The 144,179-nt window shown below is 37.9% G+C and overlaps 6 protein-coding genes and 3 non-coding genes across 14 annotated transcripts; 6 read left to right on the forward strand and 3 right to left on the reverse strand.

Moving 5' to 3' along the window:
- The first annotated feature begins 4,175 nt into the window (after positions 1-4,175).
- Positions 4,176-20,878, forward strand: LOC145783950 (membrane-bound transcription factor site-1 protease-like). The gene is made up of 14 exons (XM_082595712.1): positions 4,176-4,685; positions 7,270-7,488; positions 7,840-8,103; positions 8,617-8,800; positions 9,580-9,977; positions 10,171-10,389; positions 11,444-11,717; positions 13,079-13,200; positions 14,169-14,307; positions 14,815-15,044; positions 15,410-15,514; positions 16,266-16,385; positions 18,081-18,233; positions 18,460-20,878. Exons 1-14 carry the CDS (start codon positions 4,176-4,178, stop codon positions 19,030-19,032), a joined length of 3,510 nt encoding a protein of 1,169 aa, XP_082451838.1. The 3' UTR covers positions 19,033-20,878.
- Positions 20,879-21,093: 215 nt separating this feature from the next.
- LOC145784140 (crooked neck-like protein 1) lies at positions 21,094-39,496 on the reverse strand. The gene is made up of 15 exons (XM_082595897.1): positions 39,388-39,496; positions 37,760-37,849; positions 37,399-37,461; positions 36,911-37,002; positions 36,109-36,267; positions 35,011-35,183; positions 34,144-34,319; positions 32,440-32,610; positions 31,634-31,825; positions 30,887-31,027; positions 28,886-29,125; positions 28,072-28,238; positions 27,756-27,846; positions 21,985-22,077; positions 21,094-21,532 (listed from the first exon to the last, which is right to left on the reverse strand). Exons 1-15 carry the CDS (start codon positions 39,415-39,417, stop codon positions 21,344-21,346), a joined length of 2,067 nt encoding a protein of 688 aa, XP_082452023.1. The 5' UTR covers positions 39,418-39,496; the 3' UTR covers positions 21,094-21,343.
- On the reverse strand, positions 25,856-25,945 carry Trnay-gua (transfer RNA tyrosine (anticodon GUA)). The gene is given in 2 exon segments: positions 25,856-25,891; positions 25,909-25,945. It is a non-coding gene; the product is annotated as a tRNA-Tyr (tRNA).
- Positions 26,055-26,126, forward strand: Trnae-uuc (transfer RNA glutamic acid (anticodon UUC)). The gene has a single exon. It is a non-coding gene; the product is annotated as a tRNA-Glu (tRNA).
- Trnastop-uca (transfer RNA opal suppressor (anticodon UCA)) lies at positions 33,402-33,488 on the forward strand. The gene has a single exon. It is a non-coding gene; the product is annotated as a tRNA-Sec (tRNA).
- A 4,295-nt stretch (positions 39,497-43,791) lies between the features above and the next one.
- On the forward strand, positions 43,792-62,400 carry LOC145784294 (nuclear pore complex protein Nup155-like). Its single transcript, XM_082596084.1, has 32 exons — positions 43,792-44,033; positions 44,606-44,728; positions 44,903-45,070; positions 45,510-45,596; positions 45,749-45,894; positions 46,618-46,723; positions 46,850-46,923; positions 47,307-47,496; positions 48,160-48,342; positions 49,332-49,429; positions 52,069-52,245; positions 52,446-52,556; positions 52,962-53,217; positions 53,489-53,590; positions 53,755-53,897; positions 54,050-54,153; positions 54,380-54,489; positions 54,651-54,784; positions 55,244-55,303; positions 55,754-55,885; positions 56,030-56,165; positions 56,434-56,581; positions 57,002-57,158; positions 57,481-57,585; positions 58,094-58,263; positions 58,635-58,767; positions 59,102-59,200; positions 59,574-59,694; positions 60,639-60,749; positions 60,967-61,103; positions 61,434-61,546; positions 61,915-62,400. Exons 1-32 carry the CDS (start codon positions 43,886-43,888, stop codon positions 62,063-62,065), a joined length of 4,233 nt encoding a protein of 1,410 aa, XP_082452210.1. The 5' UTR covers positions 43,792-43,885; the 3' UTR covers positions 62,066-62,400.
- Positions 62,401-70,631: 8,231 nt separating this feature from the next.
- Positions 70,632-83,191, forward strand: LOC145784156 (uncharacterized). Of its 6 annotated transcripts, none has more exons than XR_014290985.1 (4): positions 70,632-72,751; positions 80,424-80,668; positions 80,868-82,448; positions 82,664-83,191. XR_014290985.1 is itself a non-coding variant. In XM_082595918.1 (4 exons), exon 4 carries the CDS (start codon positions 80,904-80,906, stop codon positions 81,540-81,542), a length of 639 nt encoding a protein of 212 aa, XP_082452044.1. In that variant the 5' UTR covers positions 70,632-71,176; positions 71,392-72,751; positions 80,424-80,668; positions 80,868-80,903; the 3' UTR covers positions 81,543-83,172. The 6 variants fall into 6 exon arrangements, 4 of the variants coding, with proteins under 4 accessions (XP_082452044.1, XP_082452042.1, XP_082452045.1 ...); XM_082595918.1 differs by having other exon boundaries at positions 70,632-71,176; positions 71,392-72,751; positions 80,868-83,172; XR_014290986.1 differs by having other exon boundaries at positions 80,868-83,178.
- Positions 83,192-85,127: 1,936 nt separating this feature from the next.
- On the forward strand, positions 85,128-98,323 carry LOC145784574 (sodium-dependent glucose transporter 1A-like). The gene is made up of 12 exons (XM_082596422.1): positions 85,128-85,344; positions 90,538-90,659; positions 91,426-91,594; positions 91,981-92,097; positions 92,620-92,727; positions 93,428-93,545; positions 94,442-94,584; positions 94,868-95,028; positions 95,285-95,422; positions 95,799-95,928; positions 96,315-96,428; positions 96,838-98,323. Exons 1-12 carry the CDS (start codon positions 85,317-85,319, stop codon positions 96,987-96,989), a joined length of 1,500 nt encoding a protein of 499 aa, XP_082452548.1. The 5' UTR covers positions 85,128-85,316; the 3' UTR covers positions 96,990-98,323.
- A 272-nt stretch (positions 98,324-98,595) lies between these two features.
- On the reverse strand, positions 98,596-127,004 carry LOC145784418 (ATP-dependent translocase ABCB1-like). The gene is made up of 25 exons (XM_082596230.1): positions 126,766-127,004; positions 115,912-115,984; positions 113,556-113,758; positions 113,253-113,379; positions 112,774-112,907; positions 112,423-112,594; positions 111,901-112,025; positions 111,307-111,523; positions 110,863-111,045; positions 110,361-110,477; positions 109,623-109,835; positions 108,565-108,745; positions 107,403-107,576; positions 106,752-106,790; positions 105,826-105,996; positions 105,188-105,366; positions 104,512-104,722; positions 104,038-104,153; positions 103,418-103,557; positions 102,770-102,910; positions 102,328-102,484; positions 101,902-102,099; positions 101,475-101,681; positions 101,105-101,251; positions 98,596-100,311 (listed from the first exon to the last, which is right to left on the reverse strand). Exons 1-25 carry the CDS (start codon positions 126,891-126,893, stop codon positions 100,108-100,110), a joined length of 3,957 nt encoding a protein of 1,318 aa, XP_082452356.1. The 5' UTR covers positions 126,894-127,004; the 3' UTR covers positions 98,596-100,107.
- Between the last annotated feature and the right edge of the window lie 17,175 nt (positions 127,005-144,179).

Genomic DNA, 144,179 nt, shown 5'->3' on the forward strand with positions numbered 1-144,179 from the left:
AAAAAACATGATAATGTGGTTACAATTTCATTGTTGTAATGTTGTCATTAACGTATTTTCGCGGTGCTCATGCTGTGCGATCATCATCACCAGTTTACGCTACCTCAAAAGTCTTCCATCGCCGGAGTCGTTGAAACAAATGCATGTGACCAACTTTGGTTTCGCTGCAACGACTTTTCTAAATCACAGGTCTTGGAAGTGTTGCCAAGTAAAAAATTTTGGCTACTATATGGTAAAATTTTAAGGTCGTTGGAGACAAAAATTTAAAATTAAAGAAATTTTTTGGGTCAAAAAAAAAACCAGAGTTGGTTGCTAGATTTATTATCAAAATAGGCAAGCCCTTTTCCAGCGATCATGTTCAAACGACAAAGAAATGCTTCGAAAACATCTGGCTTCTCCATCTTGGTCAGGTGAAGACCTTGTTTTGTTTTTGCTTTGATTGTGAGAATTTTTATTTTAGCTCAAACTGAGAAAGTTTTTGCTATTTATGCCAAAATTGTTATTAAAGATAAAATAAGACACAAATTTAAATTTAGTGAAAGATTCAATGTAGCTTGATGCAGTTTTGGTTGTCCGCAGACATTATATCTAAATTTTTATGGAAGCAAGCTGGCTTCAGAAGCGCAAAGCAGTCTATGCTTGCTTCCACTGCTGCGCCTGAAAGGGAATTTAGTACTGCAAACAATTCTGTTTATAAAAATGGCACACAATTGGCATCACTGCAGCAGCAGCTACAGATGCAACTCTTGTGTCATTCAGACAATGGCAAACTTTTTTCACAGGTCATACCAACATAGGCTACACTTACAGCTTAAAATTTGACTGAACACCAACCTTTTAGAGGCTAAGATTACTAGTACAAATTGATAATTTGAGTATTAGTTAATAAATATAGTTTTTGTGTATATTTTGTGTAATTTTGAGCTATTTTTGTGCTATCTTTATAACTCTTGTTATAACTTAATATAACTCTTGTTATAAAGATAAATAATGACAAATAATAACAAAGACAAATAATGGATTAGATTTTGCACTTGCGCTGAAAATTTTAACAGCATCTGGCAACATTAGTAATAGGAAAGCACTGATTTGAGATTCAGTCATTTCGTGATCACCCTTTAGCAGTTTGAATTCTCAAAACTATCACTTCAAAGGGACAGAAAGTCAATTCAGCGAAGAGTTCAAAATCGAAATTACATCAGGCTCCAGTTTGCACGTTAGCAAGGCCTGTGTGCTGTGTATATAGTTCGTTGTGATTCAGGCTTCTATACATGTGAAATGAAATTAAACTAGAAAAGTTAAAGCTTGTCCAATGTAATACCAGTATTATAGTTATATATGTCTATTTATGTCAGGCGTATTCAATTGATCCTCATGATTGATCAAACTTTTAAAACTGATCCTTACCTTACCCTAACTCAACGGATGCAACCTAGTTCGTACCCTGAACAGTTCGTACCCTGAAAAGATCGAGAGAAAAAATTAAAAAAAGCCAAAGTCGCTGATCACAGTTTCCGCATACATTTTAAAATTTTTCCTTTGAAAAGATCAAGAGAAGAAATAGCCGAAGTCGCTGATCGCAGTTTCTGCAAACAAACAAAAACTCTCAGGATCATTACCGGAAATTTTAAAAGGTTTGCGAAAATTCCGATCTCAACCCTAACCCTTTTAAAATGCTTGCTTGCGGAAACTCCAATCGGCGACTTTGGCAAACTCTTGGAATCATTACCAGAAATTTTTAAATGTTTGTGGAAACTGCGGAAAAACGGAAACTGCGATCAGCGACTTGGGCTTTGTTCTATTTTTTTCTATCGATCTGTTCAGTTTGTTTGTTTGCGGAAACTTCCATCAGCGACTTTGGCTTTTTTAATTTTTTCTCTCAATCTTTTCCTAACCCTAACCCTTTTAAAATGTTTGCAAAAACTGCGATCAGCGACTTCGGCAAACTCTTAAGATCAATACCGGAAATTTTAAAATGTTTGCGAAAACTGAAGAAAAACGGAAACTGCGATCAGCGACTTCAGCTTTGTTCTATTTTTTCTATTGATCTTTTCAGTTTGTTTGTTTGCGGAAACTCCAAACAACAACTTCGGCTTTTTTGAATTTTTTCTCTTGATCTTTTCAGGGTACGAACTGAGGGTACGAACTGTTCAGGGTACAAACTAGGTTGCACCCAACTCAACTTCAAACACCAATACCGATCGGGTGCAACCTACCGTAATTCGTACCATGAACAATTTGTACCGTCAGTTCGTACCTTGAAAAGATCAAGAAAAAAAATTAAAAAAAGCCGAAGTCGCTGATTGCAGTTTCCGCAAACATTTAAAAAAAAATTAGGGTATCGGAATATCAGTTAGGTAAGATCGAGAGAAAAAAATAAAACATTACTGCTTGCAGTTTCCATTTTTCCGCAGTTTCCGCAAACATTTTAAAATTTATGCAATGATCCTAAAAGTTTGCCGAAGTCGCTGATCGCAGTTTCCACAAACATTTTAAAAGGGTTAGGGTTTAGGGTTGATCGGAGTTTATGCAAACATTTAAAAAAGGTTAGGGTTGATCGGAGTTTCAGCAAACAATTTAAAAGGGTTAGGGTGTTTCCGCAAACAAACAAACTGAAATAATCAAGAGAAAAAAATAGAACAAAGCCGAAGTCGCTGACCGCAGTTTCCGCAAACATTTTAAAATTTCCGGTAATGATCCTAAGAGTTTGCTGAAGTCGCTGATCAATCGCAGTTTCCGCAAACATTTTAAAAGGGTTAGGGTTGATCGGAGTTTCCGCAAACATTTTTAATTTTCTAGTAATGATCCTAAGAGTTTTTGTTTGTTTGCGGAAAGTTTTAAATTGTTTGCGGAAACGGCGATTAGCGACTTAGGCTTTTTTAAATTTTTCTCTCGATCTTTTCAAGGTACGAACGGAGGGTATGAATTGTTCATGGTACGAATTAGGTTGCATCCTACCGATCATTGCCTTTAGTCTCTAACTCGACGGCCGAGGGACTTTGCTGACATCACTGATCAACAAATGTGCAGATTAATCAAACGTGTTTTTCATATACTTGCACACATAAACATCCATACATCTTTGCTGGTCTTGGAAATAACAAGCTCAACATACGTTTTTCAGATTAAACTGGGCTCAATTAGCATAACTTTCTTTTTTCTTCTTTGTTTGGAGCCTCCAAGGTCAAAGGTTCAGCCTATTCATTCACAACCTTAGGTTGTTTGCTCGTTTTACACCGAGAGATGTAACGTAGTCCTAGCCAAATTTCGGTCCAGTCTTCAAAAACATGCAGATTGCAGACTCTAACGTCAAAAGTAATCATCACTGCAACAGGGTACGGTACCGTAGGGCGTAGGCATAAAGGTTGTCTTAGTCACCATCTCCAATCTTTCTTGAACAGAGTAACAAAAAGGCTGAAGTTAAGTACCATATGTTTAATAAAATATTTGGTTTATCTGCTTTGATGTTGGTTGACTGATCTACATGCAAGTTTTGTTTTGGATTCTTGATTGCAGCAGACTTTTGATTGTAGTTACAGAAACATTTATAATTTTTATTTCAACATACTGTTGACTGTATATTGTATAATGTATATGTAGGCTACCGGTTGGCCAAAATAGACATTCTGCCAGTAAGTGCAATGTTTGTTGATGGCAGTTTACTATAGGCCACCATATGTCATGGTCAGTGATGCGCATGCTGATCAAAGAAGTTGGTCAACAATGTGATGGATCGGTCATGCAGAGTTTGCTTAACCTAGTTTCATTTTGAGCTGTTTGCTGATTAAGAAATTTCCTATTTCGGGCATGACTGTATATTTACAAAGTTACCTCAAACATAACTAATAATGGCAACTTCCTAAAATAGTTTATGTACAAGATAGAACATCCACCTGTATTGAAAGTTTTTTTAACTTGATATCTTTGAAAAATTCTATATACGGTATTTATTATATATTCTTGGCTTCCATACCTATAATCATGCTCCAAGCTTGAACTTTTAATTAATAGAGCTACACATTAGATGTAGATTGGTTCGTAATATACTACTGTATATTGAGTTAACTAGGCATGGCCTTATCTATATATGTACTTGTTACTTACCCTCTTTGTTTTATAGAAGAAGCTTAAGACTTGTGAACATGGATAGTATATTGTAGTTACTATCTGCCATCATGGGGCCTTTGAAAGAAAGTTCCAAGACTCAACAAAAAGGCGTAACTTCATGTAGAACATCTCATCATACTCATCTTTCAAAGTTTTTTATATTTGTTTCTGTTGTCCTTATTGCAAACTTGTTTTATCAATTCATCCCTCAATATAAAAGAACAGAAAGCTATTTTTATCAACTTGATAAAAGAAAACTTGCAGATGATGATTTCAAAAGTTTGACTTTTTCTAATATTTCAACTCAGAACTACCATAATGGATCGAAAAACAATGTTCAACATACTTTTCCACAAGACTTACATGAAAGTTTTTCAGTTGATGTTGTACATGACAATTATATTGTCCAATTTGATGGATACTATGCAAAGGACACTCGGCGGCAGTACATATTTGAAGCTTTACTCCCCTTGGGTATTAATACTTTACATTATGGAGTCCTACCTCATACAGGACTAGCCGATCACTATCCAAGTGATTTTGATGTTTTGCAAGTTCACCCTCAAGCTACGTTGCAGGTATTTAAACCTATCAGAAAACATTGTTAAAGTGCAGTGTCAACTTGCATATAGATAGTGATTTACATTACTAAGGCAATTACATAACAAAAATGCGTGGTATTTATTAGATGCAACCTAATTCGTACCTTCATTTTGTACCCTGAAAAAATTAAAAAAGCCAAAATAGCACACGGATTAGAGTTTCCGCTTAACTCTAACTTTTAAATGTTTGCGGAAACTCTGATTAGCGACTTCGGCTTTGTTGCAATCAGCGACTTCGGCTTTGTGCTGTTTTTCTTTCGATCTTTTCAGGGTACGAAATGAGGGTACGGATTGTTCAGGGTACAAATCAGGTTGCACCCGTAATATTTATTTGTTAATGCTCCAAAAGTTGTGTTAGACCAGGGGTTGGGAACACATGACTCGCTATCCATATATGGCTCTTTTGATGACAGCATCTGGTTCACAGATAAATCTAACCTTTTTAAAGTTCAAAATGCGAAAGTTTAATCTTAACTCTTCTTCACAATTGGGTCTGCTACTATTCGGCGGAATGGCCCGTTTCGGCGAGTCCGATTCGGCTAAACCGATTCGGTGAGTTCCCTATTCAGCGAGAGCCTTTTTCGACAAGTGCCCTATTCGGCAAGTTTTTGAAATTTTATTTTTGAAAGGGAATTATCGGGTACCGTAGCCTAACTGTTTTCACATCGTTTTAACGTCGCTGAACGTGCAGAAAGGAATAAAAATAAAATGTTTGAACTATTAAATTAAAATTCGTCATGTCAGTTCAGTATCATATCAAAAACAATACACATCAACATAGCAAAGGTAGAAGCGACAAAACGCGAACGCTAAAACGTGCTTGAATTTGTCATGTCCGTTCAGTTGTTTTTAAGGTAGAAGCGACAAAACGCGAACGTTAAAACGTGCTTGAATTCGTCATGTCCGTTCAGTTGTTTTTAAGGTAGAAGCGACAAAACACAAACGGTAAAACGTGTTTGTGTGTGACCGAAGTAAGTTATTGAGTTGAAAGAAATTTGGCACGGTTGCAACACCTTCAGAAAAATTTAGGATGTAAAGGGAAAATAAAAAAAAGAAAATGTTACAAAAAAAAAATCATGTTTATATCTATAAGTTAGTACTTTTGAATAGTTAAAATGATTAGTTTGGATCAACAAATGTGTGGCCTACAGCTTGGATTGAAAGGAAATTATCGGTTACCGTAGCCTAGTTATCCCTACCAGCAAAAATTTGTTCCAAGAATCCAGTTAGCCTAACAGTTCATTTTTACGTTGTAGTAACAGAATGAAAAGGCTAACCAAATGTGTGGCTTATCGTTTTAACGTCGCTAAACGTTGAAATCAGGTAGAAAAGAGAACTTAGATGACTGGGATACGTTACGGTTGAAACTGAGAAACATTCACAGAAACCCTTCGATACGTTGCATTTTTAAGATTATGCATTTTTAAGATAATGTATTCAGACGTTGAATCAATGTACAAATGAACTGTTAGGCTAAATGGGTTCTTGGAACAAATCGAAGGGCTTCTGTGAATGTTTCCCAGTTTCAACGTATCCTAGTCAGCAAAGTTCTCTTTTTTTTACACGATTTCAACTTTAAGCGACGTTAAAACAATGTAAAAACGGCAATTTCTGCTGGTTGGGATAACTAGGCTACGGTACCCGATAATTTCCTTTCAATTCAAGCTGTAGGCCACACATTTGTTGATCCAAACTAATCATTTTAACTATTCAAAAGTACTAACTTATAGACATTAAACATGATTTTTTTTTGTAACATTTTCTTTTTTTTATTTTCCGTTTATTTCTTAAATTTTTCTGAAGGTGTTGCGACCGTGCCAAATTTCTTTCAACTCAATAACTTACTTCGATCACAAGCACGTTTTAACGTTCGTGTTTTGTCACTTCTACCTTTTTCTACACCTTTGCTATGTTGACGTGAATTGTTTTGATATCATGATCAAAAATAAAAACAACTGAATTGACATGACGAACTCAAGCACGTTTTAACGTTCGCGTTTTGTCGCTTCTACCTTTGCTATGTTGACGTGTATTGTTTTTGATATGATAGTCAGAAATAAAAACAACTCAACTGAACTGACATAACGAATTTTAATTTAATAGTTCAAACATTTTATTTTTATTCCTTTCTGGCTCTGCACGATTTCAACGTTTAACGATGTAAAAACGGCAATTATAATTAGGCTAGTACCCGATAATTCCTTTTTAAAAATAAAATTCCAAAAACTTGCTGAATAGGGCACTCGCCAAAAAAGGCTCTCGCCGAATAGAAGCAGACCCACTATTCGGTGAGTCCAATTCGGTGAGTTCCTAACCCCTAACCCTAAAACGGCAATGATAATTAGGCTACGGTACCCAATAATTTAAAAAAAAAATTGAAAAAATCACCAAATAGGGATCGGACTCACCGAATCGGACTCATCGAAACGGGCAATTCCGTTCACAATTTACAGCTGAAAAAGTGAAAATACGCTCTGAATGCACCAAATTAAATATAATTTTCCTTTATGAAAATCATTGCTTAGCATTTAATATTCCTTTATGAAATCATTGCTCACAGGTTACTGAGATTCAACATGTTCGAATCAAACACATCACAATGCAACGCAAAGTTACAAGGACGTTAAGTGGTTTTGTACCTGCTGAAGACCATGAAGACATAGATCGGTTCATCCATCGTTCTCCTTCAGCTACTGGAGACCTTTTCTGGTACACATCCTCTAAACACAACTCCAGGCTACCATTAAGATCTTTTCATAAGCAAGGTCAAATTTCTCAGGTGTGTACTGTGTGTTCGTTAACACAGAACTTGTATGGAATGAGAGTGTTTATGCCACATACAGTAGTGTATGCCGTGTTGCTAGTAAACATGTAGGTTTTAGTTGTTTTAGTTTCTTGTTAAGCTTAGTAAAGCCAAACTGGCGAACAAAACACTTTGGAGATAGGCTAATCATTTCAACGTCTTGGGGTAGTCTAGCCCACAGTCACCAGAAGAATCGAGTACCTTCGCTTTATGTTTCCATGGCTCTGTTATAGTTTTATCATCATTCAAGGAATGTAATGACAGCCAACCTTCGTATCGGAGAGGGCACATGATGATGGAATATTTTAACAAATGCTATTCTTTTAGCTTCTGCAAGCCGATCAGTTGTGGGAATTTGGGTACACAGGGAAAGGAGTAAAAGTGGCCGTGTTTGACACAGGGCTGCCTGAGAAGCATTCCCACTTTCGCAATATCATGGAAAGAACAGATTGGACCGACGAAAAGACGGCAGAGGATGGGCTCGGACACGGTACCTTTGTTGCCGGGGTGATTGGCGGCTCCAACAAAGACTGCCCCGGTCTTGCTCCCGATGCAGACCTGTATATATTTCGAGTCTTCACCAATAACCAGGTTACTTTGATAAGTAATATATTTTCTGGCCAAGTCATCTGACTAACCCATCAGGTTCTTTTTTCTGGCACAAGAGCCAATATGTATAATTGTATATACTCGTTGACTTCCTGGTGTTTAAAACTTCATCATGTTTCGGCATTATCACGAAATGTGACGTCATGGCCTTTTTCACTTCACACACGCTAGTACGGTCGTCATAGATTGATCCAGTTTGCCTGTGTAGTTTGTACGCTTGTCCATGCTGTCAAACTTTGTTACTGTACCCCTGATCAAAAAAACAATTTGTTACATTTCGAATTGGAATGTAAAACTTTCTTATTGAAAGCTCCGTCAGTTGTAAGAACTTATTAAGTCATATAATCTAAAGTTTATTATTATTAGCTTCATTTTCTTTTATGGTTGAATTTTACCGTTTCAGGTTAGTACCCTAGAATCAAACAGCTTGTGAAAATACTACAAGGGACCCAAGTTATGCTTGTCGCCGTTGACATGTTTTTTCATATCGCTCAGGTTTCATATACCTCTTGGTTTCTTGATGCCTTCAATTACGCGATTTTACGAAAAGTAAACATATTGAACTTAAGCATTGGAGGACCTGATTTCATGGATAAGCCATTCGTTGAAAAAGTGTGGGAGTTGACAGCCAATAACATTGTCATGATATCTGCAATTGGAAATGATGGACCACTGTATGGTAATACAACGTTGTTTTAATTAAGTCTATTCCAACTGCTTGCATGGTTTGTCGCGTTTTGTTGCTGCGTCATTGTTTCCAGTTACTTGTTGAATTTCAAACGATGTGGATTTGTCCAAGTTTATTTTAATGATCTTTTTTATGACAGTGCAAAGTGCATCTTTAGCCATGGTTTAAACATGATCCAATTTCCGATAAAAACAAACTTATTTTCACACGAGTCAGTTCAATCATAAACTGTTAAAAGTTGATTTTGATCTGCTTGCAGCATTCAAATAGATTCAGGTGATTCTATTTGGATAAGCTTAACTGAAGATGATCTAGCTAGCAGATGGAAATCGATTTTTAGCTGTTAAACTGACCTTTGTGAACATAAATTCATTGTATTACAAGACATGTAACCGGTCGTTCATATCAAGCACTATTGTGAGTTTGACACCTGTCAGAAGATATCTCACTTTCTTGATCCAATTTTGGATGATTCTTTGATTTAACCATAAACAAATACAACTTGATTTAACTCATCAAATTCATCATTCATTCGTTTGGGCGCACTCGGAAATAATTTTCACGGCTTTTCCGAACGACTTTGTCGTTGATCCGACTTGTCAGTTCACATTTGTGCACTGCAGTGTCCTGTTCTACTTGTTAGAAAACTATAATTTTTTTATTTAAACTACTTTTTCTAATGTCATAGTTTGGTTCCCAAAGAAGAACCTGTTCATTTATAAGTTTCTAACCAAATAGTCTTGAAAATTGACTCTCCTCCTTGTTCTTAGGGACGCTGAATAATCCTGCTGACCAGATGGATGTCATTGGTGTTGGTGGAATCGACTACAGTGACAACATCGCTCGCTTCTCATCTCGAGGAATGACTACGTGGGAACTCCCCGCCGGGTACGGAAGGGTGAAACCGGACATTGTGACGTACGGGTCGAATGTGCGGGGTTCTGGATTGCGCGGTGGCTGTCGTACTTTGTCAGGCACCAGTGTCGCGTCGCCAGTGGCAGCAGGTGCAGTCGCATTGCTGTTGAGTTCCATGAAAGACGAGCGCCACCGTAGCATGGTGAACCCTGCCAGTGTGAAGCAGGCATTGATGGATTCGGCTGAGAGGCTCCCCTCTGCCAATATGTTTGAGCAAGGTCAAGGGAAATTGAATCTCATCCAAGCATATCAGGTAATTGTGTTGCATCCTGAATGTGCAGTCAGATCGAAAGTATCCGTCATAGTACCGCCGGCAAATCGCTGACCAATCAGTAAGCTGTCGAGTTCTATGGTACGGTGAAATGCATCTTCACATAGTTTACAATCTTTAAGGTGTGAGTCGCTTTTTGCACATTAACTTTGTAACGGTTACGTTTCTATTTTAGGTTCTCAATGCGTATCATCCGCAAGCTTGTCTGATACCGAGTTATCTCGATTTAACAGAATGCCCGTACATGTGGCCCTATTGCACCCAGCCCATATACCACACAGGCATCCCGATCATAGTAAACGTTACCATACTGAATGGAATGGAGGTGACTGGGAGAATTCATGGCAAGCCTGTTTGGCATCCATATACCCAACACAATGGAAACATGATCGAGGTAACTGCAACTATTGATGTGTTTAGACTTTAGAAGGAGTTGAGAGACACCCAGACAGCAAATCAGATTAAAAACGACTAATTTGCTCTCTGTGTGGTTCACAGTCATCGCAGCAATGTTCACTTTTCTTTACATTGTTTCAACGTCCATATTTTTATGATATAAATTAGTAAAATAGCCTACCTTTTGTGTTTGCAGTGTAAAAACGTTAGAATTTGTTGTATTTTTGATATGCATTCTTTCATTAATTAGAACGCATTAACATAAATTGGCTTCCTTGTCTACCCGCCCATTTAATCTAAATCTTCAATCACCGGACGGACCTAACTCCTAAGTCTGGATTCGACAAACAAACAAAAATAATTAGACTAGGCCTACATCGATTTTTGTACCGTTTTTTTTTTTTTTTTTTTAATCAACGTTTTTGCGTTTTTCTTGCACTGTAGCGACTACAGTTCATTGTAATCCATTTGCTAGTTGACTGCTATTCCATATTTTAGTAGACAGTACGACTAAGTTTTATTTGAATTTATCGATGTTACTTCATATATAACAAAAAATACCAGTTACTTTGCTGAAGCAATCATGATTGACATTGCATTGTTGTTAGAGAGAAAGTTATAAGTTCGTGTTTTCCATTAGGAGTCGATGTCCTGATAAAAGCTGTGGTTTTGTGTTTGAAGATTGGCATGGCATGTATTTCTTTCGTTTATAAAAAAAAAAAGAGGTCTTGCGCCCCAGAAAGCAAAATTTATGATTTGTGCATTGCTTCAACGTATGCAGACGTCTAGGGCGTCATGGATTCTGAAATCAGATATTGTTTGTTCTCTGGTAGTCTCTTGACATAGTCTTAAAATACCTCAGGTAGTAAAACGAGGGAGTCGACAGCTCCTCGGTCCCAGAAGCGAAGACGAATTGCACAGCAGTTTATTTATTTTTTATGTTTTTACTTACACTGTAACACAGTTTATTCCCTGTGGTTAAAAATGCTATTTCGAGGAAGGAACCGCAAAAATTAAGAAATCTACTCTATTTAAAAAAACACGCTTTTTAGGTGTCGTTCACATATTCGGACGTACTGTGGCCCTGGTCCGGTTACTTAGCTCTTTCTATATCCGCATCTGGGAAGGCCGCGAATTGGGAGGGCACTGTTGAGGGTCATGTGGAACTCACCGTGTCCTCACCCTCCTACGAGAAGCGTGGTCCAAGAGCCTCTGAGCAGCTCTTGTCAAATTTGAAGCTTTATTTGAAAGTTAAAGTCATTCCGACTCCTCCTCGCGAGAAGAGGATCTTATGGGATCAATTCCATAACCTCCGCTATCCTCCAGGTACTTTGTGCTGTTACTATCTTGGTTTCGGGTGTTGCAGTCTTTGCAAACGTGCCGGTACCTCATACGCACCGTGTATAATAATGTTTATGCCACAGCTAGCAAAATTGGCTCTTTTTTTACATTGATTCAACGTCTGCAGACGTTGAATCAATGTAAACAGGCCTACTTTGCTAGTTGTGGTAGCACATGCTTATCTTCCTAGTTTAATAATTTATTGTTTTAATGAACCCGCAACACATTTCCATTAGACGACTTTATATTGTATGGCCCACAAAGTTTAAAGCAACTTGCATTGTTCGGACGCCATCAGATCGCGTTTTGTTTGGTTCTTTTTGCGTTGAAAGGGGAACTATACACCTTACAACTCAAACAGAAAAGCAAAATCAGGTTGACATAAAACTTTAGTAAGTTTGCATATGCATAACCATTACGGACTTTTCTCTTCACTTTTATAAAGGTTACTAAACACACCACATTAAATTTTCACTACAAATGTTACACCGCTGGCAACTTCAACTATGCTTCGCTTCCACGCCAGTTCAAACTTTCCCAGACAGCAAATCAACCGTTTTTTTACTTTGATTCAACGTCTGGACGTTGAATCAATGTAAAAAACGGTTGATTTGTTGTCTAGGTTGTGATTTTAAAACAGAACTGTTCAGTAGGTTGTTGATTTGAGGCACGACAGCATGCTTTTAACGTGTATGAGTAACGTTATCACAATTTAATGATAGCAGGCTCTTTTATGTATTTCAAAATTTAATTAAACTCAACTGTTTCCTTCAAGAAACTTGGTTAGTTGATAACTATATGTCCGGCGAATAAATAGTCCAGCAAACAAAGTTTGTCTCTGTACAAAAAGTAAATCAGTGGAATTTACAAGATGAAAGTTTGTTTCTAGTTTTTGTTACTTTTCAACTCGCTTAACATTTAGTTTCCGACAACAACATGTTTCTGTGCTATGGCGATTTTTCATTTGAATAGACAGTCTGGACTTTGGAGCCATCTGCTTTAGCTCTTTCAAGAATTCCAAATTAACGACATCCGAATTTATTAGAGATCATGACTCTTAAAACAACGCAATAGAATTCTTTTTTCCTGTCTCAACACCGAGTTTTTGTACCAATCCAATTTGCATGCTGTGGATATAACTCAACCAACAAAACCCATCTCTTCTACGCTTACTTAACGTCTGCGGATTTCGAAGTACATAAATGCAAAAATAATGGATATTGCCAGCTGGGATTGATTCTGAAAGACGTTGAATCGTCTGCAGACGTTGAATCAATGGAAAAAAAGATGATTTACTGTCTGGGGAGTGACATCTTCACCGTTTCATTGATGTTCACTTCATCCAGGTTATTTTCCTCGGGATAACCTCCGAATGAAGAATGACCCTTTGGACTGGAACGGCGATCACATCCACACCAACTATCGGGACCTCTACCAGCACCTTCGTAATGCTGGCTACTACGTCGAGGTATTGCTTGCCGTTCAACTTGAAGTGCCTATGAACTTAGGTTCTACTTCTATCCCATGGCGATCTGTATACACACTACACAGGCCTTGACAACGTACGAACTGGAGGGCTGACTGAAGGCCGATGTATTTTCAATTTTGAAGTTTAAGCTAAATTCACTTTATATTTCTTTTAAATGATAATTTAAACAATTTAAATTGCCAAAGTGTGATCACTGAATCCCAAATCACTGCAAAACTCCTAAAATTATGTTGACAAAATGACAATATTTTCCGAAATACTGGTGTTGCCAGACGCTTTTTGGATTTCCAGTACAAGTGCCAAAATCTATTCCGTTATTTGAATGGTAAAAACAGCACAAAAGTAACTCAAACTCTCACAAAATATAGACAAAGACTCTATTTATCAACTAATACTCAAACTATCAACTTATACTCGCGATTATGGCTACTAACAGATCGGCCTTCACCCTTCAGTCAAATTTTAAGCTGCACGTTGCCATGGCCTGTGTATAAAGGTCGCCATGTTCTATCCATTGTCACCTTTATTGTGTTGCGTGTATGATGCGCAAGATACATTGTCACAATAGACGTAACATAAGAACACGATTTAAATCTTGGAAGCAATGGTGAAAGGCACACAACATGGTGGTGAAAGGCACACAACATGGCGATGAAAGGCACACAACATGGTGGTGAAAGGCACACAACATGGCGATGAAAGGCACACAACGTGGTGATGAAAGGCACACAACATGGCGATGAAAGGCACACAACATGGTGGTGAAAGGCACACAACATGGCGATGAAAGGCACACAACATGGCGATTAAAGGCACACAACATGGTGGTGAAAGGCACACAACATGATGATGAAAGGCACACGACAAGACACACGATATTTCATCCAAAGTATCTTTCGCAGTCCAAGTGGTTGCAGTTGAGGATAAACGTAGTTTTCACACTCCAGGTCCTCGGGACGTCGTTCACCTGCTTTGATGCGAGGAACTACGGAACGTTGCTCATTGTGGACCCGGAAGAGGAGTTCTTCAATGAAGAGATCCACAAATTGAAGAACGATATTTACGAGAAGAGTCTGAACGTGTTAAGTGAGTTCATAGCTAAATATGTCTTCGCCGTTCTGGGTTGTTGCCCAGCCACTCATGGTAAATAGTGTTCAAAAACCTGGAGTCGCATTAACGTCAAAGAAAAAAACAAGCACTCGCACCAGAGCCCATAGTAGTTACAGCAGTGGTGATGAAAGATTCATTTCGCCAAGTTTTGTACATATGTTATAGGACAAAATTTATGCTACTTATCTGCATGCTGGTGATTTTGATTCATTTTTATGCAACCACGGCGGTAGAATTAAGGAAAAATGTAAAATTTTCTAAATTTAAATTACCCACCACAAAAAATGGAACTAACTTTATTGGGAGATTCTTACTGCGTTTAAATGGAAATTGCTGAAACTGTCATTGAATATTTTAATTTTCATGCCATCACAACGCATCAATGAAAATAGCCCAACTTGCAAAAACTGTCTTTCTAGCAACAGCGTTTCCAACTGGAAAATTTGAAAACCCTCAATGTTATCCTTCTTATTCACTTGCCAGTATTCGCCGATTGGTACAACACATCTGTGATGACCAAAGTCAAGTTCTATGACGAAAACACGCGGCGATGGTGGATGCCAGACACTGGAGGATGCAATGCTCCTGCTCTTAACTCCCTCCTGGAGCCGTATGGTATCGCCATCTCAAATCAGGTCTTCTACGGAGACTTCAACATGGCTGGACATGATATGCACTATGCTTCAGGGACATCGTTGTCTAGGTTTCCAAAGGTGCTTAACTACTTATACTGCGTAATATTTTGTTAGAAAAATGTAACAAAACCTTTGTGGCAATTCGCAGCTCAGGTAATCACTCGCTTCTTGATCTATTTGAAAGTGTTGGTGTGTCTTTTTCTCCAAAATCAATAAAACTCTTGAGATTTCCTGTTGAAGTTTTCACAAAGTTTGAACTTTTTTCAGTATTTTAAAATAGAAAATTAACTGTGGCAGAGTTTTTCCGCTTTTTCTACTCCACTGGGGTGCTGATAGATCGCAAAGACTATCTTAAACTTTTTCTTCCCACTTGCGGCAGTCACAAAAAACAAAACGCAATGGCGTCGTCACTATTATAAGAGATGTTTTCAATCTCTTTTCAGGATTCGCTCATAGTCGGGCAGCCACTGCGCGACCAAGGAAATGAAGTGATGTCCGGTGTTGAGTCCCGGGTTACGAAAAGCGTTCCCATTCTCGGAGTGCACCAGGTAATGCGACAATAAAGATTCCTAGTTTTGAAGGCTTTATTGTCATATTGTATGTTGTCCCCATGAAACGATCTTCCTGAGTGCAAGCGACGAAACTTGGCCCTCGTATCTTTGGGTGTACTGCGCAGGCCTGAATGTTTTTATAGGCAATGCCTACGATGCCGCATCGTGTACTAATGTAAGTTGCAAGATCAGTGAAGCAATGACCCCCACAACATGTAGTACAGAAGTTCTTCAAGGGATTGCGTGAATCTTAACTCCCAAAGTAGGGAATTTTTTTTTCAAGTGGAGTACAGACACTCCGCCCTCTCTAGAGCAAGTGTTTCTCTGCTCAAGGATTATGCTGAAAAATAAAAGCGCTCAAAGTTGTATGTGGTATAAATTTCCTCGAATTACTTGTCATACACGGAATGGCCCGTTTCGGTGAGTCCGATTCGTTGAGTCCAATTCGGTGAGTCCGATTCCCTATTCGGTGATTTTTTGAATTTTTTTTTAAATTATCGGGTACCGTAGCCTAATTATCATTGCCGTTTTAGGGTTAGGGGTTAAGAACTCACCGAATAGGACTCACCGAATCGGGCTCACCGAATAGTAGCAGACCCTGTCATACAGCCCCTCGTGTGCTGAAAAGGCTTTCAGTGATTTCAACTAAGAACTTTATGACTTGAACAAAGGTTTGTCATCTGAGCGTATCTTTCTATGGACTAGTTAGTCTTTTCCACGTTTATCACTTCGTGCGTTGTCTATGCAGGCACCAGGCCCACAAGCTGGACGGATAGCAGTCTATGGGGACTCGAACTGCATCGACAGTGCCCACATGACCAAGAACTGCTTCTGGTTGGTGGATGACCTGCTTGTCTTCACAACTCAGGTGAGGCCGCCCTGTTTATGTGTTTTTTTCGGTGTAACGGTCCAGAAGTTACCGTAACTTTCAGACCGCGTATACGCAGTCTAGAAGTTATTGCCAGACCAGAAGTGACCAAACGAAGGTTGCCAGATTTAATGGTTGCAGCAGCTTCAACAAAAATAAGATAAAAGTTTAAACGAAATCTTGTGATAAAAATCATTGTTGTGTTTGAATAAAAAAATGTTTGGAACAAAGCATCGCTTAGAATGTTTCAATCATGGCAGTTTTCAATACAGACCTCAGTAATACATCGTACAAGCTTTGATTTGATTCAAGGCAGGCTTCTTTGCGCTTGATGGCAGGCTAAATTGCAAAAGTAAGCTGCTTGTCTGAGTTGTAGTTGATAAACACAGACTGACTATATTTTACGTAGTCTTGTACTACCTTTTTGCCACTGGCAACATCCAAAATGTCAACTAGATTTTGGTGGTTGTGCTGAAACTCATGAGACAACCTGGCAACACTGGTGCAAGTGAATATTTTATAACAGATTAAACTAAAGTTCTAGGCCAAATTCGATCAAATTTGCATATCATCGTGTGCAAAGACAAGGTGCTTATCGACAAAGTATGAAAGCATAAATCATTTAAACTTTTAAGAAGTCCCTTGAAAAAGTTATGTCTGCATCTCTTTAAACTTCTCCGCATGGCCAATGACTTTACCAGCCATACTTTGCAGTTTACTCTTCTTCTTCTTGCTTATGAGACAGCAATTCAGGTAACATCTCCCAATTGTTGCAACCAGAGCAGTGTCTTCATATCAGGGTCTATGAGATTCACATGTTCTTCAGGTCGAAACTCGAAAGTTTACTCTGAAGCCTAGTTATAAATATGCAAACACAGTTTCCACTGCATAACATTCACTCATTTGCAAGTACTCTCAAGTCAATATTTAAACAGCATGCCCCTTGCAATAGCAGTAACTTCTGGGCTGCTACAGCGGAGTGGCAGTCCAGAAGTGACTGCCAGACCAAAAGTAATTAAGGCTGCCAGGCGCGTCGGCAAAGGATGCAAAAGCGAAAAGTTTGGAACTAAGTTAAAATAACTTGTTGTTCTCAAACTAATGCACCATCTTATTCAGTTAAAATTAATCAATGCTTAAAATTGTCGCTGTGACTTTTTGAGGGTTTATAAATTTTATTGTTTTCCAAAAAAAATAGGAATATTTGGCAACCCTGGGCATCTCTGGACCGCTACAACCGGGTCTGTCAAAAACGTGACTAAAATAATGATTGTTGCTGCTCTGAAACAGTATCACGGCCACTTGTGTCCAAATGTGATTTTGTTTGCATTGACGCTAACGGTATGACTTTCAAATTACCAACAGGTCCATTTTAGCTTTTATTGCTCGTTTTCATTTTGAACACTTGTGAATGTTGTTGGCCTTCTCTTCTAGCTCTCGAGATCTGTTCCTTTCGAAAACAGAAAAGGACTCCTTTCTCGAGGTCCTTCTCAGACTTCCTGTATTTGGGCTACCATATAACTTCCAGTTAAGTAGTTTTATGTCTTGCTGTTCCTCTCTTCGGCACATATTTACTGTGCAGTATGCGGCTAATTCACTTATCCCCCTTCTTTTATATACTTCCTTCCTTACAAACAACAGACTCACTTGTGAATGTTTCCAGGATGAACAACTTTTTCCAACTTGCTTTTATGTCAGGGTATCGTGTCTCCAGCCTTCCGATCGGGCAACTTCCGAGGAGGAAATTTAAGGAGCAAGGAGCGCAGCAGCCGACCCAGTTTCATCCCATTCCAGGATGGAAGAGAACTACCGAAGAGAATGGAAGGAAACCACTTGTTCAAGTATTCCAAGGTGTGCCCGCAAAAGAGATTTTTTGTTACTTAATCAAAATTGTTAAAAGTGATTCAACATTGACGTAACGATGTGGTAACAATACAACAGCATGGGTGGTTCCTGTGCTGTTTTAAAATGTCCATCATTAATAGGTAGGCTATTTTACTCTATAGCGAAACATCTTGCAACTTTACATTGGTTAGTTTGTTGCTTTTATCATCACGTAACGTTGCATTTACATTAGGTGCTGAAATCCCATTTTGGAGAATCGAGACTTGGTCCAATTCCGTCTTGTCCCCGCATCACGTCAGCTCCCAGTGTCCCGCTCAACGAGACTGATCCGGAGTATTTGTGGAAACACAAAAATCTCCTCTCCATCCAGGTCGTTGATTCTCCTCAATTCCGGCGGATAAACTCAGCCGGCAACTCAATGGAAGATGGAAGAGGATGGAAGATTGTGCGCGAAGATCGTGATGTAGAAGAAAACCTGTTTTCTTTCAATTTAAGCGGTTTCGTCCACGGTATCCTGCTTGTAGTGGCCTTGGTTGCTTTGTACGCTATGTTACGTCGGATTTACAGCGGACAAAGGAGAGGACGGTCTTTACGCTTTTTCATTCGCTGCTGTTTCGGTTGGTGGAAAATCTTTCAAGTAAAAACTGGCTTGTCGTCCGAGACGTGGAGTTCTGACGTCACTATCCACAGACCAACTGATTCCAAAGTCCCACGAAAAAAGCAAACCGCAGAGGCAGAGACCTCCAGCATGGAATCGCGGAGCAAAGTAAGACAGTACCAATTCGGAAAGATCCAAGCTGTTTAATTTTTTATTTTGTTATTTCCGCCTAAAAAGAGATACAGGCTGTGCTTGAGAGCTTGTTACTGCAAAACGAAAGCAGCCTTGACGCCGCTCAAAAGGTAGAGTTGCTTTTTACCAGTGCAGTTTTCTTCGCCTGGTATGCGCACATGTTTGCATCATGAAGGCATTCACACGCAACTTGCTGAGATAATGTTACGATTTTCTTTTGCTCGTTGACCAGATGTGGCTATGATCAGCATGTGCTTCACCGATGTCATTATGTTGTTGATAAATTTGTATTGAACAGAACTTTTTTTTTATATTTATGCTTTTGTGCATTGTAGTTCTATAGGGATCTACTATTCTACATGTGTGCGTCGCCATATACCAAGTTTCTGACGGTTTATCAAACTACTAATATGACCGATGTGATGTTATTGGACCATACAGATTACGTCGATTGGTGGAGTATGTCTGTTACTTGTTAGGGTGGGTGTAGGTTAAAGTTTTTAAAGTGCTTGTAGACATTAAGCCGTTTTGTTTTGCGCCGCTCGAAAATATTGAGCATTGTAGACTTTATAATAGTAAAGTAATCATATTAGTAAAATCAGCCAGGTTCGAACTTTTTTCTTGATTTGTTCATAAATCTTATATAAGTATAAAAAAGTATCTTATTCGAAATTTTATTTGAATAATGTACTGAAGTCATCTTCTATATTGGCGAAAGCTTTATAGACAGATACAAGTTTCCATGCCGGGTTGATTTCATTCACCTGATACGTTCAATCGTGGTTGGTAGGTCCTTGTACAACTCATAATTCTTTGAAACGTCGAGAAACCGGAACAGATGTTGAAAAACATCAGTGTTTATCGTATTCCTCATTACCTGAAACTTACATTTTTGTTTTGTTTGCGATTTTTACCGCTCCTTGGTAAAAATCTTTTCTTCACTTTGTTTCATCACCGCAATCCCCGTCAGCTTTCGAGATGAGGAGCGCTCTCACTCAACATCCTAATCCAATAGTTTTGAAAGAATTGCGAAAACCGTAGATCGCGTACCAGTATTCACTGATAGCCAATGCAAACTATTGATCGAAATATGTAGGGAATTTTTATTTAAATACAGTCTAAACTTTTGATTTTGACTGAAATTCAACCTCTCCCTATCTCGCAGCAACTCGTGGTCTATTGATGAAGTGCTTTTATACACAGTAAAACAGACACAATGTTTGCTGAATGCTGAGTTCCTACTGCAAAATTAGCCAAATCACGCTCTTCTAATTATGTATCATTCACTCAAAGACTTTTGCTGCTTCGCATTTAATATTTTCAAATCTGTTTTGTAAATATTTTTACATTGACTGGAGACATGTTGCTGTTAGTGTAATCTTCATTTTCGTCACAGATAGCAACGTTGCCGTTTTTACGTAGTTTCAGCATCTTGAGACGTAGGAAACTAAAAACCGAAACTTTTGCTGTCTACGTGTTAGCATACGAACTCTTTGAATTTGATGAGCAAACGAACATCGCTCGCAAGCAATTATTGTGTCGATTAATTTTTCGTCATATCTAAATCGTATCTAAGATGCAGTACTCTCTCGGTGAGCAAATCAGTCTTTTTTACATTGAGTCCATAATGCCCCACAGCAAATCAACCGTTTTTTGCATTGATTCAACGTCTACAATGTTAAAAATGGTTGATTTGCCGTCTGGGGCTGAATCGATGTAAAAACAAGTGTTTTACTGGCTGGGACTTTTTAAGTGGTTTGCCTTGTGGGGCAATTCTTGAAGTTATCACTGTGCTGCCAATGTTTCGACTTATTTGTACGCACTGTTGTGTAATGTGGGCAATATGCAACAAAGAATCTTGAATCCATTTTTATGTTCGTTGAAGTTATCATGAGGCAGGCATCGTAGGCTAATTAACGTGGAATCAATGCTAAAAAGGAGATTTTCTGGCCTGGCAGGAAGTTTTGTATCAAAGTTTGTATCCTCGCTATCCGCCTAAAACCAACCCTAAACTTGCCTGCTTTGGAGGGAAATCGAACACAAAAGTCTCGGCGAATTTAACAAACAGAAAAAAAACGCAAGTGCAGCTCAAAATTAGCTTTTCTTAACGGAGCAACGATCATTGCAAGTAAGCTGCGCAATAGATGCATTTCAGAAAAGTTTATTGGCACTGATAAGGTTGCATACAGGAATGCCAAACTCAGTTTTCAATGACATCAACCATCCACTTTTAGAACGACCTAGTCTTCATGGCGCTGAATACTGGAAGTCCTCGCTGAATTTCTACCGCAGTAACATCCTCCTTATATCAGGTGATGTGTTCGGATCACGAGTCTTCCGTTAAAGGTCCAGGTTCCTCATCATCTTCACTAGAGGAGGAGGAAGAGTCAGAATCCACGTTAGTGTCTTTGTTAGCTTTCCACATTTTCGCCATGGCGAGGAGTTTGAGATTCGGTTGAGTTTCTTCTTCTTCTGGGAAGATGTAGTCGAAGTATTCTTCCCACCCGGCATCCACCTGCACCACCAAAAAAGAGTAAACGAATGACGAGAACAAAATATAGACAACTGCGCGCATAACGGAAAAGTTGGGCTCGTTTTTTGGTGGACCCGTCAATATTTGCGCTTCGACGAGAATGGCAAACTCCCCAGCAGAAAGCATGATGTGGCAGGCAAACTGCGTGGAAATCAGTTCAGTTTGTTTTTATTTCTGACCATCAAAACAATATACGCCAAACATGGTACAGCTCGAGAAAAAGGTAGAAGCGACAAAATGCGGACGTAATAACGTGCATGATCCCAAAGCAGGACAGTCAGTTCAAAATGTGGCACGGTCGCAACACCGTGATAAACTCGCTCCCAAAAGCAGGTAAGCAAAGTAATCTTACAGACAGTACTAAAAACCAAAACCTGTATGCTACATTAAAGACATACGCGAGATAAGCGGCCACTGCCAAGCAAGTTACTCACCCCAGCTTCAGTGGTCACCTTCCTTCTCTTCTTCACGCGCTTCGGCATCTGTCTGTTCACTACACTGATCGTGGAATCTGAGCCGTGTTCTTTCTGAAGGAATATGATTAACGGGTGAATCTTGGGCGAAGAAACCGTTCATTTTAGAATAGAATTGTATGACTAGCCGCAAATAAATAACATTTTTTTTTCATCTGCAATTGCTATTCTTTTTCTTCACCGGTTGAAGATACTCTGCTTTTTTACCACCCTTTGACGGCTTGGACGTTGAATGGATTCAAAAAGAAACTGATTGCTGGGTGGGTTCACAAAAATTTGAATAACTTAATGGAAAAAAAAGTCACTGCAAACGCGTAATTCTAGCGTTTTTGCGCGGCCATCCTGTAGAAACAACTTAAGCAAACCAACAAAGATAGGCTCTAGCTAAGGCCTGTTGTTAATATTAAATACAAATTAGGTAAAACTGCGAGGTAAAACTTCTACCAAAAATCCTGCTCAAATACAACAAAAGCGTAGCAAGCAGCCACATGAGGTGGTAGATTTAGTCATGTAGAGGCCGCTAGTCTTCTGCAAACAAGCTGAAACAGTCAACATTCTTACACGTAGATTTTCGTACAGAAGCATGCTTTGCGCAGCTAACAATCTGAAATTGCGAAAAAAATAACTGTTTGATCTACAAAAAATGAATACAAACAAACATTTGTTTTATAAGAATACCTGTAATTGAAATAAAAGTGTGCGACTGCAATTGAAGTAGTTTATTCTGGCTGGTGCTTTGCAATGCATGATGACAGTTGCAAAGACAAGGTGTCAGAGTGCGTAGCCTGATGCTTTTCGCATCAGTGTAAGTTGAAAACTTAAAGATGCCAGGCAGCATCGGGAGCGTGGAAGAAAATAACAGGAGTCATGTGCGACAAAAGGGTGCTAGAAAATCAGAAAGGGAAACTTTATAAAACGATGGCAAGACCAGCAATGTTATATGGGGTTGCAGGCGGTAGCCTTGACGAAAACACAAGAAGGAAAAATACAAGTGGCAGAAATGGAAATGTTGCGATGGTCTCTGGGGTTGACAAAGTAAGAAATGAAATCATCAGAAAACGAATGCAAGTCGGAGAGCTGGGAGAGACATGCCTTAGGCTTAAATGCTGATTACGTCGGAAGAAGAATAAGACTGGAAGTTGGTAAAGCAAAGCGAGGAAGGCCGAAATAAAGATGGAGAGATTGTGTGACATAAAATATGGAAATAATGGGAGTGAAAGAGGAAGATGCTGCTGATAGTGTGATGTGTAGGACTGCAATCTGCACCGGCCACCCTACTTGAAGTGGGAATAAAGCTAGAAGAAGTTGAAAACTTGAAACGAGGTAATAACAAAAACAAAACAAATTGTAAAAAAAGTTCCTGACAAAAAATCAAGTAATTGAGGTGTAAGCTATAAATTTTATCTCTATTTCATTACAAAGGACAAAAAAGGAGCTGGCGTACACAGGACCGCGTTAACCGCCCCCCGGCCGGGGGGAGGCACGGCTAATTAGGAGCCCACTCTTTTTAGTCTGTCTAATGTTTTTTGACTGTTTACCTCTAACTAGGGGCCCACTCATATTCAGTTTGTGTAGCGTTTTTCGCTTGTAATTTTACAATTTTTTTCATCTTTGTAAAAAATTTTCGCTCGCTCAACCACATTTCGTTCATCTCGGCGATACTGGGCAAGTACAGTTGGGGATTAAAAGAGTGAAAAGTTTTTTGTGTCTAAAAAAACTAACAAAATGATGCAGTAGCCAATATCTCAAAGCAAACACTGCTCACTCAAATAGCATAGTTAATTAATAATTATTAAATTGATAAATTTCAATGTGAATCGAGATAGGATATGAACTTAAATGAAGTGAAAATGTTATATGTGAAGATGGGTGTACCTCAGGTAAAATTTTCGAAGTTGTAGCCTGCTGAAAGGCCACAACACACTAAGCTATACAAACATTCAAGAAATAAATTATTGAAATCCTTCTGTGGTTGTGAATAAAAAGTTTCGAAATGGTAGGCTGAATTAAATTTTAAACAAAACATCTACCTTAATCCAATTTTTATTTGATGAATTTGGTTACATACAAATGTGCATCTTGATAAAAAATAAATATTGCTCCTAAGAATGCCTAAAAAGTAAACAAAACAAGATTATATTTGTTAAATTTTCTGGGGGGCAAGCCTCCCACACCCACTTTCCGTTTTATTTGTTTGGACAGAGAGAGAGAAACCTTTTATTTTGTCTGTTGCGACAATAGTACGGTACAATTATACACAATACGAATAAAATAGTACCATAGCTATCTAAATACCACAACAGACAGGAAGCAGCGAAAGACTATATCAGTCATCGAATCAGCTGCTTCCCAGTTCTTAATGTGACAAATGTCAAGCATCGGCAAATTACGTTGAAACAAGATAGGCTGATGTTCAGTAATACAGTATTAATAAAAGAAAAGAAATCATGTGCTGCTGCGATCCTCAAGTGAAGTTCTGTGGTTTTATTCAAATACAAACTTTATTCCAGGTGATTAAAAATAGGAAAAACTTTTGAAATCAATAAACTCTTGTAGCAAGGGCGTTTAAACTTCAGTGCAACCAAGAAAAGTTCAAGCCAATAAATAGTACAAGGCTACGAGTAAAAACATTACAATACAAAAATAATCACAGTTTAAAAAAAGGTAGGCCGTATAATTTGACAAACAAATTGAATAGAATGTAAATGTAAGTAACCGCGAATGACACAATAGGTCAATAATGTTTTCTTCAGATGAAATTTAACAAATCAAATCCAGGCGACGTATTATTACAAAGTTTGAGCCCAAAATAACAATTTATGACACTTTTCCACTGACATAAAGCAACAAAATTTAAACTCAAATAAAAAAAATCAAACACTTCGCATTGAAATAAAAGTAAGAAAAAAAAAACAATTTTTGTCGATTTAGGCTAAGTGCGATTGATCCAAACTTGTCTGGCAGCCCTTCTTAAAAACTGACTAGGCTTGAGTGCTGGCCAACGTTCGATTTTTATGTCAAAAACTAAGTAATTTATCATTAAAAAATCTTGCGCTGGTTTAATTAAATTGATTTATACCGATACAACACACGCTAATGCAGAAAAGTTAAAAAAAACAATTGAATTTAAAACAAAAAATTTTAGGACAAACTTTGAACCGATTTGACAATGGGCAGCAAACAAGATGTTACACAATAGAATGTAAAACAATTAATCCACATGGCTTACTAATCGTTGTTTGATAAATTTTCTACCGTACTGTACTTCAATTGCTTCACTGGATAATCATTTACTTTCCTCATCTCTATTCTTCCAAAGCTGAGGCTGGCGAGTCAATTGCTTGTTTGCTACATGCGGCAACCGCAGACTTGGATGCTTTTTATGGGTTTCTTTGAGTTGTTCTGTCTTTGCGAATTCTTTACCAATTTCAAAAATTTTTGGACCGAAATGACCACAATTAAATTTCTTTCTTAATTTGTCTAAAATTAGCTATTCTCCAGACCTAAGTTTTTCTTTAATCCAATTTATATATTTAGACATGGAGAGCAAAATATTTGCTGCTTATTTTGTAAAAAGCGCGGGAAAAAAGCTTGCATTATTCGCTGAGTTATAAATTTACTTTGCTTTACTCTGGTCCTTTCCCAACTTTTTTCTAGATCCCCTTCTGCATTGTCGGCAGAGCTAATGCTGTGTGAATGTATGTCAAAAATTGAAATCAGCCAAAACATATGGGGTGAAGCATGTGAAAAGTAAAACAAAGGTAAAGTTGTTTTATCCTATATGTTTGGTCGAAGATTGTTCAAAGTGAAAAAAAAAACATTAGAAAAAAAATCCTTCGAACCGGATTCGAACCAGTGACCTATGGATTTCTGAGGATTAACCCGCTACAGTCCACCGCTCTACCAACTGAGCTATCGAAGGACGCAAATGTGGCAGAGATAAATATCTCTCTTATGCGAGGAAGGCAATCGAGAGAACGCGTCATCACATTGTGTTTATAAAAGCGCACTTGGCGTGCAGAGCTGTTGCCTCCCAGTTGGTCTAGTGGTTAGGATTTCTGGCTTTCACCCAGACGGCCCGGGTTCGATTCCCGGACTGGGAAGACCTTATTTACTTTTTTGTTTTTGCTTGGGCCAGCGTTGATATAATTAATATTATTAATTAGTTAAACTACCATTCAACGTTTTATAGGCAGAGAAAACTTTTTCTCGAACCATAGAAAATTTCATTGTCAGATCACCGCTTCAATGCGTGATGGAAATCTACAGATAAATCTGCATCAGGCATTGCAGAGTGCAAAAAACAGTGTTGCAGAACGCGTTTTCGAATATTAAATTCTCATCAGTGCAACTACGTTTATGAACGCAATAACAACGGTTAAATTTAAACTCAATACAATACATTACAAACATTATAAGGACATATTCTCAGTGTTCAATTGAATATTAATAAATCCAGAGACATCAGAAAATCACTTCCTGCATGCAATTCCAGACCGACATTACTCGCTTAAGGTTTTTTTTTTTTTGTTAAAACAAACTTAATGTTCAAAGCAAAAAAGCCATCACAATGAACACCTACCGAAGTATACTAATTTACAGTACTTAGATAAGCACTGAAAATTAATAGACGGTATTGTTATTAATATCAATTCAATATGATTTCAGTGATTATAATACAATGTAACATAGTAGCGTATCCAATTAATTAGCGACGACCTTCTAAAGTACACGTTAATTCGAACAGAAATAAGAATTTATCAAAAGTCTCAGTCATTTTAGAAAGATTTCACCACCGGTTACAGGACCATCTTTGCTTGTTTCCTTGACAGAGTCAAGACAGAGACAGACAGAGTCAAAGATGGTCCTTGACAAGGAAACAAGCAAAGATGGTCCTGTAACCGGTGGTGAAATCTTTCTAAAATGACTGAGACTTTTGATAAATTCTTATTTCTGTTCGAATTAACGTGTACTTTAGAAGGTCGTCGCTAATTAATTGGATACGCTACTGTATTACATTGTATTATAATCACTGAAATCATATTGAATTGATATTAATAACAATACCGTCTATTAATTTTCAGTGCTTATCTAAGTACTGTAAATTAGTATACTTCGGTAGGTGTTCATTGTGATGGCTTTTTTGCTTTGAACATTAAGTTTGTTTTAACAAAAAAAAAAAACCTTAAGCGAGTAATGTCGGTCTGGAATTGCATGCGGGAAGTGATTTTCTGATGTCTCTGGATTTATTAATATTCAATTGAACACTGAGAATGTCCTTATAATGTTTGTAATGTATTGTATTGAGTTTAAATTTAAACGTTGTTATTGCGTTCATAAACGTAGTTGCACTGATGAGAATTTAATATTCGAAAACGCGTTCTGCAACACTGTTTTTTGCACTCTGCAATGCCTGATGCAGATTTATCTGTAGATTTCCATCACGCATTGAAGCGGTGATCTGACAATGAAATTTTCTATGGTTCGAGAAAAAGTTTTCTCTGCCTATTAAACGTTGAATGGTAGTTTAACTAATTATTTCTGAAAGTTCCTTGGTTTCATATTATCTGAATTAATATTATGTTCGTGACTTTCCAGGCAGCAAAATCCGTCATTTCTACATCAATTTACGTCTACAGCCGTTGAATCAATGCAAAAGTGATGGATTTTGCTGCCTGGGTTTTAACAGTTTTTTAACAGTTTATTTGCTGAAATATTGATTCCAAACTTACTTCAAATTTCTGCCAAGCCTCCAAGAGCATCAACCTCTCTTCTTTGGAGTCGATTTGTTTAAAGGCTCCGTTCGCTTCTTTATACACTTGCCTGAACAAAAACTAGTTTTCAAATAAAATTACTTCAGAAATTACCTATAGGTAAGCAACAAGCAGGTGTGAAGAAACCATAGTTTAACTAGCAAAAGAAAAAGATTGACTTATTTGAACAGTGTGCAGCTGGTTGGACGCTGTGGACTCAAACTTTGTGAACTTACGTCTGCAGACGTTGAATAAACGTGAAAAAGAAGTGATTTGCTAGGTGGGAAAAGCTTACCGAGCTCGAGATAAAGCTTGTTCGTCTTCCTTGACCACTTCGAAAGCGGCGTAACTCATCCACACCTTCAAGTGCTGGGTTCGTTCAAGCAGCCTCTTGTACAGTTTACGGGCTAAGTCTCTTTCGTCTTGTTCCAATTCAAAATCAATGTATGATTTCCATAAAACCTTAAATGAAAAGGCAGCTGCTGATATCAAAATCGGTCATTTTTACATCGGTTCAACGTCTGCAGACATTGAATCGATTTTGCTGTCTGGGCAACAACGAAAACACAAGCAGCGCTGTCTTTACTTTGAGTTTAGATTTAGATGAGCAGCGAAGACTTACATGCTGCGCACAACACTTCCGAGCAGAAGTGCATACATGGACTTTTAAGAAGCGCTTTTTAAACAGCCGAGTATGCAGTAAAGCACTGGGTGAATTTTGAGAGAGTGAAAACAACAAAATAACGAAGTGAATGACAAAAAAATAATTAAATTATTGAAACGGTAGCAAAGAATAGCTGGAAAATTTAAGATCTGTTCATTACATTCGCTTGGTGAATAAGTTGAATCTATTCTTCGTAGTGTAAACATTAATTTTCGCCCAACGCTGAGGACTCAAGTATGCATCATCATCATTTATGGAAGCTTTTGTTTGGTGAAAAATCAGCACAATGCTATCTTCCCAACAAACCATCTAAAATAGGAACTCACCAGCAATCTAATCATAAAATTCCTTGGGTTCTGGTGATTGTAGGCTAGGGCCGTTAGGCTACCACAAGAAGTTAAACATGATAATCAGTTTATTTCTAGCATCTTGAACCTAACCATACCTCGGGCATGTCTAACCGCGGCTGCCCGATTGCTATTTCGTAAATCCCGCGCGCCCTGTCGACGTCTCCGAGCAAAGATTCGAGCTCAGCAAAGCGACACCACGTCGTGCAATTGTCGGGCCCGTACTCCAGGAACCGCTCGTAAAGAATGCGGCAGCGATCAAACTCGCGCAATTGCAGTTCCAGCTCGATGTATGAACGAAATAGTTTGTCTTTTGGACACTTTCCGATAGAAACACCCTGAGAAAAAGCAACTCAGTGATAACACAGTAGGTTAGCTGAGACTTACACCCTTGTGCATAATACTGGACTCAAACATTTAAAAAAACTAACAATATCATTTTCATCGAAATAATCGTTTCTTTGCATAATTTTTCATTATCTTTTCACATTTTAATACGAAGTGTAACCACCTTTCTTGTCTATCACCTGTAAAACTCGCTTGGGCATAGAGTCGATTAAATTTTCTTTCCTGTATTTGTTCTACGTGGTACCAGACCTGAGTTATGGCCTCTATCAGCTTGGTTTTATCAGCTTCGAATTATGGCTTTTATCAGATCTCAACACGCACAGTTTTGCTAAGGCATCTATCTGGTCAGCTCAGCCTGGGGAGCCGGAGTTGACACCCTGCGCATTGCCACCATTGCGCTAGTTCACGCTCCAGCAGAATAATGTGCACCTGTCTGGAGTCGTAGTGCCCACTGCCATAAATGACGCCTTGCGTATCGTGACTGGATGCCTGCGACCTACATCACCAGACAATCTCCCTGTCCTTGCATGCATTCAACCAGCTGAGCTTCATCGCGAAGAAGCCATCCTGTCTCTTTCTCGCCACCCTACAAACCCCAACCACTTGTTCCACTCAAGTCTCTACGAGTCTGTATGTGAGCAACTGAAATAGAGACACTCATTTGTACAGGCCGCACAACTCTTGATGAAAACCGCTGAAGATCAATCCATCAGTGAGGCTACCTGGGCGGACCACCAATAGAGTGGAAGAAAAACTCCTCAAGACTCCAAAGTTTCATCTCCGACGCCGCCTCCATCCAACTGGAATGCATTTGCCAATAGGAAGGCCTGGGTGTGGCTCAATCGTCTGCACACTGGCGTCGGACTATTCCGCTGCAACATGCACAAATGGGGGATGGCTCCATCCGCGATCTGTGAGTGTGCCAAGGAGTAACAAACCGCAGACCACACCATCTGCAACTGCGTCATCTATCATGCGCCAAATGGTGTGCGTGGTCTGCGTGAACTGGATGGCGAATCTATTCAGTGGCTGTTGGACATCTGCCCAAACATCTAGAGTTTAGACCGAGTTGCCGCTACTGCCCAAGGGTAGTAAAAAGCAGAGCCGCTCGACCCCTGGAGTGGCGAAGAAAGTTTACAAGAAGAAGAAGTTTTGGTTGTACAATCTGTTTTGCCGAGACGAGTCTTTACAATTGATCATAAATTTTAGATAGGATTTCAATTTGGTGAGTTTCTAGGCCAGTCCAACACTTCTATCTTGTTTAGTTTGAAAAAATTGGTCACAATTTTCGACGTATGGCAAGGAGTAAGGTCCTGTTGAAACACCCCTAAACCATCTGGAAACGCGTGGTGTGACGCAATAACGTGTAATCGCTTTACATTGCTCTTATTAAACTTTAAAGCCTATAAACTAACATTATTAAACAGCATTACCACAATCAAAATCGGTTTAGGATTGAATGATAAAACAATATCTTCGAAAAACGTGAAAAAAACTGTCCTGAGTTAATTAATGGGCACAAAGGTGTAGCTTGACAAATAAAGAGCGGCTATAGCGCCAGCCTTAGTTGATCTACCCTTTGGAAACATAGATTACTACAGAACTTTACCAAGAGTCTGATACGCCGATGATGATCAAGAGGAGACATTGCAAAAATAACATAACAAACATCAAACAAAGCTTAAAGAAAAACCATGTAAAAAGTAGCAAGATCAGCAACACACAAAAGCATACATACAACGATTATTTACCATAATTTTTCTGGCCTGGCCGACGTCTTTTTGGCGAATTTCAAAATGGGCGAACATGATCCAGACTTTGGCAAAAGTAAATTTTTTATGAGGAATCACATCAAGACAAGCTTTGTAAACATCACGGGCTCTGTCCATATCCTGGGAACCAAATGCAGACAAAATCGGTCAACAGGATGCAAGGCAAAACCATAAATTGTTTCCTAAAGCAAGGTTTCTAGTGCAATCCTGAAGCACACGGGTTAACAACTCTAGCCAAGAAGAGCCGTATGAATCGGTTTCCATTGAATCGGTCAACTTGGTTTTAATGCTATGAAACGTGAATGACTGCATTGGCCATTGGTGTATACTGCATAGTCCCATATCACAGCATATACTTTAACAATAGGTCAAACAAAAAGTACATTTTGTCTCTAATCGTTTACTATATCAGGTTGTTGCTGGCTGCTAAATTGACGGTAATTAATTTTATAATTTAAATGTATTTTCACGCTAGTTAGTTCAAATTTAAACAGTGAAAAATCGACTTTGATCTTTTAATTCCTCTTCAATTACGGTTGATTATTATTATTAATTATCATTGTATTATTCAAATCAGCATGTTCCTTGAGAGAGGGATAGAGACCCAGACGGAAAAATCTGTCATTTTTACATTGATTCAAGGTGTGCAGACGTTGTACCAATGGAATAATGACAGATTTTGCTGTCTGGGAAAGAGATGGAATAAAACACGATTGTGATTTTCACCTTGGTTTCGAGTTCTTCATACAAGGCGTAATTAATCCACAAGTAAATGTATCTCCGCCAGTGGCGCTTGTCTGTGACAAGTGGAACGTTTGCGATCGCGCGCTCATAGACTTCGCGCGTTGCCTCCACGTCATCCTCTTCCTCGGCCAATCGAAGATAGTCAAACCAAGCGTCGTAATTGTGGGGGTTGACCTGGGAAGTGAAGCTATAAGACGTGTTTCTCCATATTTTGTTCTATATAGCCGATTTGTTTTTACGCAAAATATTTGTATGTCTCACAAATCACCATTTCTTTCATGCTCTCAACCTCTGTTCTGGTTTCTAGATGTTATTGATTGAGGATGAAAGGTTATACAAGGATTCTTCATTTAGGATACAACCGAACAATTAAACATAATTAATAAGTAAACAAAATTAGTCAGGTTAGGAAATTTATTTATAAAGCTCTCGCTATCGTGAAGTTGGCTTCTTCAGCATCTTATTCAAATAGAACAAATATTTGAATAAGATACTGAAGAAGCCACATTTGCGGTGGTAAAAGCTTTATCAATAAATTATACAAGTTTCCAAACTTGACTGATTTTGTTTAGTTATTATAAAAACTACGACATAAGGCTTGTGGCATGTTGAAAATGGCAATGACGTAAAAACCGTCGAGAGATGCTTCACCTGCTCACTGCTACGTTTATAAGTGATGTATTCAAGTTGGTAATGTTAAGACTTAAGAGTACATCAAGAAGAAAGGAATCTCAAAATAAAAGCATGTTTTGAAAACAAGCGCTGATTCTTCGCATACGAAAACAAACCTTGACTTCCTCTTCGTATTGGAACTTTCTCTTGCTAACAATCACGTTTTCAATGCCGGATCGGTTGCCGAACTTCTTTTCAAATATCGTGTACGATTTCACCAGCTCCCCAGTTAGTTTCCGATCGATGCGGTCAATCGAGTACTTGTATATCACCCGGGCTCGCTCGTACTGGGAAAAGATTTAACTTTAAATACGTCGCATTAAACAAGCTGAAAAGACTTAGCTCTTAGCTTTGTTTTAAATTAACAAACAAAATTTGAAAAGAGCAAAATCATTTAAATATACGTTCGAGAAACTTATGTCACGTGGTTTTCGTCAGAAGTCAACTTCTGTATACATGAATGTTTCTTGCAAGAGAAAATAATATCTGACAGCTCACACTTAAGTACGACTAAAGTTTAACAAGATTATTAAACTGCGCTCGTGTCGTAGTATATCATGTTAATCTTGGCTACTTAGAAATCACAAAGTCACTATAAAGCTACGATTTTTTGTGACGAAAAAGTAATGTATTGTATAATGCCTTAAATCTCTTTCAGGAAATCTGTATTAAAACTATATTTGATGTGGTTTTTAAGTAACTTGTGATGGCAAACAAAGGAAGTTATTGGCTCGTAATGTTTATTGACTTGCTCGCATGTGAGGACTGCATTGTCAACATATGCTGTCTTTCCCATCAGGCGCAATCCAACAGTATAAAATTAAAAATTGTATTATACAAAAAATGGGCAAAATTGCCTTAAAAAAGCTGCAAAACATTGTGAATGCATTTTACAAAAAAGTTACGGTGAAAACATCAAGGACGACTGAGGAACAAACCCATGGGGCTTCCAAGGTCAGTTGAAAAAATGTCTCGTCACTCAATCACCAATTTGCTGACTCATGTTTTGCAACGTACCACAAATGGAAAGATAAAAATTTCAGACAGAATATAAGGAAAGTAAAGGCATTGTTCAATTGCCGAGATGAACCTCAGTGGTCTGGGGTGCAGGCTTCAAACCTGTAGCTGACTAACGTCAGAGTGGTTCAATTCCACCTTCTGGGCGTCTCTTCTTGCAAATCAAGCAAAAACTTGGCGCTGAGTTTACGTCGTTTAAACGTTTACATTTTACATGTACTTGATTTTGAAGAAAAATAGCACTTTCAATATAAAAATTGACCGCTCTTATGCGCGACAAATGTGCGAATTGTAATTTTTTCCACATCGGTGTTGCCAAATTAACTAAAAATAATTTTAACTTAATCGCCGACTTCGGGAGTTTTCAGCAATAAATTTGAAAATCGTTACGCAGACTTTCCCTAGTTTCATGCACGTGATAGGGGGGTGATATGCTCTGTCCTGTGATATGATATGCTCTGTCCAACTACGCCACGTGATCGCTTGCTCAAGACCTTACACCAAACGATACTACAGTGGACGTCAAAAAGTTTTCTTTATTTTTAAATAAAGAATACAAACACAACATGTTAATTTTTATTTTGTAGGGAATTAAGTTTGCCTTATTTGCCTAACTCATCACGTTTTCATAACATCTGTATTTTAACGCTTAATTAAAAATCCACGATTGACAAAAAAAAAGATTTTTCGAAAACACAATGGGTAAAAACATGGCAAACACATGTTATGGATTAAAATGCGTTGAAAAGTCGCTCAATCTAATTTCTCAATCAATGTTGATTAAAACCAACGTGATTTTTTACCTCTTTTTGTCTTTCCTCAAACCTTGCAAAGCCAACGAAGAGATCGGCCTCCATGTTATCCTCTCCATAAAATTCTATCGCGCGCTCGAAGACTTCCCGGGCTTTGACGATGTAGCCGAACTTTTCCTCAAACCGAGCATACTTTATCCAGTTTTTCACATCCGGGTGAATATATACAAGTAGATATAGCAGTCAAGGAAATGTCTTAGGTACATGCCGTGGACTACCAATAGATCTTCGGGTTCACAAGAAAATCTTGCTGCAGAATCTTCATAACGTAAACCTTGCTTGTCCGTGCAAGCTCTACTTTGATTCTTAGCATTGAAGCAACTAGGCACGGTACCCTCACAGAATTGTATGATATTTCTCATTAAAAGGCAGCTCTTAATGATTATGCCAAAAGCAGATCGATTGACAATTAACAATTGTTTTCGGAAAAAATACTTCACATTGAGAGTGATAGATTACATGTTGTTTGAATTTTAGCGTCAATGTCATCTTTAGCCTGGAGTAGCAGGGCTGCCCAACGCTTTTACAACAACAACAAAAGGTTCTTAAACTAGTGTCACAAGCGATAATATTCTTAGTGCGATCCACACTTTAACACCAAAAAGTTATTATCCTTGATTTGACCTTTCACTGTACTTAAAGTACATCTGAAAAAACAAAACAAAACATAAATTACAACCCTGGTAACTTCAGGATACAGGTAAAATAACTTAGATTGATTCCATGCATCATCATTATTCGTCTCAATGACAAAGTTGCATTCAATACATGACTAATTGACTTGTCTATCTCGTTTAAAACTAAAATTTCTACTTGCAAATACCATAACTACACAAATCATATAATTTGATATCAAAAGGATATATTTCTCGTAGATAGTCCTTGCTCTGTCCACTTCCTTGTATCTCAATTCAAAGTTGATGTATGACTGCCACGCCTGCTCGTCGGGCTCCCATTCCATCCACCTCTCAAACACCTGGCGACATCCAGCAGCGTTTCCAAGCATCTCCTCCATGTATGCGTACTTGTACCTGAGATATGTATTTTTCTTCGGTGAAAGTGGTTAAATGTAGAAATCCTGTGAATCAAATTATCTGACATCCCATATTCATTCCAACAGCCAAATAAAAGACGACAGCTCTGTTTTACTACTACAGGAGATTTAAGCTGCTGCTTTCTTGGACCATGCCTTTTATTTCCTTCACAAATGGAACAGCATGTTTTATCCTCTTTACTGAACTAAATTCAGAATAAATGACACGTTGAAGAAAATATTATAATTCAGGGGTGCCCAAAGTTTTTTTTAGCCACATGCCGCATTTCGCGAGTCTTGGGGGCCGCATTAAAATTTTCACTTATTTTTTTCTTTAAATTCCGCCTAAGCTTCGAGATTGGGTTTTCTAGTACCGTACCAAGACGGGGGCCGCAGACTAGGTTTTGTTTCGGTCATTTGCCTGTTATTAATCAAAATTTTAGAAGAGTGTCCTAAAAAATTGGTGACTTTGATTAAAATGTCTGAAAAAAAATACAGGCTATGCGCGTAAATCGATTTTAGTGACTGCAAAGAATACAATTGTTTTTTTGTCAAGTTGGAAATTCATGACGTAGACTTAGTGTTTGAACGTTGATCCAATGTCTTACTACATGTGATAAATGCAAACACAAAACAGCACAGACAGGAAATAATTTTATCACAAAAAAATGACCGCTTTGAATAAAAAATGACCAAATTGTTTTAAGCCATTTTAAACAAATGACCGAAAAGTTTCAGCAAAAAAAACAGGCCGCAGATAGTGTTCCCGCGGCGGCATGCGGTCAGCACTTTGGGCACTGCTGTTGTAATTGAACAAAAACTTGAAACAGTAGGTTTCGCAAAAAAAAATGGTAAAGCAAGATCATCAGCTTGTATCTGAAATGCCAGTTACAAACAAACAGGAAAATGGTCAGTGAACTCACCATAACTGATTGGCTCTGGGTAATATAGTGACTGCTCTGTCCCATATGTTACGTGCGTGGTTGACTTGCCGGTTTCTCATTTCCATATCTGCGTACTTCAACCACAGAGGAATGTTCCTGTGGGCGACATCGATCCCGCGCTCGTAAACAGATCGCGCTCTGGAACAAAGCAGAACTGTCAGGGAAATTGTCATAGAGTTTCAGTCTTCAGCCAAGATGATGCCATAATAACAGATTCTTCTGCATTTGACAGTGCATGTAAATGAAGCAGGCTATAATGCTTTTATAATGCTTATATAAGCAGGCTATAAACTATAAGGTTCAGTGGTTATCGCCTTCGGCTCTGGTGCTGGTAGCCCTGGGTTCGATTCCAGGTCGGGTCATACCAAAGACTTTAAAAAGGGTACCGATTGTGTTCTTTCTTGCATAAAGCAGTGAGGATAAATCGGGTAATAATCTGGTGACATATCACCCTCTTCCAATCTGCCTTGAGCCAGCATGGAAGCAGTACGGCTCATAAAATCATATGGAACCCTGTCAAGTAACCCATGTCGATGCGCAATCTGCTGCAAGCGGAGATAGCGGATGATTATTATAATGCTTTTACCGTTGCTAGTTAGGTGACATTCTCTAGAGTAGAATATGTCGGCATTTTTGTTAGTTTTAAAAATAATGCAGATATTAGAGCTATGCTGTTTGACATACGAATAACTTTCTTACATCACATGGCCAGTGAAGATTCATTATTGTATGAACTTACTATATCATATAGGCGACTGTAAAGTTATAAATATCTTAATACCTTTGAATTTCTTTCATACTGTCCTCAAACGCAGCATATTTTATCCAATTTTGAATGGAAGATCTATTTTTACGAAGCATGTCTTCATAGTACTGTAAAAAAAGATAAAACTTGCAAAAAAATTACTATAGCTTGTGATTACTACATGATGTTACGAAAATGCTTTTTGAATAGCTCGTTGAAAAAGAAACATTTCCACGAATAAACAAAGACAACAATACGAAGTTAAACATGCTTCATTAAGTAAACAGATAATCACTGAAAAGATATACGATATTAAATGACTGCATTCGGCCTTCCGCTTTTTTTTATTATTATTATTATTTTTTTTTTTTTATTATTATTTTCGGCCTGCCGACTTCCTCAGTGCAGTTCTGGGTATGGCCATGGAGATATATACCTCCGTGTGACGTTTTCCCATTTGTGGAACCCAAAGAGCTCCAAAAAATAGACACTTAAATAAGTGCAAACGCCCAAAATCATGTTACCTTTCTCTTTCTAAGCTTGTATTCTTCAAGCTCCTCTGGGTCTGTGATTTTTCGCTTTGGCGGCTGTGAAAGGTAATGAGAAAAGCAGAATAACAAACCTATCTACTGCACAGTGCACGACTGCACGCATTGATATGCTGATATGCACGAGTATCAGAAGGTAGTTATAGCAAAATACAAATAAGAATTCTCATACTGAAATTCAAAGATTAATTGGCAATAAAATTTTACAGACAACCAAAATTATCACGAAATAATTAGGCATGTCCTCACAGCTCGAACATGGACACTACTTGAATTATTGGAATACAACAAATTTTGACAAGAAAATCAATAGGCGTTACTGTTTTGTATCGCTTACAGCAGCAACTTGCTCTAGTTCTCTTTCTTTAGCTTCCCGAAGAAGTTGCTCCGCTGTGATTTGAATGGGAGCTGGCGCTTTGTTATTCACCTAAAGTAATATTTTTAATAAAGCAAAGAAATTTCCATATATATATATGAGCAAAATAAAAAGCAAACACATACCTTGAAGTATGTGTTTGCTTTTTATTTTACAGACCTGTAAGCTTAGGTGGCCTAGATCAGGCAATTTTATACTCTAACACAGCTAACCAAAGTAACCACAGTTTGTGTAAGACAGACAATTCACAATAAGCATCACATATCCCAAGTCATGTATCTACCAACACAAGCTGCTTGTCAGTGACATAAGCATGGAACAATAATAATACTGTATACAGTTTAAATACTACACACAAAATCCCCAACGATGATAGTGCATTGTAACCACCAAATTTTTATGTTAAGAGCAGGGCCAAGGGTGTCCAACCTTTTTGGCCAGAGGGCCACATGCGGTTTATGAATGATTGCGCGGGCCACTTAAGTTTTTACTGCTAACTTGTAATCTTAGAAATGGCTGTCTTATAATTTCTAATGAAAACCCTCACACCAAAATTTTAATCTTAGAACTGTGTATTATCCTCTTCTACAATTATAAGAACAATAAACATACCAAGATATAACAAAGTCAACAAAGCTTTTACTACACGTCGGCATAGTTTTTCTTGCTTATCAACTTGCATTTGCAAATGACACACATTTGTGTCATGCTTAGTTCAACCAGAATAAAAGTATTTTGATCATTAAAGTACCTGATACAAATGTTTTAGCTATATTTCAGAGCTGTACTTTGCTGATACAACTGTATTTTAATATTTCCATATTTTCTTTACTAATTAAACTAGTACTGGTATTGAAACGCACAGCACAATCTCAATTCTCAAATTATTACAACAAGTATTAGCTGCTATTACCTGTACAACCTCTTTTTGTAAAAAATAATAATGAATTTGGAATTGTGACGTAAATGTTTTCTTTCAGTCCATGATCACAATTAGACACATAGACAACGTAGAATTTGTCTATTAAAGATGCTAATAGTTTATTACAAGTGTTAGAAACAAGTGTTAGAAACAATCATAATTTCTACACGAATTAACTACAAAGACAGTGCACAAACAGATGAATTTTTAATTAACAATAATAATTAACATCCAAATGCAATGGCTATAGGTAAGGCAGTTTTCAGTTTAGATCAAGTCAGCTGATAAGTTCTGATGACATGTAGTGTCTTTGCACTTTTCCCTTAACCACTTGTGGATGGATGCTGTATATATATGAGCAAGAAAACTTTTGCAATAAGACAGATGACGTTTATACACGCAAATTTTTAGCACTTCTTATTTTAATATTGGCAACTTCATTATGTTAGGCATCTACCCAACGTCTCAACAGAACAGTAGGTTCAGAAACAAAAATACAGTAAAATTGGTAATTTTTCCTGAAAGTAATCTCGTAAGCTAAGCGAAAAATAAAAATAGCTACCGTCCGCAAGTGGTTAATAGTTATGCTGCACTTTTTTTTAAAACACAATAAAATGAATAAACAAAGTTAGAAACTTTTAAAAACTTGCTTAATATGAAACGATACCTTGTGTTTTCCTCCCATTGTGCGTTCCATGATTGCTGGCAACTCTTTATTAAGAATCAATGCAAAACTCAATTTTACATTTACAAAAAGTTAACCCGTTCAAGCTGCAATATAATAACTTGACATTTTATAAAAACGCATTTAACTTTGCCTATAACATGAACTCAAGTACATGAAAAGATTATTCATAATTATGTGATGTGACACTCCATAGTCTATCTCAGTGCTTCTTAAACTTTTTTAGCTTTGTTCACCCCTAGCATCTATCCCCAGATTTCATTCACTCTTGTCTCATGATATGATAAAACTATCTCATCTATATATAACAGCACAAAATGAGTTAGGTTGTTTCGATTTTTGTTAAGATCAACTCAAGCTAAGTTTTACCATTGCAATCTACAATTTCTCGAGTCCAGAGATATAAAGCTACAAAACAGTCATCAAATTTTTGTAGCCTACTTATACACTCAGTGCAAACCAACTTCACTATTACAATAAGCAAAGAAACCACAGTTCAGTACCGTAGTCGATTTACTGTAGAAAATTGTTTACTAGTGACTAGGATGCTCCTGAACTTTCGCAACTAGTTTTTCAAATCGCGGATGAATCAGTCCTTCTAATGCCACTCTCATCGATGAGTTCACACATTTCAGTGCATTTCTCTTTTTAGTTAGTTTTTTGAAATTCATAAAAGAATCAAACAATAAAAAATATTGAAATTTACAAAAAAAACAACTAGTTTTGATTAAAAAATGAAAAACTTAGAATTGATTTTGCTTTTGGAAATCCTCACCTGTTCACTGAACAGGTGGAATATCCGCCCTGCTCGCAAGCTATCATGCATTTCTGACGGTTCACCCTTATTCACCTCTTTTGGTTGGTTCACCCCTGTAAAAATTATATTCACCCTGGGGTGAACCATTCACCTGTTTAAGAAACACTGGCTATCTCATTATCCACTTTCCATGATAAATCTGACGATTGATATATAATAATAATATTATGCATGATATATATATATAGTACTATATACACATCCGACCCATGATGAATAGTGCAATTGCCAATGGTATAGTCTTGAGTTAGATCAATTACACATTTCGGTTCAATTGCATGATTAACATGTAACAGTTTGTAACGCAGTGGCTCTCAACCTTTTTTCGGGTTACGGCACCTTGCAAATAACCAAATAATTTGGCAGCACCCACAATCAAACCAAAAAGTTATTGCATTACATAAAAATAATTTTGAAGAGTTTTTGCAAAAACAATTTAAGTACAGCTCTGTATCATTTCATGTACAATTTAAAATTAAGTTTGTTTCAAATAAAGTCAGCGCAAATACTTTCAATGTCTGGGCGCATATTTGATAACGCTACTCTAATAACTTGCGGCACCAGTGCGAAACGTAAATGGCATCCTCAAGTGCCACGGCACCTCGGTTGAGAACCACTGATTACATATAACATATTATATACCATATTAAATTGCATTTCAAATACATTGTTCTGAAATTTTCAAAACACAATTATTGTACTTCTAAATGAGATTAATTAAGCATTGGCAACATCTTTCAATTGCAAAAATTAAATGTTTCAATATTTATTTCATCGATGATCTTTACAGTTTGATTTTCTCAGATAGGCTAAGTAGAATTGCATAATTTGAAAAAGGTTAGATTTATTTATTTTATTTATTTGCATCAGACTTCAAGATGGCCCATATTACAATCACACATAAAAAGTAGAAACAAAGCAGATACCGTAGCCTACTCAACTCCGAAGAGCTGAGTTGTAGTGTTCCAAATACAAAGATTAATAATAACAGTCTGTTCGCATTATTTCATTGCAATGTAGAATCTCTTTTGAACTTCGACTAGCGGTTCAACAAAAGTAGCCTCTGTTATGTTTGGCGTATATTGTTTTTCGTTGTAATGGTTGCAAATAAAAACTAACTGAACTGATATTATTTGTAAGTTGGACCAGAATCTTTTTAAATAATTATAATTATAAAACAATAAACAGTCTCAATTATAAATTCATGAAAAATCAATCACTACAATTACCATCAATATCACAACTGTAGTCTTGAACAGGCAAACTTGAGTGACCACTACAGTACGATACCTCACAAGTTTTTAAAAGTCATTTGTTTCCAAAATATTAAAAATATGTCGCAGCACTTTTAGAAAGAGAGAGGTTGGTAGAGTAGAGCGTTACATTGAAACAATGTAAAATTGATTGATTGAATCTTTATCCTTGGACTAGGAAAGCCTCTTGCAGAGCTTAATCCTGGCAGTTTTGCATACTTGTAGAGGCTTTGAATCACTGACGCAGGCCCGGTCACCGAGATTGACAGAGTAAATTTTCCGATTGTTGAAGTCTTGTTGCTACAGGGAATTATTCCATCTATTAGATGCCGCTGAATGGAAAGCCGTCCTTAACGTGCGTTGCTCAAGCACACACCCCGAGAGTCGAACCAGGTCCACTTGATCTTGAAGCTTCTTTGTTCCAGAAATTACACGCTAACCAACTGAGCTATCGAGGTTGATTTGATTTCTTTATTTGATCTCTTTAATTTGAAACCTTTCTGAATCTTTTTCAGACGTCTGCTGTGTTTGGCGTATGTTGTTTTTCATTGTGATGGACTGATGGTTAGAAATAAAAACAAACTAACAACTAATTTTGCGATTAACAGTTTTTTGACAGTTATGTCAGTCTTGGTTATTGCATTATGTTGTTATTTACGATATCACAGTTTGAAATTGACACACTAACATATACTGCGTATCTTATAAAAATTCTTTATTTTTTACTTTTAAACTAATACTATGTCTAGACAACTATGTCTAGTTACTCAGTAAATTTAAGAATTAGAAATGACAACACTAAAACAAAACCGAATCATTCAAAGTTGCCAGATGGAGAACTTTGTTCTCAATTTGCGAAAATTTTCAGGTCTCGAAAGCTACAAAGAGTATCCAAATTTGCACAATGGTTTGGTTGGTTTTGAACCTTTATCCTCGGACTGACAAAGTCTTGATAGGTTATTCCTGATAGTTTCGCATACTTGTAGAGGCCCTTGACGCAGGGCCGGTTACCGAGATTGGCAAAGTGAAGTTTCCGATTGTTGAATTTCTGTTGCCGAGGAATTATTCCATTCACTAGGTGCCGCTGAATGGAGAGCAGTCCTGAAATGCGTTGCTCAAGCGCACACCCCGAGAGTCGAACCAGCGCCGCGTGATCTTGATTCTTGAGCCAGGCGCTTAACCACGGGGCTGACGGGGCGGACAGTATCAGGACTGGGGTCTGGCAGGACAGTCGTCTCTGATGATCAAAAACTTTTTACGAGATGTTTCGGAAAATGGGAAAAAAACTGTTTAAAGAAAAATTAATATTTTATTTAAGACCATCTTAAACTAATGGAAGGGCTTTTGAAGTCGATGGGCGGTGAAAACGTTCCGATGATACCAAGCTGCATTTGAGATTTGCGAGAAGCAATTTTCACTAGGCCGCATTTGGCAACACTGTGTGCTATGATTCATTTTGAAATTTTGATGCAGCGCCGAGCGCGTGCGTTTTTTTTTTGCTATGTTTGTAAGATAAGCGGTTCACGAAGTCATATGTCAATGCAGGCGCGAAAATTTCGGGGGGGGGCCAGAAAATTTGAAAATCAATTAAAAAGAAAGAAAAAGCTAAACAGATATGAACAATGATACTACGACATATACGATATGCTAGAAAATAGACATTAAAACAACCATTTTCATCAATTGTGATGCCGAGGGACTAATATCAGCTGTTTAGAAGCATATCAAACCATTTGATGCGGAAACATACAATTTTTCACAAAATTTCGGGTGGGCCCGGGCCCCCCCCATAAATCCGTGCCTGTGTCAATGCAGTTGTTTTTATTTTAACATAGTAAATTGCATTAATATTACAGTGCAGTATACCTTTCATTGTAGTTTCGCTTAACTATTTTGAAATTTTAAAAAGTATCCTGAACGGATGCAACCTAATTCTTACCCTGAACAATCCATACCCTCATTTCGTTCCTTGGAAAAAAGCCAAAATAGCACATGAATTGGAGTTTCTGCTTAACCCTAGCCCTAACTTTAAAATTTTTGCAGAAACTCCGATTAGCAACTTCGGCTTTGTTGCGATCAGCGACTTAGGTATTGTGCTATTTTTTCTCTCGATCTTTCAAGGGTCAAACTAGGTTGCAGCCATCCTGAACAATCCAATTAAAATTTAATGAATTTTCCTAAACAATTTTTCAACATCACACGATATTTTTTTACCCAGCGATTAATTTTTCCAAACACATTTGTCTCTAGTATGTGTGGTAAACTTGATATTAATAATGTTTTTTCAAAAATATTTTTTGTGCAGATTTAGTTTTGTATATAATGTTCAGGCATTGATTAAACCTGTAAGGAACTAACAAGGTTACAGATCAATAGAATTTCCTTCTTATTGTGTGGGCCCACACTGCTAATGGCCATCGAACAAATAGAAAATAACCCTCATACCATTCCACCATTATGCACAAGCATTCAAGATGCTGCGGAACTTGTGAAAAAAAACTTAGTCTATGATCGTGAATCTACTGATTTAAGTCAACTTCTGAATGTTTGCTCTGTATGTAAGTCATTGTCATATTATATTGTCTTGAAAGATAATTGACATAGTTTCATTTATTTAAGCTTCCATGTTTGCATTGAAGTATAATAGCTTACAGTTATTTTATGACAAGTTGTAAGTACAGTAACTGTGTACAGTTTAGTGCCTAAGGTTTTTCTTAGAGTATATACAAATAGACTAAAACAAAGTAAAACAGTTGACTTTTCCAGCCAAATTCTCTTGGTTTTGTTTCTTTTTAAAGATTTTAGCTTGTAACCTGCTCTTGTTCTAGAAGCATGATTTTAATGCAGCTTTTAAAACTTGTAAAATAGAGACATTGCGTTTATTCTGTTAATGTATTGTTTTACAAAAAGCGTTAAACATTTACCTAAGATTTTTATGAAACTGTTTTTAGTGCAATTATTGCGCATTAAAATGGTAAGCACTATAACAGGAAAACTATATATATCTGCTTAACATATAAAACTGTCACAATTTATCTAAATTACAACACATTTTGCTGTATCATTTGTATCATAATATTTACTTAAAAGCAAAATTCAATATATTTTCCTGCACAAACTTTTGTTAAAGATTCTGCAGTATGTAGTGGAATGAAAGAAGATGATTACCCAGCCGCTGAAGGTCTAGTTCTTCCCTTGTTGACAGATGTCCAGCGCGTTCCTTTACCCCCTGAGCTTGTCGAACAATTTGGTCGTATCCTTCATTCAATAAGCTTTACTTTTTTGTACTTGCAACAATAGCTTAATGCTTTATTGTTAGTATATTTGAGAGTTGAATTAAAGTGGAGAGCTTAATTGATTTTGAAGGTTATTGTTAAAGTGCACTTCAAAGCTTTAAAAATCCATTTCTTTAATGAAAATGGTTCAGACATGCAATGCAATTGCATTATTGGAGTTTTCCCTGAAATTGCTCGGGCTTGGCTTACGGTTGATTCTGATATCTTTGTCTGGAGATACGTCGATGGAGATGATCTGGCATATTTTGATGGTCTTGCAGAAACTATTTTAAGTGTGGCATTGGTTCAACCCAAATCAGGCGAGACAATTTTTCTTACATTTTTTTCACTTCTATGATTTTTGCATGCATTCAGTAATAATAATAATAATAAGTGAACAAAATCAATCACTGAATCAGGTTCGGAAACTTGTATGAACATTGATCAATCGATAAAGCATTTGCTACAGTAAACGCAGCTTTTTCAGTATCTTTTCCTTTATTTTTCTATTTGAATAAGATTCTGAAGAAGCTGTCTTTATGGTGGCAAAATCTTTATTAATAAATTATATCATACAAATTTCCTTACCTGATTGTTTTTGTTTACAGATTATGTTTTATCGTTTTGTTGTCGTATCCTAAATGAAGGAGCCTTGTATATCTTTACCCTGAAGCAACCGTAACAGAAGTTAAAAGACATTTTCGTCTGCTGCATCACTTCTTAACAACAACAATGCTATGTTTCTTCTTCCTTTTATAGGAATTTTTCGGCAACATATCAAGTATTTACTTGTGTTAACAACACCCCTGGATGTGGTCATTCTTGGAGTTAGTTTTGCAGGCGACGGTGAGTTATATAGTTATACTGGTTTTTGTTCTGACAAACAAGATAAGGTGCAACTGCAAGCAATCTCATGATCAATTGTTTTTATGACTTAACAATGCAGAAGTTTGTCGTATATATGCAATCAGTGTGATTTTTTTCCAATTTGTTTGCAGACATCAATCATGAAATGCATCTTCTGCCTGACCCACTATTCACCATTTCATCTGACGGCACATATCTTCTTCACACTGTTGGCACCGCTGCAGGAAGAATATTTACAGGCGGAAAAGATGGTTGCTTGTATGAGATTGTGTATCAGGTACAGTGTTAATTATGATGCTTAATAGTCTGGTGCGTGAATTATGAGTTGAGGAGCATCTTTTTGTTGATGTTTTTCATAAAAAGTCAATTTATCTGTATAACTTCAATTGCTCAACAGTGGTTGGAATTATATAATGTGTACGTTTTACTCAACACTTTTGCGCTGTGCTGTTGTTATGGTTTGACCCCATGCTTGGAAACGTTGCCCAACTTACGTTACTTTTTATTACTTTCTGTGAGACGTGATTGTGTGATGGCAGAAATTGCTGGCCTTCATGTGCTTGTTTTGTTTGTCGTATCCAGGCTTACACCCGGTGGTTGAACATTTTAGATTAAGTGGACGGGAAGGCAAGGAAGCCAATCTTCATGTCCACCTTCAGGCATGCCTTTAAGTGTCCTGCCAAAGACACAGCCGCATGCTCCTGAGCGGTGTCGAACCGGCGCCCTTTCGATTGCCGTTCCATGGCTCTCACCACTCGGTTATGCAGCCGACGTGCTTGTGAGAACAAACAACAAACATTTCAAACATGTCTACTATTGTCTACTACATGTCTACTATATTTCATTTTTGGATGCTTTCCAGTATGTATGCCACATGCCTGATTTTGTAGTAATGGAAAAACGTTTCTGTACATTTCTCTCATAAGCAGTATTGCGTCAAATAGCATTATTAGTGCTGAGCATGGAATTTTTTCGTGTTTATATTTTTAATTTTCTTCAGGCTAAAGGGGGCTGGTTTAGTAGAAGTTGTGTCAAAATCAACCATTCCAGAAGCCGTCTCTCCTTCCTGCTTCCTTCAGTTGTCAACGTTTGGCTCAACGAGGAAGGTGGGGTTGCTTATTGTTGTTTGATTCAATATGCATTTTGCTGTTGGATGAGTTCTCATTACTGTTTGAGTGTTTGATGAAATGGTTGTTGACTCAGCAGTTTTTCACTGCACGTTCCTTTTACAGATTCGCTAACTCAGTTATGTGTTGATGACACAAGAAACATTTTGTACACCCGATCAGAGAAAGGAACCATATCGGTGAATATGATTCGAGTTGGTCCTGAATTAAATGTCTCGTGAAGTTTGCACTTATTCTGTGATTCCTTTTAGATTTACAAACCAAAATAGTGAAAAACTCTGAAACATGTTTTTGATCATGATCCACTTATAGTTACGTCTCATGCCATCTCCTAGGTCAATATTGTTGTCAGTCTACCATGTTAAATAGGAAGCTACGACATTGCGATTTTACAACAACACTGCACAAGTTACACTCTTTCTTGCTTCGATAAGGTATTCTGGATGATATTTAACTCACATTCTAGCCACACCTCTAATAGCAAATTAAAAGTGAGCATTTTTCGTAAGAGCTGAAGCTTTTTTAAAACGACAAAACTAAACCACGACATTAACCCGACCAGGTTTACGACCTTGGCGTTGACGGGCTGGCAATGAGCTGTGTTGCTCAGTTGCGGCTTGATTCGATCCAAAGAAGAGCTCGTGACATCGCCTCGGGGATTGAGCCTTCCAATCTCAGCGAGATTGTCTACATTGCTCCGATCACCCTTCAAGAATCTCGTCATCTGCACCTGGTTGCTGTGACTCAAGCCGGTGAGGGATGAGGCATTATTTACATTCCGTACAAATAATACAACACAGACAGCAAAATCCGTCACTTTTGCATTGATTCAACGTATTCAGAGGTTGAATCAATGTAAAAATAACGGATTTTACTGTCTGGGTTATGCACAGAATCGTATGTAAACGGTTGTGTTTAAAATTTAGATCATTTCGAACCAGTTTTAAAGACAATGTCAGTCTTCCAATTTGCGCGGTAAAACCTTTTATGTTGAAATGTATGCAGTGAGTAAAGATGCCAAAATCACAATTTTTTAACTTCTTTGTTGCACTGAATTTCTGAAAGTAAACGTCAACTCTTTGAATGCATCATAGTTTTTATTTCTGGTTATTCAATTTTATGTTTTGTCGGAATGAATTAGTGATGATGACGTTAAAATAGAGTACAGGAACAAAACCAACAAAAGAAAGGGATAGCAACAGTTTGATACGTGCTTATGATATAGACTTAAAGCTTGAAAGTCATTGAAATTGTATGAAATTAAGATCTTTGTTGAATACAAAAAAAATCAGGTCTCGCGTCCCAGTCCGTTTAAAGTTATTTCAGTTCGTGTAAAGTTCATTTCGCGCATTCTATTACATCTTCATGGGTGTCTTTTTTACTTCTTATCTTAAAGAACTACTTGGCTTTCTCAGGTGTCCGGTTGTATTTTATGACGTGCCAAGCGAACACTCTCGTTGGGACAGATTTGGCTTTTTACGAACCGTCGAAACGGCGCCCCAGTGGCATATACCTGGTCCACGTGCGACTACCCCCTGGTTTCACAGGCTCCTCCCTCCAACGACCGACTGCCATCCATGCTGCCCACTACAACGCTGGTATGTTGATTGATATGTGGGTCATTTCATTATAAAACAGACAAAATTTTCAAATTTTGGCACCACCTAATTTTTTTATTGACTTAAAACAATTGTATACTTTTGTAATACATTTGTATACATTGTAAACATACAGGTTTCATCAATCTTTCCTCTACCCAATTAAAAAAATATATTTTTTTTAAAGTTACGCATCATGGTTTTATTGGTGAGTAACGACAACAGGTCAATTTCTTTTTATCTCAAAAAGTAGTAGCCAAAACTTGTTTTAGTGTTCATAAACAGATAGCCCACCCCATAAAACATTGGGGTGGATCTAAAAATTATCTAAATATGTTGAGCGGTTCTTGAGATATTGCCGTTTTTCTATAGCTCTTTATCTATGAAGCCACCTAGCGGCCAAGGGTTATTTCACTTATAACTCGAGAACCGCTTATCTGATTTTCATCAAATTTGCACCATTCTTTTCACAAAAGTGTGAAGCATGTTTTAAGCGAATAAAAAAAATTAGGTGGTGCCAACCAATGTTCCTATTTATATAATGAAATGACCCATGTGCAGAATGAATTGTTCCTTCACTAGTTGGTTCACCCAGGATCAGTCAGCCGAGCTTTGATATCGACATAAACAATTACCTTAGTCTGAGTTTGAAGTGTGGAAGTAATGCGAATATACGTGCAGCGTTATAGAAGCTGAATTGCAGTGTCAAATTGTATTTGTTAGTTCAGTCTCTCCATTTTGTTTACGTTCTGTTGGCGAATGCTGGCTAGAAATACGTGTAAAAACATTATTTTTGGCAAATGGAAAATTCTTCCCAGACAACAAACTTCGTCATTTGTACATCAGACGTTGAATCAATGTAAAAATGACTGATTGTGTTGTCTGGGTTGTTGGAGTGCGTTTCTGTCACTCATTTTGAAACAATATCAATGTAACAACTCACACGTTCTTCAAGCATCGGTCGCTGTAAGACTTGTTATTGCTTTCAGGTACATTGCTGCTGTCTTCTACAAACGGAGACGATGGCGTCCTCTGGTGCATCAATCATGACATGTACGCTTTTGATAAAGTTCTTAAAGAAACACACGTGAGTATCTCTGCACAATGTCGCATCATCTCACACGCCTATCAACCGTTATTTCTTTGTTCAAAGCAAGCAATATTCATTATATCAACTTCTATATATATTAGGGTGGGTCGAAATTTGGACTTTTTCTCCGATTTTATTGCTACAAACTTTTTTTCTTGCGAATAGTCATAAAACGACATTCCTGAAAGTTTGAGCTTGATAGGACATCATCTTCATTTCTAAAAATCGCGATTTATAAAGGTATCGGAAGCGATTTTTTCGAGGCTTGAAAATGCATTGTTTTTAATAGGAAGTTGCTTTCACGAGATTTGAAGACGTCATAACTTACTTAATTCTTATTGTAAAAAGATGATTTATGCGTCAACAGATTCAATACAATTAGGAGAATCCAATTCATTGTGTACTGATTCCGAAAAATGATGACGTCATCAATGACGTCATTAAACAGTAATTTGCAAATAGCGATAAAACTGATAATCCTACATGCTTCATCTCTAAGTTATTTGATAATGAATTGATGTGCTTTCAAAACATAAACATCATGCTGGTACTTGATGACGTAATTGATGACGTCATATACATTATTAAATTACATTTCAGTATGATGGCTTCTGGAAAATATTGCGTGTTTGTGATAGATAATGGATCGTTATCAATTAGTTATGATTCGCTTGATTTTAAATAACAATATTGCTCTTCAAACATTTGTTCCACACTGCCTTTCTGGGTGTGCAAAATAGGCATTCTTATTAACATATTTCAACGCACTGTCTCGAATTTTATCAGGCAAAAGTGAACAGCACTGCAATGATTTAAGGATATGCTTTGGTCCGTCTTTGTACAATGGTTCACATTTTATATTGAACCAACATGGAGCATATTGAATGACTATATGCGCAACAATTATTTTCAAGTTTTCTGCAATGTCACTTGGCAATTTGTGATCACTGATGTATAGTTTGTAGCAACGTGAAGCGAAAGTTAGCCACCACGAATGATTTAACGGACCAATCTTTGCGTACATCAGTTTAGATGAAACATAGCCATTCCTAATGGCATTGGTAATCTCGTACAGATACCTTTGATCAGTCGATAGATCTTTTACTATGTGCTCCGGTAGCAAACGATTTCCTGGCCCCATCTTCACAGGCACAAATAAAGAGTTGACTTCTTCAAATTAAACACTACTTAGAAGCTTCCCTATTGGCCCTTTAAATGGTGTGTCACCACTGGTAGGTCCATCTAATGTAGCGAAGACGTGTCGAAGGGGTAACTCATTGGCTGCAACTGTGCAACATGCATATAAACCAACTCACACGATGACCAAGGCGTTGTTTCAGTCCAGTTATCACGCCTGATTTAAATCCAGTGTTTACATTCACGGAATCACACCCAACTACTTTGACACAATGCACCATATTATATTTTTTGATACAGTCCATGAGAGCATTTGTAATATCTTCAGCTGTTCCTGATATTGGACTGACAACAGTTAAATACTGATTTCCAGGTTTCTGAACAACACTGTAGTGTTCTACGCGAACAAAAATCTTGCCAACTGTTCTTGATGTTATCTTAACAGTTTTATCTTAATAATATTTGTGACGTCATCAATTACGTCATCAAGTACCAGCATGATGTTTATGTTTGGAAAGTACATCAATTCATTATCAAATAATTTAAAGATGAAGCATGTAGGATTATCAGTTTTATCGCTATTTGCAAATTACTGTTTAATGACGTCATTGATGACGTCATCATTTTCGGAGTCAGTACACAATGAATTGGATTCTCCTAATTATATTGAATCTGTTGACGCATAAATCATCTTTTTACAATAAGAATTAAGTAAGTTATGACGTTTTCAAATCTCGTGAAAACAACTTCCTATTAAAAACAATGCATTTTCAAGCCTCGAAAAAAAATCGCTTCCGATACCTTTATAAATCGCGATTTTTAGAAATGAAGACGATGTCCGATCAAGCTCAAACTTTCAGGAATGTCGTTTTATGACTATTTGCAAGAAAAAAAGTTTGTAGCAATTAAATCGGAGAAAAAGTCCAAATTTCGACCCACCCTAATATATATCTAATAAGTTAGTATTGTAATATACGATACGTATTTGTGAAGAGAATAAGCAGTCGAAGCTTGCGGTTTGCCTCGTCTTTCGATCTGAGTTCAGCAAGCTAATATAAATTGTTGTGATATCTTTCCGTTGACATACAATAGAGATTTGGTGTAGCGTGCCGTGCCAGTGTGGTTGTCGGACCACTCGGCATGCGACAACTCAGAAAATTTATTTCAGCTACTGCTAAGTCAGCAAATGAGCTTTGCATACTCACGTCAAACTTGCTTGATCATTGCTGGTCAAACTCATTTTGCTGACTTGTGACATTTTAAGTTTCGGCTTGCTCAGTTGTTACTTGCTCATTATCATTTACCAACTTCAGCCACTTGCTGAAATGTTGCTAGCTCTGTTGTCACTTGCTCAGTTGTCGCTTGCTCAGTTTACAACTGCTGACTTGTAGGAGACTCTGCCATTATCTCAAATGAAAAGCATGCTTTGATGTTGTGGTTAGTGATAGGTGATGTACATCAGCAATTTTGTTAGGGAGCTCATGTTTTAACTTTTTAAGGGTAATTTTGCACTGGATGGGCGAGCTTGGGTGATCTCAGAGGTGGCCAGTCCGTTCTCCCAACAATTAACCTCCGTTCTTCCTCCTGGATCCGCGTGCGGGGTCCCTCCAGATCCTCCCATCCACGTGACACAACACATCCAGAAACCCTCCGAATATGTCGTCATTACTTCTCAGGTACGGCTCATGCCCAGTTTATGATATTGTGCCCAGAACTGTTGCTTTGGTTGAGGATTAGTAGTTTACAAGCGAAACTACTATGATCTGTTTCAATGGATCAAGGCTTCTCAAACAACCAAAACACAGTGCAAGAATCCCTGCTGTAGAAGGTTGCAGTTTGCTTACTACTTAAGTCGACTTTTGGTTATCTTTTCCAGGGTTGCCATATTTTCAATAAGTTGCGTCCGGTGGATCAACTTCGGTATTTGCTCGAGAACACAGCGGATCCAGAGTCACAGGCGGTCGAAGCGTTCTTCAAGCTGTACTCTGTGAGTAGCCCGCTCATTGAAAATCTACCTGTGGTTGTAGACTTTAAAGTCATCCGAATCATAAACGTCTAAAATCTTTGTTCATTACAATTCGCTGCATTTCACGAGTCGTCTATCGCGAATTAACCGTTGAGCCAATGATGGAATTCAGCCGCTTTGTGCGGCGAACCCGTTCTTGGAATGCAATGGCCTCTGCAAACCGGTTGTAGACAAGCGTATGCATAAGCCTATGTAGCACCATATGATATGGATAATGCTAATAACAGAACCTTCTGTTGTAGCATCTGAGTCTCACCACTCTACTCCTGTTAGGTTTATTGTTTTTTACCAATGGAACTTAACTTACCTAACGTTTAATTTACACATCGCTAGATATCGAATTGATTGACGGTTTTCTTTTGACAGAACGGAGAGGCCGCTTGCTGTTGCATCATACTAGCCATGGCAACCGTAGCCTCTGACCAGCACATCGCCCAGCGCGCCGTGGCCGCCTTGATTCACCATGGAGGGATTCCCCAGCACAAATTCATCCCGCCCGCTCCGTTGGGAAGCGCACAGCAGCATGCCACTGGCGGTATTCCGATGGGGATGATGTCACCGATATCGCAGCCAAACCAGTTGCAAGTGCCGCAAACCAGCTTGCTGAGAACACCTGGCGGATGTTGGTTCTTACGTTGTTTTTGATTCAGTCACAATGGTTTAGATCTTGTTGGCTTATAATAGTGCTAGTTTATCAAGAAAAAAATAATTACGGAAATATTTAATCTTGTTTTCTTTGTTGCCTAATCATCAGTTTCATATTTATTTTATTCAATGACTGAGAAATTGTGAGTTTTCTCACACTCAAAGTAATTATTGTTTTGCTTGTAAATACAATTATTATTAAGTGTAGATTAATTATTAATCTACATCTTCTTACCTCACACTCATAGTGCCTGTCATCAGCACCCCTATGCCGAGCAATAACCCCCCGCCGCCCGCCCAGTACCCCGCCGCCTCCTCCAGCACACTTTTTCCCTCTGGAAATCCTACTGGTGAGTATCTCAACAATTTCTTAGATTTGCTTTTTTGCATCATTGTACCGCCACAATTACTCTCCTCGAACAGACGGCCGTGCCAGAACTCACATAGCTTTTTTGTAATGTCTGTAGCAGGCTATTCAACAAACCACGATACGTTTTATCAAATTGTTTCTCAGATTTCACATCTGCCGAGTCTGTTTACTTCTCTGAACGACAACACGGCGCGTACAAGATGCTAGCAAGGATAACTAGGCCGCTCTGGGAAGGCAGGCTCGTACAAGACTGTGTCATTTCGGAAGATGGAAAAAGTAAAATCTTTGTAAGTAAATTTTTTAATTTTAAATGATTTTTTTTTACTTTTTACTCTATTTTTTAATCTTTCACTCTTCTTTGATTTCTACTGAAATCGCACCCATGCATTACTGGCTTGCAATGTTCCTGCCACTCTCTGAGCATTATCATCGCTTCCAGGTTGTCAGCCGTCTCGACATCGATGTGATATCTGCTGTCTTAGAGGAGATTAATCTTTTGAAAGCTTTCATTGGAAAGCACTGCCTAACCCAAGTCCAGCTCAGGTATTCACTACAGATAAATCCCTTACTTCACAATAATACAACCCATACAGTAAATCAATCGTTTTTTACATTAATTCAACGTTTGCAGACGTTGAATCAATGCAAAAAAATGACTGATTCGCTGTGTGGAAAATCTATTCTCGTACTGCAAAAACTCTATACTGTACTATTTGCTGTTAGTGTAATTTAGCGCCTGTGTTATTTGGTACGGTATTGACTTCCACAGAGACACCCACCTTCCATCAATGGATCGCAGCTCTGGGAGGCAGTTTCGCCACACCTACGCCTCCCAAGGTGGCGCTGCCGGGCAGCATGAGATGCAGCGAAGGCAAATGAGTGAGTCTTGCTGTGGCTGACGTTGTTATATCGGTATTTCAGCGTAAATTATTTCAATTGTTTTCACATCACATAGTAACTTTAGTGCGCAGTTCTAAATCGCTTGGTGTAGCTATGCAGTTGCCTAATATTAAAGCTCTAATCTTGTTCAATACATTCAGTGGAAATAGCCAAAGCCGAATTAGCAACAATGAAGTATCTCCACGACCTTTTGAAACGATCCACTGAAATCCTTGGTTTATGGAGGATACTCTTGCATCACCAGATCCATGTCCTGTATGAATCCTTGGATCCGGTACGTTCATCCAGCTAGAAAGAGTGCTGAACTTTAAATAAGTTTGCAAAATTGTTTTATTTGAATGTCGAATATTCGTCTTTAATTCAGTTTAATAAACTTCTCTCTATAGTTTGACTTTTAGTTTTTTAGTTTAAACGTTTGGCAACCCTGTTACTGCCATACCACAGACGCCCGAAAAACACTAAGATTCTGAAATTTTGGTAAACAATCTACCAAATACTACTATTTATTTTATATTGCTGAAAAATCAATGGGAAACCCTAGAACCGTAGCCCTGAATTTAATGATTCCCGTCACATTATAGCCATGGTAAACTTTTTCCACTTGTTATGAAACTATAGTTCGACTAGTTCATGTACAACTTTCACGCAAGTAGACGAAACTTGTTCTGACTGCTTGAAAACCTCATTCACATTCAAAACAACGTCAATTCACGTCGCTTTTGTGTTATTTCAGCAAAGCCAAGCCACACTAAAGACGATCACATTCCACGAGCTGTTGCTCACCGGAGAATCTGTAAGTTATTACCACAAAGTCTTCCACCACTGCGTTCGCCTCTAAGTAAAGTGATTAACAGCTGTCGATTATCCGCACACTTTGAGACAGTCATGGGCTTGGTCTTAGTGCAGCTCCACTCCCTTCAGATCGTGACGACAGCTGTCCGTCATTATTGTCTTAATGCCTTGGCTTATTGCACACACTTCCTGAGTCATGATATATTGTTGTCTAGAAGGGAGTCATTGCTGGTGCGCAAAACATGGTCGTACCAACGCATTCGCTACTTTCTGACCTCAATGAATCCTATGAGTTCCACCCCTTTGCATATTTGCCATGTTTTTTTTTTTTAGTTTTCATTTTGTTGTATCATTTTTCGGTAAAGCGCAAAAGTTTAACATCTGGAGTTTTGATTGTCTTTTCTTGAGTTTCGTCACATTATCATCACTGACCATGCACTCTCGCATCCAGCTGTGTACTTCCCTGGTATCAGCTCTCATCAGCCAGTTCATGGATGACAATAACACGGTCGATGCATTGAACGCACAACTCCGGGAAGTCTGTCCCTCCTATTACTCCGCGGAAGACGCTCTCTGTTCCAAGGTGAGCGATTCTCAAAGTTGATGAAATCATTTTTGCATGATCAGCATCCAAAGACTCTGTGTAACAAAAAAGATGTCTTTAGCCATTGATGCTCTGTTTTTCATCCTATGCTTATCAATCCCGTTGACTGGTTGGTATTTGTAGGCCAGCGAACTTCTCCACTCTGCCAGTTCGGATTCAATGCCTTTAAAGCAGGAACGCTTGAGCCAAGCTTCTCAGATCTTCCAACAAATCGCCGGAGCCATCAATCTTCCCGCTGTCTTGCAACAATACCAGTCCAGTGAGTGACAGTTTTTTTTTTTTTTCACGAAACAGCATTCCTACGTAGCTTTTTCGTGATATGTTGAGTTTTTAGAATCAACTAACTCAACAAGACTGTATTTTGAAACTGAATTCTTACCAGCAATGGCAAAAATGCAGCTTGTATTTTTTTGATAATTTATTACTAATTGTGATAGCTGTTCTTATTCATGGCTGGAACATCAGACGCAATCGGGAGCTACTCCTGTAAAAACTTAATAAGATGAAGATGTTTCATTCCTGTTTAGTTCGCTACTACACCGGAGCTGTGGAGTTGTGCATCAAAGCCGCTCGGGAGAAAGATCCTCAAGGACTTGCTTTCAAGTTGTACCACTCTGCAATCTCCGCAAACGACCCGCAGGTAGACCCCGACTTCCGAAAAGCATACTTGGCAAGGTACCGCTGATCTGTAATCAAACTTTAAATTATTTTTTGTTACTCTTTTACAAACCAGTTTGCATCATTTTTGGCCGTGCGTTCGATTTGGTGAATTGGTAGTTCTTGTTTTGCGAAGCGAATTCCAAAGTTGGCTACGCTTCAAGAGCATGGTGTAGTAAAATATCGATTTTCACTCAGCTTTGGAGCATTGCACTTTTCCACTAACTGCAACGACTATTTTAATCAGCGCTGCAGAGCTCTCGCCATACTTTTGAACAACTGTTTGATCAAGTTTTTGTTTTTTAATTATCTTAACGGTCATTAACGGCAAACGTTGAAACGTCTGCTTTTGGTCTGACCACGTAGAAGCAATGTAAAATCAGCGCAATGCTGCTCTCCGAATAGGGTTGAGCTAAATCACTTCCACTTTGTTACCAGGGCGGAATGCTACAAGCACATCACTGACATGATTGAGGAGTTGATGCAGATTGGCGAGAGCCATCCCCAAACTCCCAGTGTACCCACAAAACCTGGCCCCCCGGCCCCTCCACAAGACCTACCAGGGGCTTTGAAACCCGAAGAAGCTCAGCAGATGGTAAGCATCTCTTTAGAGGGGGCAGTGGACACAAGAGTTGTTTAAATATCTCTTCTTGAAGGTAATCTCGTGCAAAATGTCGATTTATTTAAATCCAACATTTTTTTGTGTGTTTGTTTTGACCCTCTACTACTGTAGTACACCGTTACGTGGGGCAGGTTGAGAGTTGTGATGGCAAAATCCTTGTTGTTTGCACTATGCCTACCAATGTTTAAAAAAAAAAACATGTCCATCTCCTTCACGAATAGCGTGATTGACTTTCAAGTTGACTTATTGGGTGGAAAAGTTAATGAAATTATTCTCCGTTTCAAACTTCTCCCAGGCCGAAACCTGTCTTCAGCTGGCCATACAATCCGATGACGAGTTGCTCCACGTCACTATCTACGAGTGGTTGCTGAGAAAGGAGATGGCAGCTCAACTGCTGCGGGTGAGAGACTCTGACTTTTTAAGAATTGATAATTTCTACTGCTATGGTTTGCAAGAAAATGTATAGTAACCCTTCCGTTGAATTTTGCTGTAACAAGGTATTTTGGCAATGATTTCAATTGAGCAGACGCTGACCTTACGTGACCTTTTTAAGCCAGAAAAGGTTTGTAGCAAGTCAAAATTTTGTGTATCGGGATCTTTGAACGTCAATTCTTTTATATTCATCATTAATCTTCATTTTCCGGTTTTTCCATTTGCACAGTTCAGGTTGTCATGTTTGTGGGCAGTCGGGCACGAAATTATGCTCCGGTTTCATTCCTTTGTGTCCCAGACAACAAAACCTTTATTTTTACATTGATTCAATGTCTGCAGACGTTGATTCAATGTAAAAATGACGGATCTTTCTGTCTGTGGTATGAACCCAAGCTGTTCCGCTTGAGCCCAGGGGCATTGTACCATCCGTTGTTGAATCGACTCCCCAATCAAATTATTATTTTTCATACTCTCAGGTGAACTCGCAGTTCATTGAGCAGTTCCTGCGCCGTGTGGCGGCCAGCCACGATGAAAACCCCTCCCCAATGAGCGCGTCCGGCAGCGACCTGTTGTGGAAGTATTACGAGCGCAGCGGACAACACGCGTCTGCTGCCGAGGTGCTTTCAATACTTGCCGAAAAGCCGGGGTATGTCAGAACATTAGAAGTTGCAAGCCACCATTGTACAGTAGAAGAAGCTTGTTCGACTATCATAAATAAATTCTTATTTGTTTTTTTATAAAATACCTACTGTATTTCGAAATTTTCGTATGCATTTGACACCAGGTAATTGCGATTTGATCTAATATAAGCAATAGCAAAACAAATGGCGCATTTTATACAAAAAGAAAAACGCTGACAATTATAGTACTGCGTTAAAGCTTATAAAAAATTCTCAACTTTAAATTTCTTTGATAATAACCTCTCTTTGTCGACCTCGCTGCTTGTCTAGTAGATGCGCAGTTGTGCAAATGACAAAGACAAATTTTATGACGCGGAAATCCGAAATGTTTTCCCAGGCCCGACCGCAATCTAGCCAAGCGCATCGAGTATCTGTCGCGTGCGAGGATGAACGCGAAGAGTCTCACGTCGGTCACATCCAACTCCGCTCTCGGAGGAAGTCTTCTCTATGAACTGGAAGAAAAACTAGAGGTTAGGTGAAGAAGATCCTGCCGCGGATTTTTTGAAATCAAACAGATGATTAAATTAACAAAACACTTCAAGAAAATTTTTCTTTAACTTTTGGAATGTTTTGCTGATGTGGCTGTGTCTTTCAACAACGACGGCCATTTCACACGCGTCACACCGGCTGCATACGTCACAAGCTCATTACGGCTTTTACAAAACTGCTAATGAAAACAAGTTTTTCTTTTGGAAAAATTTGGGTGCTGATCAGAATTATTTTTTCTTTTCTGTCTCATTTATCAGATGAACGTTGCGACTACTGCTAGAAAAGATCTACTTTTTTCATTACGTTGCTTTCCAGGTGGCACAAATTCAACTGGAGACACTTGAATGCCTCAAGGAGATGAATGAACATGAATCTGTCAGCAGACTCAACTCTCAACTTCTTGACGTCACGACAGTGAGTGACCAATCACGAGCAGAGAGACTAAGAAGAGTTTTTACAACATTTTGACGTGTTTTTTGGTCGCATTAGTCACTTCTGCTTCATAGTAGTTTGTTAACGTCGGCGACTGAACCAGTGTCGGTGGATTAAATCCTCGAGTCAAAACAGATTGTCTGGATCAAGCGTTTAAGAGAAGTAGCTTTTTTAGACTGAAAGAGCACTTTTCCCCATGAAAATTGGAGAGCGCTTTTGTACTTGTACAATAAGAATAGAGTAACTCTGCGTCATCTAATTCAGAAAATCAATTCTTTTTTACGTTGAATCAATGTAATTGTAAAAAGAGACTGATTTTCTGGCTAGGTTTACCTTTTTGAACGTTTTTTTCCAGTTGTACACTGAGTTCGCCGAACCATACCAGCTCGCTGAGTGCAAACTTGCCATCACTCACTGTTCGGGTTTGCACGACCCTTCCTTAGTGAAAGCCTTGTGGAAAAATATCGTTGAAGACGGTGAGTTTTTAATCAAGTGTAAATGTCGCTTTACTGCATTCACCTGCTTGTTTGAATCTTGCATTGTCTCGGGATTATTTATTTATCGTTATTATTTTGTAAGTATTGTTACTCTGTTTGTCAGTTGTAGTTGACGATTTTTTTTTGTGATGAGGGCACAGCGCTATGCCGTTCGGCGTAGTTCTAATTAGTTTTCTGTTGTTAATTCGGTTATTGTTTGAATAATGTTTGTCGAGTGTCGACCTTGTTGATTTTCTGTTATGTCACCTATTTTGCGTTATTATATTTGCTGTAAGACGTTATTGAACGGGGCTGATTCGACACAACTTGAACGGAGTTGGCTACAAGTTAAACCAGCTCATGTTGAAGCAGAAATATTTAAGAGCATACTTTTCAATATACAAGTTATCGGGGTACTTGAATGAAGCTAAGCGTATAAGTCTTCTGTTCATTTGTAAACTTGTACTTTTGTAGTCCATTGTACTGTACCCACTTTGAATGACTAATGCTTTTACCATAAAGTGCAACGACGCATAAGTGCTCAACTGCTCAGCAACAATAAAAATAAAATGATGAACTTTTGATGTTATACGGTGTTTCTCTAGTATTTTCTATGCAACGTATAATTTTTTTTTTCTTTTATAGACTTGAAAAGGACGAAATGTATAGTCGAAAACGTTTGCTTTATTTTATTTTAATGTTACAATGTTAAACGCTGTATTGTTGCTGACCTATGCCTGAAAATAGTTGAAAAAAAATAACCTCTCTTTCTCTACCCAAGTTATAGTACTTTTATAATTGAACCCTAGGTTTTTGCTATTAAATGCTGGTTGCTATTGGCCAGAGTAAACCCAGCCACATTTTAGAATATTGACCGATTTTTCTATACCAGTCTTCCCTGTCTGTGCACTCTGCAGTCTGAATGAGCTCGTTTTCTTTTGCAGAACTCCAGAAATGCGCGTCCGCCACAGAAACTTCCAAAGCCGAGATTTTACGCAATAAAATAATTCGACTCGGAAAGCGTTACGCATCATCGCGCCGGTACTTCCCCGTTGGTGAGACAATTTTTTTATATATTTTTACTAAAGGACTTCTACATTATAGTTGTTGCGGAAAATCATGTAGTTTTAGCTGCAATTTATTTTTGTAAAGTTTAACTACTTCCAGTTGGTATCACTTCTAGCTCAACTCTTAAAGTAGCTGATAATATTCGTTTGCAATTTTTATTGTTTTTTTTAAAAAAAGGTTAATTTTTTACTGATATTTTGTTAGATTTCATGGTTGTATTCCTGGAGAAGATAGTCTGCAGCAGAGATTGGGAAATCACCTGGGTCTTCACCTGCCTGCTCAATGCCGGTGTGCCTTTGCACGAACTTCTAGACATTTATATAAAGACTCACGCTCATAAGGTGCTGCGTGTGATGCCGCTTTTTTAACTCAAATTTTGATTCCAACTAACAAACTTTATTTATTTTACATTAATACAGTGTCTGCCAAACGCTAAATGAATGCAAAACAACGGATTTTGTGAACCGTGGTTTGATTCTTTTGATTGAGTTTTTTCAGGGCTGCAGGTGAAGCATCAATAGCTGTTTTGAACAGTTTCATGTTTAGTTTCTTACTCTGACTGACTTTGAAAAAATACAATAGACTGTCTCATTATAACACGTCTGATGGCAAAAGCTCTCTTTCTTTAATTTTGATGAAATTCTTGTGAACAAACTTATGTTTTTAAACAGCTGCCTTGCTGGAAGACGTTTGACCGTCCACATCATCTGCTGTGGGTGGAAAACGAAATTCTCAAATTATTCCTAGATGAACCGACCAAGCACATGCCATCCCCATCGAACAGGTCGGTTGTTTGAAAATTTGTGAACCTAAGCAAGACATGTAGGTTGCAGGCCTACTCAGTTAAAAAATCTGTTCATTGCAAGAAAGTAAAGATAAATGAATGTAAAATTTACGATACTTTCCAGACAGCAAACCAGTCGTGTTTTGCATTGATTCAATTTAAGCTTGAATTAAGGCGCCTGATTTTCTGTCTGGGTTGTTTGCTGGATAGGTTGGATTGGATAAGATAAGTAGACTGTGCGACTGGCACCAGACAAGTTCACATGAAAATTGACTGCTACGTATGAGCCGTAGGCCTTACGGGGAAGAGCAAGCCAACGATTTTGTGTTTTCGCAACAACGTATTGCAACAACTTTTATGTGTTTCAGACGTCGATTTGTCAACCAGCTTTTGGACGCTCTTGCTGCCCATCTGGTCCAGTTGCGTTCAATCACATCACCAGATGACCGAGTGAAGGAACTCATCTCAAAATTGCGTCGAAGCCAGGCTGGCCTTGAAGCCATGCAGGAGCGTCGGTGATTGTTTGTTTGCGGACGTTGCAGTTCTGTCAAATTGCGTCTTTTCAACATTCAGTCGATGAAACTGTTGAGATCGTCTTTTGGCATCACGTTCCCCCTCCAGCAAATCAGTCTATTTTACATTGATTCAACGATGTGATAAAAAATTGATTTACTCACTGGCTTGTCACAGAAAGTCACGTAATTTAATGTCATTGCTAAACAAAATCGCTCGTATCGTTCTTTTGTAATTGGTTTTGATACAAACAAACGTGCCTAGCTATTTTGACTCTTTTTCACTGCCTTGTCATGCTAAGCTTTGTTTGATTAGGCGATAAATAAAGCTCTGTTACGCTGCATTGTATGCGTTCTATAAGAACATCAGGCGTGAGATCAGAGACCTATAGTTTGAAAAACGGTTAGGTCTGGCAATAATAATCAATAATCATGCTTTTATTTGTATGGCCAAGTTTTAGTTGGGCATGAACATTTAAGACTTTATGAGCCAATGTAGCCTACAGTAGGCCCATTAGCTTGGCTAACCACAAGAATAGTAATTTGAATGCAAATGCGTATTTATTTACACAAAATTAGCTCAACAGTGATGAGGTGAACTACCTGCCCCGCGCACAGTAACCATTAACCAATCTAAAGTGGCGGCAAAATGACTGTTCTAAAAATTTAAAGTTTTTAGTAAAGTATCTCAGGCTGTTTAAAAAACACAACTTATGTGCTAGCAGTTGGAGTCGCCAGCGTAGTGACTGGGGCAGAAAGGTGGGGTGTTGGTGGCAAAGTTGTAGACTAAAAATAAATAGTTCTACACTGTTTCTATGGCTATTCCCACAGCAAGCCAAAAATCGTGCAACAGAAAAGCATACTAACTTTAAAAAAAGGCTTAATTTTTTCTAAAGCTCTTTAACGACAATACCCCATATCCATTAAGTTATTAACTTATATTAATGTTTGCAGCGCAACCCTTGTTTTTTGAACATCATCCTTTTTCATGATCAATTTTACGAACTACAGTAGAATTCGCCTATAGTGACACCTGAAGGGACCGCGGAAAAGTGTCACCATAACCGAAGTGTCACTATAGGCGAATTCTACTGTATTATGTTTCATATTTTGCGACAACAAAATGCTCTGCGATCACATGTGTAACTCAGCAGTGAAGGAGCATATTACGGTCTTCGTGTCAATTATCACCCTTAGCCTATTCTTTGAAACAAAATAACTTGACGTGGCAATGGCATGCCATTGAGTGTCTTTGCAAAGACACAGCCGCGGGCTCTTGTGCAGTGTCGAACCGACGTCATTTCGAACGTCGCGCAGACGTTCTTACCAGTTACCACGCAACCGACAAGTATGAATATTGGTGAAATTTGAAGATTGCTGAGGGCAAAGGTTAAAACTGTGGAAAACCAGAACAGGCTGCGAGACCGACTACCACTAAAGTGAGTAGAGTGGAGGCCGTTAAATGATCAGAGATTACGTTAAAATTGGCGAAACAAATGCTTCGAACACGGATGAAGAATTGTTTTCGACTACGCTCAGTCTGGCAAAACCGAAGTGAAAATAGTTTTTTGACAAATGGTTGCTTTTTGGAAATTTGCACAGTGCGGTGGTAGAATTTTCTTTTCAGAGCTGCATATTTTTAATTGCGTAGTATCTTCACCTAATTCATTTGTTTTAATACCACTGTTTTAAACTGAAATTAAATGAACAGAGTCTGTCTAAATAAACAGTACAACAATTACAGATAGGCTACTAATCACCTTGTATTTTATTGCGCTCAATTGTATTGGCCTACTTGTTTTTAATTTTTTTTTTTAAGTTGTAGGCTACAGTCACACTGAGCCGGTTTTCTGTAATTTTTTTTACCTTGCGAGGTCTTCTGTGACACCACCATTCGTGTTTTTTAAATGCCCTTGAAGACTCTCAAAGTGAAAAGTTCAGAAAACTTGTCACTTGTTTAACTTCTTTTCAAATTTATTTTTCATTTTGTTGCTGACGCAAACATGTAGTGAAGCCATAGAGTGAAGCAGCTGACTCGATGACTGATAGTGATATAGTCTTTCGCTGCTTCCTGTCTATTGTGGTATCTAAATTGCTATGGACTATAGTACTATTTTATTCATATTGTGTATAATTGTACAGTGCTATTGTCGCAACAGACGAAATAAAATTTCAACAATGCAAAATCGAATCATTCGCACAATAACCTCAATTAGCAACAGAAGAGCAAAACTTTCACCACTGTACCAAGATCTCAACATACTTCCTATCAGTAATTTGCATAAACTAGAAATTTTTTAATTTGTCTTTAAATTTAAAAATATGCTATTACACCTGGCTACTTTGAACCTTACTTTCAGGAAATTACTGAAGTACATTGCCATGGCACGAGAGCTTCTCAAAAAATAACTTTCACTTACGTAGTGTCAGCTCAAGAAAAGGTCAAGGCAGTTTGAAATTCTTAGGCCCAAAAATATGAAATGATTCACCTTCAGACAAAGTTGGGGCTACGAGTATTAAAACTTTCACAAAAAAACTAAAAATTTATTATAACTTATGAATGAACTTGGTACATGACTGTTTTTATTGTCACAAGTTTACAACATTGACGTTTAATGCAGATTGAACATTGTTATAGAAGGCCTACTATACGTAGGCCTACTACTCACGAACTTGTGCTACGTACTGGTACTACTTATTAAACGACCGCAATCTTATTAACTGTAGGCTACTCAAGTCGGCCTATAAACTGACTGATTTTGTTAAAGTATAAATTTATAAATTACGATAGGCCTACTTTTAGTGTTTTTGCTTTGTCCTTTATGCTAGCAGTTAACAGTTGTTGTTTTTGCATAGGTGTTTTTTTTTCTCATACTAACTTACTTTTGTAGGGCATGATTTTTTTTTTTGATGTTTCAATAAAACCACAGGAATCCACTTTTTTGTTTACATTTTTGCGGAACTTATGCTTATCTTGTTTGCAACGTAATGCCGATGCTTTACATTTGTCCCATTAAAAACACGGGAAGCAGCTGACTCGATGACTAATATAGTCTTTCGCTGCTCCCTGTCTGTTGTTGAATGTATTTGTACTGGTTTATATTTGTACCGTATACTATTTTTCGCAGGAGACAAAATAAAAGGTTTCTCCCTCGATCTCTCTCTGTCGGTGGAGAAATTCGTCTGTCTGCGAATGGCAACACTGGCAGAATCTGCCAGTTGCTTGTTTAAGTAGCTACCGTTTAAGTAGCCACTTTAAAGGGATACTAAAGGAAAAACCTGACTTGGCAATTTTCCACGTTCTTTGTGTTAAACATGCTACCATAAAACGATTTTCAATAAAATTTTGCCCAATTGCGGTCTGATTAGCATTCCGCACGTACTTTTGTCAGAGCTTTCAAAACCAGAATGGGCCTGAGCAGCGAAGCGTGCGACTGTACAGTCTACGTAATAAAAGACGAGCAATCAGCTGATCACGCAACAGTTGTTACTACCGGCGATTTAACTGTAGGCTATTATGTATGCTGTACATCAAAACATTAGATTTCAACGTCAAAACATCAGACAGTTTGCTCAAAACCTCAGATCTGATGTTAAAACATCAGATGTTGTAACGTGGCTTTTGTTATTGCTGTCTTTTGTGACGTATTCTCGAGCTGTGTTTGCACTTTTTGGTCATTTTGAAAAAAATGAAAATAAATGAAACATTGAACTTTAGGCCTTGCCAGCGCCATTGAAAACAAATTTTTTTAGGTAATTTTTTTTTTGAAATGTATTCTTGAATGTTCACTTGTTCAGTTTACGCATTTTAATGCTTAATTCCCGTTTGAAAATTTCATTTAGTATGCCTTTAACAAGTCGAAATTCTGCCACTAAACTTGACTAGAATGAAACCGCCAACCAATCATAAGCTACGGTTTAAGTGACATGAAAAAATGCTGTTTGGCATTTTTTCAAAGTTCTTTTTTCTGAAGAATACGGTACTCTCAATAATGAAGATAGCTAGGTTGTGCAATAGCAGCAAGTGTAGGCTGAGCGTTGTTGCAGTTTTATCCAGTTTTTACCGAATCCATTACTTATTAATGAAGGAACCTTCGATTTTGCAGTGCTTTGTTTATTTGGCATTTTTTTAAGTCATTCGGCATTTTTTCCATAAGTGCACCTGGCAACCCTGTAATCTAAAACATAGGTAACAACTAGAACAGCACACAACTCAGGCGAAAGAGAAAATTGAAAAGAGAAAACTAATCGGGAAAAATGATGGTTTGCGAAAATGAGAGAATTGAAAGTAGTTGCTTTTAGCGCCAAAAAACTTGAGAGTGCGATTTTTTAACTATTTCCCGATTAGTTTTCTTTTTTCAATTTTCTCTTTTGCCTTAGTTGTGTGATGTTCTAGTTGTTACCAAAAACATAACACAACGGCGGCTACTAGGGATGCGAAACTTCATCCGCTTTTGGCTTATCCGCAACACTAGAAGGGTTACGTTTTTTTGTAATTTACAAAATATTTTACTTTTTATGGGTTATATAAGAAGAGTGAAGTTGGTTGTGTAGTACCAAATTTAAGTCATAAGCAGAGTAGACAACCGGAAACAGACATTGCCGTCGGCTGAGGCGTACACCGATGCATAGCGCTCAAGTCCGCTTTCCCGCAATGCAGGATAAAGATAAACAAACAAACAAACAAACAAGCAAGCCAGCAGTAAAGCGTAAAAAAAATGTTAAATTGGCAATTGACCCTTCTAATGTTGAAGGAACAACGGAGTTGCGCGTCCCTAGGCGGCTACGCATAAGCCCCATTTCTATAATAAGCCCGCGGATAGCAGTTTCCACCAGGGTTGCCAGATGGCCTTTTTTTAGGCCAAATTCCAAAAATCTGGCCTTTTTAAATTGCAGTTGGCTTAAAAAAATTGATGCAAATAAGGCCAGAAAATCTGGCCTTATTTGGCCCTTTTCATGGCTGCAAATTTTGACCGGTTAAAGAACCAATTTTATCAGAAACAGTTATATTTAAATCATTTTTTTGAAAGGTTAAGTCAAGTCAAGTCAATTTATTTTGTTTTAACAGCGCCATATATTAACAAATAATCAGAGTAAAATGTAATTGTCAAAACAATGCATTGTACAACTGTTGGTTAGATTATGGCGCAATCAGGATGGTAGCGAAAGACCATAAGCAGTCATCTAGTCAGCCACCACCCCATCACAGTAAATCTAACTACACATTCATACACACTAGTGTGCAGAGGCAGGCACACTACTTCATTGAATAAAAAGAGTTCGCCACTGAGATTGAAAAACAACTACTGTTGGTTTGAATCTGCATTCTCAGACTGAGTAAGCCGAGGATGAAGATTCAAACCAACGAGCAACGATCAAGAATTGACCAACCACCAATAATTAGTGATTGTGTGCTATAATAGGCTACAGCACTTGCGAAAGTTTTCCTGAAATAACGAGGAAAAACGTGGATACCACCACCGAATTGCAACAATTTTTATGTGAAGCATACAAAAACAGGGCAATTTGATACTAATAACTGTAGAGAACAAATATTAATAAGTAACTTACGATATGATGATATAGGCCTACTGTAAAGGTAAGTTATCCTTTGTATTGAGCACTTAAGGTACGCATGTATATTCATGTAACAGTTGGTTTTTGAGATTTTTTTTAAAGCAATGGAACGGTAAATCTTTTACATCGTGTGAAATTTCACTCCACACTTGCACACACAAGAAATGGAGTGTTTTTTTGCCAAAGTTTGTTTCAAACCTGGGAAGAAAAAATCTGGTTTTAGCCTTATGTCTTGTATCATGTTGATGTATGTCGTCTAATTTAACAAAGTAACCAGAGAAACATGCTGGCAAAAAATTATTTTCGTACTTGAACATGCTTTGCAAGGTCACTCACTTTTAATACCTGAAATTTGCTGTACATGTAGGTCGTCGAAGTTTTCCTGTCACCAAACAAACACGCTCTAATAAATTTGTTCTGAATCACTTCCACCTTGTGTACTAACGTTTTGTTGGCCCTACCCCAATTAATTATCGAATATTGAAGGTTTGATTTAAATAATGAAAAGTAAATTAATCGTAATGTGGATAATGGGACATAGTATCTGATTTTGTAAGCAATGCCACATACTTTACTCAATTTTGTGCAAAGGTCAGAGATATGGGCGTTCCAGTTCAATCTGTGGTCCATCGTTACTCCAAGATATTTTACTTGATCAGTTTTGTTAATGCTTTGGCCGTTTAAGGTGAGAGAGAACGATTTTGCAACAGGAAGATTTCTACAAATGATCATAAAATTAGTTTTAGTGTAATTAATCGATAATTTATTGGTTCTCATCCATACATCAATCTTTTTTATTTCTTCATTGGCTTGTTGTTCTAGGCAAGTCAAATTGTGGTGTGTCATGTTTAGGCTGGTGTCATCCGCAAAAAGAGTGGTCATGAAAGAGGACGCAGTAGGTAGATCGTTCACATATAATAAAAATAACAAAGGACCAAGGACTGACCCTTGGGGGATGCCGCATTTGACCGTCGAAAAGTTTGATGATAATGAGTTAAGTTTGATGTATTGTTGTCTGTTGGTTAAATAAGACTTCATCAAGTTCCATATTTTTCCACGTAAACCATAACAATATAATTTGTTCAATAAAATTCCATGATCAACAGTGTCAAATGCTTTACTCAAGTCAAGAAAAATGGAGCACGTATAGTTATTGTTATTTAAGTTTTTGAGTAAATGATCATATATGTGAGTTATACTGAGTTCTGTCGAATCGTTTGTCCTAAAACCATGTTGACTGGGAGTTAATATATTATTTTTATCCAGAAATTTAATCATTCGTTCGTACAAAAGCTTTTCAAGAATTTTAGAGAAAGTAGGCAAAAGAGATATTGGCCTGAGATCGGTTAAAGCGGTGGGATTGGATACCTTTGGTATTGGGATGATTTTAGACAGCTTCAGTGGATCTGGATAGGTCTCTTGAGCAAAGCAGTTGTTGTATAATCGAGCAAGAATGGGTGAAATAATACAGTTTGCAAGTTTGATGAATTTTGTCGGGATATCGTGTATTCCAGGAGAAGTTTTTGTTTTCAATGTCATTATGATGTTTGAAACCTCACTGGGATTGATGTCTTCAAGTAAAAAACTGGATTGGCATGTTGTTGTTAAAAAATCTGAAGAGGATACGCCAGTTGGTTTAATTTTACTTGCCATATTAGTACCAATATTGGTGAAGTGCTCATTCAATAGGTTTGCAAAGTGGGTTGATTCAGTTTTGTGTAAAATGTTATTTATTTCCATATTGGTGGGAAGCGATGACATTGACTTGGATTTGCTAGTGATCAATTCGTTAATTACTTTCCATGTTTTCGATGCATCAGCTTTGTTTGCTTCAAATAAATAAGTGTAGTGTTGTCTTTTAGATATTCTTTTTATATGCACCAAGCGATTATTGTAAGCTTTATATTTCTTTATTTTCATGTCATCTTTGTGCTTATAGCACGCTCGATATAGTCTATTTTTTGTCTTTATGGATTTAAGAATTCCTTTTGTGATCCAGGGTTTGTTTTGCAATTTAACTTCTTTACGGGATAATTTCCTTACAGGTGCGTGTTTATTGAGTGTTTTTTGGAACGCATCTATGAATTCACAGAATTGTGTGTTGACGTTGTTTTTTGTGAAATCAAGGGAGTTCATAGCAACATGCATTTCAGATAAAAAGTTTTCATTGTCAAAATGCCGCATACATCGTGTCAATTTCGGAACTTTGGTTTTAAGGAAATTCAAATTAGTTACGCTCAAGAACACTGGTAAATGATCAGAAACATCATATAAACAGATACCGCTGGTTTTGTGTTGTTTTTCAATGTTTGTGTAAATATGGTCCAATAAAGATGGTTCACTAATTTTAGAAAATCTAGTTGGATGGCTTATCACGGAATTACAACCTATGGCCACAAGTGAGTCCAAATATTCTTTTACTTTAGGGGTTTTATTTTCATGCATAAGGTTGATGTTGATGTCTCCGCAAATGATATATTGTGATTTCGTCTTCTCAATTTCCGCAATAGTTGATATTATCCTGTTTTGAAAACTATCAATGTTTGGTCCAGGATGCCTGTAGATGACACCCACGACTGCGCTGTCTTGAGAATTACTTTTTATCTCGATCCAGAGGTCTTCACAATTTGGTACATTTAAGCTAATATCATTACGTATAGAATATGCAATATTATTTTTAATGTAAAGTGCAACGCCACCAGCATTTGTAGGAGAGCTTCTGTGTAAAAATTTGTATTCGATGAGGTTAAAGTTATCAACACAATTGGGTTTTATTTTAGTTTCAGAAATTGCAATAATATCTGGTTGGTGATTAATTTCGACCAAAAATTCTTCAAGTTTGTCTTTGTTTTTGCTTAGACTGCGGGTATTGAAGTGGAACAAGGAGAGCTTTGTATTTTTACTTTCTTGAAAGAATTTTTTAGTATCTGATGTAGAGAGGTAGTTTTTGGAATCGAAATTGATGCTAGTAGTGGACATTACAACTGTAAGATATTTTCTCTTCACTTTCTAAGTTTTGAAGTTCACATGTTTACGAGTGGCAGTATATTGATAAATGCCCTTCTTTGACGGCATAGTAGCTTTCTCCTGGCGATTGATCAACCGCAATTGATGTACTGGAAAGTTGCTTAGCTTAAAACTATATAGAAAAAACACTTTATTTTGGAAAACATTTTGGTGATTTCATATGCCCTTGCAAAACACGGTGGCTCCAAGTTTATTGTGACGTAACAATTTATTGAAATCATCGCCCCTTGGGATCTTAGTTTATCGCGTACGGAAACAACATTCCATGATTCATCGAAAATATTGTGTTCGATTTGTTGCTTCTTTATTATAATTTGGGAATTTCAAAACATGTAAAAATTTATCTTAAATAAGCCCACTTGTGCCTGAAATATTATCAGACAGTTTGTAGCCAACGTTGGGCAAAAGTTCTGTTCATCTGTGAACTTGGGTTGTTTTGTCAGCCAGTTCGGACTTATTTAGTAAGTCGAGATTTGTAGAATTCGGGCAAGCAGCTTTAAAGAGATTGCTTCATGTGAGTACCGTACAAATTGATTGCTAATTTGTAAATTTAGCCTTTGCTACTGTATGTGTTAATAGTCTGACGTATCTAAGCTGAACATATCTATCACTATCAGTTTTGTACGCGCTGTGTTCACTTGTAAAAGGGCTTACTTAATGACACAGCTTTATTGTGCATGATCTACGTATTTTCGACGTATCGTAACGCGTTAATTTCATTTGTTATAGCTGAATTGTAACCGCATTGGAATCCTGTGTAAAGAATTTCAGACTGTTGCTGTTGTCGCAATTCACCGGCTTACTTGGCAAAAATTGGTATGGACATTTTAATTATGTGGAATTTATTGCTGATTTAATTCACACTATCTGTCCGTAAAGCGCTAAAGGTCGACGCATATTCACGATGGATGTAGCAATGTAAAAAACTCACATTAATCATTATTGCCTTGTACTGTAGTTTTAGGCAAATGCGTGATTTGTGCTTTTATGTTATTTCAGAAAACGACTTCTTTTGATCACACTCCTGTTCTGATCACTCGGGATTGTGGTTCGAGAGACTGTTGACAAAAACGTCAAGTATCATTGTAATTTCGCTCCAATTTAATAAACTATTTCCATTTATATTCGACAACAGTCGGATTGCCTTTGCGGTCGAGCCCAGTGATAGAGGATAATATCACATTAGTTTTCAATTTTCTTGCCGTGGGTCGGCAGATTTGTTTTCGTTATTCCTATTGCCTTTGGTAGGCAATAATAGTTTTCAATTTTCTTGCCGTGGGTCGGCAGATTTGTTTTCGTTATTCCTATTGCCTTTGGTAGGCAATAATAGTTTTCAATTTTCTTGCCGTGGGTCGGCAGATTTGTTTTCGTTATTCCTATTGCCTTTGGTAGGCAATAATAGTTTTCAATTTTCTTGCCGTGGGTCGGCAGATTTGTTTTCGTTATTCCTATTGCCTTTGGTAGGCAATAATAGTTTTCAATTTTCTTGCCGTGGGTCGGCAGATTTGTTTTCGTTATTCCTATTGCCTTTGGTAGGCAATATTAGTTTTCAATTTGTCGCCGTGGGTCGGCAAAGTAGTTTTCTTTATTTCTTGTTGCCTGTGTTAGGCAATAATTAGTTTCACTCTCTTGCCGTGGAACGGCAGATTTGCTGTTTATTTCCCCCTGCCCTCTGTAGGCAAATTAGTATCTCGTGCCCTAAAGTCGGCACACTAGTTTTCGGGTTTCTTTTGCCTATTGGTAGGCAATTAGTTCTAGTGTCGTTGCTGACTATCTGTTCACTGTTTTGCAAATTGCTTATCAAGAAACTGTCCTTGGATAGGTGATTTTTAGGCTTCCCGTTCCTTTGTTACTTTATTATCCTTCGTAGACTTGTGCCAATATTTGCTGTTGATTACTTCTCATCTTCTACATTGAAACTTTCAGCACTACTGTAAATAACGATGTCTCAAACAACAGAAACTCCAAATGAGCAGGAAAATCCATCTTCTGAGGAAACCCAGAACCTTCCATCGGTTTCAGCGTCAGGTTCACCGGAAACTCATGTCGAGGAATTCTCTCTGGACAAAGCCACGCGAGAAGACAAAAGGTTAGCTTCTTGGTTTGTTTTATGCCAGAAAGCTGCGAAAGCTAAGAGTGTCGTAGAATTTAAAAACGCTGAAGAATCGTTTCAGCGAGTTTATGACCGGCTGTTACCAATGATGGAGGCTCACTTAAAAACTTTTAAATACGCAAATGATGAGTTTTGCGAACTAGAGGCGATGAAGCAGGCTTGGATTCAAAGGAAATTAGACATTAGCGTTGCTCGAGCAGAACTGAGCGCCGAACCCGAGCCGCATGTCGAACGTTCAGCTTTGCGAGAAACGCCAGCGGCTAGTGTGGTGTATAGTCGCCGATCGAAGAGGTCTAGCCGTTCTCGCTCTTCGTGTAGCACATCTGCCAGTGAAAGGCAGAGATCGGAGGCGGCGCTAGCCAAGAAGCTGGCCGAACTTAAGTTGAAAGGCATAGAAGAAGACCAAAGATTGCGGGCCCAAGAATCTCAAATGCAAGCCGATAGGGAACGATTCGAAGCCAAATTGGCTGTCGAGACAGCAAAAGCGCAGTTAGAAGTTTTGGACCAGTCTGAAGAATGCAGACGGTCCACGTCTCTAGCCAGCTTATGCGAGGACCAAGTGGATTCTGGCACACCGAAGGTGCCGGACTGCCAGCCTGGTCTTGCGCTATCTGGTAGAGCGGATGCTAGTAGGCATGTGGGTCAGGTGGATCTCGGTACAGGAAAGGTGCCCGAATTCCAGCCTGACTGTGCTGTGACTGAGGTAAATAAAACTGTTAGCTTTCAGCCCTCGGACTCTGAAATTTTGCCTTGCATCGTGAAAGCTGTTGGCGAGGGCATGTGCATGCCTAAGCCAGAGCACATGACATTTTCAGGCAAGCCAATTGAGTATTGGACCTTTATTCGCCATTTCGAGACCCACTTGGAGAGTCGAGCTCACACCGATGGAATGCGAATGACTCTACTATTGCAGCAGTGCCGAGGGAAAGCCAAGCACTTAATCGAGCATTGTTCGATTATCGACTCCAGTGGAGGATACGCAGAAGCGAGGAAACTTCTGCACGACAATTATGGCGTGCCCCATATTGTCGCTAGGTCTTTCGTTACAAGGCTCATGGGAAGGCCTGATATAAAGAGCGAAGACGCGTTGGGCATGCGCGACTATTCCCAACTCTTACGTCAGTGTTCACTGGTGTTAGGGAAGCTCGAAAACTTGGGCGACCTTAACACAGTGGATACCATGGTGATGCTGGCTGCCAAGTTGCCGATGGAAACGCAGAAGGGCTGGAGGCGCCGCACTGCTAACATTATGCTGCAGTCAGGGAGACAAGCTACATTTAACGACTTTGTAGGGTTTGTGGAAGAAGAATCGAGAGTATTAAACGCCTTTGGAGGTTTACTGTGCAGGTCAGTGAAACGAGATCAAAAGATCCCAGCCAGCTCCCGATATACCCAGAAGAGCTCTTGTTCTGCCGTTGAAGCGACGGTTGCTTCACGGACAGGGATGGCATGCTACCTTTGCAACGGACCGCATCCAATAGGCAGATGCAATGAATTTCTGAAAAAGTCAATTTCTGATCGCAGGGACTTTATCAGGTACAAAGGAAGGTGTTACAACTGTTTTAGTGACAAGCACGTTGTTAGGTCTTGTGATAGACCGCCGGCCTGCACTGTAAAGGGTTGTGGACGTCGCCACAACACTCTGCTGCACGAGGAAATGAGACCTACTGGCCCAAGGCAGCAGATTGACTTTTCACGAAGTCCCAGTAACAATGATCAAACCATAGAAAATAGCAATAATGGCAGGCCAGCCACTATTGCTAAGTGCGAAACGCTGCCTGAGCAAAGGGATAATTTCTTTTTCTGCGTTATCCCGGTCAAGGTTTATTACGAGAATAAATGCTTGACCGTTAACGCATTTTTAGACACCGGAAGTGACACCACGTTTTGCACCACGTCACTGGTCAAGAAATTGGGTTTAAGAGGTCAGCCAGACAGAATCCAATTGACAACTGTGGGCCAAATGCCGAGATCGGTTGATTGCCGAAAATTATATTTTAAAATTCGGCCGCTAGATGACACTGATGAGCTGGATATAAGACAAGCGGTGTCGCTGGACGATTTGGCGTTCAGAAACAATCGTCCTTTAACAGATTCAGATATAGAAGCATGGCCTCACCTGAAGGGTATCCAGTTCCCTCACCTGGATACTGAAGAGGTCTCATTACTAATAGGCACTGACGTTCCATATGCTCATAGGCATCTGGATTCGAGGTATGGAGGGAGAAGAGATCCCTGTGCATTAAAGACTCCTTTAGGATGGAGCGTGATTGGACCCGGAATCAAGCGGGCAAACTCAAAACAGGCAATGGTTAATCGAATAAGTCAATATCAGGTACAGAACTCCCAGACAATCTTTATGGACGTAGATTTTCCTACTTCAGTGGAGGACAGGAAAAGCCGTGATGATGACCGCGCAGATGCGGCACGGTACCTCCCTCATGACCCAGTGTTCAACCAAAATAAGTCAGACGCAGTAAAAATTGTTTCCGATTGTGTGGCCCAACACAGAGGAATTTCATTAGACAATGTATTGATGCAAAGACCATTGTACCAGCCCGATGTAGACGAATGGAGGGAGCGGTTCCCTCAACTCTTTGAATTGCAGAGTGCCACTTTGCAACACTATTTAAAGCCATTGCAGTTAGGTAGGGTGAACCATGGCCTACTTGAGATACGGCCTTATATGTCGCATTTTAGAGGCAAAAATTAAGAGGCTGATTGATGCATTTCGCTTTCCAAACAAACATGTGTTTTATAACCCTTCAAACGTTAATATTTGTTGAGGGAGGCATTTGCTGAATATTTCCACAACAAAAAAATGTGCAATATTGCTTCAACGATATAACAATTCAAAGATCTTGGTTCAACTCGCACCAAAGTTATTGTGTCCTTAGATAACACTTTCAAGTACAAGTTCTAAATATTGTCCCTCTCTCTCTTTGTCGAGATAGGATGGAAAATGCCACAAACGACCAAGCCAATCAGTTTTCATAATGTTTATCCAAAAATCCTACATTGTTAATTTTTTGATACATCTTTGCACTGTAAACCAAAACATCAAAAGCACAAACGATGATTTCGCAATGAAATGAACACTGACATATAGAATAATACTCAATGGCCAAAATGGATATTAAAGCATCTCTTTTTAGAACAGACAACACTTGTTAATGACTGAATATTTCTAGTTCTGCTCATTCCAAGTCAGAAGGTTGCATCCTTCTTGTGTAATACGCTTTTCGCCACTTTCACAAATCATTATTATCTATGCATGGTTGACATAATCTATCAAATGGTACCAATTCGGAAGATATCAAAATCAATTGGAAAACTACGATTAAAGGCTTTAATAGGGGGATTCGTCATATATATTGCCCCAACCGCTCTTATTTGAACAGGAAAATAACATGAGATGGGACAAACAATAAAAAAAGGTAAAGGTGAGTGAGTCCCACACTTGAATCCAAACATCGGGAGATGAGAAGATAAGGTTCTCAGTATACTAAGCCCTCAGCACTAACGAGAGTAGGGTGGCCAGTTCATTTCTCTCGGCCGCTTTTACTTCAGCAACTACGCCCACCCAATTTATTACACCCTGGGTGTAGAGGTGAGCGGTGTTTGTCAACAACCAGCATAAGCCGGGAGTCGAACCAGGATTGCATAATTGGAAAGCGAGCGCCTTACCCGCTGCGCTATCCCACCGCCTCACATTTATAAGTCTTTCGTTCTTTGCCGCTTTTTAAATGCTATTACAGCTTCTTTTCTGATAGAACTATTAACAATTTTTTGTTTGTTGTTAAAAAATATGTTGATTACGATTTTTTGTGCGAACTGATTGCCCCAAGTAGAGTGAGCAGCGCAGGTAAAACAAGCATTGTTGCATTGGGTACGCAAAATAAACTGGGCAGCAGCACGAATCGGTATGCTTGGACATTGTTGAAGAAAAGAGTCAGTTGAGTCCAAAACAGCAAAGCAGTGAGAGACATATTGTGCTAATGCTGCAGATGGCACTATAAGGCCACCACGTGACAGTAAATTAAAATAGGTGTTATTATCTTCATAACTGCCTGAAGATGAGTGAAAACAGGATTGGCAGCTGCTTTTTTCTTTAATCTTCTTGGTTATGTAACCAGCAATAAAGAAAGAAATCTCTTCACTTTCTTTTGTGAGACTAGCTTCCGCAAGTTCGACCGAGTTTTCAAGCAGTAAGCTTTCCAGCGGTTCGAAATTTAATGGAGGATTGTTGATCAGCTCTGGTTCTTGCCAAAAGTTGATATCTTCTTTGATGAGTGATCGGCAAAGTAAATGTTTTTCAGAGTTGGAAACTTCGTTGAAACTGACAAGAAAATGTCCCCCGTTCATTTGTCGATATTGTGAAAACCTTCTTTCTATAGGATCACTTTGCAATCTAGCTGTAAGAACAAACTCGTAATTTTCATCCAACAAATCTTTGATGAGATGTGCTTGTGCACGTAGAGTGCAGATCAAAGCGGAACTGGTCTGCTTAGAAAGGCAAAATGTAGAGCCTGCAGTGCAAACCCAGTTTTCAAACCAATCAGCCATGGAAAGAAGAAAATCGACTTTGCCATCGCCTTCAATTATGGCGTTTCCAAGTTTGTTTGAATGATATCGCTGTTTGCTATTTACTATCATCCACCATCTATTGAATAGCGACAGAAACGCAGCAACATCCTTTCGGGATGGAAAATAGCTTTTACAGGCAGCTATTGTTGTCTCGTGAAAAATGGCAAGTGCATACCCAACGTTTTGTTTGTTATTGCCTGGATGAAGTGAGCTGTGAGTGAGTTTTGGTGCCTTTCGCAAATTTGCTTTTTGTTTTTCATCTTCTTCGAAGATTTCTCGAAAGTCTCTCCACCTTATGTACCCACTTTCGGTTGATGCTATAACTTCACCTTTAAGGTCAAATGAGAAAGCTGGAAAAACAAATTTTTGAACATTTAGGAGATTATTGCGGATATTTTTCAACAAGTGGACGTTGTCAAAAAATAAATACGTCTTCGTTGGGTTGCAAGGATGTTGGATGGTGAAAGCAACATCTGAAGGAATCATTTTGGATAGATGATTAAACGCTGACACATTGGCAGAGTGGTTATCAGTGACAACTCCACGAACGTTGAACCCAACTTTTCCAAGGGATTCTATGCAATCAGACAATTCGGATGCCAACCATTTTCCGTTTACAGTTACCTCTGGGGCAGCTTTCACAACAATGGGGACCGTCTGCTTCAACCCCTGCACCATGAAAACTACAACTCCTTTATACAAGTTTTCGTCCATATCTGCACTAACATAAGATCCGCCTGAATATTGGACGCATTTCTGCACATACATCTCATCCGCCATTAGTATTATGTCCTTCGATATGGCACCTTTGTCTTGAAGCAACTTAGCTGCTTTTAGTGCATCCACGTTTCCTGATTTTAGTTTTGCCAATAATGCCATGGATGGAAGTGGAAGTTTTTGCAATAAAACCTTGTATGCTTGAGGCGATGTGTAGCGTAACAGAAGTGCAAATCGTATCATTTCGGAAGAGTACGGAGGTCGACCTTTTGGCTTGTAATGTTGTCTTCTTTGCATTTCTAGTAATAAATCACCATCTCCGCCTTCTTGCAAAGTTTGTAGATAATTTGGGAAATTTTGTAACATTGAAATGCTGGTTAGTTTTGCATTTCGACCTTGTTTAAACCATGTTGGCAATGGAACAGGGTTGCCAATAACTTGGAGTTTAACATGCAGATCACTGTCAATTTTGATCGCTTCGCGCACAACTGGAAAATCATTGACTTCATCGAAAACGAGACGATAATAAATAATGCAACTCTTCGTTTTGTAACAGGAGTAATTTGTTGGACAATTTTGTTCTGATAAGTCAGAAAAATCACTGATAACATCTTTCTTCTCAAAACTATCAAGCTGATCTTTTTGGAAGACACGAACTTTTGGTGGTTTTCGTAATTCTGTAGGAGTGTATAATGTTGAAGGCCTTTTGAGAGAACTGGTTGAATGAATAGAAGGTATAGGGTTTAAAGACCAAATCAGTGTTTTCCTTTTTCCATTGCTTATAAGTTTATCCTCAAAATGTTTGCAGCAAATAACAGAATTGGAAGATGGGGACCAATCAGCACGATTAACAAACTGAATCCATTTGGCTAGTAAATCGTCCTTTTTAAAAGGAAAACGAAACGATGCAACATTTTCGCCTGTGTCATAACAAGACTTGCATCCGAAAACAACACATTTATTTACCATTTGATATCTAAGTTAAATGCTATATTGTATTACTTCAGTAGCTAAAAAATAAAAAAATAAATGCAATTTGCAGAATGTCAGCCTATAAATTATGCATCCGCCAATATTTCAAACTGTTTGTCATCTTTCACTCTCTGCAAGACTTGTGCAATCAAATGATCATCTTGAAATACACTGCAGTAGTGTACAGTACATACCATAACATAACTGTCTTCCATACTTTCTACAGAATAAGCTATAGGCTATTATGCTATGACATTATCAGAAGAAGACTTGATAGGAATTATTTAATGTGTTATTGTGAAATGAACAAGCTCTGAAAGTTCAACAGTATTCTGCATCTCTCAATTAACCAACTAGAAAAAACTAACTAGCAACTCCAGCAAACTTAAATTGTAATATGTTAAACTTGAATTCCTATTTCTTAGCTATGTAAAACAAATGATAAACCTTCCTTTTTGACTATCATTAAACTTGTTCTGTAGGCTATTAAAGTAAGCAAAGACTATAAGTTATATGCTCACTAAGTTCAGCAAAACTAAAAGTGATCTATGCTAATTTAGTTCACTCTTCACAACACAACTTTGCTGCTGCAACTGCAAACATTTAGAAATAGCAAACTGTAATCATTTTCTCTCCCAATTAAGGTTAATCCTCTCTCGTCGTCGAGTGCATGCTAAACGATTAACCCAATACGTGTGATCTTGGTGCTTGCGCAGAACACACACAGCGATTCATTTCAATGCGAAATCATTGCTTGTGCTTTTGATGTTTTGGTTTACAGTGCAAAGATGTATCAAAAAATTAACAATGTAGGATTTTTGGATAAACATTATGAAAACTGATTGGCTTGGTCGTTTGTGGCATTTTCCATCCTATCTCGACAAAGAGAGGGAGGGACAATATTTAGAACTTGTACTTGAAAGTGTTATCTAAGGACACAATAACTTTGGTGCGAGTTGAACCAAGATCTTTGAATTGTTATATCGTTGAAGCAATATTGCACATTTTTTTGTTGTGGAAATATTCAGCAAATGCCTCCCTCAACAAATATTAACGTTTGAAGGGTTATAAAACACATGTTTGTTTGGAAAGCGAAATGCATCAATCAGCCTCTTAATTTTTGCCTCTAAAATGCGACATATAAGGCCGTATCTCAAGTAGGCCATGGGTGAACATAGACCGACTGCATTACTTTTCTGACACTTCCAGTCAAAATTACGGCGCGATTTCGTATCCGCACTTTGTTAATGATAACTTTACAGACATCTTGAGGGTAGAAGGACGCTTGGAGAATACAGCGAGTCCTTGCAATGTCAAACATCCAATCATTCTTTCGTATTCAAGTCAATCTAAAATTTCGTTTATTTTGAAGCAGAGTCTCCATGTTGGTCATGCAGGAATAGCACACACTTGGACGTCTTTGCATGAGCGGTTTTACTTCTTCAAGGATTCCGCCGCTGTGCGGAAGATCGTTAGCAGTTATGTGACAACAGGAGAACAGAAGATGACTGATCTACCTGATGTTTATCTACGCTCTGAGGAGCCTCCTTTCAGTTCTGTCGGAATCGACTACTTCGGACCCTTCATGGTTAAGCAGGGAAAGAGCATGGTAAAAAGGTATGGATGCATTTTCACTTGCTTAACTATGAGGGCAGTCCACTTAGAGATTGCCAATGACATGTCTACTGACGCATTTCTTAATGCTTTTCGACGATTTGCTGCCAGACGGGGAAATCCTAAGGAAGTGTTTAGTGATAATGGCACTAATTTTGTCGGTGCACATCGCGTATTAAAGGATTGTTTGAAATCTTTACAGGACCCCAGCATTGAACAATACTTTCGACGAAAGGCCATGAGGTGGAATTTCAATCCACCAGGGGCGTCTCACTTCGGAGGCGTCTGGGAACGAATGATCCGCTCGGTTCGACGGATTCTCGACTTTATGCTCTCCAAGTTCGGCACACTGACGGACGACACGCTGAACACCTTCATGATTGAAGTGGAGAACATCCTGAACTCACGACCGCTGGTTCCAGTGAACTACAATTCGACGGATCAACAACCACTGACACTAAATCATTTATTACGACACAATTTGGAGAGTGATCCTCCAATGCTTTCCGTGAAGGCAAACGAAAAAGACTGCTATGCGCGACGACAATGGCGAAGAGTTCATTTCCTAGCCGATGAGTTCTGGCGAAGGTGGAAAAAGGAGTATCTACCGACAATCGCTTTGAGACAAAAATGGCCGGACCGAAAATGCAACTTCGAGACGAATGACGTTGTCTTAATTGTTGACGATAATTTTCCACGACGACGTTGGACTATGGGAAGAATCATTCATACATATCCAGATAAGCACGGAGTAGTGCGACAAGTAGATGTTCGAGTCGGTACCAGCATCCTGAGAAGGCCGATTGCAAAGCTGTGTCTTATCTGCAAGCCAGCCGAGGCCTCAAATGATACCGCTATCGACACAAATACTGTATAGATCGAAGCAGTGCAAGAACTGCGTTTTCATGCGCTTCTACGAAGCAATTGCCTGGATTTGAGGGCAAATAATAGACGCTTTGCTGATTTTATGAACGCTCTGCTGATCCGTTGCTGCGGGAACCCGATGTACCGGAAGTCAATTGTGGATTGTATTTTTCGCGGTATCTACGCATTGTCGTTCCTGCATGCGGTGTGGAGACAACAATGAGTAGATACATAATGTTGTGTATTTGTGTTTTATGACTCGCTTCAGTATTGCAGCCGTAGTTTTTGCCCTTTGTAATTGCGAAAATATCTTGTTTCACGTTAAAAAATAGGCTTGCATAGTTTTCCTATTTTTGGAGGGAGTGTAAGATATTTTCTCTTCACTTTCTAAGTTTTGAAGTTCACATGTTTACGAGTGGCAGTATATTGATAAATGCCCTTCTTTGACGGCATAGTAGCTTTCTCCTGGCGATTGATCAACCGCAATTGATGTACTGGAAAGTTGCTTAGCTTAAAACTATATAGAAAAAACACTTTATTTTGGAAAACATTTTGGTGATTTCATATGCCCTTGCAAAACACGGTGGCTCCAAGTTTATTGTGACGTAACAATTTATTGAAATCATCGCCCCTTGGGATCTTAGTTTATCGCGTACGGAAACAACATTCCATGATTCATCGAAAATATTGTGTTCGATTTGTTGCTTCTTTATTATAATTTGGGAATTTCAAAACATGTAAAAATTTATCTTAAATAAGCCCACTTGTGCCTGAAATATTATCAGACAGTTTGTAGCCAACGTTGGGCAAAAGTTCTGTTCATCTGTGAACTTGGGTTGTTTTGTCAGCCAGTTCGGACTTATTTAGTAAGTCGAGATTTGTAGAATTCGGGCAAGCAGCTTTAAAGAGATTGCTTCATGTGAGTACCGTACAAATTGATTGCTAATTTGTAAATTTAGCCTTTGCTACTGTATGTGTTAATAGTCTGACGTATCTAAGCTGAACATATCTATCACTATCAGTTTTGTACGCGCTGTGTTCACTTGTAAAAGGGCTTACTTAATGACACAGCTTTATTGTGCATGATCTACGTATTTTCGACGTATCGTAACGCGTTAATTTCATTTGTTATAGCTGAATTGTAACCGCATTGGAATCCTGTGTAAAGAATTTCAGACTGTTGCTGTTGTCGCAATTCACCGGCTTACTTGGCAAAAATTGGTATGGACATTTTAATTATGTGGAATTTATTGCTGATTTAATTCACACTATCTGTCCGTAAAGCGCTAAAGGTCGACGCATATTCACGATGGATGTAGCAATGTAAAAAACTCACATTAATCATTATTGCCTTGTACTGTAGTTTTAGGCAAATGCGTGATTTGTGCTTTTATGTTATTTCAGAAAACGACTTCTTTTGATCACACTCCTGTTCTGATCACTCGGGATTGTGGTTCGAGAGACTGTTGACAAAAACGTCAAGTATCATTGTAATTTCGCTCCAATTTAATAAACTATTTCCATTTATATTCGACAACAGTCGGATTGCCTTTGCGGTCGAGCCCAGTGATAGAGGATAATATCACAACAACAAACACAATAAAAATGACTGACATATACATGTGCAATGAATAATTACAATATGACTGGTTAGGCTACGGAGTGACTTTCAGTTGATAGACGAAAAACTTTGAAAAATAAACACTATTATTGGGTTATAAAATATTTAATTTAGCAAGGACTTTACTACTAAACAAATAAGTAAATAAACCACCAACACGTGCATTTATATCTTATAGTCAAAATAACAGAACTGAGAAATTACTTATGGATGACAACAGAAACAATTCAACGAAAGAACTTGTAATTAATTAAGACTAAATAAAACATATAACAAATCAAGTCGAAGTGGTGTGAGCAAAACCTGGAAATAAAAGCACTATTATTACGTCATAATAAAAATGTTTTACAAGAAAGTTGAAGATTAGCCTTGCACCGTACGCATGAAGTTAATTTTTTTTTTTTAAGTAGAAATTTACAACAAAAAGTTAGTGCAGAACTACAAACAATTGGCCAACAAAAGAAAATTAAATCAAAAGCAGAGTTGTAACATACAGTACTATAAACAGTCCAAATTCAATCCTTCTTTAGAAATTTGATTTAATAGTCATAAGAACCTTTTTCTGAGTCAATGGTTACTGTACCAAGCCTGGACAGGGTTTTATCTTGTTCGGGGTGGAAATGAAGGTTGACTACGGTTAGGTGGAATATAAAGAAGTCCAAAAAGATATCTTGTGACTTTTCTTCACTTTGTCTTCAAAATTCAATTATCTATGAGCGATCCAACTGAGAAATGCAAATTGCAAAATGGCTGCCAAATTCAATGATAAGCTTCTAGCTGGCCTAAATCAAGATTTCTTCGAATTGTTCTGTCTCTGCGAGTTTTTAATCAATTTTGAAAATTTTTGGACTGAAATGACCGCAATTAAATTTCTTTCTTAATTTGTCAAAATCTAGCTATTCTCCAGGCCTAAGTTTTTCTTTAGTCCAATTTATATATTTAGACCTGGAGAGCAAAATCTTTGCTGCTAACTGCTTTCCCGCGCTTTTTTTTAAGGTATAGCCTATTCTCCAAGTATTAAAAATGAGGAAGTATACAGTAAGTAAGGCATACTGATGATGAATTAAAGTGATAATGGTTTCTAGTTTTTCTGCTACTACAGTCAATCAATCAATGTTTTATTTGTCAGTAACAGGAACATAGGTACATGTTTGAAATATGCAATATACACAGTACAAAAGTTACACAAGTTCCCATACCGACAGGGAGACAACGAGACGACCATACGGTCTACTAGTCAATTGCCACCCTACGGAAATTACGATTTTGCCATTTAAAATAAGTTTACAAGAGAAAAATAATAATTGAAACGTTCCCGCGCTTCAACAACAGCATACGCATAAAAAAAAACATATTGATGATAACGTATATTAACAGTAATTGTTTATTAAACAGATTATGCAAACGAGAGAGAGAGCAACCTTTTATTTTGTCTGCTGCGAAAAATAGTATACGGTACAAATATATTTGTTTGTTTATCTTTATCCTGCATTGCGGGAAAGCGGACTTGAGCGCTATGCATCGGTGTACGCCTTCGGACATACACCTGACCCACGCTGCAGCCAACGGCAATGTCTGTTTCCGGTTGTCTACTCTAATTATGACTGAAATTTGGTACTACCCATTACTCGAAATCGATCACCGGGTAGAGGCAATTATCGTAAAGTTTCTTGCCCAGAGAAACAACAGAAATTGCGGGTGGCTGGAGTCGAACATGCAGGCTCTCAACTGCGAGCCCAACGCGCTAACCACTCGGTAACTGCTGCCACTCGGTAACTGCTACATATTGTACCAAACGAACCGGTCATTATGCTGTGACAGTGTTAAATTATTTTCTGTTATGCTTGATCGTTAAATGGCATTTACAAAAAAATATTTTAATTAATTTGTTAGCGTTTATTTAGCCTTAATAGAAGTAAATAAAAAAATTGGTCTTTTTTTGGCCTTATTTTATAATGAATTTGGCCTTACTATAGCTTGAGTATCTGGTAACCCTGGTTTCCACTCCACTTCCAGTTTGTTTTGTTTTTGTTTCCACTCCACTTCCATCTGTGGTTGTACAGGTTGTAGACCTCAGTCACAGTGTTGCTATTGAAATCATGTATTGATAATTTCTGTACTGCTACAGCAGCAAGTCCTTAACTTATAAACTTGTAACAAGACAATATGCACAAGGGAACAAAGCCTTTATTAGGTAAGAAAGTTCTGTAATACTCTAAATCAGTGGTTTTCAACCTTTTTAGTGGAGCGGAACCCAATGAAACATTCCAAAAGCTCGAGGAACCCCTGTTCAAGAATTTAATTGCCTTATAGAAAACACATCATTTGATTAATAAAATTAAATTAAAATACCAGCGGCGTAGCTAGGGAATGTGCCGCCCGGGGCAGATTCAGATTTTGTCACCTCTTCAAGAAAAAGCATGTGAAAATGAAATGCGTTTTTTGTCAGATTATAATCAAAATCAAAAATCGTAGTCTGAAAGTGTCGCCCCCAGACGTGCCGCCCGGGGCGGTCTGCCCCCCCCTAGCTATGCCACTGTAAAATACTCATGTTCAGGTTTATTTATGTGCAATAAAAATACAAACTGTGAAAAACCTAATACTGGCAAAACAAAATGATTTCTAACACATTTACGGCAGGCCCGTAACTAGCTTGGAGCGCTAGGGGGGGCAATAAGTATAATAGAGGGGGCCCAACTTTTACCTTCCGTATCATGTATGAAATCGACGTTTGTACACAATGTGGTTATATTTGCGCAAAAACATTAATTGTAATTCAGAGCATTTAGCATACGGTAGATTACACTGGTCTGCACGATTTTTGAAAACTGATTTAGAGTAATTTTTGGGCGCTGAATCCGAATCTGACCTCAGATTTATCCTATATAACGTCAGGTTTGTGAGATATGATAACAAATTGTTACTTTTGTCAAAAGTGGAAAATTTGACGTTGCATTTATTACACATACACGTGGTGCTACATCCAGAAATCCAGGCCATGTGGTGCATAAATAGCTGAAATACACCCACAGTCCCACACACTATAATTTTGATACCAATTTGTTTTCTAAGCAACATTATTAAAAAGGCAGTAGGCCAACAAGCTAAAAGGGAGGCTAAAAATATACCTGACTCCCCCCGTCAATGTTTTGCATGAAACCACAAAGATTTAAGCAGGCCTATGGCAATGCTTGTCCAGTAACCTTATTTAAACTGTTTTGGCCTGTCTAACACTAACCTTTCGTTATAGCACTGCATATGTTGGTAGTAGCCTAAATGCAACGCCAAATCTTTCACTTTTGGCAAAAATAAAGTATTTTTGTTATCATATCTCAAAAATTTAATGTGATAGTAAAAATCTGAGTTCGGATTCAGCCAGGGATGCAGGAACCATGTGGGCCTCATGGGCATGGACCCACCTACTTTATTTTCTGGGTGGGCATGGCCCAGTAGCCCACCCACTTTTGAAAGCCAAATTTCTTTGAAAAAGTAGCAAAAACGGCAAATCAGAGAGGGAGTTCCATAAAAGGTCTTCACTCATTTGATACACACAGACCCGGATTTAGGGGGAGGCAGAGGGGGCAGTTGCCCCGGGCCCCCCGATTTTTGAAGGGCCCCCCTATGTGGAAAAAAAATGTGATTTTATGTTATTTTATTCCTTTTGACCTTTAAAGTTTCTGCAAAATACTGTGCAGTACTGGACTGATGCTACTGTAGACGTAGAGATGGTTTTTACGCGCCGTAGGCGCGAAAAAAAATTTTGCACGGAGGCCCCCCGATCTAAAAGTGCCCCGGGCCCCCCATCAGCTAAATCCGGCCCTGGATACACAGTATAGTTTGATTATCTTTGATAGCTCAATAATGAAATCCAGTCTTCAAACTTTTATGTTGAGTCCATTATTGATGTGCAGCACGTGTGGGTGTGGTTGCGTGTGACTGGTGGAGCAATATATCAATCAATATAATTATTCTCTATGCTCTCTATATGGTTAGAACTGTGTTATCATTAGCCTACATTATGCACGTACTGTATAATGCTGCATATTATTACTCCCAGGTGGTATTATAACTGTGTGTGTATTGTTGCCTTTTTATTTGTGTGTAGGTACATCGTCACATTTTGTATAGCGCTATATGGAGCATTACAACAATTTTGTAATTTTTTTGACCAAATCCGGCCCAAAAATGGAAAATTTTGCCTGTTGGCACGAAAGACAATTATGAAAACGCAATATGTAAACCAGGGGTTGGCAACCTTTTTCTAACAGCGGGCCAAAGCCAAACTTAACATGGTCTTAGCGAGCCGTAGCCTATTAATACCAGTTTTGATAGATTCAGAGGCATGATTTCAAGGCGTTGACGTAGCCTAATGCCTTCAGAATATCGGCTAGTAATATCTGACAGGAATTAGCTGAACAAATTCTTAAACATCAAAATCTTTGTTTACTGCACGCACAAATACTACCAGGTTAAAAATTGGCAGTCGTTGATTGTAGCCTACAGTTCTTTCAATACTATATTGGAATCCTGGTGTTCTGCAACTTCCACATGGTCATGTAGGAACTGTTTTGCTACTTGTAATTCCGCCTCTGATGGAACATATCTATCTTCAGTTTCGTATATAGTGGAATGAGCTGAGCGATTCACGGTCCAAGAAGTTTTCATTTTTTCTTGAAAGGTCACGAACAGATGTGTAAAACCATGAACTGTCTGCCAATCTGAGTTTCAAACTGCAGGTAGGCTATAGAAGCATACCCAGAACGCAAATGCCAAGGTGGTTGTCCGGTACTTTTACAACGCTTAGTGGCAGTCAACTGCACAGTATTTTGGAGACTGATCGGCTATCACACTGCTTAGCTCAGTTGGAAACTGGTGTGGGCCTACTTTGGATCTTACCAACAATAAATCTCGAGTCTGTCTGTTTAATTTAACACAACATTCTACCAAACCGTTAGACACACAGTGTTTACAATTAAACAACACAAGAAAATTGAGTATAAAACTGAAAAGTTAGTGAATAGAGCTAATTAACATCATTTGTTCCAGGGGGGGCGAACATTATTGCAGGGGAGGCTTCGCCCCCCTTGCGCCCCCCCCCCCTAGTAACGGGCCTGATTCACGGCGATTTGACCCACCTGTGTACAAGTGATTAAACTGTCTGAAAGAACTCCTTGAAGCAAAGAAAACATGTCGACAAAATTTGACGGAAAGCAGAAAGTTAAAGGTAATCACACCACAAAGAAACAACGAAATTTCAGGATCGCAGCAAACATGTTAAATGTAGCAAATTTATTAATAGTGGTAAACCTAATCAATATATATATATTTGATTATATTTCAACAATATGCATACAATAATAAAATAGACTCTCAGATTTGAATGTAAACTTGCGGAACCCCTAGACTTACTGGCGGAACCTTAGCGTTCCGCGGAACCCTGGTTGAAAACCACTGGTCTAAATGTATTAAACATTTTAAATAATTTTTTATGATAATAGTCGCCTTAACATCAATCAGTATAAACAACTGTGCTATATGCAGCCCGATCTTAAAAAGAGCTCACCCCATGATTTCTGAGCCAAATGAAAATGTGTGATCTGGCATAGAAAAAACCTAGTGGCTAAAAATATGCCGGTATCCTAATGTTTGGTCCACCTATGTGCAGTCTGGAATTTTGCCATAAAAGGGGTCGTCATGTGAAAGAGTTTCTCCATGAAGAAATCAAAATATGCTAAACTTTTGCTTTGACAATGTTGCATTCTAAGTAAGGACAAAAGATGGTCAAAGTCTAGCTGTAATGTTCTTTGATCTAGCTTCTTCGTCGTATGAGCTTTCATAATTTGATCTAGCTGTATTGTATACATATACTATAAATTTGTTTCAGGTTTATGATATATATAATATTAAGGTATTTTGACAAAAAGGAAGTTGCTATATTTACATCGCTTTTTGGCATGCTATGTAATCAAAAAGCTTTGATTCATGGCAGTGTTGCCAAGCAAAAAAAATCTTGTTTCAAATTTACAAGAATTTTCTTATCTGGAAAAATTTCTCTGCCCAAAACTTCAAAATTTTCCCAAATCACAAATTGTTGTCTTCAACCGCTTTAATTTTTTTTTAAATTACAGCAAAATTCCTTATCAGGCAATCGTGTGAAAGGTGCTGCAGATATAGCCACATCCTAATAGAAATTATTAAGCTACTTGGATGTTAAAAAGCACTTTTTGGTTGACGGTTTAAAATTTCAAAATCTACTTTCAATATGCAAGGAGTATACAACTTTATAATATACTTTTTAATAGCTTTAATCAATTGCTTTATCTCAAACCTGATGTTATCTGATTGTTTTTATCATTTTGAATATTTTCAATTCTTCTTTACGCTCATTGTATTTTAATTTGTAGAGCTGTAGATGTTCAGTCAACTCTTAAAGTGATGACATCAAAAGTGGTTTTTTGTGCATTTGCAGTTTGTTGTTTGTATTATTTTGTTGTTTTGGATATGGACACTGGACAGCTTTGTCTGATCCAAATAAATGACCATAATAAAACACCTACCTACACTTATTAACTAAGCATCACACAAGTATCTAACTGGAAGTCCAACAATTTGTATATATGTGTTTACAAAAATATTTTCACGAAACCATGAACTGTGCATGTATAAAATAAAAATAAATTGAATAGTAATATCAGATTTGGCTTATTTGATTGCATGTTTATGATGTACAATTGTACATCTTAACTGAACTAGTACAATTTTGGCACCAGTGCAAGAGATTCAACTACACATCATGAATCCAGAAATTCTCAAAAATGAAATGCAAAATCAATTTAACGACTTTTCAGTTGTCTTTGTTATAATATACAGTAGCATACTGAAAAGTTTGGGTGTTCGTCAGGACAATTATCGTTTCTAGCACTAGTTGCAACGTTCATCTGATGAAATTGGAAGTAAAAGTAACAACAAACAAGATTGTTTATTGCTTCACTGACATTTCGCGCACCATGACAATGCGCAATTTGCAAACCATGACAATGCTTTATTCGCTCTGAGGATGCGCATTGTCATGGTGCGCGAAACGTCAGTGAAGCAATAAACCATCTTGTTTGTTGTTACTTTTACTTTCAATTTCATCAGATGAGCGTTGCAACTAGTGCTAAAAACAATATTACAGTAGTTTGGTCAAATGATCTATGCACTCACCAAGAAGTTCATTGGGTCCAGGCATGGGTTTTGCTGAAGCATTCTTTTAATAGAGAAATGAAAAGGAGTAACCTTAACGGGTTTAACATACTTTTTTACACACAAAAAATATAACATAATTAAAATAAACTCAAACGTTTCTGTATTTGCATTACAACAAATGCTGTCGATAACTTTTCAGCTAATGAAGAAGTTCACTACGAAGACCAAGATGGATTTGCTGATAAGCACAATCCACCTACTTGTAATGCTTTCTATGGTCATGCTTTCTTGATCATTGTTTTTGTTGGAAGGATATCTCAGGTTTGAATTGCTATTCGTTTTTGTTTACCTGATCAAGGAAATTCTTAAACGTATAGATGTTTAATTTGTTTATAGATAGATGACATAAAGATATGAGCATGTTTAATGACGTCTTTGAATTTTTTTTTTTTTTTTGTGTATGGAATTATTGAAGAGATTTTGATATTGTAGGAAACTTGTGACACTTGCATCACCCTACGTATACGTGATGATACCGGTGGAACAGTGCAAAGGTTACTATAATTACATAAATAAAAGCTTGATTAGGTTTTAAAAAATATTAAACAGACTTAACCCTAGTCAGACGTTAGACTATGTTATAATTATTGTTGCCATTTTTTTAATTGCAAGTATCTTATTTTTGTTCTTGTACCATTAAAATTTTGACATTAGATGTACCTTATAAAGTTTATAAAAGGATGAATGGTCTTAAAAATTGTAAATAGCCTTACTTTACTAGTCTAGGTATACCCTGAGCAAAAGGTGTGCATTCCTGCAGTAGTTCTATATCTAATACACTACTTAGTACTTAGTGACCTGCAGGCCACATTGTGTACACTTCTGAGTTCTGGCGTAAGCTAAAAATTAACTCTGCCTAGCCAAGTGATGAGAGCACTGGTATTACTTGAAAGGGAGCCGGTTCGACACCACTCTATAGATGTCTTCTCATCCACTTAATTCAAATCTTTATCTACCAGGCGTAAGCTTGGATATGACAAAAGAATATATGTTACTGTTGTGACAGTATTTTTTAATATCTGTGCAGGGTGTTAATGCCATCATTTTTTCTCCAACCATACTATATCTTGCTGAGAATGTTAATGGGAGTGTAGCTTCAATAGCTGCATTTTTTACTGCTCGGTTTCTTGGCTTCATACTTGGTGGGTTAATTGCTGGATTTTGTATGAAATTCAGAAACCCATTGACTTCAACAGGTGAGGAATCTTGCAATTAAGATTTTTTATGTAGCTTGTGAAACTTGGCAGCACTGTAGACTTGGTAATAAATATATTCAAAATACAGTTTGTTTTTCTGCTTAAAATATACAAAAAGTTAAAATGTAATTTTGAGTACATAAAATATTAGTATTATCATATTAAGTTAAACATAAACAAGCTATCATAAATTAGACGTAGGCTACTAACATTTCTCACATTGTGAACCAAAGTAACGACACCAAATATTCACGTCTACAGTATTTAAAAATTTAAAGCTCTGGCGTTTTATGTGAAAACTGGAACCGACCATTATGATCGAAAGTTGTTCAATTTGTTTAGTAGGAAACACCTGTATCTTTGTTCATGTTTTATTTTTATTTCAGGGATTCTATTGATATTGTGCTGTCTCAGCGTTGGGCTTGTTCCTGCGGCAACAACACTGGTCTTCCTTGTTGTTATAGGAGTTCTTAATGGAGTTGCTTATGGATATTTTGAAGCAGGTATTGATTTTCACCTACAACTTATCCGCTTGGGCCGCTTGTCAACCACCTCCTTTATCCAATTCTAGTTAAACTTAACTTAAAGATGACGCCGTCCCGTTCATTCCTGTTGTCTTTCCTAACATCTTTTTAAACTTCTTTCCACTCTCTTCACCATCGTTGATGACATCTGTGCTGATACTATGATGGCCATTGTTTCTATTTCATCCTTTCTAATTTGCTTTTTAATTCGTGTTCGTTATCAGGAATTTGTTTATATTTTCACAGTATCTTTCACATTCTTGTATATCTCCATGTTGAGAATATGAATCTTTCTGTTAACTGTTATCTTCCAGTGCGTTTTTAAGATATTCAAAACACAGATAAATAATCACAGATAAATAAACACAGATAAATAATAAATAAAACACAGATAAATAATCACAGATAAATAAAAAATACACAGTAATATATTTATTTATATTTGTTGTTTGACCAATGATTATGCTCCATCTCATCAATGCAAATTGAAGTGTATTTTAGTATTGCAGGGGTATATACTCAATGTTTATGGAGAAAAAAATTCAAGAACCCACATCCAAGTGTTCCATTTAGCATATTCATTGGGTGCATTTATAGGCCCGTTGATAGGTGAGTGCCGGATGTGTCTTGTGGATTCATGGCACAGTTGAAATGTTGTAGTTTCAAGTTTTTTGCGGTACTTTTTGTCTGGATTCTAAAAGCGTTCGTCTGCTCTTGTGGTAAATCCTTACATAATGATCTCAGACCCATGTCAATTTTGAGCGTCGGTTTAAATATGGTAACATTGTAGTTTTGTCGTTTTAGTTGATTTCACATTAAACAAAACAAATATACACTTTAACTCTATTCTGCAACGTAATGGCAACGTAATGATGTCTTTTTGTAAGTTGTAACAACGTGTTCCACGTCTTATGATCTTTTTTACACTGCTTATTTCACATGTGTCAACTCCTTGCACCCACTTTGTACCACGCTGCAACTACCTTGTATGGCAATTCGGATAATTATTTTGACTGCTGTCAGTTTTGTCGTATCCAGGCTTACACCTGGTGGTTGAAGATTTAGATGAAGTGGACGGGAAGGCAAGGAAGCCAATCTTGGTGTCCACCTTCAGGCATGCCTTTAAGTGTCCAGCCAAAGACACAGCCGCATGCTCTTGAGCGGTGTCGAACCAGCGCCCTTTCGATTGCCGTTTCAGGGTTCTCATCACTCGGCAATGCAGCCGACAGTTGTTCCTGGGATTGTGGAATAGTTTTGATGTAACTTCATTACACTTGCATTGTCAAAATATGCTGCTTTGTTTAAATAGCAAAACCCTTCCTGGAGGCTGCAAGCCTTGTGAAGAAAGACGACACCAAGTGCCCGAATAGGAACATTACAAATGAACTCGAGATAGCATTGGATGAATTTAATTCTACAACAGTAAAGTATAGATCCTTTTATTTCTTTAAATTCTGTGTTTTGGTCAATGTAAAAGTTTTGAATTTTAGCCGAAACATTTAATTGCAAAACGGTAGCGTCTATGCAATGTGCAGCAAAGTACAGCGTAACCGGGAAACCATTCCTTTTTTACATTGATTTAACGTCTGTAGACGCCAAAAGGCACTGTTTTTTTCAGCTGGTAGTATGAACAAATAGACCAGTAAGAGAACAACAAAGTATAACCTGACAAACATTGCTAGTCTGCTCGAATATCAACTTGAATCGTACTCACTCACGTCGTATGATAAGCCATGTAATGATTCTATTTGAATCAGAACCTCTTGGCCCATGCCGCAAACCTGAAGAATTTATCCTTCTTGCCCAATACGAACTCTAAAAATAAAAAGGGTCAAACTTTCGCGCGAAAACAAGTCTAAAAAGTGTCTGTTAATTTAGCAGTTCATTTCGCTACGGACAAAGTTTTAAAAAAAAAATATTTAAATTGTTTTGTTGCCAACAACTTCCAAGATTGATGTGGTAAACTTCCTACTTTCTTTGACAGGAAATTAAAATCGGATGCAAATGTACTAAAAATAAGAATTGATGAAGTCGGCAACCCGCAGCTGATTCCTTTACTAGTGAAACCGTTTGTAGGCTTGAAGTTGGAAGATTTAAAAGCAGTATGATCAAATTGATTTAAACTTTTCTCGCTGTGATGAATCAAGCTCTGCCACCATGTGAAAGTTGCTGGTTTTACGAGCTAGTTACAGAGGCAGACGTGAAATACTGTGCAGATTTTTCACAGCATGCTCTCTCCAGTCACACAATTTCTTTGGATGACTTGTTTTCTAAGTGCAGATATTAGACAACTTGGCATATTCTTAAAAATATTTTCTTCCAGACCTTCACCGGCTGCCTGGAGCGGAATAAATCCAATCGCATTTGTCTTTTTCATATCCGCCACCTTCACTGGCATTATTAGCCTGTCTTTGCTCGTGGCAGCGTATGTCAATATTATAACGAAAATAAAGCATCACCGAATGTGTAAGAAACGTTTTCATTGTTTTATCTTTTCATTGCACTTAACAGCCTATAGCAATTGAGTTAGGTTTACTGATTTGTGAGTGAACAACATGTGGTCAAGTTGCCTCCGCAAAAATGAGGTTAAAAAGATGGAAACAGCTTCTCTGCCGTTGGCGGATTCCTTCAGTTGGCTTTTATATAGTTTACAAGCTTGAGAATTTTTTCAAGTTTTTTGATATTTTTTCATTATTTTTACACAATTTGCTGCGTTACTTCATTCTTTCCATGCTTTTGTTCATTGCAGCTCAAAGCATTGAAACGGAAACGAGGCGAGAGGAAAACTTCAAAGACGTCATTTTCTTGTTTGTTTTAATATCTATATCTTTCTTTTTCCTTTTGAACAGCGAAATTGCCGTTGGAACTTTCATTTATGCCATTGCAGTCTGCTCGAAACTCAACTTTTCGGTAAGTACTGCTCACTTACCCTGATAAAATTCCATTTGTCTTCTTGCAAATTTTGGTTCATATGGTAACAACGTGTTTCGCAATGCGAAAACATGTGTGGCTCAGGAATAATTTCAAGTTTTTATTGTGTGATTATTATTTCTCCACATAAGCTGCGTGATGTTTGATTAAAATCGTTTACACTTTAGTTTAAACCTGTTTATGCTGCTCTTTGAAATAAATAGAATCATCAAACATTTTCAACTCTTTCTTCCAGACTTCCAATGCCACGTTGTTTACCTCCGTTAGCACCGGGGGCCATTTTGCTGGAAGAGTTTTAGGGGTGCTCGGATCCCTTTGTTTTAAGCCCCGCTGTATGGCTCTGACTTCAGCATTCGGGGCTTTAGTCGCGTCTGTGAGTAAGAAGTAGAGTTGTTTTTATGTTGTTGTTTAAATCCGTATCACTTCCATAGTTAAAAAGTCTTTTTTAATTGGTATTTGCGTCTGCAATATAAAAAAAACACAATTTTGTTTTGTGTCGACAAAAAAAAGGTTACAATCTTTCAAAAGTGCTCTCGCATTATTGAATTGTGACAAAAATTTAGCAGAACATCTGAACATATTACGTATTGCAAACAGGTAGTGGTTGACGTGTTTGGAAAATTTCTTGCTTTCATTTTATCCTTTTTTAATGTTGACAGCATGTCATGAATTAAATCTTATATTCCGTCCAAACAAGATCGCCTGAGTAACTGCGTTTGTGTATTTGCAATTTGACTTTTTTCTTGCAGGTGATGCTTTCTCTGTTTGGGGAAACTTTACCAATTACGTCATGGGCGGCTATATTCTTTTACTCATTTTTCACTGGACCACTTTTTTCCTCTTTGGTGTCCTGGGTTTCTCAGCTATGCAACGTGTCAGGTAACGTAAAAAAATTTCTTCAGCATTTTATTTCATTTTCCTGCATTTTGCAATTTTAAAACGGATATTAACTCAATTTTGTTTCAAGTTATATTTCTTAAGTCTCCTACAAGTTAACAGTTGTGAACTGAGCAAGGGACAAGTGAGCAAGTGACAACCGAGCTAGCTTTGATTTGTTACATTTGAGATTTGTTACATTTCGCCTGAAAACATCGTTCCGAAAATCTGTAAAATTATACAAAATTCTCAAAACTTGTTTAGCTTTCAGGGCAGACTTTCTAAATAAACAACACTGTTCTCGTGGTTTTATGGAGATGTTATATTAGATTCTAGAGCTTGGTGTTTTATACCCAAATCTCACTAATCTTTTAACATATTATTTTCAGGAAAATACATTTTCATCTTCAGTTTTGGTTCGGGAATTGGAGCGATGGTGTCCGCTCCCATAGCTGGCATCCTATTCGACAAAGACCCGTTTTACGTGATTTATTATTCCAGTGGTGAGTATTTTTGCACAAAATTGCAATATTAACTTACAAAGCAGCATCATCCTGTAAATCGATGGTGCTATCTTGCAATTAAGCTATCAGTATAATCAGTTACCAACTGGCTGTACCGTGGACATAGGCCAATTAGTTTATTGGGCAGTAATTTTTAAACTTCTTAAAGCCCCCAGGGCAACTCATACCTGCTATGCATGCAGCGCTATATGAAAGCACATTATCATTATTACATGCTGTTGAAAACAAGTAAAATTGTATTAACTGCCCAGACATCAATTCAGTTGCGTTTTACATTGATTCAACGTCTGCAAACGTTGAATCAATATAAACAACGACTGACTTGCTGTCTGGGTATGAACACAGGACGACAAAGGCGCCGCCCAACAAAGTATTCATTTTGTTTCAGGTACCGCGGGGTTGATGTGCTTGGTTTTATTTCTATTAATCGCTTACTCATCGCGTCGTCACAAGACAACCTTCCACGTCATCAATCCCTCTGGTTCGATCATGGAAACCACGAAGTTTATTGGGAACGAAGACGCTTCCATAAATCCATAATGGAGTAAAACGCTTTTTTGTTTTAGAATATTTTCCGCTTTTCGTTCAACATCGACTATTAGAGTTCTTGTCCAGACAGCAAATCAATTGTCAGCAGACGTTGAATCAATGTAAAACATGGTTGATTTGCTGTCTGGGATCGACCTGATTTTGTTTGTTTCATTTGTAGTAAATCGCCGGAAATCCAGTTTGCAGGGTATGCTCCATTTTCGGTGGCATTGTTTGTAGTTTCTTTCCAGTAAAGAATTGTGACCAGGCAACTTTTGCAAACTGTTTCGATTTCGTGTCTAGTGAAAGTAAAAAAATATTTATCCTTAGTTTGTGCAATATGAATGTGTTTATTTTAGCGAGAAAGTCGATCCTTTCAAAATACGTCTCGTAAATTTCATTTTCTGCTACAGTATGCCAAATCATTTGTTGCCAGCATATCGTCTGTACTTATTGTTTTACTGCCAGTTTTAAATGCCACGTGTGTTCAACTGTTCATTATGTAACATCTCCCATCTTGTGACATCATCACGTAGTGGTTGCCTCTTTAATATATTTTAGTAACTGAAAAATCGTGTAACTGCTTTTGCGCCCATTGATTAAATCTGTGATGCTTGCCAACCACACTTTTTCCGTCGCAATAATTTTATCTCTTGAGATTTTGTTGTTTGACATTTTGCTTACCAGTAGCCAAATGCAATGTCGACTGTTTGTTTCTACGTACGACGCATACCTCAAATCTAGTATGGACATTAGATAAGTACCGTACTGTGTTGTATTTTGCACGAAAGGTATTTATTGACATGCTAAATCCTACCATTGAACCAACCATTTATAGACCTAGTCCGGTCTTTATTCTTGCTGCTGTTTTGATTTATGTGACTTAATAAATTTTTACCCTTCCATACAACATTATTTGACAGAGGTTTTTATTTTGGTTGAAATCACCCTTAGAATGCGCAATTTTAAGGTATTTTTTCGAAAAATTTTGGGAAAGGCCTCCCAGACCCTCCCTTGTAGTTACTCGTTTGCTCTTCCTGGATTTTGTCATGGCCACTCTGCGCATTACCAGTTAAAAAGGCCTTCCAAAGTTAAGCCTTCATCGCAAATTATAATTTAACGTTAACATCATCTTTAAAGCAATTTGTATCGACTTTGTTTATGGCGTCACTGAAAATGTTGCAACTAATGTCTTGAACGCAAAGATTGCCTACCTGTCTACAATTTTGTACTTCCATGTATAAATCTAGATACGGTAAAGTAAGTTCAGAAACTTCCCAAATTTATGATATTTACTTATTTAGTGGTGTAAATAATTGATTCAAAATCAATATGAAGTCGAAAATAAAAAAAACCTTATTGTCGTATCCGAGCTTTTTGCCCTCTGTGGTTGAAAATTTAGAGGAAGTAAACTGGATGATATCTGTATTACCTGTCGGACGTCGTACCAGGGCTCTCACCGCGAGATTGCAAATTACGCCTATACTGAATAACTTAACAGTGAAAATTCCTCCCGGTTGGGAACCACTGATCTAAAAGCGCATCAGACCACTGCAATTTTCCAGACAACTGCTATGGATCTCAGACCACCTCGGCCTTAACTCCAAACACTCATTGACAAAATAAAAAAGTTTTATGTCGTCATTAGTGCTGTACAAGTGGCACTGCAACCCCAGACAGCAAATCAGTCGTTTTTACATCAATGTAAAACACGACTGATTTGCTGTCTGGGGCGAAACTCACTGAACAAGTAACCCAGGCACCTTGCTGGGAAAATGGGGTTAAGATTTTTCACGCAAGAACACAATTTTTACAGATCATAAAAACCTTATCATTACTGGTATGGATTGAAGGACAAGCGAAAAACTGTTAGTTCGAAGTGTAGCTCTAATTTTATGCTAAGCAAAGTTACTCGTGCCAGCAAATATTTTTTTAGTATGAGCGAGTAAAATACAGTAATTCAAGCCTGATTACGCTGATCTACTCGATAAAAATCGTTCAGTTCAGTAAATAAGCGAAACAAACTTTAAAACATTTTGAACTTTGTGTAATGTGTATGACACAGAAAAAAGGTTTTGTGAAATTACTTATCTGGCATTACGCTGCAGCACAACTAGCTAAGGATATTGACATCTGGAAAACCATCATCGAATAACTGCTTGGAAACGTTGTTTATAATGTTTGAACGTCGGCAAGAAACAGAACACTATCTGGAGAGGGTCAATACTATTGAGATTAGGTTAGTTTACAAACAGAAATCTTTTCGATCTATTCTACAATACATCTACTACGTCATATTGCCAACAAATAATGGAGGTATACAGTAAAGGAGTGAAGTATGTCGATTACCCAGCTGGCAACAGTTACCCTTCTCACAATCTGTCTTGGTCAATGCAATAAAGAATAACTTCCGCATGCTGGGGCCAGACAACTCGATAAAAACTTGTGTAAAGAGGGGAGCGGCAATTCATGCGGATAGAAGGTAAATCTTGCTCATTAACTATACAAAGTGTAAAGGGATACAATTGATATTGAACTTGTGATCTTAACAAGTGCAAGTGAAATGCAATATAGACATAGCAAGCAAATATAAATAGCAACGCATGAGCTACACACTAAAAATACTTGTATGGGAACGTTCAAATATTACGTAATGCCTTCGAGGGGGTTTTATGCAAAGCGTTACGTTAGCGTCACATCGGGGGGGGGTTCAAGCAAAACGTTACGTAACGCTTTCGAGTACGGAATGGTAGTTTTTTGTGCTGAATTCGTAGTGAAAAAGCGTTACATGGGGGAGGGGGGGATTGAAAAAAAGCGTTACATGGGGGAGGGGGGGGGGGTCAAAAATTCGGGAAAAAAGCGTTACGTAATATTTGAACGTTCCCTATGTGGTTTCACACTGTACCAAAAGAACAACTAGAACTTGTGCTTAAAGTCGAACACAAAAGAAGGTAGTCTTAGGTCATGACAACTTTCCACTAGATCACAAATACTTCAAGACTTCAAGTTAAGAAATATAAAAAAATGATGTGTAGGTTAATGTGGTTTTGGACAGTTGAAGCTGTTTTGGAAATCACAACATAATACGACGAACTTTTAAGAATGGAAACAAGACACTACCTCACACTGTTCATTGTTTTTGATGCAACTGCGCGTTGACAAGACTGAAATATGAGCCCTGGAGGGCGAGCAGCTCTGTGTGAGTGCCAGACTCGACCACGGCACCGTTTTCAATCACTGCGATGACGTCAGCGTTTTTCACAGTCGAGAGACGATGGGCGATGACGATTGACGTCCTGCCTTCCCGCGCGTGGTCAAGTGCATCTTGCACAATCTGAAAAGTTCATTGGAGTTGTTTAAACGCGGTATCCACTGATTGTCACACCAGCTCAGTGGCCGAGTGGTTTCGCCATCGGCTCAAGTACTGGTAGATCTGAGATCGATTCCAGGTCGGGTCAAACCGAAGATTTTAAAAACGGTACTGACTGTGTTCTATCCTTCATAGCGCAGTGAGAATAGGTCGGGTAATAATTTGATGACATCGTAGACCTGATATAAAATTAAACATGAGCCCTGTCGCTAAAATACTTTAGCCATTGTAAAGCGACAATAAATAAAACCAGAACATTAGCATTATTACTGATTGTCGCTTGCAATGACTTCAATGAAAATTGTTAGACCCCCTTAAAAGCACACCGCCAGAGAAAAGATAAAATAGTTTTGGAACGAAAAAGATGTTCGGAGCCGAGGTATACTTTCAAGAAAATTCGATGATAAGCTTTCGCAGTTTATGAGCAATGATATGAACTTGAACCAACTCTAGATCGATAAATTGGCCTTCACTGCTCGTGACGACGCTTTCAAATTAACAAGCTTTAAAGACTAAATTTTATCGTAGCCACTGGCGACTGAATTAATGCTTTAGAAACAAAATCTTGTTTCATTTTGAAACAACCAACATATGACAGCACATCAGCTGCAAACCAGACGTTTTTTACACTAATTCAACGTCTATAGAAGTTAAATCAATGTAAAATACGACTGATTTGCCATCTGGGAAACGACTCTTGAAATAAACAAGGTTTGAACAATAACAGCCTTCGATATGCAGTTACACAACAAATCACCTTTTCGCTCTCGGCGTCCAACGCCGAGGTAGCTTCATCAAGGAGGAGAATCTTGGGATTTCTGAGCAGAGCGCGGGCGATGGCGACTCGCTGCTTCTGTCCTCCAGACAACTGAGCTCCCTTCGATCCAACGTTGGTCTCGTACCGCTGCACGCAAAGGCTTCAGTTAAGTGAAAGTATTGTATGTGACTTTGCCTGGTTAATGGTAAGCCGAGTTTTATCAACGACTCTATATCCTGTTTTTTGTTTTTTTTTTCCATTTACCATGCAATAGTTTTGTTGTAACTACTGTTGCCATCGGCAAAAATCCCAAGTTTACTGTTGAAAAACGTAGCATAGTTTCAATCATGTAAAAAAAGCTTTGAAATACCTCCGGAAGGCTGTCTATGAACGTGTGGATGTTCGCTTTCTTTGCTACGGCAATGATGTCATCCATCCCGGCCTGTCTAGTGTTGTCGCCGTAGCGGATGTTGTCAGCGATGGAACAGTCGAAGAGGACCGGTTCCTGGGACACGATTCCAAGCTGTCCTCGCAACCAAGAGATCTGCAGGCCTTTCGTCTCTGCTCCGTCAAGATTCTTGAAAGAGTTAAGATGTCTTACTTTTTGAAAAGCTTGCGACAATCGAATAAATTGCTCGAATGGCAACCTTTTGCTACGACTTCCTTGGCCTTGATAAGGGTAAGGATGACCACAGCAACCACAATGACCTTCACATAAAACTAAGTCGAACAAGCGTTGCTATTATTTCGTCTAAGCTTTGTTACTACACTTCATACCATGTGACTAAGTGACTTACTATGAGTCCCTCCGTAGGGTCGTAGAACCTCTCCAGCAGTGACACGCATGTTGATTTGCCGCAACCACTTTGCCCGACCAGGGCCACTGTCTGTCCCGGGCGGACTATGGCTGACAGTCCCTTGAGTACTTGCACGTCAGGGCGGGTAGGGTAGAAGAACTTGATGTTTGTGAAGTCCAACTTTCCATCGCAGGAATTCTGTAAAGCAGTTGAGCGTCAAACCAAATATTCCGGGAAATAAACGTTCGTTTAAACTCCGCTACAAACAGCACCATTGCTTTTATTCTAAGAAACAAAAGTCGTTATCAATATCACAGTGAAGCAATTACAACAAAACCAATATCACAGTGAGCTTTAAAAAATCTGATGTCAAGAGAAACCCAGATAGTAATATCACTGTATAGTGTATACATTTTAAAACCATACCGGGGTTTTCCCTTCCTTGTTATAGCTGTCAATCAACGGCTTCCTGTCGAAGAGCTTCAGAATTCGAGCAGCCGCTATCTTCGCTTGGGCGTAGTCCGGCGCGAACGAACTGGTCTGTCCAACGGCGAAAGCACCGAATATAACAGCCATCAGGACCCTGACACATCACATTTACAATTTGATTCTTGAACGAAGGGAAAAATATCATAAACCAGAGATTTTGCTAACAGTTAAATCCTTAATTTCGTTTTGAATTTAAAAACCCATTCGGGTATGGTAAAAGCCAGTTTAGAAATAACTAAAATTATAGAAGCTTTGTCTTTCATTTCAAAAACTTTAAAATTTTAAAGTAAACAATTGAAGAAGAAAACGTTTGCAGACGTTGAATCAATATAAAAATGATGGATTTTGCTGTCTGGGGTTATAAAAGATAAATCCTTACTTGAAAACGTCTGCAAAATCCATCCGGCCATTTCCAACAAGCCAGGCACCAAACCGAAAGGTGGCAGCGTAAGCGAAGAATACGATGCATTGTGAGAAGCCAAACGTGACGCCGTAGACGTAGGCCTTCTTCACCGATTTTCTGGAACAAACATCAACAATTCAATTCAGAAACCAACCAAGTCAGCAAGTTAATCAATTCTGCATTGACTCATTGCATGAAACATAAACTGATTTGCAGTTTGAAAAACTACCATAACTAAAATATGGAATTCTGCATAAGCAATTTGCTAGTTTGTCGTGCGCAGGATTTGCGCTCAGTGGCTGAAGATTTAAATTTTAAGTAGACGGGAAGGAAAGGAAGCTCCAATCTTGGTGTCCAAATTCAGGCATGCCTTTAAGTGTCCTGTCAAAGACACAGCCACATGCTCTTGAGCGGCGTCGAACCTGCTCGAACCATTGATTTATTAATGGTTTCTTATAACTTGTAGTTATCAATGAAAATGCAATGCAAAGCCATTGACTAAAATTTGTGAAATAAAAAACTTAATTCTGACCGTTCAGCAGTAAAAGTGATTGAAATAGATAATAATTAATTAGATATACTGTACAATGTACATTTTCGTCAATAAAAAAAAATAATATGTACTTGTATGGCAGGCGCATCGCTTTTACGTAGTTGTTAAAGAATGTATTTTCTTTCGTGAGAGAGGCCACGGTGCGTTTGTTAATTGTCGCTTCAACTGTAATTTGACCGGCAGTTTCAAATGCTTTCGATTCTTGAGCAGTCTAAAAACATAATAATCATGTAATGAAGCAAATCGTTGAACAGCAATCATTGAAAGCGACGACTGGTGGCAAAGTGATTCGAAAAGGCAGCGACAACAAGCGATAGTAGATTACAAAGTGCATCAGAAATTAAAGGAAATGCCTCTATCCACCTACGCCAATTGGGAATATCATTCGTTTTTCCCAATATTCCCTTGGTACGCTTTAGCCATGCCGCTCTCAAAGTACTTTTGAATACAAAGAATGTCCGTTTCTTTTGGAAGGGTGCACAACTTTTATAACAAAGGTTTTTAAAGTCTCGGCGACGACTTGGCTAGAAACATTTGTCAATTTTACATCGGTTCAACGTCTTCAAACTTTGAATCAACGTGAAAAAATCGGACTGCTGAGTAGAAGAAGAAGACAGTGCAGGACTTCGATCAAGTGTAACAATTGCAAAAGGCCGTGTTTGTGAGACTTAAAGAAACCGGCCTCACTCACTTGTCCAGTCAGAAGCTTCATCTGCAGCATCCCAGCGACAGCCATGAACGGTACAAAGGCAAGCGTCAACAACGTCAGCTCCCATCCAAATCCAAACGCAATGCCGAGAGCGACACCTGACGGAAAAACAATATTGAAAAAAATTTGCAAATCGGAGATTGTGAGATGCTTCGTCATGGAGTAAAAAGTAAGGGTTTAATCTTAGATCGATCTGGCATTTTCGAGGTTAATATAGCTTTGATTGATGGGAATTTTAAATCGTTGGACCAAAAACACTCATAGTTTTATGAATACTTAAAAATGAACCAAATGTCGAGTTTTAGTATAAATTTGAAAAGGAGCTAAATCAGTTGAATAAAGAAAATAAAACAAACTTCGGACAAACGAAAACCAAAATGATTGCAACCAGCCATGGGAGCTTTATCATAGCAACCCCGGGGAATACCGCCTTTAAAAGTAAAAGGAGTGACTCACCAAGTGCCATGACACTCTGGATTGCAGTTCCCGCTCTGATGCCAGTGGCGCCTTGGACCTTCGATGCATCAGTAGCAAGCCGGGTCGTGAGTGCTCCAGTGCTGTTGAAATGGTCGTCATAGTAACCCATCTCCTGACGGAGCATGGCTTTGAATCCCATCAACCTCAACCGGGAGGTGAGCTCTTCTCCAGATTTGGCGAAACAGGAAGCCTGTAGGAAGAAGTAGCAGTTAAAGAAGGAGTTTTTTCTTTTTTGTTCTCTAATCTTCCATTCGTCATAGATTGATTTTTTTAGTTTTACAGCAGTTTTCCTCAGGCATGAAAGTTGACCGGCTTTTGAAGAATGAAAATTCTCGACCGAGGAAGTTTTCCCAAAAACTTAACCTGCACGTGGTGCGGACATTCGTTGAACTTATGAAGTTGTTTCGTCGTACAGTTGAAGGATTGAATGAAGAATTTCTCTACTGAATAGAGAGGCCATCGTTCGGCACACTACGAAACTGCACGCGCCGAGATTTGAACAGCTGTAGGCAAAAGATAACTCGAGCTGTTTTTGTTTCCCGAACGCGGCCTACGTAAGAAAGCCCAAGCGAACACAACGGTAAGCGGTCACACAAGACAGAAAAAAAATTAAAAAAAGCATCCAACAACAACGAATGAAGCGATCGCATCTCACCTGCACCATGTTGGCGACAAACGCAGCCCCACCAATGGCTACGAAGAGCAGGGAGTAAAGAGTGATTTGTCGTGTTTGTTCGTTTTCGTCGGGAAGCGCATACACGCCGATAATTTCCGAAAATAAAATGGCGAAGACTGGTTGGATGCCGCCATTGACCGCGGCGGCAATGCAGCCCACTGAACAAATGTAAACGTTAGAGAGAGGATGTTTTCGGTAATTTTCTATCCTATATGTTGTCATCTCGCTAATTTATAAGCAGCAAAGCATCTGTGACATCCAGTGGGTATTCTAGACATTTGTTGTCTGGGATCTTATTCGCAGGATACCAAATCCACGGCATGTCGGTCTACCCCAGAAATCGCAGAAGCAGGAAAAGTACGCTGGCATGTTGCATGAATGGCTTCTTCTGAACTTATTTCGACATGGATGCCTTTGGTCACTAGTTTCTGTTTTTCCTGCTGTTTCAGATCGAATGTAAAAAGATCAGCACACCGTTTTATCTTCCATTAATCTTTTAACGTTACGCTTTTCTTACAGTTGTTTGGACTTTTCAACTGTAAAAACCTGCGAAATCCGAGACAAAACAGGTTCTCTAACTGGTAAGAAAGCTGAATATCAACCGTAGGAAGTCTTACGAATGATGTAGCCAGCTTCCGGAGTATTCAGCTTCATTATCCTCCAAAAGTCATACTCCGGTAGTTCCTCCTCTTGCTTGTCCTCCTCAGCCTTGAATGCATCCTTCCCACCGGACTTGGTACTTGTTACGCTCAGCGTGCGATTCAAGTCGAGCTTCCCGTTGGCTTGGCCTGGAAAAGGAAAACATTTTATTTTGCAACGAGACGACACCGCTGTTCAGCTAATAGCGTAAGTAAATAAGGCCCAGATAGCAAAATCAGTCATTTTTACATTGATTCAACGTCTGCAAACGTTGAATCAATGTAAAAATGACGGATTTTGCTGCCTGAGAAATTCTTTTTATTTTTTGTTTCCGCATGACCACGATTGAAAGTCTCTCAACCGACTTTCTTTCATGAACAGGTTTTGGAATTTGTTGGCTCAAAAAAAGTTGTACTTACTTTCCCAGGCAATCTTTTTGTCCCCTAGAAGCAGCATGTAGCAAATATTGAAAAGTGTTATTAGAAGAATCAAGCTCGTTCATCAAATCAGTAATTATATGAACAAAAATTTGCAGAGCACATCGGTTATGATGCAAAGCATTGATTGATTGAATCGGATTTTGCTGCCTGGGAAAGCTTCTTGCAGAGCTCAATCCTGGCAGTTTCGCATACTCGTAGAGGCTTTGAATCACTGACGCAGGCCGGGTCAACGAGATTGACAGAGCGCAGTTTCCGATTGTTGAAGTCTTGTTGCCGGGGAACTATTCCATCCATTAGATACAATGACTTCAAAGGTGCAGGCCCAGACAGCAAACCAACCGTTTTTTACACTGACTCAACGTCTGCAGATGTATAATGTATAAAACGGTTGATTTGCTGTCTGGGGGTTTTAAAAAGCAGAAAACATTGACAATAAAATGAAGTGTTGTGGTAACGTGATTTACCTGCAAGTTTGTCTTCGTCGTCGTCCTGGCTGCCATGAACTAAAAGCAATGCAACAAATTGTTAAAAAATCGCCTGACGTCACATCATAGTTGGGGTGAAATAACAGAAAACAAAGAGTAAATTTTGATGCTTTATTGATCATTGTGGTGATGAAGTTGAAGCTGCTGAACAAAGCAGCGTAGACTTTGATGACTATCCGGCTATAGCGAGACCACAAGTTAGCGTTGAAAAATTTGGACGTGCTGCAAATCTGGTGGCATGCGATGTGCAGTTAGCTGACTACAAAGTGTAGTTACAGGTAGTCAGAATAAGACAAACCGAGTTTCAACAGCATTTACGTAAAATCGATGTTATAAAAGTCAAATCAAACATAAGTTTAATTAATTTGAAAGCGGTGAGAAAACGCTTTTCTGGCTAATCTAGTGCTTTCAAAGGAAAACAACCTAAAAATAACCACAACATTATCTTACTAGCTCGTGGGTAAATGTTCTTACCCAGCCAGCAAAAGTTGTCATTTTTGCATGGTTTCAACGTGAAACGGCGTCAAAACGATGCAAAAATGACATTTTGCTGGTTATGTTGGCTTTGTAAGCTACCACACGCACACACATACTGTGAACTACTCTTAGCACAGTACCGCCAGCCCTTACCGTCCTCGGCACTGTAGCTTTGCATGTTGACCAGGTTTTGATAGACTCCGTTTTCAACTTTGAGCAACTCGTCATGGGTGCCTTGTTCCAAAACCCTGCCTTCGTGAAACCCGACAATCTTGTCCGCTTTCCGTATGGTCGACAGTCTGTGAGCGATTACAATGGTGGTACGGCCTAGAGCGAAAAATGTGGAAATGTCAAGAGAATAAAGGCCAAACAGCAAAATGAAAAACGTGGTTCGGACAACCTTAAAACTAGTTTCCTATTGATAATTCATAAATCTCGTAAATCATATTATTGATGTGATGAGAAAGTTGTCAGTTTTTTTAAGCACGATTTAAACGAGTTGCCGCGTCGTCAGGAAAATCGTTTTTGTGCTGAAGCTAAAAAATTTAAAGCCAGATACTTGGGAAAGTGTGTTGCGAACATGAAACATCCACTAGAACAAGTCAGTTCAATAACCTAGTGATTGATATTCAGTCAAAACTTTCCATAACGTAAAAGTAACCACCCCAACAGCAAATTAGTCATTTTTTACATTGATTCAACGTCTGCAGACGATCAACATCAGACACAAGCGGATGCAGAAGATTTGCATAGCAGTTTTGAACCTAGCTTTCCGAGAATTTTTTCTGAAATTTGAAAAACTTGCCTTGCTTCTTTAAGCCGGAGCAACTTTAACAAGCTCGTTAAAGTTGCTCCGGCTTAAAGAATGCTCCAGCGAGCAAAAGCTATTCTTTTGCTTGGTGGAACTGCATTAAAAGGTTGGTCAAGACATTTAGCTTTTCATAAGCTCTGTCAATGGTACTGCACTAGGCGCATGCACGAGTGCGGAAATGCAATGTCACATGATGCACAACCATGCGCAGTCAAGGGAGTCAGACATCAGCATTTCAAATTTTACGCCTGATTTGTGGTGTAAACAAGTTCCGGATCGTGCTGGCTCTTACTGGTGGAAATTAAAACTTACATAACATTTTTAAAGTTAGATAATCCGCTTTTCAGGTGAAAAAAAATAACGCAAGCCGCCATCGCAAACCCTGATCAGGTATCAACAACCTTGCTCCATAACCAACTACCCAAATAGTTTTCTGTATTGTTTTTACGTTTGCAGACGTCAAATAAATTGAAAATAGAGCGATTTTCTGACAGAGTACCTTACCTTGTGACGCCTGCTCAAGAGCTGCTTGCACTACTGACTCGCTTTCGGTATCAAGTGCAGACGTGGCTTCATCAAGCAGCATGATCTTCGGGTTACGGACGATCGCCCGCGCAATCGCTATCCGCTGCTTCTGCCCGCCACTCATCTGGACGCCGCCTTCGCCGACCATTGTCTCGAATTTCTAGAATGGAGGTAGTCTGCATGTCAGTGGCTTTCAAACGTATGTGTGAGATGTGATCAAATACACAGCAATTAAACATAGCAATACAGTTAAAATTTGCAATTCCGAAAAATCAAACAAATCCGAAGTTTAAGAACTGAGTGAAGAACGAGGAGAACATTCTAGAAGGACCAGGTATCGTTGCCAGTAATTGAAACAAAGTCAAAAAGATATGTTTTCCTGCTGTGAAGCTAAACCATCACAAAACGTTGTAGGTTATAATCTGCGTTTATGTCGACGTTTCGTCAATCAGACACAACTGACTTCTTCAAGTGCAACAAATGCAGCTATTACCTGATGTTGCTCATTGAAAAAATCAGGCGTGTCTGATTGACGAAACGTCAGTATAAATACAGACTATAAAATGACTACTGGACTGTATTAATCGGAAATATATGATCGGCAGTCATGGCTGGTGATGTGATCCTGTGCTCAATTGCGTTTGCGCAGCTAGATTTTAACGGAAAGCTCAACCACACCTCACTTCAATGACCTAGTGCAAAGCGGTGATTAACATTCTTGCTGACTGCAATTCAGTAGATTGATAGATTGTTAATTATATCATAAAAAGCTATAAACTGCATTATAAACACACAGTCGCCCGTTAAACCTTTCAAACCGATGGCATAATTTATGCGTTGAATTGAAAGCACTCAAATTCCAGTGCCATAGCCTTTTCACTTATACACGAATGCAATTTTTAAGACAATTGCGCCGACAAGAGCAAAATACAAGGCTGTTGAAGCTGTAGAGAAACTCAGTGGTTATCAAACTCCATTAAAATCTCAGACTTCATTGCAATGAGTAATAAATGTTAAACAATCTGAGTCGAACTCACGTTAGGAAAGTTCATAATGAAATTGTATGCGTTCGCCTGCTTGGCTGCTTTCGTTATTTCGTCATCAGTGACGCCATCCCTGCCGTATCGAATGTTCTCGGAGATGGTAGTGTCGAATAGAATAGGCTCCTGCGATACGACTCCAATGTGTTGCCGCAACCAAGTGACGTTGAGCGTACGAATGTCAGCACCGTCCATCTCGACTGTGCCGTCCTAAAGAAAACATGGTTTGGATGTTACAGAGATAAAGTTGAGATTGCACCGGAAAATCATTAATTACGATGTGCTTTTTGTATATTAATTGCAAGTTAGTTAATTTGAGCGCTTTACAATGCAAGTCATTTCAATGAGAGCGTATGGGGGGTGAACTGCAGCCACATTGTAACTCTTAATCAACTTCACCAGTGCTCAAGGCTAACCAAAAAGGGAAGTTAGTGTTGTTTATAAAAAAATTATCGTGTGACCAAAATATCAAAATCACTTCCACCAACTCAGAAGCGAGCTCTCTTTCGGCAAAGTTGACAAGGCTGACCTTGTTCAAACCATGTTAATTGTTTTGCTGCACAGTCTTAAAATAATTGGTTCGAAAGAAGATATTTGCTGCTGTAGTGATGGAGTCAACAGTGTACATCGGCACTCAGAAACTCGTAACTAGGCAGCTGTTGCAAACTTTACAGAAAGTAATTTATTGTTAAGCGGCGACAGAATGAGGTGAAGATTTGCGAGTCAATTTCAAACCTGTGGGTCGTAGAATCGTTGGATGAGTTGAACGCACGTGCTTTTGCCGCATCCACTTTGCCCGCACAATGCCGTCGTTTTCCCGCAATCTGCTTTGAAGGTGACGTCATGCAGCACCTGGCAAAGGAATTCAAGTTGACGAAACGTAACAATGGAGAAATAATTGCTTATCTTGGACAAAAAGAAAGCAAAGTAGCCGCTAATCCAGACACCAAATCAGTCGTTTTTTACACGTCTGCAGGCGTTGAATCCATGTAATAAACGGCTGATTTGCTATTTGGAAATAGATTAATTATTATCCTCGCAGTCTAAGCTTCATTTTGCTTTAGAATGCTAAAGTGTTCAAGCAAGTCTAACTTCTAACCTTGATTTAATATCCAGAAACATTTAGTGAACTGGAAAGGAATAAACGGTTTCAAAGATGTCTTATTCCAGACAGAAAATCAGTCATTTTTTACATTGATTCAAAGTCTGCAGACTGTCTGGGATATAAGCACTATACCTCGACGTCAGGCCGGGATGGGTACGAAAACTTGATGTTCTTTAACTCAATCTCGCCGACAACTCTGTCGGGCTTGTGGCCTTCCTCCGACATGCTGTCGATAGCCGACTTTCGATCAATGATCTCAAAGACTTTGTAAGCAGCCGCCTTTGCCCCTGCGAAATCTTCCACGTTGCTGGCGCTCTGATGAAAGTTGTTTGTTAAGTCGCGGTTCGGTCTTAAGATTACTTTGAAAGAATTCATTGGTAGTATAGCTGGTAACTGTACAAGCAGAAAACATTAACAAAAGGCGAGATAGTTGGTTTAAAATTTTGCAACTTTTTAAAGAATTTGAAAAACGACTCTTAACATTCACTGTGTTTACTGTTTGTATATACTCTACCTATTGTAACATTATTTTGACTTCTGGAGTTGGCTAGCTGTTTGCGCAAGGTTAAGTCTCACCTGTCCGAGTGAAAATGCTCCAATGAGAACTCCAAAGAAGGATATGAGGAGCTGTCCCGGTTGCAACTCTTTATATTCTATGACAAGTTTTGACCCATACCAGAAGGCAAGGCCATACGTGCAGAACATGATGAGAAAAACGGTGCCGATTGCTAGCCCGTTCATTACTCCTTTTTGTATTCCTACTTTCTTGGCAAAAATCAGATTTTCCGAATATCTGTGTCAAACGATTGAAAGTGAGAGAAAATATTTGCCAATAAGATTCTGTGTTACACTAAAATATATTCCTACTACTGTATCCATTATTCGTAAGCGTTGTGAAATATACTATAGCATTTATTTCTGTTACTGGTTAATTGCGTAAGTTTCCTTGCAGGCATTGCAACTCAGCTAGTTCAGTAATCAATCTTTTTTTGCATTGGTTCAATGTCTGCAGACAATGAATCTACGTAAAAGGGTTGATTTTCCGGCTAGAATGCAGTTTACGTTTGTTGGGTTTTGTTATGAACAATGATGATGTAACAAACATAAACTGCATTCTAGCCGGCCGCCAACGATTCACTGAGCGCAGACGAATTGGTGTGGGTGATTAACCTTTTGATTTCTTTCTGCTGGCCTTCGAAAGCCACCACGGTACGTATTGATGACAAAACTTCTTCAGCGATTGAACCTGCCTTGGCGTAAGCATCCAACTCCTTCTTAGTGTAAGATGCAACAACCTGTAAATGGAAAGCTAACTGTTCAAATTTCACTGCTTTTTTCTGTTTCATTAATTTTATTTTACGACAAAATAGCAACCACACCATCTCATAATGTGACAGAAAAACATGTAAGTCCGAGCTAAAACAAGCATCATGTGGATTGGAAAAAAGAGTAACTAACGTTTTGTCTTATTTAGAAGTAGTTTCGTTTTGTTAAATCTAACGTTTTGTCTTATTTAAAAGTACTTGTGTTTTGTGAATCCAATGATTTGCTATGTTTAGAAGTATTTGCGTTTCTTGGTAAAAAAATTCCATCAGTTAAATTTAAAAAAAGTCAATACAAATTGTATTTGCAACTTAATGTATTAAGATATTTTTACTTCAACAAAAATACATTGAGAAAAATCTGGTGTACCTTGAAAAGCACAGCAGCTGATAAGCCCAAGAGAGGAGAGGTGGCCAGCACAACCAAGGCCAGCTTCCAAGAGTAATAGAATCCGATTATGAGGCCGGCGATAAAGCGGGACACATTCATGATAGCAAGAGACACCTTGTCCCCGATACCGTTCAGTATCTTGGAAATATCACTGCAACGAGACCAAGCGAATGAGAATTAATTTTTGTCGAAGTCACATAAAAACGAATTCGTTTATGAAGCGATGTTTGGAAGTAAAATACTACAAGCAAAAGGTGTGTGAACAAAACTACGTTGCGGAAATATTATTTTTAATGAAGAATCACACACAAAATCACCACAAGCATTTACTCAGCCATTCTTGTGTTGAGCTCTCCAGCAGAGTTAAGATCAAAAAATCCAATTTCCTGCCTCAAAATGCTCCGGAAGAACTCAATACGGATACGCCGTGCTTGTCTGGCGGCCTGGTACGCCCAGCAAGCCACCTAAATGAAATAATTTTATTAAAGCCGTGTACAAGAAAGAAGTCCTTCTTCTAGTACAATGGTAAGCAATTTGAGGTAAATGGCCACACGTACCACCACAGTTGTACATGAATACCTTTCAAGTGGTACGTAAATGCCTTCAAACTTTTAGTTTTAACAAAACCAGTATTCACAATTTTAAGGGTCAAGTATACTTGAGCTTTGTAAATGTTCCCAACATGTAGGCTCTGAAAAGTCTAGGCTAGGCCATTTCAAGTGTAAACTCTGTTTTGTGAAGAGTTTGCTTAGTAAATGTGGTATGTTGTTCCTAGTCCTACTAGTAGGCTACTATAATACTTGACTCACTTGAAGACTCCCAAAAATCCACACACCAATGGCCAATGCTGTAAAGTAAATGGCATATCGCGTGATATCATCATTTAATTTTTCAGCTGTTGCAGCCTCACTCAAGGCAGTAAAGTTGTCGAAGTCCCTGAGTAAAAAGCGATAAACAGTAAGTTTTTATAACAAGTTTTTTTTCAAGCTTCTTTACTCAGAAGTGTTGTCTCTTGTTGTGACAACCTAATAAAAGTTAGTCTCGATAACGCCTCAGACAAACTCAAACTTTTGTCCTGAAAAAAAAAAAAAAAATTAAAAACACAAACTCACTGTTGGCTAGTGAAATTATAGCCGAGTCGCAAATTGCACAAAGTGTAGTTGATCTTGCAATTTTCAACTACTCCGAAGTTGATGAACGCGTCAGTGAGATCGCCAAAGATTATGAACATGGCAGGCATCGCTATGCCATGGAGGATTGCAGCTATTGTCCCACAGAATATCAGGAAGTAATCTTTGGAGTCGGCAAAACGGAACTGCAAGACAACGGAAGAGTAAATAAAACAGGAGAACTCACAAAAAAATCCCTACACGAAAAGACGTATTATTTGGTATGTACAGTACACTGTACAGAGGTGACTAACAACTCCTCCTGTAAAGCATTCCTTCTTTGCATTGATTCAACGTTTGCAGACAAAAAGATGCCGTAATGTAAAAAAGGACAGACTCTTCAGCTGCGAGGTGGAGCTACTGACGGTCCAGCGTGGCTCTACAGTCTACACTTATTGATGGTTGTTAAAAGCTGTGATTATGGTTTTTCAAAGAGAACTAGTCGTGCAGCATTGCTTTTATGATGATTTCGTATCCTTTGCTTCAATAGCTAATAAGGATGTTATTAGTTATTACACCATGAAAAATCGTTGCGTTATAGTCGGATGCCAGCCTTTTAATTTTGCAGCGTTTTTTTTAAACCAATGATTAATACAAAACACGCACAACCTGTGGTAGGAAAAGACCAAAAATAACCATACGTTTATATCCTCACTGCACAGTGCACAGGTGCATGCAATAGCATCACGTTTACAACTGGTTGTCTTTAGACTCTTCACAAATTCAATACATTATTGTTTCTCATCTTGAAGGAAATGCAATTTTCTCTCTTAGTTTTACAGTAGGATGGCGCAGTGGATAAGGCGCTCGCTTTCCAATCATGCAATCCTGGTTCGACTCATAGCTTAAGCTAGCTGGTTGTTGACAAAATACCACTCATCTCTACCCAGTGTGTAATAAATTGGGTGGGCGTAGTTGCTGAAGAAAGGGCGGCCGAGATAAAGAAACTGGCCACCCTGCTCTCATTACGGTACACGACAACTGGGCGAGACAAACTGGGCGATACCCACTTGGGCGAGACCAGGTGGGCGACGAGACCAGGTGGGCGACGAGACAAGTGGGCGACGGACCAAGTTGGCGACGGGTCAAGTGGGCGACGAGCGAAGTGGGCGACGGCCAAAGTGGGCGATGGAAGCGAAAGTTTAAAATACAATGATTGATTTGTGGAAGAGAGGCAATGAGAGTTCTCACGCTGAGCTTCACGAAGCATTGGAAGCAACATTTTCATTATTTTTTGTAGTCTAGTAATAGCGCTTGCTGTTTGATGTTAATTTGCATGCGTTTGTCTCTTTCCTGAGAGGTTTCTCTTAAGCTTCACGATAAACCCTGACGCCGCAAATTGCAAAATAATGTGTCAAGATGATGTCACAATGCAAATTAACATCAAACAGCAAGCGCTATCACTAGACTACAAAAAATAATGAAAATGTTGCTTCCAATGCTTCGTGAAACTCATCGTGAGAATTCTCATTGCCTCCCTTCCACAAATTAATCATTGTATTTTAAAGTAAAAATTAAGTCATATTTTATACTGACAAGCTTCGATAACGGTTAGGGAGCGTTCATAACTGACTTCAACCACTCTTTGGCTATTCGTTTGTCTCTTTTCTGAGAGGTTTCTCTTAAGCTTCACGATAAACCCTGACGCCGCATATTGCAAAACAATGTGTCAAGATGATGTCACAATGCAAATTAACATCACACAGCAAGCGTTATTACTAGACTACAAAAAAATAATGAAAATGTTGCTTCCAATGCTTCGTGAAACTCAGCGTGAGAACTCTCATTGCCTTCCTTCCACAAATTAATCATTGTATTTTAAAGTAAAAATTAAAAGTCATATTTTTTCCGAACGGCTAAACTTTCGCTACCGTCGCCCACTTGGCTCTTCGCCCACTTGGTCCGTCGCCCACTTGACTCGTCGCCCACTTGACTCGTCGCCCACTTGGTCCGTCGCCCACTTGGTCCGTCGCCCACCTGGTCTCGCCCAAGTGGGTATCGCCCACTTTGTCTCGCCCAGTTGTCGTGTACCGTCTCATTAGTGCTGAAGGCTTACTAGTACACATTGGATTTTGTCACTTAATTGAACATATAATTTAATTCTATTCTTCCATTAACCAAACCATATTTTTAATATAACGATTGCCAAACATTTTTAAATTAGCAAGTAGAAGGTAGAATAAATAAAGCGATTAGCCAGTAGGTAAACAATCACATTGCCCTGCAGCCTGCATTAAGTCTCTGAAGTAGTCAACATATGAAACCTCTTCAACTAAATCTAATTAGCTGATTGACTTACTAATTCCATATAAGTTGTGGAAGGTACATCTTCTTTCTTCTTCTTTTTGCTGCTTTCATCATCTTTTGAAGATCTGTAACGATTACATTGATAAGCAATTGTTTTCGAGCCATTACTATCTTACATAGTATCCTGACAAAGCAATCAATCAAATGCAGAGTCAGGACATGGCTTCCCATTTACATATTCTATTAGCTCAATCATCAAGAGCAACTAATTTGATGATTGCTGCAGTGTTTTGCTGTTTCTTGCTTGTAGTAATAGCTGATCTACCATGCACCGATGACACAAGACAGAAACAAGGGTAATTTCTTCTCTGTGACATAGAATGCTAAAAACGCAGTAAAAAGTGAGACAAAAAAATTGCATTTGAGTACAAAAAATAGCAGGTAGTATACATATCAATTCAAATCAAAAACATTTGTTAAAAAGTCTGATCTGGTAGATTACAAAAGCAATCTTCTGCCATGATAACTTGAATTGTAGCCTATGTAACAAAATGCTATGTTATATATATAAAAAAAATATATACAAATAAATGCGACAACCATCTGTCACTTGCAACAGCAATGAAAAATCAGTTAAAAGAGATGACAAAACCTCTTGATGGTAAATATTTTATGTCAAATCTCATGATCTTTTACTAAGGAACTAAACAGCTTCAAAATTTTACTGAAGAGTGATGCTGTCTACTATAATTCACTTGCTGTCTAAACACATTCTTTTTGTTCTTGTTATGATTTTGCCAATAAAAACATACAACAGAGAATGCCAGGGAGGAGAATGCAAAGAGAATCTAGTGAGCATTGATTTTCTTACTAGATTAGCTTGTGATTGTGGGTGAATTTATTTACTACCATGCCACAGTTATCAGCATATGCAAAAAAAATATATTCAGAGAGTGCTAACTCAAGCTAGTCTGAATCCAAAACCAAAACAATGTAATTAATCATGCTTCAAGCCACTCAAAAAACTCCAAATTTTCTGTATAGGCTTTGAGCAATCTACCTAAAAGATACTTGCGTAATCCGTATCACTATAGATCAAACAAGTGATACAAAAGAAAACACAAAATATTGAATTAAAAAAGTAAGAACAGCTCTAATCAAGCTAAAAAACATTTGAAGCTTTATAACCTGAATAAAAACTAAACAAGCAGGAAATGGGTTGGCCACACCATGGGAGCAACCAATAAATTCAAGGCCATGAAAACCCGTTCCAGAGCTCCCAAAGATAAAATTGATTACAAACATCAATGGAATGGAATGAGCCACAACTGGCTCAACAGTTGAAGTATGGCAATTTTAAGAAAAATAACAACATACCCCTTTGTTTAAAAATAATAATTAGTGTTACAATACGGCAAACAGAATACTTTTTAAATTCACAAAGAAATACAGGACTTTCTATGTTGATGGTGCAAAAAGACAGACTAACGGTACCTATCAAAGCTTAAACAAAAACATAACATGTGTACTGTGCAGTGTGTACAGCCATGCATCTCCCCTTTTTATAACTTGTGTTCATGACAACAGGTTTTAAGACTGTCTAGAAATAAATCTTCCATGAGTTTATGGCAAACACTCACCTAATGTCACCAGCACCAAATGATGTCACAGGAACTTCATTAATAAATGGTTCACTCTCATTTGAAGCTGCTTGTTCGTTCTCAGTCATTGAACACTTAATTAGCAATATTTATAGCAATAACTACACAGGGCACTTAGATTTAAAATGGCTTTGGATTAGTTACATGGCTGACTGGAGAGAGCGCCTGTACAAGTGTACAGTGCTCAAAGGGACATAGGTTTGACACTTATTAAGAGCACATGGCCATCTTGTAAAAGACTGTGGCATGCCAAAATAAAAGTAGCTGATTTGAAAACTTTTTTTTTTGCATTTACCTGTCGTGTTTTATACACAGGGCTGGAAAAAATGTTTAGCTTCCCGAGAATCTATTTTTTAGCGAAAAAATTTCCAGCGGCTTACGATCAAGATAATGACATCATAATTACACCGTTTACAGTTTTCCGGCGAAAAGCCTCACTCAAATAATATATTATAGATGGCCATTTGTAGCCTCATAGTTCCAATAAACAGTCTTAGTATCGTATTTTATTCGTAAGTAGGCACGACGCATTGTTTTTACCTGATGTGCCCACTTTGATCAGAAGAAATTGGAACAATAGGCTTATTTGATGACATTGAATCAGCGTAACAAAGTTGGATTTTCGGACACGTTTGTCCGGCGCCAACAAAAACCAATTTCGAGGCCTGCCCATACTTTTTACTACACTGTCGGGCGGACTACTGCAATATATTTGTGCAATTTAGCTAAGAACATGTTCAGCTCTGAAGTACACATTGGAGTTCGTTATACGCAGTGATACAAATCAGTGTCAGAACTGCAATATGTCAGCAAATTACGATGGCGGTTGACGGAGAATGAAAGACGTTAGTAACGTGATTTTTACGGTAAAAATTTTCCCGCGAACTGACAAATTTCCCGGGAATGTCATTCCCGGATTCCTTATTTTTTCCAGGCCTGTTTATACATAAGTCTAATTACAGTGTATTGTAAGATATGGATTGGCTCTGTAGGTTATAATAATGAAAACTTATATAACTGATATTGTCCATGGAAGAATAAATGGATTGGGACTGTAGTATAGATACAACTAAAAATAGGTTATTGTTTGGTGGCTAGTCATGAACTAAGATGATAAAAACTGTAGTAAATTTTGGCTGTGGCTATTTTTCCCATTCAAGTGTTGTCAGATAAAAAAATTACTTTGTTTGAGAAAAGATGAAAGGTGTTGAAAACAAAACCTTATAATTTGGAAAGTTTTGAAGTCCTGGGCAAAGAAAAACTCTTAACCCTACCTCCACATACCCTCTGGCAATACTTGCCACAAAACAATGCTTTTTTATTGCAACTATCGCAACTAACATGGACAGATTGCCACTTTGTAATTTGATGCAAAACTTTTTATTTATTTTTTTCCTTTTTAAAGTTAAACAATTTTGTTTTGCTTGAAACAAAACAAGTTTCTAATTATTTAAAATTAATCAATTCAAGTGTTGTTTAACACAAAACCATTTGTTTTCAGCAGTGGCGTATTCTCCATGCATGCAAGGCATGCACTGCATGCCTTACAATTCTGATGAAATCAGCAATCTTTCAGGGACAACAAATTTATGCGTAGAAATAGAAAATGTTAATAGCAGAACCTCCTCGCTCTCTTAATTTTGATATTCAAAACAGCTGTTCGTTTTCAAACTTTGCTGACCCTGGCAACCCTGCATGCTGAGGAGAGCTCAGCATGCGCTGACAATACAATTTGCCTATTCGCCACTCTTTTATCAACACTGTTGCGCAAAGGTGACCAAGGCATGCAGATTTGAAATTGCATGCAAAACAAAAATCACTATCTGTAGACAGGGTTGCCAGATTGGCTTTTGTACAACCAAATTTAAGAAATTTGACTTTTTTGAAAAGTGTTTGGCCGGACAATTTTTGTTTGGCCACTGGGCCTTTTTTAGTTTCCCGATTGACATTTGTTTGGCCTTTTTTTCTTTTGGTCTTTATAGTTTTAGTCCTTGTGGCTTTCTACTGTAGATACTGTAACTCTAGGCCTACTATACTGTGGGCCTATCAAAGATTTCAGTCAGATTTCGGCATTGGTGATGTCACAAAGCACCAGAGATCTTTCGGTTGGGTGGTCGGTAATCTAATCCTATTTCAGCTGGTCAGGTTTATACTTTAAACTGGTATTCGTTGTATTGCATTGCAAAAGCTTTAGCCTAACTGGTTTTGAATGTTTAACATGGCGTATAAAATTAAGACATTGATTGATTGAATCTTTATCCTGGATTTATGATGTGTTTCAAACCTCATTTTTTGCAAAGCAGCTCAAACAATTATCAGCTAAGTAACGCTCCGATTGCAAGAAAAACTATAAAACCTAAGGCAAATTTGCAAATTTTTCCTGGGGGACCATACCCCCAGACCCCCCTACACTGGCTATGACCCTCCCTCCATTGCATGCCTAGTAAAATCAACCAGGATACGCCACTGGTTTTCAGAACATAACTTAGCCTATTGCTTAGATTTAATTTCAGTTTAATTTTAGGTAGCCTATTCAAAGGCTATAGGTAATTATAAAGAATTTGCATAACAAAAAAAAAAAACGATCACAAATCTGCTGTGCGGTACAATACCTATTGTTACACACTAGGTTAGCTAAAACCAAAAGCCTGAGAAAACCTTACAGTCGTCATCAGAAATACCCTAATGCTTGTGAATTCCTACTCTTGCTCATTTAATTATTTTCACGTCAAAGACCAAACACAACAGCTTAACCAAGACCTCCACGTAAGCAGAGCGATGTCCAAAATCAGAACGATAGCTGCTTAAGTAGCCTACTCAACTACCAAGTACTGGTCTGGTAGTGCTATTCAAATCGCTGTAACATATGTTCACTAATGAGGTGGTAGCTAACTTGGTGACCTCATAAGGTTTTTCGCATACTCCAAGTGATCGTGAAACCTCGAGAAAAAAATAAATTATTGATTAGTTGTTTTCGCCACATTCGACAACTGACATTGAAGTACGTAGCACTAGCAGTCTGATCAAAGTGAAAGTGATGGCATTCCTACGTAGCAACTGTACCATCTACCGTACCACAAACATAGCCGCGAACGAGGTGAGCAATATGAATGCGCCACCATCGACGCAAAAAAAAACTCGCAAATAAAAATCGGGGATAAAAATAGAACTGCAAAATAAATAAAAAATAATATTGTTCTTGTTTGCATCATGAAAAGAGTATTCTTATTTTTTTCACGAGACATGCTGCCGTATTCCAGCTGTTGTTGTTTGGTATTAATTTTAGATCGATATTGTTAATTTGAGTTTAGGCTACATAACACCCATAACACCAAGAATAAATATAGCCTGATTGACCTCGATCTAGTAGGCCTATCCATAGACCAGTGGTTCCCAACACATGGGTCGCGACCCAAAGTTGGGTCGCCTGATTATTTTTTTGGGTCGCTTGTTTTTCAGGCATATTGTATCTTGGACGAAAAAATAAGAATAAAAAAATTTTAAAACGTGAAGAGATCGATCACAAAACTGGAAAATATAAACACAAGTCATGAAGCGTTTTATGTCGAGACATCGGAAAGCTTTGTAGCATGATCGTAGTGCAAGAAGTTTTAACAGTTTTCGTTTTTAATATTGTTAATATTATTATTAAATGTAAACCCAACAAAAATTTCAGTCTCAAACATAAATTAACTTGCCAAAATTACGGGATATGCATTGTAACGTGCAATATATGTCACGAACACTATGTTGGACAAACCATGACAAATTTCTTCACACGTTGGGCCACACTGATTGATTGACGTTTTATTTTTGTTGCGAGTATAAACACACATATTCAACAAAGTCAGATAAAACAAACGATAACGTAGAATGTATTATGAGTGGATACTGCAACGGGTGGCTGCAAAGTGACCTGAAAGGTCTTCTAGTCGAGCAGCCACCCTCAACAAAAGAAAAAGTAACAGATATGTTTTACCACACATAGTCTGTTGTGGTAAAACGCATCAAAGACAAACCCCAAGTGCTGTATGGACTCATTGATGCTTTCTCCACAGAGAGGCCTTTGCTGCAAAAAAGCAGTCTCAAGAGCTGCACGAAGTGTTGAATGATGTTGTGAAGTGTGTAAACTTCATCAAAACAAGTCCACTAAATCGGCGTTTGCTTTCGTCTTTGTGCACTGACATGGATTTTGATTATTATCAAGCATTGCTGTTGCATACAGAAGTGCGATGGTTGTCACGAGGTCGTGTCCTGAAGCGAGTTTGTAATTTGCGAGAGGAGATTGCTATCTTCCTGAAGCAACAGAACTTGTGAGATTAGCCGAGAAGTTTTTGCAAGAAGATTTCAACGCAAAAGTTGCTTACCTTGCTGATATATTTGACTCTCTGAATTCTCTAAATTTATCTGTGCAAGGCAACGGTTTAACGGTGAATGATCTCGCCGCAAAATTTTCTGCTTACTACAAAAAACTCATATTTTGGAAAAGTTATGTCACCAGAGATGAGTAGGCCTACGATATATTTCCTCAGCTAACGCAATATATTTGTGGCAAGGAAGTTGATATTAAGCAAACCATAATTGGACACCTGGAACAGTTTACCAAAAAGTTTGTGCACTACTATGGAGAATCTCTAACACTTAATAGCCAAAATGATTGGATAATTGATCCATTTGTTGGAAAAGATCTGCCTCAACTTCCCATCCATGTTGCAGAACAGTTTATGGGCATAACGACTGTCGACAGAATCGTATTTCTTTTGCGTCCTTCAAAGACAAATACCCCAAAGATTCTGCAAACAACCACTTTTGGGCTTCCATGTAGGCCTACAAAGTGTATCCCACAGTTTCAAATTTAGTGATTCAAAAAAAGATTCTATTTGCAACAACTTGGCTTTGTGAGACTGAATTTAGCGCCATGTGTGTATTGAAAACTAAACAGCGAAACCGGCTGGAAGTTAAAGCCGACATGCGGCTATACCTAAGCAAAATAACGCGTCGATTTCAAAACTCACTGATAGCAAGTCAGCACAGCTATCTCATTAGTGATTTGATAAACATAATATTTTCGGAAAAAGTTACTGCTTTTGTAGTGCTGTTTGTTTGCAACGCAATCTTGTATGGCTTTTAAAATACTACGACAATTTGCTTGAGTCGCAAGATTTTACCGAACTGAATTTTTTTTTTAAATTGGTCGCCTTAAAAACGAGTTGGGAACCACTGCCATAGACTGTCATACCTGTAGCTTAACCAACGTAAAAACGATTTTCTTTTACCTGAACAATTATCTTGCTAAAACGACCTTGTCCAATCTGTGGGTTAGTAAATTCTTGGTTCCTCAATGCATCACATAAGAATTTTGTATCAACATCACACAAAGCAATTCTCGGAAAAATTGCCTACGTCTTAATAATAAATGATCAATTGAAGTTGCTTTGACGTTGGTTCTCAACCTCACCTATGCAATACCAGACCGTTATTTGTGAAGGCTCAAAAGTTTATACTTTCTTTGCCCCTTTCTTATTGATTCCAACTAGTTTATTAAGCTTGAAGCTACATAAGGCTATCACCACGTGTGCGGTAAAATGACATTGATAAAGCATTAGTAAAATCAGAATTCGCAAAAGATTTTGTGTCAATGCTGTTTGTTTACTGCAGTTTATGGGATAAACCCGGGATATCTAGATTTCCCTGGATAAACCTTTGCTTATTAATATGCTAAAGTTGTTAAGTTATCTTGGTAAGACTTGGTTTCATAAAAAAAAACTAACAGGTTTCTCATTTCGGTTTTGTAGGTAGGCCACCAACATAGCTTATACCCAGCGATGGATGGCCGTGCGAAAACAACTTTTAAATTGTGACCGCGCAAAGTATTGTTCCCAAATGATTGCCCTAGTTGAGAATGTAACAAATTATATTCCCGCTTTCGGTTCAATCAACGTTCAATTATCTCTTTACCTTTCCAATTTTGGTGCGAAACAAGTCCTTTAAAATCATATTTTGAGTCCTTTACCACAAATGTCAAACCTTCACTTCATGGAAGGAAAATTGCATTAAAATTAGAATTATTTTTCCCAAGATAAGCTTAAACAACAGTTTGTTGTGCAACTGCAATCATTGAGGCAGACCCAGTGGTAATAGGCAACCGGTAACGTAAAATTTTCTGGTAACCAGTTCTAATGAAGTAAAGTAAGTAGGCTATTCATAAACAGGTCAAAATGGAAATCCACTTTCTGGTGTGTTTCTTATGGAAACGAAATATGACAAAAATTAAAGGTTACATTTTTATCTGTTACTTTGAAAATACCTTGATTGTTAATTAATAGTCATTGAGAAAATTATCTGCTAATTTTTTATAAACTAACATTCCTATTTTTTCAGTAGCTTAATATTTTACAAAATGTTTAGCCTACATTCAAATCACAAAATTTGCTTATCTTCAAATGGTTAATTTCAACACTTGCGTGCAGGGGCGTATTAAGAGGGGGCAATTGCCCCCAAAAATATTTTTATATGTGGACCCACTCACACACTTTTAAGCTAGGCTTTTGGCCAATAGATATTGATATACTATTAGTGTCAGTTACATTTTCTTTGTGTCTGAAATGACAAAATTATCGTTTCTGTGGGATGACAACTTACTAGTAGACCGTATGGTTGTTTCGTTGTCTCCCTGTCAGTATGGGGACTTGAGCCACTTTTGCAATGTAGAGGCTATAAACCTTGTATATTTCGAACATGTAGGCTACTGTTTCTGACAAATAATTCATTGATTGAGTGTCAGGTCTCGCAATGGTTTTTAACCATGTTGCCGACCGGGTTATTTAACTTTGTTCTAATTTTCTGTTTTTGGTTGAAATTAATCTAAATTCATGATTTATGAAAGATTCACGCAGGGATATCTATAACTACGGGATTGGAAACTCTGTGGAACTGAAAACCATTTTATACAACAGTAGGGTCACTTTTCTTTGTGCGCTGCTGTGATAAATAATCACATAAATTGAACTCAAAGGGCAGCAAGTAGTAGGCTAAACGAACAACCAAAAGTGTAACAATCAATTCACCTGCTGTAAATTGTAAGGTCTACGCTTGCCTGGTTTGTTTATTTGTTTGTATTCCGTTAGTGCAGTCATGTTGTATTTTGTTTGCTGCTTAAAAAATTTCCAGAATGACTATTGGTTTTAGTTCTGATGACATCGTAAACGAATTGGTTTCGTACTGGATTGGTGTGTGAACAAGTTGATGATACAACAGCATATTTTACTAATTGCTGAACACTCCTCATTTACTTCTGATCCGATTTGCAATACGCAAAATGCTAAAGAACAACAGTAGGCTGTTTTTGGACTCGTTGCATTCATTCAATTTTTGGATTCATCGTTTTTTTTTTCTAGCAGCGTAAATGTACTTTTATACATCAATTAAGTTTTAATGTGAGTGTAAATTTTGTATTATTATTGTAAAATCGAACTTTGTATATCTTTTAGTGGGTATTTTATTTTGTTAATCTTTTTGTAATCGTAGTAATGTGATGACCCTACTGATGTATAGCACTGGATAGAGTTTCCAATCCCGTAGTTATAGATATCCCTGGATTCACGTTATATAATTGATAAAAAAGTGATGTGACCGTTGATATTTTAATAAGGCATTTTTGTCGTTTCCCAGCTTACCCGTAAAAAATTTAAAATTTAAATAGTCGGGAGGGTAAGGAATGTGACGTCAATTTCATGATAAATTACAAGAATGTTATTCGGTGTCTTACCAAGATAGATGTAGTTTTAACAAGCGTCGTGCAGTTATTCTCAACCCCCTCTGATATGTGAAAGACTATAACTCTATTATCATCATTGCATGCAAATCGATGTTTTTGTGTTGTGAAGGGAATGACTTCCAATGACATAATCTATTAAAGGCATAGTAAATGAAATTTTCAAACGGGAATTAAGCATTAAATGCGTAAACTGAACATTCAAGAATACATTTCAAAAAAAAATACCGAAAAAAAAATGTTTTCAATGGCACTGGCAAGACCCAAAGTTCAATGTTTCATTTATTTTTAATTTTGTCAAAATGACCAAAAAGTGGATACACTGCACGAGAATACGTCACTATCGACAGCAATAACAAAAGCCACGTTACCACATCTGATGTTTCAACATCACATCTGATGTTTTGAGCAAACTCTCTGATGTTTTGATGTAGCCTACATACATACATAGCCTAGAGTTAAATCGCCCGCAGTAACAACTATTGCTCGATCAGCTCATTGCTAGTTTATAGTGACGTAGACTGTACACTTGTACAGTCGCACGCTTCGCTCCTCACGCCCATCCCCGTTAAGAAAGCTCTGACAAAAGCACGCGCGGAATGCTGATCAGGCCTCAATGGGGCAAAATTTTATTGAAAATCACTTTATGGTAGCATGTTAAACACAAAGAACGTGTACAATCGCCAAGTCAGGTTTTTCCTTTAGTATCCCTTTAAAGACGTATAATCCGGTAAAGTACCATCATAACAACCAGACCTACCTCCTGTTATCTTGTTTTCTGAACCAAATTATATCGCACGAGAAAAAAAATTTTGTAACTTCATTGGGCCCTGTGTTAATCATCTTTTAGGTCTATTGGTCATTCGACACGATTTTGAAAATTCCAGTGTCTTTAGGCCATTTTCTATGAAATAGGCTGCAATAGTTTGAACTAGAGTATTTTAAAAGGGGGCTAACTTATACTAATAAACTGCAATTTGTTTGGTAGTTGACGCGACAAAATGAGTAAGCAGAATTTCTATACTGAAACGAAATTAATATGCTGATTAACCTAATTTAGTCAGACTAGCAATAGTTGGACTTGCTGTTGTTGGCTAAGAATAATGGAACATAGAAAGTTATGTTGAGTTGCTTCAGATTTACGTGCTTTCACATCACTGCAATGACTGCTCGCTGTCATTCTTATCACAAGGTTACTTCAAGGCTTCAGCTGTATGTCTCAAAATATACATTAACCTTACGGGACTGGGCGAAACAAAGAAGCAAAAGATTACGTAGCTTTGCCGTTACAAATGTAGTCTACCACACAGCGATAGTAGTAGATGCTACGTACAGGATGTAGCTGACACACCAGAAGTTGTCAACTGTCACTACTTTTTATTCACTGTTATGCAATCATGTGAAACAACAATTACGTTATGGTTAGTTTTATATTATTTGTCAATCATTATGAGGCAGAATTATCACTTACACGATCACGTCAACGGCAATGTCGTCGTAGGGTGGTGGAGGTGTTACATCACTAACAGAGTCCTTTTTGTAAGAACCATCCTTTTCCACTCCGTCCTTTTCTACTCCGTCTTTTTCTACTCCGTTCATTTCTATTGCTGCTGTGTCGTTGACAGCTATTTCACGTATTTTAACAATGCAATATTTATAGTAAGTTTGGGCTATCAATGACAGTGTAAATTATCTGCAAAAGAGAATCCACAGTAGATCAATGGAGTAAATATAATATTTAAGTGCAGGTGAACTCTTCAAAATATGCAGTAGCCTATCTAGCAGTCTAAGCTTGTCTGTCTTTAGCTCTTATACGTTTTGGTTGACAATATTCTAAGCACAAGCTTGCAAAGTTTAACTCGGAGCAAGAGTAGTAAGGCTCAAAAAATATTCTTGCAACACCTTTTCCTTCGAGGACCTGGCAGTAATAGCCAGAACAGTTCACAATGTTCTCAATTTTATACACCTGTTGTTGATCAGTAGTTTTTAAGCCTCAGGCTATCACGCCGAGCCACCCATTGAAGTGTCTTTGCCGCTCACGACATGGAATTAGTAGTTTGTCAATGCCAATTCACTTTTCTACGTCTAGTTATCTTCAATAATAATTCACGTAAAAGTTCATAATTTTAATTTCTATCTTTAATGTCTTTTCAAATAGTTTGTCCAACTGCGTTAAAAATAAGACTAAACTCAAAAAACAAAATCTCGGTAGATACTTTTAAATAAGATTTCCATTTGAATAAGAATGCCTTGTGAGCTTATGTTCAAAGATGATATGCCTTACATAACCCTGATACTTCATACAAGATTTTTTTCATTCAGTCACTTTTATACCAGCAAACTCCACCGAAACGCGTGATCTTTTTGGCTACATATGGCCTGCAAATTTTTCAACCACGCTCAGAACTGCACAGACTTCGTTCTGGTTGGCATGAGCAGAGCTGATGCAATATGCATGAAGTGTGCAGTTATTTTAGCAGAGATCGTGCAGGGACGCTTCTCTAGTTGTTTTGTCATTCTAAAAGGCGGTAGTTTTTCGTCACGTGATCAACAATGATGAAGCAAATTCAACCAACCGAAATAGCGTCCGGTTACAGATAGCTACGTCATACAGTCCACTGTGGCAACAATGGCGTAATTCAGTCTTCCTCATTCACTAAGTCCATCAAAACTAAAGTTAAGCTTGACAAATAAGACGCTTTAATCATAAACCTGAATCTTTAACGTGAGGTCATCTTCTTACTTATCTAATACAACCAATCAGATCAGTGAGATAAACGTTCGATTTGTTTTTACTATATATGGCGGTCAAAAACCAGCCGGCATTCAACAGAAGCTCAGTTTCTTTCAGTAGCCTAAATCAGTAAGCAACCAATTTCTTATTGTGTCTGTGGTCGCTTTTGGTAGACACAGGTTTGATTCTCGGTCGGGGCAGAAGCTGTGCCAGTCCACTTTCTTACGAGTAGCAGAGTATATGATCACAGTGGTCGTGAATATGATGGTGATTGGTAAATGAAAAATATGAACGAATAGGTCGTGAATGATCACAAAAGTAGTGCCAAATAATTTTACAATTGGCAGTTACAAAAAGCTAAGCGATAAAAAAGAAACAATCACGTAGGTACTATTATTATCAACCAAAGTAGCCTGCTTGTTAAGATTTCTTAACCGAAAGTCACATACCCTTCTATACTATAACCTGTTCAATAAAAGTTGTTATTTTTACGATGCTTCAGTGTTTACTGATGTTACGGAAGTACAAATGGCAACGTTTGCTGGCTGGAAAGACGACAAGGCTGCAGTTTGATAACAGTAAATTCTTAATAAGGTAACAAAAAGTTAACCCCTTCTGATATCGTGAAGTTAGCAGTGTTATCAATGCGGCAATGCCATATTACAACTACCGGTTGACCACTGTTTCAAAGTATTGGAAAATGTGAACAGTTTGTGGCTAATTTCCTCTGAAAATACGAGCTTGAACCAAACGACAACAATTCACTTTCAGACTACATTTTATTCTTGCTCGTAGTATTTATTGGCTTAGTTATGAGAAACTTCATTTGATATATTTCAGTAGACTGAGTAGAGGAATACGATGCTACAGAACATGCATTGCAAACATTCTAAAGAACATGCATTGCCAACCAGAATCCATAGAAAAATCTTCAACGAGCTGAAAACTAAGAGAGGTCGTGCATTGAATGAATTTAGTGACACTGAAACAGAGTGTTTAGGTATATCTTTAAATTTACCTCAGAATATCTTCCTCAAAATTTATCCCAACATTTAGTACGCAGGTGCACTGTGCTGATATGTTAGGGTTGTATTTACTAATTGTATACTTTATCACACAGTAAAGATCACAAGAATACTTTAAAAGATGTTGAGCAAAATATTTACTTCACACGCGTTAAATAATTTAAACTTTTTTATCGATTTTGCGTGATGTGCCAGAACAAGCATCCCCGTTGGCCCCTACTAATCAATCAATAGTGCTTCAATTTTTTGGTAAGTTTCTTAAAGCTAAAGTAGATTTTAAAACATAACAAGAAGATTTAAAATTCATTCCTTTCAACTGCCGAGAAACACATGTATGACCTTGACAATCCAACAAATCTGTTCCATTGATTGAAAGTCTACAGACGTTGAATCTAAATGAAAAAGGGTTGGTTTGTCGGCTGGGGTAGTTTGTGAATGAAAAACTGGAAACGTTTCGCACACAAGAAAACAACTTCCTTATTTGGAATATACTGGCGGATGTTTAGTAATTAAAACATCAGGGGCTTTCAGTTTGTGCTCAGCATGAGTAATGAGAAAATAAAATTTATTTTCTGACAAGACCGCGAGATCTCATGCCGCTTACTTTTCGTTGTGCAATACCGGCGAAGCTGTGACATCACACAAATACAATTTCCTTTGCTGGAAAAAAACTGGCGAGTGCGTGTTGATGACATCATGGGTCTGGGTGGGACTTTTCTTGAGAAAAACACCAGACAGGACTGTTGAAAAACCAATAAAAAAGGATGATGATCGGTGAAGTAGGCTAATGATGTAGCCTTCTTTTAGGGTTGCCAACTACAATTACGATTTAATAAAGGTATTTTGTATTATCACACTAGCAACTTTTTCCTGGTCGAATAAGATTATAATTCACATTTATAGTAAATTCACATTATAGTAAAATTTATATTCACATTTATAAAGGAATTATGATCGAGCATTCCGTCTTAACTTTGCGATAAGAAAATAGTAGCTTAATCCAATTATAGACTAACTCTTGTTTTTTTTCAAACTGTGTAGCACGTTAAAAGTCACAAGAAAAAATGGAGTCTTTAGACTCTGATCTAGAATCTGCCATAAAAGGAACATAGCAAAAGTGAGGGGAGACAATTCCTTTTAAAGAGCTAAATCAGGCTACTCAACTAGCGGACCGCGGTCCAAATTCGGACCTTCTGGATGTTGATGGGGGACCTCGGGCTTTTGGAAGAATAGCTTCATTGCAACGTTTCAAGGCCTCTTTAAATAAATTTCTATTGAGAGAAAGCCATTTTTTCTGTGATTATTCTAGTAACTGGGAGCCCCCCAACACTTTGTCAAAAATCCAAGTCGTGTGAAATTACTTATTCACCAGACCGCTAAAAATATTCAACTTGTCAGACTGGACCTTTCTTAACATTAGTTGAGTAACCCTGAGCTAAATGTATCAACTGAAGCTGGATTTAGCATCAACTACAAATTCAGCATTTGCTTTAATTTTTTGGGTGTAGGCCCCTGGGCCACGCCACCATCTTCCCTGGTGCAAACATCTTGTTTCATGTCACTGATGTCTATATTCCAATCATGTCTCTTCTGAAACAACTGAACACACTGATATAAGAATAATCATAATTGCTCAGTTCTTTCATCTAGTCCTGACGTATGAAATTCTGAATGAAACAGGTCGTGATTTGTCAGCAAGTCAGTCATGTCAAGTCTTTTCTGCTGGATCGTGTAAGAGCAGCGTTCGACACTACTTTGTCTTGACCGGTAATTTGTGGTCATAAAAAACTGCGACTCTAAACCAGAATCATGACTGTCGAACGGTTAAGGTGTCGCGGTTTTTAAGGTATAAATATTTTACAAAAGCTGGTGACAAAGGGCTCATATTTCCCGTCGTCTTTCAACCGTTTACACCCAGATTGTTATGTAAGACTTTAAAACGGTTAAACAAACAGCTTCGGCTGCAGCGAGAGCATTTTTGAAAGTGTTTTGAAAATAGCAGCTGTAAAAAATTCAGTCACAGTCTATCTAATTCCAATAACAGCAGCAATGGTTTAGAAATCACATTGAAATAAAATTCTTCTTAAGTGGTTATCCCAGTTAACCAACTTTCTGTTGAATGGTTAAGTTAATAACAAACAGATTTTTTTTGAATACTAATCCAATTCTTTGGATAAAATCTAACCAATAATGATAGAATATTTTAAATTTTAAAGATATTCAATGTTACTAAACAATTAGGCTAAATACGCTTGAAAACCCAAATTCAGCAATCAAACAGAAATTTCAAAAGCGATTCTTCTCTAAAATTTATCGACATACACACTTTATTGAAATAATAACTTACCTGTGTTTAACGGATAAAATTTTCTAAAGTTTAGTTTTCCACGGCAGACTTGTTCAACTTTTGGTGGAGGTTATTGACAGAACGAAATTACTGACAGGCCGAAACGCAACGCTTATCACCATGGCTAAAATATACAATAGATGCATGCAATGATGAAAGTTGCCAGATGGACTAAAATTTGGACAAAATAGTCCGACGGCTAGCAAATCATTCGGACATTTATTTATGCCAATGTTTCATTTCCTGGGACAACAATGAAGTGGTGGACCATAAATGAAACATTACTTACTATTTGTCCAAATTACATATTACAACGAAGTTCTTGCCAAAACACACCTATAATATGTCAATTGCTGGTGCAGAAATAAAAATAGTGGTCGAGGTAGATTGTGCCACACAAAACTAACACCTAAAAGAAGCTCAAAAGGGTGTCACCATGATAAAAATTTGCACTCACATGGAAGTCTATTTTTTAGCAAGTTTCACACGTGTTATTAAGTTTGAGGAGCCGACATGCAGCATAGCTACATTTGAACTGAACGAGGGGTTAAAGGTTGTGGCCTACTTTGTACAAAAAACTTGATACTTCATTTTCGTGATGACTTTCCATTACCGAAAGCTTTAAATGTAAAACGAAATACAATTTCTAGTTTCCAGCTAATAAATATCTTGTCACATTGATTCAACATTTTTGCGCTGATTTAACATCTGTAAATCTTGAATCGATGTAAAAACATAGATTTTGCGAGCTGGGTTGGGTCAAACAAGCGATCGTGACATTTTTTGAAATTTATATCGGATTATTTTTTGAGGCTTAACTTTACTTCTCGTGGTTGGCTTACATGAAATACTGGTGACAGAAACTAAAAAACTATAAATAGAAAGGATATTACTTTAATCAGAAAGCTCCGAGCTGCAAATTGTATTTGCGTTAAGTGAAGACATTGCAAACTGAAAAGAAATCGGTTTGTGTTGAGTAAAAGTGACGCAAAAGGCAAAGAAAATAAAAAAATAAGTTTGCTTTTATTTATTTGGACCTCTGTTGACTTTCTTTATTTAGTGATGCTTTTCGCTATCTCTAGCAAGCAAAATCCGTCTTTTTACATAGATTCAATGTTTGCAGACGATCATTAATGTAAAAACGACTACCAGCTGGGTTTGCAGTGTTACTTTGCTTTGTCATGGTGGTCATGCTAAGGTATGCTAATCTATCCAGTTGGAGAAATTGTTTTTTTTACATTGATCAAACGTGCTCAGACGTTCAATTGATATAAAAAGGACCCATTTCAATAAATTGGATGCATACCTTTTGCGCAATCAACCAAAAGGATGACTGAGATTTTGAACAATGAAAGTTGTGTCGATCTGACATGGTGTCATGTTTGGTTGGTAGTCCATATCTTCACAAGACATAGTCTCTTACGTATAAAGCTTTACAATGTTTTCTTGAATATCTTAAAATTACATAGCTTATAGATACAATTTTGCAAGCATGCCAAGATGAACTGTGCCAGCAATGCGTGAAAAGTTTAGTTTAATGCACTCCTACTCTGTACACTTACTACGCTTTGAGATTATTTCCTGGATTGGTTTTCGTTCGCAATAACTGCGCTGTTGCATAAGGCTGTGTACACTGTGTAGAGTAGTGTTAGTGTACACCATCGATTTAATATGCAGTTTATAAGGCATGAATCACAGCATTCCACGAATTTTGATTTCAGTAGCTTTTCATTTTAGATCCAACATTTCCAAAGCAGTAAGAAGGCGGCTTTTTTTCGTTTACTTGGAAAACTTGCATAGCCTAACCAAAAGAATAAACTTAAAAATTTAAAACTTTATTTATTTCAACATTACTGCTGATTAAAAGGTTTAATTTGACAACGTCAAACACATATAGTTTTAAGTTTTAAAACTTTACACAAAAAATCAATTAATTTGTTATTAACCTTACAGACCTCTAGATTTTCATGGAATTAGAAAGAAGTGCTTTTTGAGAAACTTACTTCGAAATAAAACAAAATCAGAACAAAGAAATTGTATTTCAAAGCAAAAGGACATTGTCTTAATATTTTTATTTGAAACACATCTAACGCGTAGCGATTAGCAAACCTTAGAGAAGCGTCCTTTAACGGTTTAAAAATGGATTGACACCAGGGGTTTTCAAACTGTAGGTTGCGACCTTCTGGTGCGTCGTTTAAAATTTTAGGGGAGTCGCGCACTTTTAACTGACGTTAAAAAATTGTAATGAGACTTTTTCTTGAACATTTTTTGCAGTATATGCACCTGCTAGGTGGTAAAAAATAAATGTTTAATGGTTAGCTGCACTACATTGAACTCGGTAAATCCTCTCTGGCTAAAACAGCGCTAATTATACTTTCTTTTTTATCTGATTCATGCAAAGTAGAGTTTTCTGTTGTGATTGGAATGAAATATCGATAAGAATTGCATCTCCAAAAAAATGTAAGAAGCAGTCTCACAACTTATAAGATTTGATGAACTTCAGTACAGCAAAGGAAGCTTACACTGTTTCACATCGCATCCTTGCAGTGTGTTCTTTGAGTTACTGTAGTTTCAATAAGTAACGTTTGCTAATATATGTATTTACGCGTCTTAACAAATTATAACAAATTCATTGGCAAGTGCGTCACAAGATGGAAAATTTTTTTGAGTGCGTCGCAGGGAAAAAACGTTTGAGAATTGCTGCACATTATATTCTAAATTTGCTTTATGCTACATTGCCATATTATCACGTAGGCCTGTGGCTTGTTTATAACAAAAAATCTGTCTTTTCTGCGCTTTGGTTTTTCAAATCTAGCCCAGAGCAATGTTTCCTGAAAGTTAAACAATGTCGTAATGATTTCATGTGACGAACCTTTGATTTGACATCCATTGAAATTCTTTACGACTTACGAAGTTTTACGTTGAAAATCCAGCGAATGATGGTGAATTTCATCGATGTGCTCATACCGCCACCACGCGGATGCAAATCACTTGTAAACTTTTTGCAACTTATGTCTTGGCAAACCCGCTGGAATGAGGAAGCAATTGAAGTATATCTGCTCACAATATTATATGATATCACAACAATAAATATCACGTAAATTTTGCATTCTATCAGACCGTTATTTGATGAACTACACTTTTTGAAGAAACAGTAGCGAAAATTAAGTTTACGCAAAAAGCAGCGAGTTCTACAAGCTAGTAAGCTACGGTAGCGTATGAATAAATATTTGGGCAGTATTAGGTGCCTCACGGCCTACTAGAACACGGCCAAATATGTTGCTATTTGGGGAAATTTCTAAGAGTCTTGATTGTTACAACCATAGCTATGACAAACCTGTCATTTTCCCACTTAAAGAAGTATGTAAAATAACTAATATTTGCATCTAGACATATTTTTGACTTGTTTTGCAGGAGATTAGATATCTATGTTAAGTACAACTTATGCAATAATAATGTAAAATATGTAAGACTTTCCAACCGCATCCTGGAAGTTGTCTCGTCATAGAGTCGTAAAGGTTTTTTGTATAGCAGGATCTTTTGCCAAAAGCCATATTTTACTTGCACAATTAAACTTGGTGAAAAACAAAACGAACTAACATTTAAATTGGCATGTCGGATGAACAACAGCTTACAACATAGAATCCACAAAAAATCCTTGATATTTTAAATAGAACATACAAATGCACCAAAAGCGACACACCAAGTGATACTACCTCCAGGGTGCAGTTGGAAAGTCTTACATATTGCATTATCATTGTGTAAACTGTGCTCCACGTACAGACCTAATCTCAGGTTGAACAAGCCAAATATATGCCTGAGTGCTAATATTGCTTATTTTACATACTTTTGGAAATGGGAAGATGATAGGTTTTTCATGGCTATGATTGTAACAATTCAGACTCTTAGAAATTTTCTCAAATAGCAACATATTTGGCCGTGTTCTAGTAGGTCATGGGTGCCTGCAATAAACGTTTAAACCGGCTACTCGAAAACAGCTAGTTTCACTCATTCGTTCACAACATGACTTCACCTGAATAGCAGATTTCAAACTACCATCATTATTGTGTCTTTTTCTTGACATTATACTAAGTGGCTTCGTGACATGGGATGACTTTAGCAAACGAAGCAATCATAACCAGCAAGTTGAAAATGCATCGTGACAGCAAACACGTGTTAGCAGGCTAAGCATGCATCGCACGAGTTGTGTGAGTCATTGTGTTGTGGTAGATTCCGAAATTCTTTGATGCACCGCAGTGACGTAAGTAAAAAGAAAATTCTAGAGGGGCAAAAGCAAATGTTGGGGGGAGGCAAATATTTTAAAAAATAAAGAGTTTGTGTGCAAGTATATCTACCGAATGCAGCTAAATATTTATGAAACGTCATTCAACATGTATCATAACGTTATTAAAACGTTGCAATAATTTTAAAAACACATTTTTGGGAGTTAAGATGAAATTTTAAAGGGGCGATTGCATCCCCAAGACCTTCCCTGTGGCTCCGTCACTGGTATGCAATAGTCCAAGAAAATTTGAAAACCCCCTAGCTAAGCCTTAAAACAGCGTTTCTCCTACGTAGCTGTTGAAATGAGCCATCTCTTAAAAAAGACCATTATCTCAAGAAAGGGAAAATTACTATGAAGTTTGTCAAGAAAAGAGCTAATTTTTTTACTAAAATAGAAAAGCTTGAAATTGATACAGGTGCATGATATTACAGTACGAACATACGCATTGACAGTGTTTTCTTCTACGTCACGAACACACAGACAATATTTTGGGCCCCTAAAATTATCCCTGGCCCAAAAGTATTCCCTGAAATCTCCAATTAATCCTATTGCCCTCTCATAAGTGAGATGAGTAGGCTATAGATTACAATCCTGCTATGACAAAACAATTCACCGCAAAACGATTGATGTAAAGAGGATATCTTGATTTACTTTGCAAATGTACGATAAATGAAGTTCTTTCTTTGTGCATTAGAAAGAAGAAATGGTTTCCATTGCCCTGCCGCTGAATCCGCTGACCGCCAGCAGTCTGGCGTTGTAATGAGGTGGTCGTCAGACCAATCGACATGCGACAACTCAGCAAGTGCTTCAACTCTGCAAGTATGATATATTTCAGCTACTGTTCAAATTAGCAAATGAAATTTACTTATTCTGTTCAGACTTGCTTGATCATTGCTTTTTAAACTGAGCTAACTGACTTGTGACATGCCAAGTTTCGGCTCGCTCAGTTCAGTTTCATCATTTTCTAACTGCAGCCACTTGCTGAAATGTTGCTAGCTTATTTGTCACATGCTGAATTGTCATTTGCTCTGTTCACAACTGCTGACTTGTAGGCAGAGATGGGCAAGATCACCAGTATTGGTGATCTTGAAGATCAAGATCAAGATCACCAAGAATAGGTGATCTTGAAGATCAAGATCACCAAACTATGTGATCTTGAAGATCAAGATCAAGATCGTGATCTTGAAGATCAAGATCACTTTCAAGATCACTTTTTGTGTACTTGAAAAAAAATGAAGTTTTTGATCAATGATGTTGCAAAAAATAATTACTATAAGCAACCTGGGTAAAGGTATAACTTATAGTTGGTATTGCTAACTTTTACTTTTAACTACTCGATCGCTGGCCAAAGAATTGTAATAAGTTAGTGACTGTTGCTATTAGGCCTATAAATTGTTGACGTAGTTTGCGTAGAATCGCAACGTCACACCCAAGGCCGAGGTCTCTCTCTCTCGTTTGACTTGTAGTAGCTTAGATTGGCAATGCCTCCTCGTGCAGCCAAGATACGGTAGTTGGGTCCAGTTGTCGAATACCAGTGATTCCACTTGGGGGTCGTAAGATGGGACATTCGTGGAGTATGTGTTGCATTGTTTGTTCTACCGCTCCGCAGACACAGCCGAGGTTAATTACAGTAGTTCTGAAAAAGACGCAAAATTTGCAATTAGTTTTATACTTTTTTTTATAATAAATAAATAAAAATAAACTTTGAACTACATCAACTTTTACCAAATTTTTGTCTGGTTCATGTGGGAGTTTTTATTCGTGTTACTAAGTAGTTTTAACTTTCACTGTGTTATGTCAATGTTTATTGCACCATTTACCCATCTGGCAACATTGATACCGTTGTCTGCTATCAAAAAAGTTCAGAGGTTTGCAGTCAGACAAACCGCTCCATACTCAGACCCTAAACAAGTCTTGGTTTGGTTGATTTGCTGCAATAAACCACTTTACATGACCAAAGTCGGCTGGAGTCCAGATTTTTTAACATTGCCATTCTAGACTTTTGAAACATCTAAAATTGGATCAAAGAAAGCAAACATTTCTTTAAAATTCACACATAAAAATTGTGAACAAAGTTAATTCATTTTTTATTATACGTCAACATAAAGTACACGGAAGTTGACTTCTTTATTATGACCAACACAGAAAACTTTTTCAATTTTGAAATGGTAACACTGACCAGATTAGATGGAGGCTTTAAATCGTCTTTTGTTGGACGCATATCATATTAACAGTAGCTTAATGTTAGTAATTGCCACTAACTTACTTTGTACAGTACGAGTTCTAAAAAAATGCCTCTATCTAGTAAGTAAAATTCAATTTCAAAATGATCTTGATCTTATTGTCCTTCAAGATCAAGATCACACAAAAAAAAGTGATCTTAGATCAAGATCACCAAAAAAAAAGTGATCTTCAAGATCAAGATCAAGATCACGCCCATCTCTGCTTGTAGGTGACTCTAAAGTCTAAATTAATGGTTCTCAACCTTTTTCTCTTGGCAAACTCTTTTTGGTGTCTTCGAAGCGGTAGCAAACCTTTAAACAATTATCTGAAATTTTGTACATGTTGTTCCCTATTAGAAACAAATGTTTCATAAGTTTCGAAGCGGCACACTTACAAGAATTTGCTGAAATCGAGACGCACTTATGACGATTGATGACATTGACCAAGTAGCCTAATGAGCTGCAGTACAATGTTGGCACACAGAATCAAAAATCAGTAACTTATATTCTATCTTTATGGGTTTTTTATTGATAAAAACGTATTAATTCGATACAATTACAGTCATGGCAAAACTGTTAGTGCTAATAGACCTGCTGACTAACCTTTGCATTTCTAAGTTAAGCATTGATCAACAAGCATTGATCAACATGTCCTTTCAAATTTCAAACGACGACACAGCAGTGCGTAGCGATGTACAGTTTGAAAATTGCTGTGATACACAAATAAAGCACAATCAATTTTTAAGTTTGGTAATTTATCAATCATGCTGTAAATTTGGAAACTTTTACGGACCCCTGAAATCGCTTCGCAGACCCCTTGGGATCCGCGGACCCCCAGTTGAGAACCCCTGCTCTGAATATAGTCAGTAGGCATCATTTAAGTGTTTTCAGTGAGCTGCTTACTTAAATTCACAACTAAGGGTTAGGATAACGGCTTTATTTCTGCATCTTTGTGTTTAAACTTACTGGAATGGTCCAGGAAATCGGAGTGTTTACGGAGCTGATTTTGTTCAGCCCTTATCTCTATGGAGATGCCTCAACGTGGTGTAGAGGTGAACCCAGGCTGAAAACTAGGCTCATTCCTATTAACTCCTGGGGCTAATAGACACAAGTAAATGTCCCCCGCAATTTCTTTTTGGCGAAGAGGGCAGTGTCGGACGGGCAGGCATTCTGTATAGCGGGTCTCGATAAACAGAGTACCCGGCACCCGTTGGAACCAGTTTCCCTGAAGCTAAACGTTTTGATTTTATTGGACCGCATTGGACATTGTTCACTAGTGTGTGCAATAGTGTGTGACTACGCAGCCCTCGCGTAGTCACGACCACCTTAAACAACAATACAAGCGAATGGCCTTTGTCTCAATTTGGACCTGGGCCAAACAAAGCCCAATGGCGATGATATCACGGGTAACGGGGCAGACTTGGTAGAGTTGGAAGCCTCCAGCCCGATCTCACACATTGGCGCTGGAGTGGAATGGTGATTGTGGTAAGATGACAAAGTTCGTATAGTTTCATATAAGTTAAAATCCTATTTTGTTCCTATTACCAGAGGTGGGCAGTAACTAGTTACAAAAGTAACTAGTTACTGTAACTAGTTACTTTTTGAGTAACTGTAACGGTAACTTCGTTACTATTTTCCAAAAGTAACGAAACGCGGTAACTAGTTCCTATTTTAGCACTTTTTCAACAATTACAAGTTACTTTTGTATTGAAATTTGTGTTTCTAATTGCCGTCCATTTCTCTGCACATGTTTGTGTCATGCTTTATGCGTGTTTGCTGCGCGTTGCGCAAAATGCATTCTTCTCGCAGCTGTATCGGAGCAGCACTGCCCATGCGCGGCGCTCTTGTTTTGTGATCTTATGGAGCAGGTTTGCCATATTGGCAAATTCATCGCCAAAATCCAGAAATCTGGCGATTTTTTAAGACGTTTGGCTTCATATTTATGGTTTGGCGATTTGGCTCTTTTTTGGCGCTTTTTGAGAACTGATTTGGTTAAATTAATTGCTTTTGGTGATTGATCAATATGTGACTTTTTATGCAATGTTTAGCAAAAGTGTTTGGCAACACTTGATAGCTCAGTTCATGCTTGTCGTATAGCTGCCAGAGGTGTACAGGAGCCGTAGCCTAGTTTTGGAGTATTTAGGACCCGGAGTTTCGGTGTTCCGTTCACTGTTCACAACCTTATTACATCATTGTTTTCTCGATTCAAAATCGGAAGTCGATGTCTAAGTAACTTCGAGTCATAGCAGGGAAAACAAATTATTTCCTTTGTTTCGAGTATTTAAAGAGAATATAGTTTCGGGAGAGAGTTTGCTTTTTTGTACCAAAGACAGGCAAAACACAACAATACCACAGGGTTGAGCATTACAACAATATATTTTACATATTTACAAGTAGTTTAACAGTCAAACGTTTTCGGCTTAACTTATAATAAGCCTTCATCAGGAATCTGAAAATATGTATTAATTGCAATAAATTTAAACTTTTTGAAAGTAACTATAACTAACTGACTATAATCATCAAGAAACACGCAACGATTATAAGCAATAGTGTGGAAAACAGACAGACGGAAAACAAATTACATTAGGAAAAGGCAATTCCGTAACTAGAAAAGAATTTGCACCACAGGGTGCGTGATACATCTAATAAATGTTGAGGAGAATGGATACGCCTCCCGCAAATAATTGTTTGTTTAAATTTGGATTACAGCGTTTATGTTGAGATTTATGAGTAACTGAAAGTAACTAGTAACTGTAACTAGTAACTGTAACTAGTTACATTTTTGAAATCGGTAACTGTAACGGTAACTCAGTTACTATTTTGGCCAAGTAACTGTAACTGTAACTCAGTTACTTTTGAAAGTAACTTTGCCCACCTCTGCCTATTACAACAATTTTGCCTCAAGCACAAGAATCCTCTGTGAGCAGGAAGGAAAAATATGTAACTTGTGCACTTTTCACGGGGAGAGAATTTGGTAACAGGTTTAGCCTTTTAGCTTATAGGCCTGATAAGAGGTGATACAAAAATGGCGAGGAATGATGTAATATTTTGAGAGTAATTTGAAAGATGTCATTAAGCGATTTCCACAGTTGTTGTGGCATACGAGAAAGCCTCTGACGTTAAATTGAAGATAAAGTGACACGCCTAATATTATAGTCTTTTAAAACAAAATCTACTGATCACTTACCAGCTTTGTATCGTTATTAGTTAATTCAATGTTTATTGCGATTCATTTGCTCGCTGCTATTTCTTGGCAACGCTAAATGTAGCCTTTCTATACTAGGACTTGAACACAAAGATTCATTTTTTTTTAATCTCATTCAAATCTTGATCAATCTTCTTCAAAGGATCAGCGCTGTGTCTTGATTGGACTGCTAAAATTGCCCAATGTTGCTCAAGCGACTGCATAGAGAAATTATTTGTTTCGTAAGGTGGCAGTCATGAGGTATAGTTGAATTGATTTTTTAACAATAAAGCTTGAAGCAACAAAATTGTGCACTCCTTGACAGGGATGGCTAAATTGGTGAAACCGATTCAGTGGCATTAACCCATCGAGGGATATGGCGGTCTACTGTCAAATTACCTTAAACGTTTGAGGAAATGTAACGATTTTACAAACAATTTTCTATAACTATCCAGCACGAAGGCATTGATCTAATTATGCACAGAAAATGCAAAAACTGCATGCTCAAGAAGAAATCTTTACCGGACCCGCACAGCAACTGTAATGTGTACAATGCTTCATCTCTTTTCAAGAAAATGGTAATAGTAAAATAGCTCTCGTTGGAACATAAAGTCAATTTTAAAGCAAATGCAGAGGATTGGATGTCCAAATGATCTTTTGCTGCTCCTTTCTAATCAACTTGAATTGTTCAACACTGAGCTCACTAAAACGTTTTTGAATTGTATATTACTGTGATGTAAATTTTTTGTGTACTTTTATAGAATATGATTGGCAAACAAATTTATATATCTTTCAAGCTTCAAAAATATCTAAGTCAACTTGAGCCTAAAAAAAGAGGTGTTGACTTCGTGTTGCTCTTTTTTCATTGGGAACCGGAAAAAAGAAATGCAAAGTCATGTAGTTCATGTTTTCACAAGCTGATTTCTGTTATTAAAGTCAGACAAGTGACATAACTTCAAACGAAGCTCCTCGACGCTTGCACTTACTGGATTATTTTTTGATAACATATCGGGTCCATGCCTGATGATAATGTTAAAAGAAAACATACCGCTACTCAAAACAGAACAGCAGTGACGTTGCAATCTTCCTTTCTATTTCAAAAGATAAATTAGCTTCTCAAAGTGGTACGTGCAGCGAACCTTGAACGTAGGCTACGTACAAGCCTACCCTGTTTATAGTAGCCTCATGGCTTCCTAAAAATACGGCCTGATTTGTAAAATTTTGCAGAAGTTTCCAGATTTTGCTAACTTTTGGCAAATGTCTAAATAAATGTTTCTAAAAATTATAGTTTTACGCTTTCTTTACTGTTTTCCCCAGACGACACAATAGGTTTTAACATCTTCAGATGTTGAAAACAAAGAAAATTTGATTTCGAAGATTTTAGTCAGACTGTTTTTCAATAACAGTCTGATTTTGCGTTTTTCAACTTACTCTTTCTCATTTGCCACTGCTTCCCCAAGGCAACAAAAAGCTTTTATATCATTAGGAGACAGCAAAAAGTAAAAAAATCTCAGAAAATGTCAGTCAAACATTGGCAGTAGCTGTAATCAAAATCTGCAAAATGTGACAAATCAGGCCGCATCTCCAGGTGGCCAATGGCCATGGTAGCCTATGCTAACTAGTGTAATGGGTTTTTGTAAATAGCTCAGGTTTATTTTGTTACTGGCAAACCGAATGTAGATAAATATCCCCTCTCCCCGAAGAAATCCACCATAGTAAATGTTCTCCAGAATAATTTTACCTTGATAAATATCACCCAGCATAAAATTGTTTTGATAAATATTAACTGCTAAAACTTTGAAACTATTTAGATGTCGAATATTTTTCCGAAACATATTGACTAGGGTTGATTTTTTTCGGTGAGAATTTCTCTAGAGTGGATTTATCCAGGGTGAAAATATTGAAATTGCAATCCAAAAATGGTAAGCAATCATTCACTGTTCGATTAGTTGAGTCTTCTTCACGTTCCAATTCAAGTAACTTATGAAACAAACGGGAAGACCTTTGTTTTCTATATGAAAACTTGCGTAAGATTTGAGTACATTGGTGCAACAGTTTCCTGTTGACCAAATATTTATTGTGTTAATTAACACAGAATAAATACTTTCAATGAGCTTCTGTATTAAAACTTCGAGAGTTGTTTAATTAATAGCGACGTGCCACTCCAAAACCAGAGCGAGCAAACAGCAATTTTGATTTGCTTGTTTGGGTAATCGGTAAGAATCTCCCGAGAGATATCTTTCCGGAAAAATCCACACCAAAAAGTACCCAGTCCATTTTTTTCACCTGCAAGCAAACTTTAAGCCAATCACAATTCACACCCATTGACTTTTTACTCACATTGTCTATTCAAAAGATGTTTGCGAGATCGAGATATAGGTACCAGTAAGATATTTTTCTTTGGGATATATACCAAGGCAGAGTTGTTTTCGAGAGGATAGTTAGGCTACCTAGTTCGATATTTTCTGGAAGGTATTTACCTGCATTCATTTGTTAGGTATAGGCAGTGCTTGTAAGTCTGTCTACTTTTGCTCTGACAACATAGCCTACTTCAAAACGCTTCAACATAAGTAAGGAAGCACATTTCAAATAGGAGTCACATAAATGCAAGTCATTTATCCTACTCTTACAAATACCAATTTTTCGTGCTCAATACCAACTTCAAGCGACAGTGTTGCCAGACTACTTTAAATTACCATGATATCCATAAAGATTTTACTTGATCAAATATAAATAAACCGCGTCAAACAGCCTGACAAGTTTTGGACTTGTTATCATCATCATCATCTATTAGTCTCTTTAGTAGGCGAGACTTTCACTAGTAGGAGTTCGCAGGTGTTGCACCTTCTTTGCCTTCTTTTCCGATTCATTCTGGTTTACGGAGCTTCAACTAGCCTACCTATGAAACTCAAATCATGTAAAAAAGTGCATAACAAAGCAATATTCCTACAATTAAATTATTAAACGTAACACCAGATAAAGAACATACTAAAGGGTATGAGAAAAATTATTGTGGGCTACATAAATTAAACGTTATTTCAAGTAAGTATGTATACTTACCACAGGCCCATCTTATCCTGAACAGCCA

The sequence above is a fragment of the Aplidium turbinatum genome, chromosome 15 (genome assembly GCF_918807975.1).
Source record: "Aplidium turbinatum chromosome 15, kaAplTurb1.1, whole genome shotgun sequence".
Classification (NCBI taxonomy): domain Eukaryota; kingdom Metazoa; phylum Chordata; class Ascidiacea; order Aplousobranchia; family Polyclinidae; genus Aplidium; species Aplidium turbinatum.

Bases quoted from the DNA above. Each gene is read 5' to 3' on its own strand.
- LOC145784418 (XM_082596230.1), bottom strand. From the start codon at position 126,893: ATGAACGGAGTAGAAAAAGACGGAGTAGAAAAGGACGGAGTGGAAAAG. The intron at 111,046-111,306 runs GTGAGACTTAAC...AACTTTCATCAG, and splicing joins GAGCATTTTCACTCGGACAG to AGCGCCAGCAACGTGGAAGA. The intron at 106,791-107,402 runs GTAAGGGCTGGC...CATTGCTTTTAG, and splicing joins AAGCTACAGTGCCGAGGACG to TTCATGGCAGCCAGGACGAC.
- LOC145783950 (XM_082595712.1), top strand. From the start codon at position 4,176: ATGGGGCCTTTGAAAGAAAGTTCCAAGACTCAACAAAAAGGCGTAACT. The intron at 7,489-7,839 runs GTGTGTACTGTG...CTATTCTTTTAG, and splicing joins AGCAAGGTCAAATTTCTCAG to CTTCTGCAAGCCGATCAGTT. The intron at 15,045-15,409 runs GTGCTTAACTAC...ATCTCTTTTCAG, and splicing joins CGTTGTCTAGGTTTCCAAAG to GATTCGCTCATAGTCGGGCA.
- LOC145784574 (XM_082596422.1), top strand. From the start codon at position 85,317: ATGCACAAGGGAACAAAGCCTTTATTAG. The intron at 85,345-90,537 runs GTAAGAAAGTTC...ATAACTTTTCAG, and splicing joins GGGAACAAAGCCTTTATTAG to CTAATGAAGAAGTTCACTAC. The intron at 94,585-94,867 runs GTAAGAAACGTT...TGTTCATTGCAG, and splicing joins AATAAAGCATCACCGAATGT to CTCAAAGCATTGAAACGGAA.
- LOC145784140 (XM_082595897.1), bottom strand. From the start codon at position 39,417: ATGGAACGCACAATGGGAGGAAAACACAAG. The intron at 37,462-37,759 runs GTAAGCGATACA...TACCTTTCACAG, and splicing joins AACTAGAGCAAGTTGCTGCT to CCGCCAAAGCGAAAAATCAC. The intron at 31,028-31,633 runs GTGAAAATCACA...TTTGGTTCCCAG, and splicing joins ATGAAGAACTCGAAACCAAG to GATATGGACAGAGCCCGTGA.
- LOC145784294 (XM_082596084.1), top strand. From the start codon at position 43,886: ATGGCCATCGAACAAATAGAAAATAACCCTCATACCATTCCACCATTA. The intron at 48,343-49,331 runs GTATGTTGATTG...TATTGCTTTCAG, and splicing joins TGCTGCCCACTACAACGCTG to GTACATTGCTGCTGTCTTCT. The intron at 57,159-57,480 runs GTAAGCATCTCT...AACTTCTCCCAG, and splicing joins CCGAAGAAGCTCAGCAGATG to GCCGAAACCTGTCTTCAGCT.
- LOC145784156 (XM_082595917.1), top strand. From the start codon at position 80,904: ATGAGGTGGAATTTCAATCCACCAGGGGCGTCTCACTTCGGAGGCGTC.